Raw genomic sequence first — 143,066 nt, forward strand, 5'->3', positions numbered from 1 at the left:
CCCACCCCGAGGGGAATGGGCAGACTTTCTGTTGCTTCCTCCCTCTTGTGCAGGAGCTCAGCTGCCATGAGAGCCTGGCTCAGAGTAACTCTCACACTCACGCTCACACTCACACATACACTCAACACACCCACACCATGGGGAGCTACTGCCCTCCTCCTGGTACCGCCCCTCATCCGTGGAGAGTCCACCCTCACCCTGATGTCTGTCACCTGCATAGACAGGCATCCCCTGGACCTACTGGGTATCTTCCCTTCCCCTGGGCATCAACACACCTTGGCTTCTCCTACACCTTCCCTGCATCTGGCCTCTGCTGAGCCTCCCTGGGGTCTTCCCTGAACCTGGGCCTCCACAGACCCACTCTGTACCTGGGCCTCCCATGTCTTTGGGCGCCCCTGCCCCGGCTCTTCCTGTACCTGCACCTCTTCCCCTGCATGTGCTCCATGTCCTGCTGGAGCTGAAGCTGCTTCAGGAAACAGGCTGGCCCCCAGGATCCCCGAGGTCATCACTGTAACAGTACAGCTCCAGGCAGGCTCAGAGAAGACAGCGCCCACAGGGGGACTGGATGGGTATGACCAGAGAGGAGTGAGATGTAGGGTCAGAAGCTACCATCTTGGTGGAGCGAGGCTGAGCTGTCCTTTCAGACACCCCTTGGGACAGCAAGGACATTTCAGTCCCAGAGTCCCAGAGACAAGGGTAGCAGGAGCCAATGCCCAAGTAGGGGTCACCGTTGGGCCCTGGAGTACCAAAGGCCCCACGGTCACTGCTACCCATGTTCAGGGCATTTTATCAACCCAGAAGGCCGTCACCATGGTGGTGAGCTTAAACTGGGAACAGACAACAGACTGAGGTGGTCAAACCCTACCGAGGAGTCTCAGGACAGCCAGGTGAGGCCCCATCCGCCAGCAGGACAAGGCCCGCAACCCTGAGCTTACCCACAGCCTCCCTGGAGTTCTGCCTCCCTTCACAGGTGAGCCCTGAATCCCAGGCTCACTCGGGCCCATCCCTTCATTTAGGGGATTCAGTTTGGCTTTGCGTCACTGTGCTACTCTTGTGGCAGTAGTAGTTGCTACATCCACAATGTCACTGCACCCATCAAAACTCTCCAAAAACCCAAGCCATGCCCTGCCCTCCTCCATGAGACAGTGACACCACCCCTGGATTCTGAGTGGGGCAACAGCACCATGGGTGTGGAGGTACCTCAGCAGGGCGGCCTATAACACAAACCTGCAGGCAGTAGGCACAGCGAAGGCGCAGCCCCCATGGTGACTCCCCAGAGATCTCTCTTGCTGACTCCAGGGCACCATGACCTCAACGTGCGCCTCATGCAGGCTGGGACGGCAGACACCAGGGACATGGGCCTCCACAGGGAAGGAGCCTCCCACCATGAGCAGGAGGTTTTTGTCAAGGGCCATCCCACCATATTACTATAGTGATTATCATGGGCCAGCAGCTGAGGAAAAACTCAGCCCAGTAGAACATACTAGGAGTAGCACCTCTTAAACTCCTACCACTTCTAAACTCTTACCCTTGAGTGAGGTAGCAGGTGCCGAGGGCTCTATAAGTGTACAAGTGCCCTTCTCTATAAATGACTTGTAACAATATAAAGAAAAGCTAGGGAGTTTTATGTAGGACCCTTCGCATTTCACTAGTAATTCCCAGATTCTTACTTTAGCCTTTAGTATATCATGGAGGGTCAAACCTTGATAGCACAGCATTTTATAAGTCAGTCTGCTCCTGATATTCCCAGGAAGCTTCAAAAACTACAAATGGTCCCACAGATGCTCCTAGAACTGCTCATGGATGAGGCCTTCCTGGTCTTTAACAATAGAGACTTGGAGGAAAGAAAACAGGTAAAGAAGGAAAGGGAGAAGCAAGCTGAGCTCCCTCCACTAGCCTTTAGTAGTGCTATTGGCAGAAACCAGCTCCATCAGGGGAGCTCAGGGAGACCTCAAAAGAATCAAGAGTGAAAGGATCAGACTTGTTATAAGTGCAAGCACCCTGGACACCAGGCAAAGTACTGTACTAGAGCACATCTGGGACTCTGTCCTGTAGGCAAGAATATCAGTTCTGAGCCCTGGCACTAGAAGGGAGACTGCCTCCATTCCCAGAGTGGAAAGGGGTCATCATCCAAGGCCATGGCTACTTTTGAGGACTGAGGGTGCCCAGGAAACAAGTTGACCCCAGGGAATACTCATATTCCCATCTCTACCAAGGAGCCCTGGGTAACTCTAGATGTGGCAACTAAGAAAATTAACTTTCTTGTTGACACTGGGGCCCCTTACTCTGTCCTTAGCTCTTACTCTGGACCTCTTTCCTCCAAATCAGCTAAGGTAATGGGAGTTGAAGGAAACCCTAAGGCCTATTTCTATACACTCCCTATCACTTGTTAATTTGAGAGTCCGATATTCAAACACTCCTCTATGATTGTTCCTCAGTGCCCTATCCCTCTGTTAGGCTGCCACCTTTTAGCCCAAAAGGGAACCATCTTGTTGTTCTCTGAAGAGCCACTTGAGTTAAGCAAGGTCATGACAAGCAGTAGTAGCTGAAGCCAGGAGGAAATCCCAATTTCGGTTATGGATGCAATAAACCCAATAGTTTGGGAGTCAGGGATCCCAGGAAGAGCAAAGACTGCATTTCCAGTTAAAATTCAATTAAAGCCCAGGCCAGGTTATCCTCACAGGAAGCAGTGTCCTATTTTTTTAAAATATTTATTTATTTTTATTATTTTTAGTATTATTTTAATCATGTTTATTCTATTACAGCTGTCTCAATTTTTACCCTTTTAACCCCCCTCCACCCATCCCACCCCCACCCCCCCACTCCCACAGTCAATTCCCACTCTGTTGTCCATGTCCATGGATCATTCATGCATGTTCTTTCTCTAGTCCTTTCCCCTTCGTCCACCACTGTCCTCCTTCCCCATCCCCTCTGGTCACTTTCAGTCTGCTCCATGTTTCCATGAATATGGTTTATTTTTTTCGTTAGTTTATTTTGTTGAATAGAGTTCACTTATAGGTGAGCTCATATGATATTTGTCTTTCACTGATTGGTTTATTTCACTTAGCTTAATATTCTCCAGTTCCATCCATGTTGTTGCAAAAGGTAGGAGCTCCATCTCTCTCTTTCTTCCTTTTCTTTCTTTCTTTCTTTCTTTCTTTCTTTTTCCTTTCTTAAATGCAGATTGATTTTATTTATTTATTAAGTGTCAAAGCTAATTATAAAATATTAAACAAATTTGAAACCATTATAAATTCTCAGTAATTAAACCAATATTACACCAGCACAGAAATAACCAAGTAGATCAATGAAATAGAATGAGCATTCTGGAGACAAATGTATATATCTGTCTAACAAAATAATATATTATTAAGTTGATATTTCAAATCAATGGGGAAAATAAGGCTTATTCAACAAATAGGTGCATGGACCACTATTGCTTGAAATAAAACACATATAGACCACTATTTCACACATTATGCAAGAAATATTCAGGTGAGTTAAAAATCAATATGTAGAATCTAAGGAGTTTTAGAAGAAAATAGAACTAATATTTTTCATGACCTGATGTAAAATAGTCAACCCCAGAAGCTATAAAGTAAACATTCACACTATGACTATAATAAACATTTAACTCTATATAGTAATATACATATAGAAAAGTTAAAGCACAAGGATTAGATTAGGAACGTATTTGCAATACATCTAAAACATGGTTAATATTTGATATTTTTGTTTGTTTGTTTTTAGGGAAAATAGTTCTACAAACCCTTAATCCATAAATGGAAAAAGAACACCAAAAAGTAATTTAAGCTTTTTTAAAAATAATAGAAATAGGCAAGAAATATACTAAAACAGGTTTAGTTTCAACAAATAGTAAAGAAACAATTAAAATAACATCATTGTCACAATCAGATTAATGAGTATTAAAAATATTGGTAATATCAAATTTTGGCAACTCTGAAAGGAAGTAGGTATTTATAGAAACTTTTTCTTCACCTTAAAGCAGTCCCTTTAGCATATTTTGCAGTGCTGGTTTGGTGGAAGTGTATTCTTTGAGCCTTCTTTTGTCTGGGAAGCTCTTTATTTCACCTTCCATTTTAATGGAGAGCCTTGCTGGGTAGAGCAGTCTTGGTTGCAGGCCTTTGTTTTTCATTACTTGGAATATTTCTTGCCATTCTCTACTGGCTTGGAGAGTGTTTCTGTTGAGAAGTCAGCTGCTAGCCGTATTGGGGCTCCCTGATATGTTACCACCTCTTTCTCTCTCGCTGTCTTTAGGATTCTCTGTTTGTCTTTGATGTTTGCCATTTTAATGATAATGTGTCTTGGAGTGGGTCTCATTGGGTTCCTCTTGAATGGGACCCTCTGTGCTTCCTGGACTTGTGTGGTTTTTTCTCTACTCCAGTTAGGGAAGCTTTCCATCATGACTTTTTCAAACAGGTTCTCTATCCCTTCCTCCCCCTCTTCTCTTTCAGGTATCCCTATTATATGGATATTATTACATTTCAGGTTGTCCTGCATTTCCCTAAATGTCTCTTCATTCTTTTGGAGTCTTTTTTCTATTTTCTTGCTCTTTCTGGGAGCTTTTTTCTACCTTGTCATCCACCTTGCTGATTCAGTCCTCAGCTTTATCTAGCCTGCTTTTGATTCCTTCTACTGTGTTCTTCAATTCAGAAATTGAATTCTTCATTTCCTCTTGTCTCTTATAGTTTCCATGTACTTTTTCATGTTGATATAGTTTGCAGTAAGTTCCTCATAGTTTCCCTGTAGTTTTTGGGAATTCTCTCCGAGCTCACTTAGCACATTGAACTTCCATAGAACCTTTGTTTGGAACTCAATATCTGATAGTTGACTTGCCTCTATTTCATTTAGTTCTCTTTGTAGGGATTCCTCCTTTCCCTTCGAGTGGGGCGTATTTCTTTGTCTTCCCCTTATTTGCGAGATTCTTCTTTTTTGCATCGGATTCTTAAGTTGATTTGCCTTGATTTCCTGACTTTGTGGTGTGAACTTCTATGGTAGGAGACCGCTGTTTTTACTTTCTGGATCTGCCTCAGATGATGTCATATGTTGTCCCTGTCTGACTTTAGGCAGTTTATTCGAGACTTCCAGGATTCTACTGTTTGTGGCTGCCTCCTTCAACTGTTAATGTATTAACTCTGCACTCAGCAAGGTGCCTTAGACAGCTCAGAGTAGGGTTTAGTTTCTCCTGGAGGCAGGGTTATTGGGTCCTTTCCTGCTGCTGCCAGATGGGGGAGGAGTCAGCACTGGGATCTCAATGCCATTCTCTCCCAAAACCCTGTGTCCCCAGTCTTTCCTCAAGTGTTTCCATACCTCTCTGTGCCCCATTTAGCCAGGAATCTACTGTCTGTGGCTGCCACTCTGCACTCAGCAGGCAGCTTAGACAGCACAGGACAGGGTGGAATCCCACCTAGGAGCGGGCCTATTTGGTCCTTTGAGTCTGGTGCCATTCAGTGGGAGTGGTCTCAGCCTGAGCAAGATCGCTGCTGCTGCATGGGGATGAGTCAGCACTGAGAATTCGCCAGCTACTCTCTCAGTTTTCTCCCCAAAGCCTCCTTCCCCAGTCTTTTCTCAGGGTTTCTAGCCCACTCTGCCCCTGCCTTTGCCAGAGATCACAGTAAGTGGCTGCAAATAAAAATATATGCATTGGTCCTTTAAACAGTTCTTTGCGTCTCCTGCTGTCTGTCTCCTGTGTACTTTTTGGGCTCTGGTGTTGTGAGCTAGAGATCCCCGCTTTTGGTTTAGATCCTACTCTTCTCAGGGGGCTCCCCAACTGGCTGTTTTAGTATCCATCTGGTGCTGCAGCCTGTGGGCACCCCGCCTGTCTTCTCAGGTCTGTACCGTACTCCTTACCAGTCAGATTGCACTAAGGCCAATTTTTCTGTCTGCAAGGTGACAAGGCTCCTCTCTTGCCATCGTTCAGTTGTTTGTTCCAGGTGATGTCTCCACAATTTAATTGTAATTCCATGGTTGGTTCTGGGAGCATGTCAGAGTGACTTCCACTCACTCCTCCACCATCTTGAAAAATCAAGAGCTCTTTGGAAGCAGTATCCTATTCAACAAGCGGCTTTGGAAGGGTTACAACCTATCATAACTAAATTTATACAGCATGGGCTCATAGTTCCTTGTCAATCTTCTTGCAACACTCCCATCTTACTGCTGACAAAACCCACCAGAGAGTATAGGCTGGTGCAAGATGTAAGTTTAGTCAATGAAGCAGTAGTTTCTTTGCATCTCTTAGTAGCTAACCCTTGCTCTCACAGGTACCTGACAATGCTCAGTGGTATTCAGTGTTATATTTGAAAGATGTCGTCTTCTGTATTCCTTTGCATCCTGCTTCTCAGTGTTTGTTTAATTTTGAGGGGACTGATCCAAAGACGATGATACATCAGCAATACACTTGGACTGTATTGCCACAAGGGTTCAGGGACAGTCCCTACCTCTTTGCTAGGATATTAAAAAAAGGATATTAGAGGGCTACAGTTACAAGGAGAAAGCCCTAAAAGAAAGTAATGTTTGATGACATTATACTAAAATCATCATTGTTCTGCATAGTTACCTTTCTTGGGGCCTTTTTATTAGTACTGGTCTTTGGCATGAAGGCTTCATGACTTCCTTCTGGATGGAATCATATGTATAATTGTCCAAAATGAAAATCTCTTTTTTGTTTCTATCAACTCTTCTAAACTTGCCTACACCTTGTATTGGGGAATAGTATGAAAATTTTTTAGTAAACACTTCTTGAGCCTTAAAAGCAGAAGAAAATCTGGCCCGATGTTAGATATGTCATCCTAACCCAGAAACTCCTTCCAGATACAACACTCCTTAATCAATGCTTTGAATTCTTATGCTAATTGTACATGTTCCTCTTTTTCTTCCAGAGTCAGATGGGAGCCCAACCCTCCTTTGTGCTTCCATATGACCCCACTAGAATGAAAGTCATTTGATTACTCCAGTACCTCTCTTAAATGTGACAGCATTATAGGATGCACCCCATGTTATAATAATACTTATACTGGGGCCATTATCCCATTGGAAGCCGTGGCATCTCTTTCAAGTTCCAGATTTCTAGGGAATCTTTCTGAGGGAGAAATTTTTAAACCTTTGAATTGGTTGCATGTAGTATGCTACCCAAAATATGATTCTAACTGGATTCCTAAGAGTACCCATTGCTGCTTTGACAAAACTCATAATGCAGATAAGAATACTTCAAAATGTGTTAGTTGGAAATGGAAACAACCTCTTCAAGAGGTATTTGCAAAATTCTTACCATCCCCTGCAGGAGAGGAAGATCAGGGATGTAATTTAGGCCTCCTTAAGGATTGTCTTTCCCACTTGCTATATGCCCACCTTATCAAATATAACTCTGCCCATGCCACGGTCATTGCAGCATCCCTGGGGCCTTGTCTGGCTATGCAGGACTCCCGGTAACTGGCTAACAGGTCCTTCAGAACTCCAGGAAGCTATTGCTTACACACATATGAGCACCTCTAAACATGGAGGTGACTGTACCTTAGGGACCCTAGCACCCCAAGACCTTACTATTATAAACATAACCCAGGGTCCTGGAAGTCGGTCTCTAGGGAGAAAAAACAAATGAGATTTTGGCTTAGCAGTGGCTGGAGCTGTTGCCACTACAGCTGCTGCAGCCCCCAGGGGAGGTTTCACCTCCCATGAGGCCACCCTAAGGGAACTCACTGAGATTAGAGAAGTATCCAAAGATGCCACCGATGCTCTAGCTGGACTGTGAAGACTCACTGACAAATGTCGTCATGGATAATCGCCTTGCCCTTGACTATCTTCTACCAGAACAAGGTGGGGTATGTGCTGTTACCAGTAAAACCTGCTGCACCTGTGTAAATAATTCTGAAATGGTTGAAACTGACATAAAGAAAATTCATGAGCAGCCAGAGTGGCTATACCGATATAATCAACATGGCCAAGGAACTAGGGATACCTTGACCTCTTGCCTCCCTAGTTTAACATGGGTACTACCAGTCCTAGGTCCCTTAATAACATTGCTGATCTCAGTACTTTTAGGACATTTTGTGTTTAATTTACTTGTTAAATTTGTCTCTTCTAGACTTAAGCAGTTCCACATCAAATTGATGATGCTCCAGGGTTTCCAACCATTCCCTGAGACTGACGTTGAAGCTGACCAACATATAGCATAAGTGATGGACTCAAGAGTTCCTCTTCAACCTCTAGATAGAATAGGACAAGAGTTTTGTCATTCTCAATTGTCAGGGACTAATGCCCCACAGAAGCTGGAAGCAGTTACAGAAGAATTACCTTCGCCCTTCAACAATGCTAAAAAGGTTTTTGAGAACCGTATTTCTCAAGGGGGAAGTTAAGGCTGGAGATAGTCAGGAAGGAGGAAATTCCAGAGGTTCCCCAGGGCTAAGAGAAAGAACATGAATAAGGGGCATAGACCCTGTTCTAGGACTGGTAATTTCTGCATCTGGAAAAGCATTGAATCCTAGAGAATCAAGAATGCACCTGTGCAGGAGAGGCTACCTAACCTCTGCTTCATTATAATTGCATTATAATAAATTGTCATTGTTGGACCTCCTTCCCAGTAGCCAATCAAGGAAATCATGGGAGACCCACCCTATGGAATAAAAGCCCTCTAGCCCCTGAATTTGAGGCTGCTGCAGCAGCTGCTGCTTTTAGGCTCAGCTCTGCTCTTCTCAGCTCCGCTCTGCTCAGAGTTGGCCTGCTCACTTGTTCTCTGTGTCTTAATAAATCTGCTTTTTCTTGCTTTCTGCTGTAAAATCTGTGTGCATTTTTTTTTAGTCCGCAGTCACCAAGAACTTGCTTACCCGTGCCCACCTGTGACAATTCGACAGTGCTGGTAGTATTGTTACAGCCACAATGTCATAGCACCCAAAAAAAAAACAAGTCTCGAAATCCAAGCCACACCCTTCCCTCCACAGAGCAGTGACCGTGCCCCTAGATTTTGAACGTGGCAACAGCACCTTAAGTATGGTGGTACCACCGAGGTGCAGCCCACAACACAATACCAAAGGGCGGCAAGCACAACAAAGTCACGGCTCCTCATGGCATCCCCCCAGGGACCTGTCCGGCTGACTCCATGGGACTATGACCCCGATGGGTGACCCATGCAGACAGGCCCACAAGACACCAGGGCCAGGGGCCTCTGCAGGGAAGGGCCCTCCGACCATGTGTAGGAGCTTTTTCTCAAGGTCCTTAGCACTGCTTTATTATATTAGTGATGGTACAAGAGTGACAGAACTCAGGCCATAAACCCAGGAGCTACAGCCAGACCATCAGGATGTGAGGGACAGCTCCCAGGGTGGTAGTCCAGCCAGGGCCACCAGGGTCACTTTTAGCCAGCCCAGCAGCCCCATCCAGGACCCTAGACACCCTCAGCAGGGCTGACTGGATAGAGCCAGGATAGAGTTTCACTCTGTAGCAGTGCAGCAACCAGCCACGCACAGCAGGGTGCACAGGACTGGGAGGCTCCCAAACCCACTGCCCAAGGATCCCAAAGCCAGGGCAGTCCTGGTGGGGCCTGGGATGTGCAGACATCTCTCCTATCATGCAGGGCTGTGCAGGCTCTTGGCCTCCCTGTGTCTCAGGCAATAGTAGAAACTAGTCCACAATGAGGGCCCCAAGGGGAAGCCTCTTGGAGGAGCTGTCCACCCCAATCCAGCAGCACAGGGCCCATGCCGTGGATCCGGTTGGGATGCCTGGTTCTTTGGGCTGGGAACCCCCCAGGGCCTCAAGCCATCCTCAGCCCCAGGGTCACCCCATCCCCTGCTCTGGCTGCAACCTCTAATCTCTCCAAACCTGTGCACGTCCAGGCTTCCATCCCAGGACTGTCCCACTGGGTAGGCCTTCACAGAAAGGTGGCTTTGAGCTTGAGAGACTGTGGCCCAGGGTTTGCCAGCAGGCCCACTACATGATGTGCAGACATGGCACAAGTCTGAAGTCAAACCTTTCCAAAAGCTCAGCCTGGGTCAAGTCCCATCACCACCTCAAGGGTCTGAGCAGCTAAGGGCTGTGGCCTTGGGGAGCTGAGACCTCCCTGACTTGCCCTCTCCTTCCTTGTCCCCAGCCGCTGCCCTACACCTGTCCCTGATCCAGATAGCAACCCGCCACCAATAATGGGGATGCAGGATGTGTGGATTGAAATCTCCCAGACGTCCAGCATCATGACCTGGGCTCAGAGTCCTGAGCCCACTTACCAATTGCAGTAAGGAAAAGGGAGATAGTCATGCATTGAGCTGCACAGCAACCTGGGACTAGGAGCGAGCAGATGAAGACACACCGGGGATTACACATAGGTCATGGTGGAATATCTTGAGTGTCATTTTTCCCTGTGATTTTCTCACTTCACCAAAAGTCAATAGATCTGAGAGTCCTGAGTTAGATGTCCGGCACTGGAGCCATCCTCAAAGGTGTGGGGTGCGCATTTGCTCCATAAAGTGGGAGGTGTGAACCCAGAGACTGCTCTGAAGCTTTACTGGGGCCTTTGTTGTTAACACATACACTAATGTCTCACTCTTGAGGAATCTGGTTTCCCCTGATTCCTCCTGCATTCACCAGATAAATCTCCTAGCAGGAGATCATGAGACACAGTTGAGGATGTTTGGGGGAAGGAACTCTGACTCTTGAGAAAATGGGACACGTGGGTGAAGTAATATTTAATTTGTGTGTCCACTTATGTGGCCATCAGTGGTCCCATATTTGTTCACACATTATCAGGGGGTTTCTGTGAGGGTGCTTTACAGCAGTGGACTGGCTGAGGCACATTGTCCTCCATGACGTGAGGAGCCCCACCTGAGTACTGAAGGCCAGCAGAGAGAAATCGTGCTGTACAGGCCAGAGTTTTGAGACCTACTGGTGACCAATCACCCATAATCACAGGGACTCCAAGCCCACAAGCCACTGAGAAGGCCAAACAGTATAGGGCTGTGCTCCAGTCCTGGAGCCCCAAAGGCCCAGGAGGAAGCCTGTCCTCAGGAAGTCAAGGCCTTCTGCTGCCAGGGCCACAGGCACACAAGTGGGTGGAGCATGAAGAGTGAGGGAGCCAAAAGGGGAGGCGCCCAGATCTGCCCTTTCCCCGGGCCTTCCCTGCACCTGTGCCTCCCCTGCCCCTCCCCTACACCTTCCCTGAGCCTGGGCTTCCCATGGGCCTCTCTGGGGTCTTCTGTGCATGTGTCCTCTCCTGGCCCTACCTGGTATCTTTCCTGCACCAGGGCCTCAACTCACCTGAGCCTCTCCTGCACATTCCTTGCACCTGGGCCTCTCATGGGCCTCTCCTGTACCTACCCTGCACCTGGGCAACCCGAGGGCCTCCACAGAGGCTCGCTGCACCTGGGCATCCCATGCCCTTGAGCACCTCCCCACTGGCCCTTCCTGGGCATGGAAGCAGCCCAGTGCAGCCCTCAAAGTAGGCCAGCCCCTCTGTAACCAACAGATTACGTGCCCCATCCAATGACCCAAGAACCCAACCCCAACGTCAGAGTCAAGCTAGATGCCCACCTTAGACTGAACTCAACTCAGGTAACCACAGGCAGTCTCACCAGCCAGGTCTGGCCCCTGAGCCCTGTCCCTACAGGTAGGCAGGGGCTTGAACTCCTCTAGCACCTCAGGCCAGGAATCTCCATGTCCAGCCTGCCCAGCTTCCCCAGCCTCTATGCATGGGCACCTACCATGAGGTGTCCCAGGGGTCCAAAGAACGTTCTCTCCCCTCCCAGCCCACTGGGCTGAAGTTCAGCCCCTACTACTGGGCAACCTGCAGGCCCCAGTCTCCAGTTATTGTCACACGGTGTCAGACAGTGGTATAACTACGGTTACCACAGTGATACCACCCACAACAGCAACCGGGACCAATGCAGTTCTGACCCCTAGTGCCACCAGTTCCCTCAGCCCCTCTTGGAACCCAGACCTGGCAGCTCACCCCTTGGAGTTAGAGTCCTGAGGTTGGGGTCCACTGTCCTCTGTCCTCAGGACCTGGATGGGTGGTCCCTCAAGACTGAAGTCTGTGCCCCAGAGGAGGCCCAACTACAGAATTAGAGAAACCACACCCATCCACACTGGCAGGAGTGGCTCAGACATGCTCTCTCACCATTTGGGGGTATACCTCAGAGCAAGGAGTCCCAGAGCCACACCAGAACCCCTAGCTTAAGGCTCCAAAGCCAAGAAGGTAAGTCTCCACAACTTCTGGCTGCAAAAACCAGCCTTGGATTGAGTCATTAGTAGGAATTTCTGGAGCCCCAAGCAGTTCCTCTTAAAGACCCCACACACAGCCTCACATACTCAGTCTCACTCCTTCTGAGTTCCAGCACCAGAGTAGCAGCTTGAAAGGCACCAGTGGCACCCAGGGAAAGACGGAAGTGTCTGGCATCAAGTGTCTGGCGAGCAGAGGGCACTGTCCATTTTCTAAATCCTCCCCACACAGAGCGAGCCAGCTGGTGCATAATCTGAGACTCCATCAACCTGCAAACAGTGTTTGACCTTCCTTGGAGACACATGAGACTCCACTGCACCCATCCTGCAGCCCCACCTAAGCTGCTGTTCCATATGAATGGCTGGTCTTGACTCATTCTTCACGACTTTCTAAATCCTCTCAAACAAGCAAACAAGCAACAAGCTGTCCACAAAGAGCACGAGACCCAGCACTAGATTCACAGCTTGGCTTCCCCTGCAAATCTCCAAGCCCAGCCAAGCAGCAGCCATCTCAGGTTGCTTTATAGCTCAGGCAGAGTGGCCCTGGGCAAAACACAGGTGGGGGCCAAACTTGGTCTGCACCACCCAGGAAACCCCAGGGCCAGCAGACCCAGGGGACACCCACAGGCCAAGCCAGAGCACCACCACCCTGCCCCTGCATGGAGCAACGGCATGAGGAACGTTCATGGAGGAACGGCAGAGGTGGGCGGTCAGTGGTCACAGCTAATCCTTGCAGCTGACTGGCCTGGGGAAATCCATCCCATTCATCAAAGCTCAGCTACAGGAGGATGGTGTACTCAGCCCCCATAAAGATTGCACCTCGAGTACCCTGCTTGGGTGATAGGGGAGACCGTGCCACTGGAGCATACAGGACACCTACTACAATAGGCCACACAATCAAGACATGGAGTCAAAGCAGTGCTACCTAGTCCATAGAAACAAAGCAGGGAGGCTGCCACAACAAGGAGACAAAGAAATATGGCCCAAAGCAAAGAACAGATCAAAATTCCAGAAAAAGAGCTAAACAAAATGGAGATAAGCAATCTATCAGATGCAGAGTTCAAAAAACTATTTATAAGGATGCACAATGAACTCAGTGAGGACTTCAGCTGCATAGTAAATATATGGTCAGAAACAAAAAATACACTAATTGAAATTAAGAACAATTTGTAGGAAAGCAAAAATAAAGTGGATGAAGCCAGGAGTCAAATCAATGATATGGAAAATAAGGAGTTAAAAAAGAACCTATCAGAACAAGAAGGGAAAAGAATCCAAAAAATTGAGGGTAGTGTAAGCAGCATCTGGGACAACTTCAAGACGTCCAACATTTTCATCATAAGGGTGCCAGAAGAAAAAGAGAAAGACCAAGAAATTAGAAATCTACTTGAAAAAATAACAAAAGAAAACTTCGCTAATTGGGTGAAGGAAATGGACTTGTAAATTCAGGAAGCACAGAAAATCCCAATTATGCTGGATGCAAAGAAGCCCCCTCCAAGACACATCATAATTAATATTCTCAAGGTTAAAAATAAAGAATCTGAAATGCAGCAAGACAAAAGCAGTTAGTTACCTACAGGGAAGCTCCCATAAGACTGTCAGCTGATTTCTCCAAAGAAACGTTGCCGGCTAGATTCCAAGTCGTGAAAAACAGAGACCTACAGCCAAAGTCGCTCTATCCAGCAAAGTTATCATTTAGAGTCGAAGGGAAAATAAAGAGCATCCCAGACAAGATAAAACAGAAGTTCATCATCACCAAACCATTATCAGATTAAATATTAAAGGGACTTACTGAAGAAAAATAAGATCAAAGCTACAAACAGTAAAATGGCAAAAAGAACACATCTATCAACAATTGAATTTAAAAAACACACTAAGCAAAGAAGAACACAGACAGAATGATGGATTTGGAGAGCTTTTTGATGGTTTCCAGATGCATGAGGGGTGTTTGGGAGGATGGGTGAAGAGGGGAGGGGACTTAGAAGTACAACTGGGGGGGGGTCACAGAATCCCCATGGGGATATGAAGTGCAGTGAGGAAATGGAGCCATCAGAGAACCTGCACACAGGACCCATGGACATGGACAACGGAGAGGGAACTGCTGCGGGGGGGCGGGGTACAGCTGGGAGGAGGGGGCCAAAGGGGAAAAATAATAATTATAATAACATACTCAATAAAATATAATTTAGAAAAAGTAAAAAGTAAATAAATGGCAACATGGAGACCACAGGCTGCTGGGGATGGGCAGCCTCCAGGGTGCTGGAAGTGGTGCTAGGACTGGGTGGAGACCAGGAGGACCTGAGCAGCTCGTGCAGGCAAAAGTCGAGGGGCTGGCCCCTGGAAGCCTTGGGGCTGGTGCCAGGCTCAGCACATGTCCAGCTCCTGACCACAAGGGAGCCCAGGGACAGCGCTGGGCCCGGGCAACCTGAAATGCATCCCTCACCCTCTGGCCACACCCCCTACCCACAGTGGAGAGACCCTGAGGCTCGGAGCAGGCCCACCCAACCAGCGACTGTGGAGGCCGGGAACCCAGGAAGATAGCCCAGGGCCCTGTGTCTTCCCGGCACCCTGCCTGCGCCAGGCCATAGGGGGCGCTCCTGAAGACAGATCTGCAGGTGACTCTCAAGACCCAGGGGACCCTGGGTTCCCACCTTCCAGCCCCATTTCCCACTGTCTGCGGCTCAGCTTCCTGAGTCAGTGCCTACCTTGGTTTGTCCCTCTGGAGACAGCTGGAGGGCCGAGAACCTGGGCCAGACCAGGGGAGCAGCTGGGAGCTGTGTCCCTCCACCCTGAGGCCCAGGACAGGCCATATTGTCCCAACCTCTGTCACTGTGGGTGACTGGAGTAACTCCCACAGTGACGCAGCCCATGCTCAGAACCCGCTGCTGCCGTCCAGCCACCCTGTCCTGCTCAGGGCGAGGCCTGTCCCCTCCTGCTGCCCTCCCAAGAGGCCGGTGACCTCACAGTCTGCCCCTGAGATACAGAAGGACACTGCAGGCAGAGGGCCTCTCGCTACCTCAGAAGGGACCAGTGCAACATCCAGGGCAGAGTTGACAGGCCTCCAGCACCCAGAGGTGATGCCCCTCCTGCCCACAACTGGCCCCTCTCCCCATGCGCAGCCAGCGAGACCCAACCCCAGAAGGCTGCTCCTCAGAGCCCGTACCCCGTCGAGAGGCCAGGGGACAGAACGGAGCTCCTGCCACACGGGTGGCCCTCCTGGCACCCAGCCTCAGAACTGTCCCCATTAACAGGGAGCTCAACACAAGCACCCTCCCCAGGATCCCAGTCCTCATCTCCTCCCCAAATCTGCCTCCTCTTCCTCTTTGTATGGGAAAAGGGGTGTGAATGGGAATCAGAGCTGAGCTGGCTCCCCAAGAGGCCACGACCCCACCCACTTCTGCACCAACCTAAGGGCTTTGTCCTGTCTCCCGCTTCCAAGCTCCCTTGTCCCAGCACCCACACGGCAGAGCCAGTGTGGACAGTGTTGCTGGGTGCAGGGCAGGGGCTGGAGCAGCTGTGGGGATGGTGGGGAGCTCAGGTGAAGACACCCCACGCCCACCTTGCTCTTGTGGAAGGGAGATCCTGCATGGGGCCCTCTCCCTGTGGGAACACCCCCACAGGGGCTCAGGCCAGACCCAAAAGCTTCTCCACCCCCGGGGATCCTCCTCAATCAGCTCCCCCATCCCCACCACCCTGTCGCCAGAACACCCGCCCTGGGCTCAAGCAGCCGCTCCCCCTGGGGCATCTCTACCTTAGAGCCCAGGAACCGTGGGGCTCCTTCTGGACACATAGGCTGGGACTCGGAGCTACCAGACCTCAGAAGACCCATCCTGCAAGGAAGGGCCCTGCCCTCCTTTGAGGTCAAAGAGCACAGAGCGAGGTGCTGAGCCCCCAAAAGGTCAAGGGGTTTCTGGTCCGCACTGTGTCACTGTGGTATGGTAACGGCTGGAACCACAGTGACACTTGCCCAGCCAGAAACCCTCGCTGGAGAAAGCCGCTGAACCCACACTCAGGGTCTGAGGTGCAGCACCACCCGCCAGGCAGGCAGGGGTCCCACACTCTCACCCTGAGTGCTGGGAGGGCCACAGCCTGAGGAGGGGTCCTGGGCCAGCACTAAGATGCTGCGGCCTGGCGGGGCCCAACCTTGCCCAGGACCCTAGACAACGGGAATGGAACTCAGGCTGCCTGTAGCTCGCAGGGCCCCAGGCTGCTCCTCAGACCCACCCTGGTGCCTGGAGCCTTGGCCTGCCTGCTCAGCCCTGGCCAACAGGAAGCCCACCCCACCACAGGGGCCCCGAGCCCACCAACTGGAGGGTTCCTACCAGCCCTGCATCACAGGGGCCCTAGTGGAGAGCACCCCTCTGAGAGAGGCTGTGGCTGCTCCCATCCCCATGCCCTTTGGGAACCCAGCCCCGGGGCCAGAGGGCAGAGAGCTGAGTCCGGCTCCTGGCTAGGAGCTCTCACAGGATCAACAGGCAACCCCAGATGCCAGCCCTGGAAGACCCTCTGTGTCCCACTCCATGGTGAAAGTGGAGGCTGGGTGGGTCAGGGGAGGGCTGCGCCTAGTCCTCACCCCTGGCAGGGCTGCAGAGACGCTGCCCTGAGCTGACCTTAGAGGGGAGCATCCCCAGGCCCAGGGTCCAATAGCCATGATCCCTCTCCTATGCCACCATGCAGAGCTCCACCAACCCCCACGTCCCCCACTACCACAGACCCCTGAGCTGTGTCCTTCAATGGGGATGGCTGGACGGGAGCTCACAGCCTGCTCCTTGGGTCTTGGCTCTGTCAGAACACCCAGCAGGGCAGCCAGCACACAAAGTAAAAGGGGTCACCAGAGCCCACCACCTTCCCCTTTGTCCACCCTGGTGGGGAGTCCTCCATGGAGGCCCAGTGATGCAGACCCTCCCGAGCCCTCACAGGGCTATAGCCACAGCCCTTGGGACTCCGCACACAGGCCGCAGGTAGCCCAGCCCAGAGCTGGGACCAAGAAGCCGGTGCCCCCACCCCTTTCACAAGTGTCTCCTAGGGATGGCCTGCCCCTTGGGGACCAGAGCCCCAGGAGGAGAGAGTGGAGGGCCACACTCACCGGGATCCCTTTCTGGCCAAAGGCACCTGTACCCAGGTCCCAGGGGTCCAGCGCTGGCCACCTGCAGAGCAGGGTCTGGAAGGACACAGGGGCCCTCTACCTCCACGGCAGCCTGCTCTCCAGCAGCATCAGGGACACTGAGGGGGCCTCGCCACCCAATCTGCAGGAAGCAGATAAGCCCCAGGCCGGCTCCAGAATGCAAACCACTCATCCTGGGAGCCCCTTCCTGCCCGACCGCCCAACCCTCCCCCCACACAGCCTGGGAGGTGTTCAAACCCTCTTCACACAAAGCTGGAGTCTTCCTGTGAGGACGTCTCTGCAGTTTGCTGCTTCTGGTCAACAACTTATTTCTTTATCCACTCCCAAGTCCACTGCACTTCATCTACTCACTCACTGACTCATCAGGTGCCTTTGCCTGGGCCTGTGATGACCCCCTGAGGGGAGATGCAGAGCAGGGCACAGAGGGTGGGTCGCCTGGCCCAATCCAGCCTGGGGCCAGTCAGGGTGACTTCATGCAAGAGACAGCACTTTTAGTTGCTATTGGAAAGGAACATCCAAAACTTGGTGACCTGCTGGGTCCCTGGAGACCTGCACAGGGACACAGCACCAGCTGGAGTCACGATCCCAGATGCAGGGGGCAAACGGCATGCACAGGGGCCCCGGGGCGCAGGGCACCTGAGCAGAGCAGCACCCCCACTGGGCTAGGCTTCCTTCCAGGGCCTCAGGACCCTGGGCTCAGCCAGGAAGAGCCCCCCGCAGAGCAGGGGCTCTGCAGACACAAACAGAGCAGTGAGACAAAAGGTCCTCCCTCGGGTCCCTAACGTCAGCCTTGTCATGCTTCAATGCGCCTGATGGCACAGGGGAAACTTCTTGAGATTCTTGAGAAACTTCTTGAGTTCTTGGGGCTGTGCAGGCAATGCTGATGCCACTGGTCCTGGGGGCAAGAGGGGGACTCGTGGGACTCCAGGATACCCCTTGTGCAGCTGCAGCCCACCCACGAGTGGGTCTGGACAAGAAGTCCCTGTCTTCCAGGACCAACTGTTCTGAGGGGTGAGCAGCTTGGCAGGGAGGGGGCTGCATGGGCACCACTCTCTGCCCTTCCCCCAGAGTCCACCAGGCCACAACACCATCTGGCCCACATGTCCCTTGCAGCAATGCCCACACCCACCCCAAGGGGCCTGGACAGACTTTGGTGCCTCCCCCCTCCTGTGCAGGAGCCTGGCCTCAGAGTGACTCTCACACTCACACTCACACTCAACACACCCCCACTGTGGGGAGCTCTACCCTTCCCCTGCCCACCCCCCGTATGTGGAAGGTACATCTCTCCCACCGATGCATGTGACCTGCATGGACACCCTCAGGTCTTTGGCCCTCGCCCACAGGACCCGCCCTTCTTTCCCTCCAGCCACCTCTCCAGGCCAATGTCTGGGCTCCTCAGCACCCACTGCTCACCTCCAGAATTGCCCACCCTCCCTTCCTCCCAGCTCACTCTGTGTAGCACACGTGACCCCCAACCAGCACCTCTGCCCTCCTCCGGCCCTCCCCCATGTCCTCACTTCTCTCCCTGCTTCTCCTCTACTCCCTGTCCCCTCCCTGTGGCCTGCCTCTCCCCTCCACAACCGACAGGTCAACCCAACTCTGCACACCCAGGCCTGACACCATTTTGAACCAGCAGCCACAGGCTGAGTGGGCTGTGGACCCCAACCCAATGTTACAGCTTCCACTCCACCATTCTAAGTCAAGGATTCAGAGCCGCCCCAGCACCCCCATGCCCTCATTCTTCCCACACAGCGAAGGGTGGACACGGGGCTGGCATCTGTCCACTGAGAGGTCAGTGGGGTCGGCAGGTGGGACATCCTGAGTGTAGTTTGCCATTTTCCCATCCTGGGATGCACATGCAATGTCTGGAGGTGAGCAGCCCCTTTGTCCACCTATGAAGGAAACTGACCAAAAACACAGAGGGGCCCTTCAGTGTCCATCACTGACTTGTCCCAGGGAGGGGGAGCCAGGAATCCAGAACCCACATTCCCAGACAGGGCTCAAAATAACATTCTAGAAACGTCTTTAAATTTCCAGAGAAAATGACCCAGAGCAGTCAATAACAAGAGTGTTTTATTAGCATCATTGGACTTCAAAACAAGTAGATGAGCACATAAGCCAGGTATCCAGCCCACTTATGAGGCAGGAACATTCACCAGAGCAGGGCAACCCAACCTCATAAGTGGGCTGGATAGCTGGTGTCTTGATTTCTCAAAAAAAGAGAAAGTTTAACAATGCCTATAAAACACTCTTGGAGACAACATATGATCTAAGAACTTTATGCCCAACGTAACAAGTGTTCACATATATAGTTCGCATGCACAAATGTGGGGGCTTGGCTCCTGTGTTCTTCCTTATTGAGTAAATTTATGTATTTTACATAATTAATATTTAATTATAATAAAATATTTTATCTTTGTAGTCTACATTATACATATTGAATATATGTGCATATATGTACATATTTATATATACGCACATTCAATATGTATAATATGGTCTATTGAAAGAAAAATATGTATTTTAATAATGGTAAATTTTATCTAATCCAGACAGAAATGGAAAGACTCCACCCCAAAAAACACACCACTTAGAGAACAACTTAGAGCCCACACTGTGAGGCGTGCGTGGTGCAGACAGAAGTGAGCTCACAGCCCCTGGGGCAGCGCATGGTACACCTGAGGCCCTCAGCCATCACTCCAGGGGACCTCTGTCAACCCTGAGAAAAAAGATACCTACTGAGATGAGTTCCTGGTGGATAACTGGGCTCAAATTTTTAAAAACAGAGCATAGCGGCTATTTCTACACAAGGACCTCTCCTTCCCCATCCAATAGGAGCTGTGCAGCTCTATACCCATAAACATCTTCACCAGTCAATCAAAGAAGCTCCATTCTGACCAATCAAGGCAGTGCTTTTGGACCAATCAAACTGTAAGAATTTGGAGTCTTTATCTACATAGAATAGACCCATCAGGGACCAGGGGTGGGGACTTCTATCTGCATAAGGCAGCTTCCTGAATAAGAGGGCTTCTGGTCAAGGTAGAGACATAGGTAGTGTATCTCTTCACCCAACCAAAAGAAGGACACCATAAAGTTTGAAAATAAAAAATAACCAGAGCTGACAGAAAATCAAATTGTATGGAAGTCCAACAATCAAGGAGTTAAAGAAGATACATTCATCCAGACTGGTAGGAGAGGCATTGACAGGCAGCCACAGCAGAGAGGAGGAACAACAAGATGGTGACTAGAGGACAGGGGGAGCAAGGCAGCAGCTGGTGGACCAGGTGGTCCCACATTTGCATGAGAATAACCCAGGAGGAACAGCTGGGGAGCAAGGCAGACTGCACAATTCAGGGTTTCAGTTCAGGAAAAGAAAGCCTCAAAGTCTCTCGCTATAAAAGCCTGTGGGGGATGCGGCATAGGAAGAAACTCCCAGCCTCGCAGTAGAGTTCATTGAAGAGACCCACAGGGTCCTAGAACGTACACAAACCCACCCACCTGAGAATCAGCAAGAGAAAGGCTCAATTTACTTGTGGGTAGCAGGGGAAGGGTCTGAAAGCCAGCTGAGAGCCAAGGAAGTGGCATTATTCCCTCTCAGACCCCTCCCCCACATACAGTGCCACAACACAGCAACTTGGGTTGCCCTGCCCTGGTGAATACCTAAGGCTCCTCCCCTTCCAACATATCAGGTGAGCTGAGACAAAGAAATATGGCCCAAATGAAAGATCAGATCAAAGCTTCAAAAATAGAACTAAGTGATGAACAGATTTCCAACCTATCAGAGGCAGAGTTCAACACCGGTAATCAGGATGCTCACAGAAATGGTTGAGTATGGTCGCAAAACAGAGGAAAATGTGAAAACTATGCAAAGTGAAATAAAGAAAAACATACAGGAAACCAACAGTAAAGGGAAGGAAACTGGGACTTAAATAAATGATTTGGAGCAGAAGGAAGAGATCAACATTCAACTAGAACAGAATGAAGAAACAAGAATTCAAAAACATGAGGAGAGGCTTAGGAACCTCTGAGACAACTTTAAATGTTCCAACATCTGAATCATAGGGGTGCCAGAAGGAGAAGAAGAAGAGCAAGAAGTTGAAAACTTATTTGAAAAAAGTAATACAGGAGAGCTTACCCAATCTGGCCAAGGAAATAGACTTCCAGGAGATCCAGGAAGCTCAGAGTTCCAAAGAAGTTGGACCCAAGGAAGCACACGCAAAGGCACATCATAATTACCTTACCCAAGATTGAAGATAAGAAGAGAATCTTAAAAGCAGCAAGAGAAAAGGAGATAATTACCTACAAAGGAGTTCCCATAGACTATCAGCTGATTTCTCAGAAGAAACCTTGCAGGCAAGAAGGGGCTGGAAAGAAGTATTCAAAGTCATGAAAGACAAGGACCTACATCCAAGATGACTTTACCCAGAAAAGCTATCATTTAGAATGGAAGGTCAGATCAAGTGCTTCCCAGATAAGGTCAAGTTAAAGGACTTCATCATCCCCAAGCCCTTTTTATATGAAATGTTAAAGGGACTTATCTAAGTAAAGAAGATCAAAAACTATGAACAGTAAAATGACAACAAACTCACAACTATCAACAACTGTACCTAAAATAAAAACAAACTAAGTAAACAACTAGAACAGAAATAGAATCACAGTAATGGAGATCAGTGGGGAGGAAGAGCGGGGAGACTGGAGGAAAAGGTACAAGGCATAAGCAGCATAAATAGTAGGTACAAAATAGATGGGGGAGGGGTTAATAATGACCCATGGACATGAACTAAGGTGGGTGGAATACTGGTGAAATGGTGAGTGCAGGGTGGAGGGAGAAAAGGAGGAGAAAAGAAAGACACAACTGTAATAGCATACTCAATAAAATATATATATATATATTATATATTATATAATATATATATATATATACACACACACACACACACACACACATATATATGTATATAAAAAGACAGCTCCCCTCTGGCTCCTGAGAGACTGGGTTTCCCTAGCTGAGCTGAAATACTGAAGGTGTCTCACCAGAGCAGAGCGAAACAGAGGAGACCAACCAGGAGCAGAGCAGAGCTGTCCACCCAGGGAGGGGCCAGGCCCTAGAGCTGTGACCCTATCCCAGTTGAGCTGTTTTGCATTGAATAAAATTTCCCTTTTCCTGTACACTTCAAATTGGGGCTTCCTGTTGGCCCTGAGTTGGTGCCAATGACCATCATTAGTTGATGCTATTGGGTTGAGGAGGAGCATTCTAATCTCTAGACGTTATAATCTCGAGATAAAACAGAGGAGCATGGCTGAAATGATGACACTGGAACGCAGATGAAATCCTGAAAAAATAATAATAATTCAACCCAAGGCTGAGGAGAAAGGATGAAGACAGGAATGAATGCTGGGAGGAGTTTCATCAAGGACTACCCAACATGGTACGCAGCTCAGGGGACTGACAACGCTGTTCCTGGGGCCATTCCTTCTGAGTCTGAAGGAGTCGGAGGGCACCGCTGGAAACAAGACCAGACAGGCTGCTGAGAGCCTGTGGCCAGACTGCCCCTGGAGGGAGTGGGGCTATAAGTGCCAGGGCTGGGCGGACCCCCCAGAGCTGCCCTGGCCTTCGGGTCCCCACACCAAGCTGTCATTGGAGGCCACTGCCCCTGGGATGAGCAGCCCACACAGGTCACCGCCGAGTTGCCAAGCAGCAAGAGAGGGTGAGAGTGGGCTGAGCCACAGACACACCTGGGTGTGGTGGACACTTCTAGCATTCTGCCGTATCAGATTCCTTCTGCCCAGGCACCCCCCACCCCTACGCAGCAGTTTCCCCACCTTCATTCCAGAATTTGTGCAAAAGCAACATGCAGAATGTTTTTAAGCCTCACCCAAGAAATATGTTTATTGATTTTAGAGAGAAAGAAATAAACATCAACGTGAGAGAAAAACATCGGTCGTTTGCCTCCCCTATGTGCCCTGTGCGGGGATCAATCCCACAACCTAGGTATGTGCTCTGATCGGGGATCAAAGCCACAATCTCCTTGGTGTATGAGACAACACTCCAACCAACTGAGGCACCCAACCAGGGTGCAACACACAGAATTCTTTTAAGGGCAACTTCTATTTTTAATGAAAGTAACTTCTATTTTTAATGAAAGTAAGAGAACAGAGACAAGCCACAGAATCCAAAATGTAAGTCAAGGTGCCACGAACATCTGACATCGGGCAGAGGCCACGGGGAGGAAGTGAGAGATGAAGGAGAGACAGCGATGGGAAACCCCAGTGGTGGCAAACACACACCTTCTGAGCATGAGAACCTGTCCTTTGAGCTCTGGGGTTCCAGCCCTGTTCCCACTGGGCTCTGCAGAGAGGAGGGTCTCCGTGAAGCAGGCAGCATTGGGCTAGGAAGACAGCCCAGGCGCCATGGTGCTGGAAGCTCTTTGCCTCACAGCTGCAGAGAACGACAGAGCCTGCGGGTTGGGAGGCTCCAAGGCCATGCTCCTCCATCCTGAGGAAGCACCCAGAACAGCAGGTCCAGAGGAGTTTGATTCATGAAGCAATGAGTTATACATTTGAGCTGGAACAGTACTGATTTAAAAATAATAGAACAGCAACAAAAGGTACCAACAGACAAAGACTGCTTACCAGAAAATGTTGCCAAAGGATAAGGTGAAAGTTCCAGCCAAAAATTCTTCAGGAATAACATCCCAACAGAAGTCTCGGAAGAGAATGAGTGCTAAAGAGGGATGGGGCCGGGTCTGGACCAGGTAACAGAAGAATCCTTTTGAAAATCCAGATCTTCAGGAAGGCAAGTTGACAGAGCCCAATGAAATGGAAACAGTGCAGGACAGACAGGGAGCTGGGGACAGAAGCAATGAGGGGTGTAGAGCAGGGATTGGGAGAAGAGACAGTAAATGGGGTGCAGACACTGAAGCCCGACTGCAGGGTCCTGGAGCTGCCGCGCTCCGAGAAGATGCAGCCCAGCGACCTCACCACCTGCAGGCTCATCGAGGGGGGTGGGCGACCTTGGTGGCCCACAAGTCATTGTCTGCAGAGTGGGGTTCATATTCCGGAAGCTTAGGGGGCCCATTTCCCACTCAGACCATCCCCAGACTTCATGCACAGAACATCCGCCTTCTCCAACAGTGAGGGTGTCTAGCCTTGACCGGCAGCCCTTCAGAGCCTTCTGAGAATCCCGAGGGCATTTGTTCTGCATTCTCCGGCACCGCCAGCCTGAAATTCCCAGTGGCAGGAGTCTGTGGGAAGACACAGAAGTGACCAAGACCCTCAAAGCTGTAAGTCAAGACAACCCTCGGGAGGAAGGCTGGAAAGCTGCCTCATAGATCCAGAAGGCTCCGCCAGGCCACTGAATGTGTGCAGGTGTGCGACAGGGGAGTGCGGGCCTCCTCCTGTCCCTGGCACCTCCCTCGCCCAGGCTGTGCACCTGCCCCGCCACTCCCCAGGTCCTGTTTGTTGAGCACTGACCTTAGAGCACTGTGAAGGCAATGCCTTGACCTCTGAGACTTTGCTGAATGTTGGGGTCATTGCACTGAAGGGTCAGGCATGTCCCACTGTGAGGATCTGAACCCGGCAGCTCCTGCTTCCATCACAGAAACCCACCGTGGGAGCATCGCTCTGCACAGGAGATGCAGCTGAGCTTCGCTTCTTATGCAAAACAGGTGGGCAATAAGGGGGCATTTGCTCCCCCAAAGCAGCCACTGTCTGGCCACAAAAGAACAGCCAAAGCCTCCTGAGACACTTCAGCATCTGAGCAAGTTCCCTTCAGTCTCCTGCTTCCATGAGAAGACGCTCATCGCCTTAGCTACCCCGTCGTTGCCCAGGCCTCTGTCTCTGGCCCCTGAAGTTGCTCCTGCCTGTAAGAATGATGACCCTTGGGTCAGCACCCTTCCCTCAGGAATGTGGGGAGTGAGTGAGGCTTCTCGGGTAACCCCCATCACATCTCCTGGGCTATGGTTGGAAGGCTGTGCACCTGGACATACTAAGTTCTTTCTTTGACCGTCCATGGCCTTTGGAAAGTTACAACGTGACTTGTGGCTCTCTCTGTTGACTCTCTTGTCTGTGACCTTGTTTCCTGCTTTTACTCTTTTTGTCTCATGCCATCAGGTCTTAGAGGAGGGGGATTCTGTTCCTCATCCCTTTCTTTGGCTAAGCTCCCATGCCTGTTGATCCATCCACCACAGCAGCCGTGTGCTCTTGAGTGGCTTCCGACCTGAGGCAGGAGAGATAGGCCCTTCCTCTTGTGGGTTCATCCGTCGTGATGAAGGGCCCGAGACCAGCCCGCCGGTGGAGGCCGCCGGGAGTCACACGGGGTGTTGACCCACCAAAGCCTGCCTGCACGGTGGCTGCCTGGTCTGCCACTAGCCAGGCCCTGGGGCAGCAGGGCCCTGGGCTGCGATGAGGTCCCAAGGCACAGTGGCACCGTGGACCTGGGAGGCCACGGCAGCCGTGGGGCTCACCAGCAGCACCCTCCCTGTCCTTCTGGGAAACCCACACTCCCGGTCACCCAGGCAGAGAGGCACCATCTCTGACAGCTCCATCGGCTGGGCCTCAGGCTCCAGAGTCCAAGGAGCTGAGGGAGTGTCGCTCCCACCGTCTCCCATCTGACCTGATGGCCTTCTGCTCCAGCTCGGACGTCGAGGCACCAGGACAGCCAGAGGCCGCCTCCAGCTCGCCGACTGTTCTCAGGAACTCCTGCACAACTGTGCCCTGACTAACAAGGGGGATGAGTGTCCAGGGCACCCTCTCCTGCCCTCAGGGGTTCGGCCCTCAGCTTGGCTCCAAGTCCTGCCCAGAACAACCAAGCTAGGAAACACCTCCCCAGTCACCTGCTCTGGAGAAGGTAGGGTGCCCATGAAGCAATAGCAGTAAGCAGAGGCCCGAAGGCTGGCTCAGCATAGCTGGTGGGTTCAGCACAGGCCACCCCACTGCACCCTTCCAGCTGCCATGCCTGGCACCCACTGGGCACACACTGTAACACCCCACTCTTCCCCTGACACATGCCTGTGACAGGCGGGGACAGGGGCGGCCTCCCAGACTGGGCATGGGGCACGACAGGAGCCCAGGCTGGGTATGAGCACAGCCAGCCGCGTGGTCTGCCAGCCCTGGGCCCACCGAGGTGCCCTGACCCCAGCTATGCACCGCACTGCTGGGTAGTGTGGGAAGGCTTGGAGAGTTCCGCCAAGGCTGGCTCTTGTCACGTGCAGGGCCCCCATAGGACATGCGGTCTGTGAGAGCTGAGCCGGGTCCTCTGCAGGCCGCACGATGCCTGCAGCTGCTGTCCTGGGCCAGGATGAAGAGGCAGGGCTGAGGCTAGAGATGGGGGCAGGGACTGGGGGTGAGAATTAGGGGCAGGGGTAGGGGCTGGGGCTGGGGCTGGGGCTGGAGATGGGGATGAGCTGGCAGAAAGGGACTGGCGGGGCACAGTGGGTACCTCCCCTCCCCCAGCCAGGACCCAGAGGCCTGAAGAGCCAGAGCAGGTGTTTCCTGTGAGGGCAGGGGCAGCCCCCACCCTTGTTCCCTGAAAGGGAGACAGGAGGCCCCAGAGCAGAGGCCGCAGCAGGAAGAGCCTCCAGAGAGGGGCTAGGAGATTGAGGAAGCCCTGCTGTGGGCTGCGAGCACCGCCCCTGCCCCCGCATGAGCCCTGCAGGCAGGCTGGGACACCAACGCTCCCCCAGAGCCCAGGAGCCCAGCCTAGGAGGAGAGGGCAGGCAGGACCTTCCCCCATCACCAGCCAGGATGAAGGATGAGATGGGCCATGAGGCCCTAACAGACTCCTCAGCCTTCTCTCCCCTGCCTTCCAAGACCCAGGGACAACCACCTGGGAGTGCTGCCCGAGATCCTCTGCCCTCCCCTGGGGGAGCCCCCGTGGCCCTGCACACCACCCCCAAGGTCTCCCTGACCCTCCGTCAATACCCTGGCCTCCTGCCCTTCACACCCCAACCGTCCACACTGCACCAGACGGAACCTTCTAGAGCAAGCCCCCCACATGCTCAGCCTCTTCGCGGGGCACTCAGGGCCCCTTTCAAGGCAGTCGCCTCAAACCGCCTGAGTCCCCCAGGCACAGGCCAGGCTCTGGGTCTCCCCTCTGCCTGGAGTCACACAGGTGTACAGGTACAGGCTCACACACGTGCACTCACATGCTCACACTCACACTCACGCAGACGTCTCGCACGCCGGAATGCACTCTGCCTCCGCCGTCCCTCACGGCGCCCTCACTCCCCACAGGCTGCTTCCCTGCCCAACACCCCCAGCAGCGGCCGCCCCCAGGCACACCTGCCATGCTGACACCCAGCCCAAGGGAGCCTGTGTGCAGTGACCTCCCCAAGCGCCCATGCCTCGTGCCCCTCTAAGCCCTGGCCCCCAGAGCCAGGCCTGATTGGGGGGATGCAGACCCTGCTCCTCATCTCTTTGGCCCCCTAATCGGTGGTGTGGGGAAGGAGGTCCCTCTCCCTTAGACTGTTTGCTCTGCCCCTGCACTGCCCACCTGAGACCCTCTCCAAAGACCAGCAGCCCCAGGGGACCTGGAGGGAATGCACCCTTGTGGAGACCCAAGGGACCAGCAGTCACCCTCAGGAGCCTACCCCTGCAGGGGACAATGAACAGTAGAATTAACAAGATGTGACCAGAGAGAGAAAGCAGCCTCTTGGGCGGAGCCCCTGACAGACCCAGGGGGCTGCGCTATGGGCCTGCGATGGACTGGGGGTTCCACCGACCCCCCACACCCTGGTTGGTGGGCTTTCTCCAGCTGAGAACAACTCAAATGTGGGGGCAGGGCAGGGGCTCAAGCAGGCCTCAGACCCGGTGTTGGATCTGCTCTCATTTCTAAAGAAAAGGGAAATGCAGCCCCGGGTGCTGGGGCCTCCCCTGCTCTGTGCTGCCGCCCGCCTGGCCCTCAGCAGGGCATCCACCTCTGCCCACCTGGCCCCCACTCCAGCCTCGGGGTTTTGGCTGAGCCTGGAACCACAGTGGTAACTGGGACCACAGTGACTGACAATTCTACAAAAACCTCACCAGCATCCCCAGGGCGGCTGGGCCGTCCTCCAGGGCTCAGTGCCACATGCACGAGGGGCTTGGGAAGGGGCCCATAGTGGGAATGGGGATGCCCTCCAGGCCAAGGGATGGGGGTGGGGGTGCGTGGGCTGCAGGGTGAGCAGGGAAACATGACCGGTGGGACCAAAACAAGCCAGGTGTCAGGAAGGATGCCCAGACCTAGACCTGGGGGCTGAGGGTGGGAGGCACCTGCCCGGAACCGAAGGCGGGCTGTGTGTCCAGGTGGAGAGTGGGCTGTGTGTTTCCCGGGCTCTCTGGGGACCCCAGCTGCAGGGGTGCTTGAGGCCTTGGCTCAGGGCCCACTCACTGTGGCTCTGCTCACTTCCTGCACTGGGGCCAGGGAGCCCCGGTCACCGTCTCCCCCGGTAACGATGCCCCTGCCTGCCTTCTTCGCAGCCCCAGAGTCTGTGTGACAATGGGCAGGTTTATGTCTGGGGAGATCCAGGGACTGTGTCCCTGTGCAGTGTTATTAATCCCTGGGGCCAGGGGACCCTGGTCACTGTCTCCTCAGGTAAGATGGCTTCCTCTCTCGTCCTCTGTCCTGGGGCCCAGGAAGAAATTTCCAGAGAATCGCTGCTCTATGTGGGGCCTTTAGGAGTACCCAGGGGGGGCTGCTCCTGAGGCCACAGGAGTCTCTGTTCTGCAGAGATCTTTTGTCAGGGAGAAGGGTCCTTTGCTCTGGAAGGCCGAATGGGCTGTGTGTCAGCGCACAGGGACCTGAGGAGACATGGCTTTGTGTGGTGGCCGGTAGCTGGGCCGCGGGCAGGTTTTTGTACACTGCCTAACGGGGCCCTTGGCAATGTGATTTCTACAACTGGGGCCAAGGGACCCTGGTCACCGTCTCCTCAGGTAAGATGGCTTCCTCTCTCCTCTTCTGTCCTGGGGCCAGGGAGAAATGTCCAGAGGGTCATTGTTCTGTGAAGACAGGGGTCTTTTGCTCTGCAAGGCAGAGCTGGCTGCATGTCAGGGACACAGGGACCTGATAAGACAGGGCTTTGTGTGGTGGCTGGGTGGGGAGCAGGTTTTTGTACATTGCCTAATGGGACCCTTGACAGTGTGATGCTTACCTTCAGTACTGGGGCCAGGGAACCCTGGTCACCGTCTCCTCAGGTAAGATGGCTTCCTCTCTCCTCTGTCCTGGGGCTGGGAAAGAAATGTCCAGAGGGTCATTGTTCTGTGCAGGCAGGGGTCTTTTGCTCTGCAAGGCAGAGCCGGCTACATGTCAGGGGCACAAGGACCTGAGGAGACAAGGCTTTGTGTGGTGGCTGATGACTGGGCCATGGGCAGGTTTTTGTACACTGCCTAAAGGGGCCCTTGGCAGTGTGATGACTTTTACTACTGGGGCCAGGGAACCCTGGTCACCGTCTCCTCAGGTAAGATGGCTTCCTCTCTCCTCCTCTGTCCTGGGGCTGGGAAAAAAATGTCCAGAGGGTCATTGTTCTGTGCAGACAGGGGTCTTTTGGTCTGGAAGGCAGAGCAGGCTGCATGTCAGGGGCACAGGGACCTGAGGAGACAGGGCTTTGTGTGGTGGCCGGCGGCTGGGCAGGGGCGCAGGTTTTTGTATACTGCCTAACGGGGCCCTTGGCAGTGTGATAACTTTGACTACTGGGGCCAGGGAACCCTGGTCACCGTCTCCTCAGGTGAGTCCTCACAACCCTTCTCTCTTCTCTCTCTCCAAGGGTTTTTGGTGCATTTTGAGGGAAATTGAGGGCATCTGGGTCTCGGGTCCAGAAGGACTCGGGCCAACCCTGGGCTCAGGAAGGGGCCGGGAGGGGGCCATGGCTCTCAGGGATGCCGAGAGGACGGTCCAGATCCCTCTCCTCTTGGGGTCTGCAGTCAGGGGCCTTTCTGGGGTCTTGGCCGCCCTTGGCCTCCAGGTCCCACCCTCCCCTCTGCCCTTATGGGTGTTTTCTGAGGTGGACCTGGAGCCTCAGCCGGGCACCAGTTTTTGCCTGGGATCTTGGCATGATTGTCACAATGTGGTTTGAATACTGGGGTCAAGGGACCCTGGTCACCGTCTCCTCAGGTGAGTCCTCACCCCACACCCACTGGAACTGTTCTGGCTCGGGGAAACTTGGGTGTCAGGGTCTGGATATCAGAGACACGGGAGATATTTTGGAGGCCAAGAAAGGGAGCCAGGGAGAGGGCCACTAAGTGGAGGCTGGAGGTCGACCTCCCCTCCCCGAGGGCGCTGTGTGTGGGGGCCAACGGGGCGGTGCGGCTGCCCTGCCCTCAGCTCCGTGGGCTCTGCCAAACCCACTCTGTGGGTTGGATGGCCGTCTATGTTTCTTGGACTTCTGAGTCCCAGTAAGGGGCTGTCGGCTCACACTTAGGGGCTCAGGAAGCCGGCAGGTCTGGCTCCTGTGGGTCAGGGTGGGCGAGCGGCTGGCAGAGGGGCCCAGGACCCTCAGATCACAGTGACTTGGACGGTCGGCTTCCATGTGGCACTTGGAGACAGTCTCCAGGTGGCCTCGGGCAATGCCGGGCCAGCCCCATGGTTTTTGTGGGGTGAGGATGAAGTTTTCACCGCTGTGACTATTATGGTATGGACTACTGGGGCCAGGGGACCCTGGTCACCGTCTCCTCAGGTAAGACTGGCCTTCTCAGGCCTTCATTTTCTGTTCTTCTCCTTGGGTTTTTCTGGGCATCAGTGGTTGGTCCTTGGGACATGTGGCCTTGGGAACCTGAGCAGGCTGGCTGGAGGGGTCGGGGCCAGGATTCAAGGACTTCAGAGCCTTTTGATTTTTTAATGCGTTTTGGAAACTAGCTTAATGATGGCATATCCAGGGAGTCATTGAGGTCCTGAAAGAGGGCCTGTCAGCCTGAAGGGCCATGCTGAGGCTAGACGCCCAGAACCGGGGTTGAGAGCCGGTGGGGCTAAGGCTGGACAGTCTCGCCATCAGAACTGGGAGTCGGCGAGGAGGGTGCCTGGCACCGGCGGTTGTGAATAAGGCACGGCAGGGTGCTCAGGGAGACACTGTCCTCAGACTTGGGGGTGAAGTTCTGAGCTAGACTGGAGTTTTTTCCAAGTCCATTACTTTTATGTGATTTAATTAAAAAATTGCTAGATTGTATTTAGACTTCTTTATTGGTTAGGAAGAATGTTGTCTGGTAAAGAGGGACATGTCCGGTGGCCCTGGCCTTGGGGACAGTGGGTGCCCGGCCTTGGGGGCGAGAAGCAGGCAAGGCCAGAGAGCGCAGCCCAGGGAGGCAGCTTCTAAGAGAGAGCAGTTTTCTCTCTTACGAGGCTCACCGAGTGTTGAAAGACAGGCTATCTTGGAAGAGGCTCCTTTGGAAAGTAATTAAGAAAATTGTGACTTTAAAATGTGAGAGTTTTCAAGTATATGAAATTTTTAAATCTTATTATTTAATTAATCACATCTTTCTGGAGTTGATAGTGGTGCAAATTTGGCCAAGAAATGGTAACTCGGAACCGTGAGCCTCTGTTCAGGGCTGAGTTTTGACAATAAATAAATTAAGTTTATTTTTTAAATGAATTGGGGGATGTTCCGAGTGGATGGAGCCGAGCTAGCAAAGATGGCCGTGGGGCTGCACACCTGCAGCCGGTGGCCGGAAGCGAGCAGCCTCAGTCTATTTCAGGAAACAAGAAAACAGGAGTGGCAAATTTATGGTTACTGGTTTTGAAGAAGTGGTTTCGGATGGTTTTGCCCACAGATCTAAAAGTGTTTCCTCTGAGCAAAACAACACCTGGGCAACTTGAGTTCTAAATTAAGGTGGGGATGTTGACAGAAACTAGGAGGTTCTTTTTTTAACTATTTGAGTTTAATTTTTCAACGTTAGCTTACCAACTTCTCATGTATATTCATTTTGAAATTAAGATGTTTAAGAAATTAAACAGCCTTAGGGGCCATTTATCAATGCATTCATATAACTTTTTAAAATTAGTTATGCCTTCAAGTGGTAATTAATCTCACACTGGTTCTCTGTCCCCCAAGCACTGTTTCTACAATGACGGTTTACAGTTTTTTAAGTTAATCAATTTTCTCTTCATGATGAAGAAACACTTTGATATTCTGATAAAGTTGCCTTTGTTTCAGTATTTTTTTTAAGAGGATTTTTCAAGTATTCCTTTGAGGACAAATTTAGGTGAAATGTGTGTAATCGTTCTGAATTATTTTGGTGAAGCATGTTAGTCGGTGGATCAAGAGGCAGCCAGTCAGAAATTGAGTCAGAAAGTAGCCGGACACATTGCAAGGACATTTCCTGACTTGGACTTGCTCCGGTGGAGGGTCTGAGAGCGGCCCTGAGCCCCAGCCTGGGGACACGTAGCCCTGGCTTCTGCCGCCAGCCCAGCCCACACTCCCGAGTCCTATGAGTAGTGGATTTGGAGAAATTGTTGTGTGACAAGGACCTGCTGGACTTTCAAGTGACCGGGCAGCCATGGTAAGAGAGCGGCGGCCTGCCGCCAGCCTGCTGGGGACAGACAGATGGTCTGATGGTTTTGCTTCCACCTGAAGGGGGATCTTGGATGGCAGATGCTCAGTGAAGGCATAAAGGCTTGTTTGTGTGACCCCCTGTCTGAGTCACCCATGTTTAACTTTCCCTAAAGGACACTCCAGGGAAAAGGGGCAAGTGCTGCCCATTGCTATCAACTGTCCGTGCTGTGACTCAGACAAGGCCACACTTCTGTTGTGTTTTCATTAAGTTGTGAGCGCAGCTTTGGTTTTTAGGTCATTACTGCACATGAGAAAGTAACCTGCACCTTTTAAAGAGCTTTGTGTGAAAGAGCAGAATTCTAAGTGGAGAATTCAGAAAAATGTATTTCCCGGCCATTTCTAGGGATGGTGTTTCTTTCACGGGAATGTAGTTAAAGTTGGGGGCTGATTGGAGGGCAGGCACCAGGAGGAGAGGGGCCACGGAGGCCACCCCAGGCTCTCCTCCCCACACAGAAGCAGTGCTCCTCCAACCCCTGGGAGATGTATCCATGGCTTAAAGTTGCTAGGACATGTTTTAAGATGTTTAAGAAATTAGACAGTCTTAGGGGCCATTTATCAGTTTGTTAATATAAATTTTCATATATCAGGTTGTTGAAGGAGAGTAGTTATTGGTACTTCTTTGGAGCAGAAAACCAGCTGGGGCTGGGGCCAGGGACCAAGAACTGGGATATCCAGGGGAGAAAGGGAGGGAGAGGGCCCAGGAAGGAACTTGCCCTGGGCCCGGCCCAGCTATACGGCACTCTTGGATGAGACGGCTGCAGCTGAGGCAGCAGGTCTGTTGGCCTGACCCTTTCTGGCCAGAAACATGGCCAGGGCAGCTCTGGGCTGCTTGCGGCGGGCCGGAGCTGAGCTGAATGAAACCAGTTTGAAATGAGCTTCGGATCTGAACTGAACTGGGCTGAGCTAGATTGAACTGGGTGAGCTAAGCCCACTGATCTGAATTGAGCTGACCGGGATGAGCAGACCTGATCTGAGCAGGGCTAGGTGAGTTGAACCGGGCTGCACTAGGTGAGCTGGGTGAGCCGAGCTGGGTGAGCTGGGTGAGACGAGCTGGGTGAGCCGAGCTGGGTGAGCTGGGTGAGCCAAGCTGGACTGAGCCAGGCTGAGCTGGGCTGAGTGAGCTGAGCCGAGCTGAGCCGAGCTGAGCCGGGGTGAGCTGGGTGAGCTGCGCTGAGCTGAGCTGGATGAGCCGAGCTGAGCCGAGCTGAGCCGGGCTGAGCTGGGTGAGCTGGATGAGCTGCGCTGAGCTGGGCTGGGTGAGCTGGGCTGGGCTGAGCTAGACTGAGCAGAGCTGGGCTGGGTGAGCTGGGCTGGATGAGATGAGCTGAGCTGGGCTGGGTGAGCTGGGCTGGGCTGGGCTGAGCGGGGTGAGCTGAGCTGGGCTGGGTGAGGTGAGCTGAGCCAGGTGAGCTGAGCTGAGCCGAGCTGAGCTGGGTGAGCTGGGTTGGATGAGCTGAGCTGAGCTGGGCTGGGTGAGCTCAGCTGGGCTGAGCTGAGCTGAGCTGGGCTGGGTGAGCTGGGCTGGGCTGACCTGGGCTGAGCTGGGTAAGCTGAGCTAGGTGAGCTGGGCTGAGCTGAGCTGGGTGAGCTGAGCCGGGGTGAGCTGAGCTGAGCTGAGCCGGGGTGAGCTGAGCTGAGCTGAGCCGGGGTGAGCTGAGCTGAGCTGAGCTGGGTGAGCTGAGCCGGGGTGAGCTGAGCTGAGCTGAGCCGGGGTGAGCTGAGCTGAGCTGAGCCGGGGTGAGCTGGGCTGGGCTGACCTGGACTGAGCTGGGTGAGCTGAGCTAGGTGAGCTGGGCTGAGCTGGGTGAGCTCTGCTGGGCCGGGCTGACCTGGGCTGAGCTGGGTGAGCTGAGCTAGGTGAGCTGGGCTGAGCTGGGTGAGCTGAGCTGGGCTGGGTGAGCTGGGCTGGGCTGGGTGAGCTGAGCTGGGCTGAGCTGAGCTGGGTGAGCTGAGCTGGGCTGGGTGAGCTGGGCTGGGCTGGGTGAGCTGAGCTAGGTGAGCTGGGTGAGCTGAGCTAGGTGAGCTGGGCTGAGCTGGGTGAGCTGGGCTGGGCTGGGTGAGCTGAGCTGGGCTGAGCTGAACTGGGTGAGCTGAGCTGGGCTGGGTGAGCTGGGCTGAGCTGGGTGAGCTGAGCTGGGTGAGCCGAGCTGAGCTGAGCTGGGCGAGCCGAGCTGAGATGAGCTGGGTGAGCTGGGCTGAGCTGGGTGAGCTGAGCTAGGTGAGCTGGGCTGAGCTGGGTGAGCTGAGCTGGGCTGAGCTGGGTGAGCTGGGTGAGCTGAGCTGGGCTGGGTGAGCTGGGCTGGGCTGGGTGAGCTGGGCTGGGTGAGCTGGGCTGAGCTGGGTGAGCTGAGCTGGGTGAGCCGAGCTGAGCTGAGCTGGGCGAGCCGAGCTGAGATGAGCTGGGTGAGCTGGGCTGAGCTGGGTGAGCTGAGCTGGGTGAGCCGAGCTGGGCTGAGCTGGGTGAGCTGGGCTGGGCTGAGCTGGGTGAGCTGGGCTGGGCTGAGCTGGGTGAGCTGGGCTGGGTGAACTGGGCTGGATGAGCCGAGCTGAGCTGAGCTGGGTGAGCTGGGCTGAGCTGGGCGAGCTGAGCTAGGTGAGCTGGGCTGAACTGGGTGAGCTGAGCTGGGCTGAGCTGAGCTGAGCTGAGCTGGGTGAGCTGGGCTGGGCTGAGCTGAGCTGAGCTGAGCTGGGTGAGCTGGGCTGGGTGAACTGGGTTGGGCTGAGCTGGGTGAGCTGGGTTGGGTGAGCTGGGCTGGGTGAGCTGAGCTGAGCTGAGCTGGGTGAGCTGGGCTGGGTGAACTGAGCTGAGCTGAGCTGGGTGAGCTGAGCTGGGCTGGGCTGACCTGGGCTGAGCTGGGTGAGCTGAGCTGAGTGAGCTGCACTAGGTGAGTTGTTCCATCCTGGGTGAGCTGAATGAGCTGGCTGCTCTGGGCCAGGCTGAGTGGAGCTGAACTCTGATGAGCTGACCTGAGCTGTCCAGGTGGTGAGGTTGGCTGACCAGTGGGCTGAGTTAGATCCAGTAAAAATGGACTGAGCTGGCTTAACTTGGATGACTTTGTTGATTGCTTTGGACTATGTAAACCTGGGTGGGCCCCTGGGTCTCACTGGGCTGAGCTGACCATGCAGGACTATCCTGGCCGACGCTTGGCTGACCTCAGTGGCCCAATGGTGCTCAGGGTGTGTTGAGCTGAGTCTGTACTGGTCTCACCCACTGTATACACACTGTTCTTCAGACACACAGCGCTGGGCAGCAGTGCAGCTGAGCCGGAGCAGTGAGGGCTGGGCTCACAGGGGCCGCTCTCTTAGCTGACAGCTGCCTGGGGCTCTCCCTGTGCTGAACTTCCAGGGTTCAGAGGAATGGCAGAGCTGACCCAGGCCTGGGCCATCCTGAGGCGGGAGCCAGGGTACAAGTGTCCTGAGTAGAGCATTGTTGGGGGAGGAAGGACCAAATCTGCTAGCTCCAACCAGAAACATTCTTCACACCCAGGCTCTGAGCCAGCTCCTGAGGCAGGGTGGGGGCTATGGCAGCCTCTCCATACCCTGTGGCCTTTTCCAGGACTCTGGCCTTGCCACAACTGCCCGCCACGCAGATGGCAAGGCCTTGGAGGCCTGTCATGGGCTCAGCCTGGAGGGGCAGCTGCAGGGCGATGGGGCCTGGCCCCTGACCAGCCGAACATGGAAGGTCATCTTCTCACCCCTCTTCTCTACTTTCTCTCTTGGATCCTCAGAGAGTACATCTTCTCCAAACGTCTTTCCCCTCGTGTCCTGTGAGAACCCCCCATTCGATGACAGCAGAGTGACCGTGGGCTGCCTAGCCAAGGACTTCCTGCCCAGCCAGCTCACCTTCTCCTGGAAGTATAAGAACACCAGTGCCATTGACAGCCAGGCCATCCAGAACTTCCCATCAGTCCTGAGAGAGGGCAGGTACGCCGCCACCTCCCAGTTGGTCCTGCCCTCTCACGTCCTCTCCCAGGGCACTGACGACTACGTGTTGTGCCATGTCAAACACACCACTAATAACCAAGAAAAGCAAGTGCCCATCAAAGGTGAGAGGGAGCCTCTTCTCAGCTGGGCAGGTGAGGTAGGGCTGGGCTGGGCCAGGCCAGGATGACACATGTCCCCTCATCACAGAGTCCGGTGACCCACTGCCCCCCAGCGTGAGCATCTTCATCCCTCCCCGCGATGCCTTCTCCGGCACCAGCTCGCGCAAGTCCAAGCTCATTTGCCAGGCCACGGGCTTCTACCCCAAGAAGATCTCTGTGTCATGGCTGCGGGATGGAAAGCCACTGGACTCTGACTTCACCACGGGCAATGTGGAGGTTGAGAAGAAAGAGCCTGGATCTGTGACCTACATGGTCAGCAGCATGCTGACCATCACTGAGAGTGACTGGCTCAGCCAGAAGGTATACACCTGCGAAGTGAAACACAATGACAAGAGCTTCCAGAAGAATGTGTCATCTGCGTGTAGCACTGGTGAGTGGTCCTGCCCCTGAAGGCGGCCCCCCAGCGCAGAGACCCCCTCAACACATAGGCGTCCACTCAGGTATGCAGACACTGCTACCACTGAGACCAGCTGCTCCCTGAGCCTTGGCTTCCCGGAGAGGCCAAGGGTGGGGAGGGGGTTGTGCAGGGCAGCTTGGGGCCACCTGTCAGGAGGGCCCCCCGCACCCCTCCAGCAGGACCCCAGGGCCTAGGAGAGGCTCAGCCAAGCTGGTCACTCAAACCCACTCTCCTCCCCCAGGTGGATCCATCGACATGAGAATCTTCACCATCCCCCCGTCCTTCGCCAGCATGTTCCTCACCAAGATGGCGAAACTGTCCTGCCTGGTCACAGACCTGGCCACCTATGACAGCCTGACCATCTCCTGGACCCGCCAGAATGGTCAGGAGCTGAAAACCCACACCAACATCTCTGAGAGCCACCCCAATGCCACCTTCAGTGCTGTAGGGGAGGCCACCGTGTGCGTGGAGGAATGGGAGTCCGGAGAGAAGTTCACGTGCACAGTGACCCACACAGACCTGCCTTCCCCGCTGAGGCAGACCATCTTCAGGCACAAGGGTAGGCCCGGCCCTGCCCTTCCCACTTCCCCAGGTTCCCACAGCCCCATGTCTCTGCTCTCCCTGTTGTTGGGAGCAAATCCCACTGCCCCCTGAGCTCACCACTGCCTCTCCTCCCACAGAAGTCGCCAAGCACATGCCCTCTGTGTATGTGCTGCCGCCCACCAGGGAGCAGCTGAGCCTCCGGGAGTCGGCCTCTGTCACCTGCCTGGTGAAGGGCTTCTCACCCCCAGACGTGTTTGTGCAGTGGATGCAGAGAGGGCAGCTCGTGCCCTCCGATATGTATGTGACCAGCGCCCCGCTGCCCGAGCCCCGGGCCCCAGGCCTGTACTTCGCCCACAGCATCCTGACCGTGACCGAAGAGGACTGGAGCGCAGGAGATACCTACACCTGCATCGTGGCCCATGAGGCCCTGCCCCACGCGGTGACCGAGAGGACCGTGGACAAGTCCACCGGTAAACCCACCCTGTACAACGTGTCCCTGATCATATCTGACATGGCCAGCACCTGCCACTGACCCCCTGCTGCCCCTCCTGGTGCCCGGAGCCTCAGGCTGGCCTGTCACTGTGTGTGTGCGTGCATACAAACTGACTGCCAACAAGGTGGGGTGCTGCATTCTATGAAAATTAGAAATAAAAATTTCCATTCAAAAGATGCTGGTTCTGAGTCAGCAATGCTCTCGCCTGCCGGGGCCATGGCTGTGCTGCCCCCACCCCGCAGACCGTCCTCCACTGCTGCCTCACCCTGCCTCACCCCTGCCTCCCGCCTGACTCCAAGGGGCTGAGCCCCTTGTGGAGCACTCACTGTAGACAGAGCTAGTGCTCCCCATCCCCCACCGCTGCTGTGGCACATGGGGGTGGGGTGTGCGGCACACACGTGCACACAGAGACACACACACACGTGCACAGATGTGGACATACAGACACATACATTGATAAGGACACACACGATGACATCCATGCACACAGACATGGGCACCTATGCACAGATGGACACACACTTGGACATAGACACAGGTACGCATGAAGTGGACACAGGCACACAAACACCACATGCAAAGATATGGACACACTGACGGGTACAGAGTCATACACACGCTCACACACAAACATAGACATGTACACAGAGAAACATGCATGCACGTGGACACAGGCGCACATGCAGAATGCACATAGACACATGCACAAATATGAACACACGCACACAAAAGCACACTTGCACATGGACACAGGCATACCCGGACATGCACACATATGGACACAGACACAGAGATTCATACGGTGAGCATAGGCACACCAACACCTGCACACAGACACACAGACACATATGCACTTGTACATACAGACACACAGGCATGTGTACATTTAAACACATGTACATGGGCATGTATACAGATGCATTAATGCATGTGCACAGGCACGTGAGTATATGTGGACATGTACACACAGGGACACAAGTGCACGTGGATACAGAGACACACATGCAGCAGCCATGGGCATACAGGCACTTGCACACGTGCACAGATGTGTGCAAAAGCATGGGCACATGTACATGGACACACAGATATATGCACACTCATATACATGCACACACACAGACACACATGGCTACTTGCACACTGAGACAAGTCATGGACACACAGGTGCACACTCGCACATGCACATAGATGTTTGCACAAATGGGCACATGCATGTACACACATTGACACATGCATGCACTTGTATGTCCACTCTGTATATCCTGGTCGCTCGGTGCCTTTGCAGACACCCCTGCCTCTCTGCACCTGCTGCAGGGCTTTCTGCCTGAGGCCTGCTTGTCCTCTGTCTCTGCTTGGAGGTGCATCCTTGGGCCACCCAGCCAGGACTCTGACCAGGGCCACCATCCCAGGCTCATGGCAAAGGGCTCAGCTGGCCTCCCTGGCTGGCTGGCTGCAGCTCCCCAGGGACACCTGGCCCCATGCAGGCTGTGGGTGAAGCAGCAGGACCCATGCCTTCTTGTGAACAGATAGAGCTGAGTGTGGCCTGCAGGCAGGGTGGCAGATCTGGAGGCTCTGCCCTAGTCAACACCCAGCCCCAGAAGTGTAGGGGCAAGGGATAGTCTGCAGCCAGGAGCAAGGGACTCAGTGGCCCTAGCGAGTCTCCATTCCCAGCACATGGCACTGTCACTTTTGGGCTACCTCCTAGACACCCCACATTTCTGGTCCTTTGAGGGCCTGGGCTCCAGACACCTCCAAAGTCTTGACTGTGTTGAAGGTTCTGGACCACACTCTGTCTGCCTGCCCATCCCAACATCACTAACCCTGGGGCCTCAGGTATCTGTCTGATCCCTAGGTCCCAGAGCCATGAACCCTAGTGGGACAGACCAGCCAGGGCCCCCCACAGCCTCCCTGCCATGACCTTCTTTCCAAGAAGGAGAGAGAGTGAATCCCCCTGAGGAAGCATGGAGGGGTCACTCTGCCCGCAAGGCCACCCCCAACCGTAGGTGACAGGAGGCTCTACTGCCAGCCTCTCCAGCCCCAGTGGCCCTGGTGGTCCTGCCCCCATCTCTAGCAGAGGCCACTGGGGTCCCCACCCCCGCCCCAGCCCTGCCACACATACCCCTTGTGTCTGAGCTGCTCGGTCACTGTCCCTGCACCCTGGGCTCCCAGGACAGGAGCCTCTGCCCAGCCCCCCAGGCCATCAGAGGCCCCTTCCTCCTGTCCCTTACCCTGCCCGGCCCTCCTGGGGCAGCACAGCTGGTGCTGAGGACAGCAGCTAGGGCTGGGCTGGGGGTGCGGGCAGAGCCTGATGCTGGCTGCATTGTGTCCCTGCAGAGGGGGAGGTGAGTGCCGAAGAGGAGGGCTTTGAGAACCTGAACACCACGGCCTCCACCTTCATCGTCCTCTTCCTGCTCAGCCTCTTCTACAGCACCACAGTCACCCTGTTCAAGGTAGGCAGGCGGGCAGGCTGGCAGCAGGCGCGGGGGCCCGGAGATGCCGTGGGGGAGCGCCTCATGCTGCCTCTGTCACCTGCAGGTGAAGTGACCCGCCGGACTGGAGAATGGACAGCAGAGAGCCGGAACCAAAGGGGCGCCTGCGACCTTGAGCCCAGGGCCCTTAAATCTGCCCGTGCCACCCCCAGCTTCCAACGCTACGGAGCGGCTTCTCGGCACAGGGCCCCATGCGGAGGGAGCGTGGGCCCGGGTGTCGCTTTGCAATGGATGCGCTTGTTGCCTTGGAATAAATATGTGTACATTTTATCTTGTGAAACTGCTTCCTCGTGGAGGGTTTTTTTTTCCCCCCTAAACCACACTCCTGTGTGTTGTGTGAGCATCCCCACAGGTGACCCCAATTCTGACAGGCGCTTGGGAAAGGGAGGTCCCCTCTGCACAGGCCAGGGCGGGGGCTGGCAGCCTGGGGAAGAGGACAGCCGAGCTGCGGGAATGCAGGCCCGGTCCCCCCAGCACGACCTCGGTGCAGCCGGGATCCGGCCTCCACATCACCAGCAGGGCCTGTGCCGGGGACACTGCAGGAAGTGCCGCCACTGTTGTTGTTCCTGGTGAGCCTGGCCGCTTCAAGGTCTTGACCCCCCACTCACAGAATGTATGGAGTGTGTCAGGGTGACACAGAGGGCAGAGAGTGACGGGTGACCAGTCAGGAACGTGCATGACAGGGAGACAGGACAGCAGGGAAAGGCTCTGTCCACCATGTCACCTACAGAAAGGCGGTGGCAGCTGGGCTCAGAAGCAATGGCAGGGCATTTGGTGCCAGGAGGCAGGAGCCACATGAAGGTGACATAGATGTGGAGGCGTGAGTTGGGGCTCAGTGGGCTGGGGACAGACAGCTGGCCAGCTGAGGGCCATGCAGAGCCCAGGACAGCTGTGGCAGCCAGGGTCTGGGCAGAGGCAACTCTGGAGAAGGTGGAGAGGAACTGGCAAGGCAGGGGCTCCTGGAGGTGATGAGGGCAGGAGTCAGAGGGCTCCTGACAAGCCAGTGTCTGGGAGAAGGCCACTTCAGGCACAGAGGAGCCGTGTGGAGCTCACAATGCTGGCTGTCACAGGGTGTCTGTGGCCTGGCACTGAAGTGGTGACTGACTGTCCAGAAGAGAATTGGAAAAGGACTTGGATCCCAAGGGGAATCGGACCCCAGCCGTGGGCTCCGGGTGGATAGTTTCAGGGCTCTGGCTCAGCTTCGGTTAAGTGGACACCCTCCTGGCCCAACCCCATGGGCTGGGGGACTCAGGCAGGACCCCTCAGGGAGCAAGGCAATGCAGCACGTCTCGGGGCTCTTGCACGGGCGTTGGCTGGCGGCTCAGGACAGCGCCTGGGATCATGTGTGAGGCTGCCATGACAAAGAGCCACAGACAAGGAAACATCCACAGCAGAAATTTATTGTCAGGTTCTGGAATCAGGTCCAGGTGCAGCCAGCTGGTTCCCCTGAAGTGCCATGTCCTGTCCCCTGGAAGTAGGAGTTGGGGACAGAAGGGTCCGATTCCACTGCTGCTCGGGGGACCACACGCAAGTCCAGCCACGCTGAGCCTCTCCTGATGGGCAGCTTGGGGCCCCAGGCCCTCAGCCAGAGCACACCCTGGACTGGGGCATTGTTCAGCAGATGCAGGGGGCTTAGAGCAGGAGATGCGCAGAGTAGGGAGCTTGGGGCCCACGGGATGGGACAAGGGCTGTCCGGGCCTGCTCTCCAGGGCTCTCTGGCCCCCGGGACCAGGCCCTGTCCCTCCAGCCACCCTGTGCCCCAAGAGGTTCCCAGCCCTCAGGAGCCCCACTCAGTCAGTCTTCCAGATGCAGCCATGCTCCCCATGGTCCTGGGGTGCAAAGCCCCAGATGAAGGCGGCCTGGTGATGCTGGCCTGCTTGGTGACAGAGTCCATCCAACTGGTCACCCGGTACTCAGGGGACCAGGAACTGCCCACAGATAGCCCCTGACCATGCAGAAGAAGCAGGAGTCACCCACCTCTCCCTCCTGACCATCTTCTGGAAGCCCAGGCCTCACAGTTTCAACATTGGTCACATTTCCAAGACCTGCCAGTGGCCTCCAGGATAGCATGTCCAGCATCTGCCACCCAGGGCCTGACCCCAAGGACTGAAGCAGGGACCTGGGCCCCAACCAGAGGCCGGGAGAAGCCCCAGAGCAGCTCCCTATCCCCGCTCCACCCTCAGCCGCCCTGTCTCCAGCATTGGAATCCGGTGCTCTGGCCCCTGTCCCCAGAGTGCAGGAGGCAGTGCTGAGTGTGAGGAGGCCCCGGCCCAGCCCCCATGTGCCCGCCCCGCCTGCATCCATAGTGCTCTGCCCTCTGCTCCCCTGATTTTAGCATGTTGGGAAACGCAGACCCCTCTGTGACCGCTGTGCCACCCTGCCAAAGGGCTCCACCCCAGCTCCCACCACAGCCACAGGCCGAGCTGAGGAGCCTCCGTGCCAGCACAGCCCCACCTGCCCGCCCATGCCTCTTGCTGCCTCCTGCAGGCAGCCTTCCATGACTTCTGGGAGTCTTCAAGTCACCCCCTGGTCAGAAAGGGCAGGGCCCTGAACTTACGGCTACCAAGCACCTACTGTGTGCCACCCAGTCTCCTCGTGTGCCAGGGACCCATCCAGGTCAGGCTGCAAGGAGCACTGTGGACAAGGCAGGGCCACAGGAACCATGAGCTCCATTTGGGGGGCTCTTGGGGGCATGCATTGCTCCCACCCTTAGAGAACTGCATGGCGCTGCCTGTGGGCCGGGCCTGGCGGTGCTACCAGTGCCTGCGCCAAGGGAGGAGGGTCCCCGCTGCCTGGAGCAAGTGGCGAGTGAGCCCTGGGAGAGGCGTGCTGGGCAGCAGTGGGCCCGGCCTGCTGTGGCTCCCCCGCAGCAGGGCTGCTGCCTGGACGGCCGCGCCTGCAAGGGTTTGCTCCTGCTGTGGCCCCGCGGCCCCCTGAAACACTGCTGTCCCCTGGGCTGCTGCAGGCCTGTGGCCCAATAACTTGTTGGCCGTTGATGCCCTAAACCATCAAGATGCTTGCTCTGCGATGCTCCTCGAGCACTTGGGTGACAGGGTCCCTCCAGAGCCAGAAGGCGCACTCAGGGAACACCGATGAGGGATGCCTGGCCCTCGGGGTTTGGGAAGACAGAGCTGCACCCTCACAGGCCGGGGGCAATGGGAGGCCTCAGCCCCAACCACAGGGGGACCAGAAGGAGACCCTGCTTCACCCATGTGCCCCCCGGCCATGCACAGACAGAAGCTGGGATGGTGGGGAGCCCAGTGACCACCTTCCCCAGAGGTCAGTCCCTTGGGCACAGACTAGGGGGTCAGGGCCTCATGTGCCCTCTCTCAGCAACCCCTCTGGCCACCTCTCCCCAAGAGGACACACACTCTCCAAAGTCTGGAGGTGGTCTTGGTATGACCACAGCAGGGATTTGAGGACAAGATGCCCTTCCAGGGTGCCCACTGGCATCAGACAGGGACTGAGCAGAGCCAGGTAAACCATGACAGAGGGCGGTGGAATGGGTGCTGGCCCAGGCTGAAGGAGCTGCTGGGGCTCTGAGAGAGTGTTGTGATGGGCCCCTCAGCCACAGCCCTCCTGGAGGACAGGCACTGGGTGGCCACTCAAGGAGGGATGGGAGGGAGAGTTCCTGGCTCACTGGGCACATGGGACCAGGGGAGAGGATCCTGGGCCTGTCCTCCAGAGGAGAAGCAAGGCCCTGGCTGAGTCTTGTCCTGCTCCTGACCCCTCTGCTCTGCACCCCTCTGGCTGCCAGCCCCCCGACCCCGGGGCCCTGCTCAGGTGACGTGGCCCTGAAGGCAGACACCATCGCCACAGAGAAGCCGAGCTGCATGTAGCCAGAGGGCCAGGGCCCCCCCAACTCTGCCTGGATGGAGACACTGCCACCAACCCGGTCCTGCAGAGCCAGGTCCTGACTCGGGCACCTCCACCTCCTGTGCTCTGGCTGGATCCATGAGCAGCGGTGGCTCCTTGCACCTGCTTCTCCTTCCGACCCTGCCTCAGGCTCTACCTCCAGGCACAGGGCCAGGGAGCTGAGAGTCCGTACACAGCAGGGGCTGCCACGTGAGCACTGGGGCACGCGGCTGCGGTGGGCTGGGAGGCCCTGCTGCACGCCGAGCCTGTGTGCAGACTCACACTGCGGGGGCAAGGTGCGCATGCACACACGCACAGCTCATGCGAGCATGCATGCACACATGCATAGGCAGGCTGACTTGGTACACATGCAGATGCATGTGTGTGCTCACACACAAGGCCACCTGTGCCGGTCTGCAGGCAACACACAGGTTGCACACACACAACTCACATGTCCCTGGAAACGGGCCATTCAGGCCGTGGTGCTGAGACATGTCTCCCCTGTCTCAGCGTCCGGGTCGCCACGGAGAAGCGTGCACTTCATGCGGTGCTGCTGGCTGTCACGGGAATGTCCACAGGCCAAGGGCTGTGGTGCCTCTGGAAGCTGGTAAAGGCCAACTGGATTCTCCGCGGAGCCTGTGGGTGGTTCAGCCCCACCACACTCTGAACATGGCCCAACCAGGCTGTGAGAGGATAGGCTGGTGGTAATTTGCTCCAGCAGCCATGGAAAATAAGCACAGCGCTGTCCCTCCTTGCCGTCCCATCCCCTCCAGGGTGCCCACCCTACCCTTGACTCCGGCCATCTCCCCAGAGAGCCAATCCCCCCACCACCACCATCCCAGTCTCCTTGGCCTGGTCGAGCTGCCTCCGTGCCCTGTGGCCCAGGGTCACATCCACTGGGTCTCCCCTCCACCCACCCCTGGGGGTCATCACTGAGGCACCACCCCCAGGCCTCCTGTCTCCGTACCCCACTGCTGTCCTCAACGGGCTGTCCCAGATTCTGAGGCTCCACTGTCGCCAGCTCCAGGTCTGTGTGAAGCTCCAACTGCCCTGAAGAAATCCCCAGGCCTCGGGTCCCACCTCCCTGGGCTTCTTTCTGCGTCCTTCCAGCACATTCTATCGCTCATTTATTACACCTGTCGGCTATTCTGTCTCACCTAGAAAGGTGCTTCCATAAGCACAGGCTCTTTGTTGCTCTCTGACAGCCCCTGGCAGGTGGGGCCCAGCCAGCAGGTAGGATGGAGGTGGCAGGTGGGACCCAGTCAGCAGGTAGCACAGCATCAGCAGGTAGAAGGCATTCAGCACTCACCAGTGAGTGAGTAGGTGTCACCGATGCCTTGAGCTTCAGCCCCCGCCTCGCGTCTGCCTTCCCCGCCACGTTCTCCTCACCTGTCGTAGATGCACCCACTGCTGCACTCGCACCATCGCGTCCCTCTGAAGTCCACCTTGCCCACTCTGCCGTCCCAGTGAATGATCACCCGCCACAGGCACCCTCGGCCCTCGACCCGTCCTGTGCCCGGCCAACCTCCTGCTCCAGGTCTCACGACACAGTGCAGCCCATCACCTCCAGCCTGGAGCTCCTGGCAGCCCTGCCGGCCTCCTGGTTGCCCCCTCTGCACCCATGGCCAGTATGGCCTTTTTAAACTCAAACCAACCTGGCAGCCCCCACACAAGCCCATCAGGGGGCTCCCGTCATAGCAGGGTGAAATCAAAGCTCATCCAGCCCAGCCTGTGGCCTGTGGGGCCAGGAGCCAGGCCTGGCCACACCACCTCCTTTTGTCCACAGGCCTGCTCTTCTCTGTGTGTCCCTGTGGCCTTGCCTGCCTCCCAGACTCCACGCTGGGCCCCATGAGAGGAGGATGCTGTGCGCCCAGGACCCACACCCACAGAGGGAATGCATGAAGGAATGGAAGGAGAGAGGGAGGGGGAAGGGCTCTGCCTGGGGGCTGAGAGGTCTCAGAGCCTCAAAGGTGGCAGTGCTGGAGCCTTCTGCCCTAAGCCACATCCTGCAGCTCCCCAACACAGAGGAGCCCCTGTGCAATCACAGCTGTCCCCAAGGGGGTGGCTCCTGGATTTTTGCTCTGTCCTTGGATGTGCACCATGGAGCCTCATCCACAGGGCCCTGGGAGGCCAGGAGGGAACCAGGCACCAAAGCCCAAGGCCCGTGGATCTTCTGGGTGCTGGCTGGGCCCAGGGGGACTGTACTGGAGCCTCATTCTGTCTGGGAAACACTTATAAAACATCCTCTAACACCTGGCAAGAAGCACATTGTCATCAACGCAACCTGACTCGCACACCTTTCCGGGGCCGAAGCACCACCAGCCCAGGCCGGGCCTTGCCTGAAGCCCCTGCCCAGCCAGCACCTCCAAGCTGGTAGGGTGGTCTCGTGCCCTTCCCCCAGTTTCCACAGGAAGAGCTAGGGGCTGCCTTCCCACATGACTTCCCCTTTTGGTCTCCAGTAAACATCAGTTGGTTTCTGCCCAACTACAGGAATCAATCTGCGGGAGGCATGTGACAACCCCCATGGGCCCCCGGTGCCCCATTTCCCTTCACAGAACCGTGTGTGGCCTTCCCCCACTCGCTGCGGCCACAGGCTTTTACTCAGCGCTGCGACAGGCAGGCGAGGGTGGCCTCCCCCACAGGTGCTGCAGCTTCCGTGCCAGGAGCCACCTCTTGGAAAGAAACATCTGTTTCCCACAGTTGTAACCAGCAGGACGCACCCCCTCACCTGAATCGAGACCTGACAAGCCTGTTCTGCAGTGCGGGACTTACCGTCCGGCCCCTCTTTCTTGCTGCGGGGCAGATCTGAGCCTATCCTGTCCCCTGAGCTTGTGTGCCGGGCAGGATCTGAGCAGAAACCAGCCTGCGTTCTCTGACCAAGGCCTGGATTCCCACCCCTGACCCCCAATGGCCTGTGTTTGATGAGTTTATTCAGAAGACGAGGGGCTGGGACAAGACCTCAGAGGACAGGCAGAGACTGGAGGAGCAGAGACAGGGTCCGTGCCCTCGCTGTCATAGCGAGCCTTCCAGGGCCGCATCGACGCGCACCGATCACTAGACCAAGGCGGTTACAGGCAAATACGGACTCTTGCAGTAAATCAGAGCTTTGTCAGAGTGCTGCCAAGGCCAGGAACTTTAAAAATAAAACTGATAAATTTGCCTACAAAAATTTCAACATGTATAGGAGTAAGGTTACCATAAACAAAGTAAAATGCTATGGGAGAGAAAGTGGTCAAAGAGCCAGACATCAAAAGGAATCTGCATTAGGCAGGATTGTTCAGAGATGAGAAAATACATGAGGTCAAAGATGGATCGATAGACTCATGACAGCTAGATCAATGATAGATAAGTAGATGCATATATACAGAGGGAGGAGAGGAGAATGATTGATTTTGAGGACTTGGCTCATGCGATTGTGAAGTCTGGGTGAGTCCGAAGTCTGTAAGGCAGACCAGCAGACCAGAGACCGAGGGAAGAGTTACTTCCCCAGGGAGCCTCAGTCTTTTTCCTCTTCAGGCTCTCAGCTGATCAGATGAGGCTCAGCCACATCACGGAGGGCAATTGGCTTCACTCAGCATCTACTGTTTCAAGACTCAATCCCACCTTTAGTACACCTCTACTCTCTGGACTAGTGCCTGACCAAATGCCTGGGTTCAGGGACCTCTCTAAGCTACCCCATAAAGTCAGCCACCACAGAGTCCTAGAGAATGAGCATTGGAAACACACAATGAGTGGGACAAACCTGACCTTGAAGGAGAAGTCTTGGGGGCAAAGTGGGCAGGAAAAGGTCATTGCCAGTGGGTTGTAAATACAGATGACCAATGAAACACATGAGGTTGTTGAGTTGCAAATAATCAAAGAAAACTGACTTCAAACCACTGGCCATTCATTCATTGATGACCCACTGTGTGCTGAGCAGGTGTCCATGAGGACAGACACACAGTGTGCCTGCACTGTGGCACTTTCGTCCTGCTGGTGGAGGTGCAACCCAACTAAAAACAAACCAATGGCTGGTGAGACAGCAGATGCCAGATGTGGACAGAAGTGCCAATACCAGGTGTGCTTAAAAGACAGATGCCCAGGGTCCTTTAGGAGGTGACTTTGGCCTCAGGGTCAGCACGGGGTGAGAGGAGGCACATTTCAAGTAGAAGGAGAAGAAGGTGCAAAGGTCCTGGGGCAGGGATGTGCTTCGCAAGTTCAAGAGGCAGCAGGAAGACCAGTGGGGCACTGTGAGCAGGTGGGGAGAGAGAACAGGGCCGGCCTCGTGAGGGTGCACCTGGCTTGTTGGTCTTCACTCTGAGTGATGGGAAGCCTGAGGGTTCTTGGCAGGGGTGAGTGCCGAAGTCCAGGAGGGAGACAGGCTGAGGGGATAGGGTGGGGCTCTGGGACAGGAGCTCAGATCATGTACATTCCTGGAAAGCAGGACATATGGGTATGCAGAGTGGCACGTCACTGCCCGAATGGCCATTTACTGAGCTTGGGTACTCTAGAATTCTCCTTTCAGCATGACTGGTGTGAGCTGCTGGGATGGGACGCAGCTCCAAGACAGGTCTTGGGAAGAAGTCAGAGAGGAAGACCAGACTTGGCAGCCGTCGGCACATGGGAGGCATCTATACTCCCAGGAAGGGCTGGATGACCAAGGAGGGGGAGAGGAAAGAAGAGAAGCTAGAGGTGAGAGGCCGGGGGAGGGGAGAACTCATCCACCAAGGACAGAGAGTAGGACTCAGAGAAGGGCCAGGCAGAGCCAGGCACAGAGCAGAAGAGCCAAGGGCAGAGAGGGTCCTGCTGTGTCCAGGGCTTCTGGTAGGTCTGGTCATGGGCCTGGCAAAGTGCAGGTTGTGGTGACCACCCAAGAGCAGGCTTGATGGCAAGGTGGAGTCAAGGCCAGACCTGAGTGGGCTCAGAGGATGGACAGGCCAAGCACTCAGGCGCACAGCCACCGGCATGTCCAGCAGGGACTACAGGGTTCTGCCCCAGAGTCCAAGGAGCCCCCGCTCCACCCACCATGCCATGCACCCACGGGGACTGACAGTCTGCTGTGGCCTGGGTCACAAGGCACTAACTGTCAGCACACTTAAAGGTCAAATCAACTGCTCTACACACCTCATGGTCACATCAGGAGAGAAGTTGGTGGCCTTAAAGGTTTGGAAAGGACAAAATACCAAATTTGAAAGTTGGTAAAAGAACAACAAAATAAACCTAAAGACAGAAAGAAGGAGATAATAATTATATGAGCAAAAAAAATCAATAAAAAATAAGAAAAGAAACAACAGAGATGCAAAACAGGAAAAGCTCTGAGGAGACTGGTCAAAAGGAAAAAAAAGACAGAAAGACAGCCAAAATATATATATATATATATATATATATATATATATATATATATATATATATAATTACAGTTCCATATAATTACTCACTGATGAAGGTAATAAGAGTAAGTAATAAATGTACTTCACTAATAGGTAAAATTTTTAAATCCTAGAAAAGTATCTTATCAAAAAATGACTCAGGAAGAGAAAACTCATTAGTACCACATTTATTATATAAATTGAAGCAGTAGTTTAAGATGCCAGGGCCATGTTTCATCAAATTTTCAAGAAATATATTGTTCAAACTTCTTACAAATGCTTTCAAAAAGTGAAGAAGAGAGAATAACCCCAACCTCATCCTATAAAGTGAGAACAAGCTTCATCAGGAACCAGACAAGGAAAATTACAGCACAATCTCACTCATGAAAATAGATACAAATATTCTGAGGAAAATATTAGCAAATAATTTTCTTCTTTATAAAAACCAGGTAATTTGCCATGTCCGTGTTTGGTTTATCCCCAAAATACAATAGTTTAACATTGGAAAATGTATACATGTCATTCAAAACATTAACATACAAAATGAGAAAAATCATAGGGTCATCTCAAAAAAACAGAAAAAAACTTGAAAGAAATTAACACTTTTATGACATAAAACTTTTTTGTAAGTTAAAAATACAATGGAATTTCTTTGACCTGACAAAGTCTATGAAACTTTAAAATTTTTCTCCATGAGAAGTACTTGGAAGCAACACTGTACTGGAGGGGTTTTTTTAAAAAAATAAAATTATTTATTTACTGTTAGAAAGGAGAAGGGACAGAGAAAGAAAGAGAGAAACATCAATTTGTGCTGCCTCTTGTGCCTCACCCCTGAGGACCTGGCCCACAACCCAGGAATGTGCCCTGACTGGGAATCGAACCGGGACCCCTCTGGCTTGCAGGCCAGTGCTCAATCCACTGAGCCACACCAACCAGGACTGGAGGTTTTGATGTACTAAGACCCCCCAAAATATTAAAACATGACAATTGTCGAACTACAAAAAACCTAAAAAAAATACAAAAGTAATTATTACTTAAAATAACAGGTGACTGACTACAATACCAACACATGGAAATCAGGGTTGGTGCAAGAGTCCAGCAGCAAACAAGAAATGGTGTTTTTGTAAGGATGTCAGATGTCTGCTTCTGTTAAGTAACTGGGACCCACCTTCCTCTGGAGGGATACTGGAAAACCTGGAAGAAATCACCCAAACATCTTCTGGAAGGCAGCAAAGACTTAACAAAGTAGTGAATAACTACAGGCCCACGGCCAAATACCATATCCCAATATTCCGAGATTTAAACCAAGATTGGCACTTTAGCCAATTCTTCCCCAAAGATTTTTTTCTGATTCTGGGATAACCAGCTGAGAAACTGAGTGGCAATTTTGACAACCTTATGGGACTAGGGAGGGACAACTTGGAGGCAGGACCTATGAAACAAAGGCCCTGGGAAGTCCCTGAACTTGGGACCAGAACCCACAGACTGTCGCTGTGGGTGCAGAGAGGGGAAGCCACCCCTCATGTGGACTGCAGCCCAGTCACACCTGCTGGGTCCCCTAGCAGAACTCAATCCCTGCCACCTTGTGAAAGTGACTGCACCTCAGGAGTACCACCAGGATCCTGCCAGAAGCACAGGAAAATCATCGCTGGAAATCATCTTGTCCTTTCAGGCTCCAGGGCTCAACTCCATGCTCTTGGACGCAATGTCTGCACAGAATCACGAAGAGCCAGACACAAGGAGACAAAAGCACTCGAGGAAGAGCAAGGATCAGCAGCATCCCCAGACTTCAGCTACGGGAATGATCAGACACAGACTTTTAAAGTAACAAACCACTATGTTCCAGAAGAAGAAAGGCAATATGAAAATTTCATCAGAAATTCAAAACTATGAAATGCAACATAGCATATTCTTTATTTGGATCTAGACCCTCAGTATACGATTCCCTACATTAAGGACCCAATAGACAGTTGTGGGAGCAGTGTTAGCACAGCTGAGGGTTCAATGAACCAGGAGCCACATCTTAGGGACATGTTTACAAGGAAGAATAGAAAAACAAAACCATGAGCCTCAAAGGAAGGGCCCACCTGACAAAGCCTGACATAGTGGGAGCGAGGGAGAGGAAGACATTTTTAAAGACATAATTGCAGAAATCTTTCTGAAGCTACGGAAAGGTGCCACCCCATAACTAAAACAGTGTAAGGTACACAGAGAATCACGTCTCTCTGCACATTGTAAACCTGCTGGATACTAATGGAGAACAAGATATAGAACATGAGGCCATAGGAGGGTTGAGAGCACAGGAGGATAAAAGGCCCACTATGTAAACATTAACAAAGGGAAAGGGCATGGTTGTACTAAACTCAGAGAAAACAGAATGCAAAGCAAAATGTGTTGCTGGAGATGAAGGAGACAATGCAGTCTAAGTCATGTGCACCTAAAACACAGCTTTAAAATGTAAAACACAAAATTGACAGTATGCATTACATAGGTCAACAGTTGCCATGAGGGATGTTAATATTTGCTTCTCAGTAACTACAGAGCAAGCAGATAAAATCATGATAAAGAAGCATTTAATTTGAACAAAGTAATTGATAGGTGTGACCTGCTGTGCACCTGCAGACCTCAGAAAGCATGTTCGCTTCAGGCCCTGTGAGACACTCACATGGATGGACATAATAAAAGACTACGTGCTTCCAAGATGAAACCATTGCATCACGCAATGGCACGGTGCAGCCTTGATAGTTTTCATCCTCGCCTTTTCCTGTTTCTCTCAAGCTTGGCCATCACTCTGTACCTGGAGGGAGGAATCCAAATGTCCTTGATCCAGGTCTTGGAGCCACTGCTCCATACTAGACTCCTCCCCCTGCACTTTTGAATTCAACCTTCTTTGTAATCCTACCACAACACTCAGCTCCAGGGCCCAATTTCCAGAATAATTACCCTCTGTCTGCAGGAGATCAGGGCTCTGAATGCCATCCCAGAGGCTTCTGGTTTCCTGAGTTGACAGGAGAGGACCGGAGCCTGTCATCTTCTGTTGTCAATAATTCAATTTCACTTACCACCAGTGGAGCTGCTCCACCATCCTTGTCATTACTACTGACCCTGTGTCTCTCAAAGGTTACAGACAGGGCAAAAGGTGCCACAACTCTACCCATGTCCCAGGGAGGTTTTCAAGAGGGCTTATTTACAAGCGTGCCCATGGGATTAAGTGCAGTAAGCCAGGTCAGGTATGAGTAGGACTGCTTTTCCCCCTAAGTCCAAATCCCAATTTCAGACAAGACACAAACTATAAAAGTGTGGATCCTGAGAAAGAAGATGCCTATTAAGAGGTGCTTCTGGTGGCTAACTGAGCTCGAATATTTTTGTAAAATATTTTATTTATTTATTTCCAGAAAGAGGGAAAGGGAGGGAGAAAGAGAGGGAGAAGAATATCAATGTGTGGTTGCCTCCCATGCATCCGGCACTGGGGACTCTGCCCACAACCCAGGCACATGCCCTGACCAAAAATCGAACCAGGTACTGCCTGGTTCACAGGCCAGCACTCAATTCACTGAGCCACACCAACCAGGGCTGGGATCAAAGTTTTTAAATAGAGTCTAGCCCTGGCTGGGTGGCTCAGTGAGTTGGTATGTCATCCGTACACCAAAAGGTTGCAGGCTCGATTCTTGGTCAGGGCACATACCTAGTTGTGGGTTCAATTCCCACTTAGGGTGTATAAGGGAGGCAATCAATAGATGTTCAATGTTTCTCTCCCACATCTCTCTTTCTCTCTCTCTCTCTCTTCCCCCTCCCCCTCTGAAATCAATGAGTATGTCCTTGGGTGAGGATTAAAACAAATTAAAAATTGAGTCTAGAAGCCCTTTCTACCCATGAGCACCCTGCAGAGGAGATGGCATGGATCCAGGGTGTGGTAGGTGGAATTCTAAGGTGGGCCCTCGTTTTGATATAAAACTTTGCATGTATATTAACAAATTATCTTCTTATGGGGGAGCCAGGTGACACTTAGAGCTGGGAGAAGAGAGGAGCAGTGACTGAATGTGACCCAGATAGATCCTGGACTGGTCAGAGAGTTGGCATATGCAGAAAACCGGATGCTTGTTAGGAGTGGCAAGTGGCACCCAATGGTACTTTTCCCCAAAAAATATTTCAGTCCCCATGCACGGAACTCATGTGCATAGTGGCCAGGCCAAAAAAAAGGGGTAGGAGGCACCCCACTTAATGCACCTCATGAACCAATCAAAGGGTTGAGAAACAAGGTGGATTATCAGCTCTGGCCTAGCACAAATGCACGGAGTGGGCAGTGCAGACCACACAGCACTCTGAGAACATGGGCTGGAAATCTAGCACCTGTGAATATTGTAGCCCATGCTGAGCCTCCATTCTCACTGAACCACAGGAAAGGAACCCAGCCCCCCTCTACCTGTAGGATCCAGGAAAACCTGCAAAACCAGATTGGCAGGTTTAAAATTAGTAGGAGACGTTTCCCCCCCCTCCCAAGAGTAAGACAATAAGACCTGTAACTGTGAGAAAACCAGAGATGGATCCAGAAAGAAGTCAGAAGGTGAACACCAACAGCTGAGACACATTCATTTTGCTCACCTTCAGAATTTGCATGTATTCTTTTTTTTTAATTTCTCATCTTTCCATTTATTTTTTTTTGTTTTTGTTTTGTTTGTTTTTACTGTTTGATTTGTTTTTTTTAATTCTCCCTTTCATATTACATTTTAATTTTTCTCCTTTCACTTTATGCATATTTGAAATAACATGCTACTCAGTATTTTACTTTTTATTCTTTTTATTCAGATTATGTATTTCTTATGATACTATTGTTATTCCAAATCTCACTCAGCACCCTTTCCTGGCCTTAATCCATTTTGCCATCTTCCTGAGCTTTATTATTGTTATGGTTAACTTTGTTTTCTCTCACACAATGCCAAGTTTCTATCACTTACTCTCACTATTTCTCCTCCATCTAACTCACATAAGTGCTCTTCTTTCTTAAGTCAGTTCATATTCTTTTCCCTTTCTAATAAGAGTCTTATTTCTTTTTCATAAACAGTGGCTAGTTGAAAGAAATACCATTGTTATTGCTGTATTTCTACAAAGGATCTCCTACTTGTTCACGACTTGTTTGTACTTTAAGTTGCATAGACTACCCTCTTGTTTTCTTCCTCCATTTCACCTTCCCCCACCCCTGATCACTTGAGTAAGGAGTTTTTTTTTTAATTGTTTTCTTTCTCCCTTTTTTCCTTTTATTCTTTTTCTTTCTCTTCTCCTTTCTCTCAACCTGGGCTTTACTCCTTACTCTTTTTAGCTTGCTTCCCTCATCCTCTCAAAATCATTTATCTTTACTGTAAACACCTCATGTTCACTTTTTCTTTTGTAAAATAGTCTTATTTCCATTTCACCTTTATTAAACTTCATTCAGCTGTCATCATTTTTGATCCTATTGTGTTTTTTTCTGTAATTTTGTTCCCGGTGATCCAGTACCTTTTCAATTTTACTTCAAACCTCATAGTATACTCTTCTCTCTTCTTATCCGATTATTCCCCTCACCTTTTCATGTTTTACTTATGTTGTAAATTTTGCTCTTTCCCTTTCCTTGTCTCATTTCTATCCCAACTCATCAATTTTCCTCCCTATTACCACACAACCACATTTTTCCCTCTTTTAGTCATCTCATGTTCCCTTGCTCATATCTTATAATAGCTACCATCTCTCTTCACCTTTATTAATATCAGTTCAATTGTGGTTGAGACTGCTGATGTGCTGGGGGGGGTATTTTTCCTGGCATAGGCTTGGCTGTCTGGTAATACTTCCGTGTTAACCAACACCAGTACAACAACATACAAGACAAGGTGAGAGTTGATAATATCAGTAAACTTGCTGGAGGGGAGAACTCACCAACAAAGGAGCCATTAAAAGGTAAAGCCCAAGTACAATGAGAAAGCCCACAAGAATGGGAGAAAGGGCAACCCTAGGCATCCAGACAAGGAGATCATGGAACACACCACTGAGTTCCATAGAACCCCTACCACAGAAGTTCACTCTACAAAGACAGCTGGTAAAACAGAGCATCTATACTCACAGAAACAAACAAAAAGAGTCACCTAAAATGCGGAGACAAAGAAAGGGCATGTAACCAAAAGGAATGGAAGATTCCCCAGTGAAATAGCTAAATGAAATGGAGAAGAGCAAACTATTAGATACGGAATTCAAAAGAATAGTTATAATGATGCTCAAAGAACTCACTGACAACTAAAAGGAACTGAGTGGTAACTACAACAGTATGAAAAAGGAAATAGAAACTTTAAACAAGAACCAGGACTAAGTGAAGAATCCAATAAATATATGCAATTCAAAAAGCACTAGCAGGAACTATAAGCAGGCTGGATGAAGAAGAGGACTGAATTAGTGAGCTGGAGACAAGGTAGAAAGAAATACCCAGCTAGAGCAGATGAACAACAACAAAAAAAAAAACCTAAAAAATATGAAATACCTTAAAGGAACTGCAAGACAACATGAAACCAACAACATTAAAATTGTAGGAATACCAACAGGAGAAGAAAAGGAGCAAGGGATGAAAAACATGTTTGAAAAATATGACAGAAAACTTCCATAACCTGGAGACAGTAAAAGCCATGCAAGTTCAGAAAACACAGAGGGTCCCAATAGAGATGAACCCAAAGAGGCCTAATCCAAGACACATCATAATTAAAGAGCCAAATTTTAAAGACAAAGAGAGAATCTTAAAATCAGCAAGGGAAAATCAGGAAGTAATGTACAATGGAGCTTCAATAAGGCTAGCAAGTGATTTCTCAACAGAAACACTATAAACCAAAAGGGAATGACAAGAAATATTCCAGGTCATGAAAAGCAAAGGCCTGCAAACAAGATTACTATACCCAGCAAGGCAATTAATTAAAATGGAAGGCGAAATAAGGAGTTTCCCAGACAAAAGAAGCTAAAAGAATACATCTCCACCAAACCAGCACTGCAAAATATGCTAAAGAAACTGCTTTAAGAAGACGAAGTAAGAGAGAGAGAGAGAGAGGAACACAGGTACAAATGGGGGGGGGATGGCAATGGATAAGCACCTACCAATAATAACGTTAAGTGTAAATGGATGAAATGCTCCAATCAAAAGACATAGAGTAGCTGAATGGATAAGAAGACATGACCCACACATATGCTGCTGACAAGAGACCCACCTCAGAACAAAAGACCAACACAGGCTGAAAATGAAGAGATGGAAAAATATTCAAAACAAATGGATAAGAAAAAAAAAAGCTGGGGTAGCAATACTTATATCAGACAAAATAGACTTCAAAACAAAGGTCATAAAAACAGACCCAGAAGGACATTTAGTAATTCTCAAAGGAAGAATCCAAGAAGAAGACATAAACATTGTAAATATATATCCATTCAACATAGAAGCATCCGAATATATAAGGAAATTATTGGCGGACTAAAAGAAAGATATAGATAGCAGTACACTATCAACATGGATAGATCTTCCAAACAAAATATCAGCAAGGATATTGCGTCATTGAACAATGCCCTAGATCACATGGACTTAACTGATATGTATAGAACGTTTCATCCCAAAGAAGCAAAATACACATTCTTTTCAAATGCACATAGAACATTTTTAAAGACAGACCATGTGATATGACACCAAACAAGCCTCAACAAATTCAAGAAAATTGAAATTACATCAAACATTTTCTTGGACCACAAGGGTCTGAAACTAGAAATAAACAATAAATAAAAAGCTCAAAAACATTCAAATTCATGGAGATTGAATAACTTGTTATTAAACAATGATTGGGTTAATAAGGAAATCAAGGAAAAAAATCAAACTTTTCTGGAAACAAATGAAAATAAACAGCAGTGGCAAAACTATGAGACACAGCGAAGGCAGTCTTGAGACGGAAGTTTATAGCAATACAGGCCTACCTCAAAAAGATAAAAAACATTTCAAATAAACAATTTAACCCTCCAGCTTCAAGAACTGGAGAAATAACAACAAACAAACCCCAGAGTGGGCAAAGGAAGGAAATAACCAAGATCAGAGCAGAACTGAATGACATAGAGACTAAAAGAACAATTCAAAGGATCAATTAAAAAAGAAGCTGCTTCTCTGAAAAGATAAACAAAATTGACAGGCTTTTAACCAGACTCATTAAGAAAAAAAAAAAAAAAAAGAAGAGGACCCAAATAAATAAAATTAGAAATGAAAGAGGAGAGATTACAATTGACACCTTAGAAATACAAAGGACAGTAAGAAATTACTATGAACAAGTATATGCCTAGAATTTTGAAAACCTGGGTGAAATGGACAAATTTCAAGAAAAATATAATCTTCCAAAACTGAATCAAGTAGAAGCAGAAAGACTGAACAGACAGATAACAACTGGTGAAATTGAAGCAGTCATCAGAAAAGTCCCAGTACACAAAAGCCCTGGACCAGGCAGTTTCACAGGGGAATTTTAAAAACATTTAAGGAAGAGATAACACCTGTCCTTCTCAGACTATACCAAAAAGTCCAAGAATAAGGAAGTCTTGTAAACTCTTTTTATGAGGCCAGAATCATCTTAATCCCAAAACCAGATAAAGACACAACAAAGAAAGAAAACTACAGGCCAATATCTCTGGTGAACATAGACACTAGAATCCTCAACGCAATATAGGGAAACTGCATCAATATATGAAAAATATCATACATCATAGTCAAGTGGGATTCATCTCTGAGATGCAAGGATGGTTCAATATTCACAAATCCATAAATGTAATACATCACATAAACAAAAAGAAAGACAAAAATTACATGATGATATCAAATTATGCAGAAAAAGCGTTTGATAAGGTACAGCACCCATTTATGATAAAAACACTCAGGAAAGTGGGAGTACAGAGAGCTTACCTCGACAAAATAAAGGCCATACAAAAGAGTCCTACAGCCAACATCATATTCAATGGGCAACAACTAAAATCTCTCCCACTAAGATCGGTAGAAGACAAGGGTGTCTGCTTTCATCACTTCTATTCAACATAGTAGTGAAAGTTCTAGCCACAGTGATCAGACAAGAAAAAGAAATAAAAGACATGTCAATTGGAAAGAGAGAAATAAAACTGCTATTGTTTGCAGATGACATTAGAGTGTACATGGAAAAACCCTTAAAGACTCCACCAAAAAATTACTTGACCTAATAAATGAATTGGTAAAAAGTTAGAGACAAAGTCAATATTCAGAAATAGAAAGCATTTTTGTACCCCAATAATGAAATATCAGAAACAGAAATTAGGAAAACAATCCCATTTACTATAGCACCAAGAAAAATAAAGTACCTAGGAATAAACCTAATCAAAGAGGTAAAATACCGGTACTCAGAAAATTACACAACACCCTGGCTGGCGTGGCTCAGGGTATTGAATGTGGTCCTGCAAACAAGGAGTCTCTGGTTTGATACCCAGTCAGGGCATATGCCTGGGTTGAAGGCCAGGTCCCCGGTTGGGGGCACACAAGAGGCAACACAACATTGATGTTTTCCCTCTTCTGTGTCTCCTTCCCTTCCTCTCTCTCTAAAAATAAATAAATAAAATATTTTTTAAAAAAAGAAATAAAACTACATAACACTGAAGAAAGAAATTAAGGAAAACACAAATAAGTGGAAGCATATATCATATTCATGGATTGGAAGAATAAGCATCATCAAAGTTTCCATACTGCCCAAAGCAATTTATAGATTGATTGCAATCCCTATTAAAATACCAATGACATATTTCACAGATATAGAACAAAACTTTCAATTTTTTTAATGAAACGATAAACAACCCCGAATAGCCACAAAAATATTGAGATAAAAAAACAAGGTAGGAGGGATCACAATACCTGATATCAAAATATACTACAAGGTCATTGTAATCAAAACAGCCTGGTACTGGTATAAGACCAAACATATAGATCAATGGAACAAAACAGAGAGCCCAGGTATAATCCCATGTCTCTATGGTCAATTAATATTTGACAAAGGGGGCAGAAGCATGAAATGGAGTAAAAAAAGCCTCTTCAACAGATGGTGTTGGGAAATCTTGGAGAGCTACATGCAAAAAAAAAAATTGAAACTACCTCCAACTTACAGAATTCACAAAAATATACTCAAGATGAGCAAAAGATTTAACTATAAGTCACTACACCATAAAAGTCCTAGAGGAGAACATAGGTAGGACACTCTCAGATATCCCACCCAGCAACATTGTCACCAATATGTCCCCTAGAACAAGGGACATAAAGGAAAAAACAACAACAACAAGTGGGGCTTCATCAAAATAAGAAGCTTCTGCTCAGCTAAAGGAAACATCAGACAATGAAAAAGGAGCCAACGGTGTGGGAAAATATATTTGTCAACGATGCCTCAGACAAGGATTTGCTCTCCAAAATATATAAAGATGTCACATAACTCAATTCAAGACGACAATTAAAAAATGGGCAAAGGACCTGAACAGACACTTCTCCAAGGAGGACATACACAGGATGAAGAGACATTTGAAAGGATGCTTATCATCACTGGTCATCAGAGAAATGCAAATTAAAACCACAATGAGATACCACTTCACATCAGTCAAAATGGCCACCATAAATAAATCAATAAAGAACGGGTGCTAGCGAGGCTGTGGAAAAAAGGGAACCCTAGTCCACTGTTGGTGGCACTGTAGATCGGTGCTGCCACTGTGGAAAACAATTTGGAATTTCCTAAAAAAAAACTAAAAAACAGAACTACCTTTTGGCCCAATGGTTCTACTGCTGGAAATATACCCCAAAATTCCTAAAACACCAATTCAAAAGAATTCATGTACCCCAATGTTCATGGCAACATTATTTACAATAGCCAAGTACTGGAAGCAATAGCCCATCAGTAGATGAGTGGATAAAAAAACTGGTACATTTACACAATGGCATATTATGCAACAAGAAAGAATGAGCTCCTACCCATCGTGAGAGCATGGTTAGAACTGGAGAGCATTGTACTAAGTGAAAAAAAGCCAGGAGATGAAAGACAAATACCATGGGATCTCACCTGTAAGTGGAACATAGTAAAAAAAAAAAAAAAAAAAAAAAAAAAGCAAGTAAGCAAAATATAACCAGACTTTGAAATAAAGAATGAACAGACAGTAACCAGAGAGGATGGGGGAGGGTAATTATGGCAAAGAAAGGGAAAGATTGTCAAGTAACATGTAAAGGACCCATGGATAAAGCCAAAAAGGGGTAGGATTGAGGGGAGGAGGTGGTGATGGATACAGTGGGAAAATGGAGACCCCCATGCTTGAATAATAACAAATAATAATCTCTTTGTGGCAGTGGGAGGAACTCCCAGCCTCATAGGAGAGTCTGTTGGAGAGACTCACAGGGTCCAAGAACCTACACAAACCCACCCACCTGGGAATCAGCACTAGAAGGGCCCAATTTGCTTGTGGATAGTGGGGGAAGTGACTGAAAGTGGGCAGAGAGCCAAGGAAGGGGCATTGTTCCCTCTCAGACACCTCCTCCACATACAGTATCAAAACACAGCGACCTGGGTTGCCCCACTCTGGCTGTGCCCCTTCCAAAGTAACAACTGTCCTGAAACAAATAAATATAGCCTAAATGAAAGAGAAAATCAAAGCTCAAAAAATAGAACTAGGTAATGAAGAGATAGCCAACCTATCACATGCACAGTTCAAAACATGGTAATCAGGATGCTCATGGAAATGGTTGAGTATGAATGCAAAATGGAGGAAAAAGTGAAGGCTATGCAAAATGAAATAAAGAAAAATATACAGGAAACCAACAGTAAAGGGAAGGAAACTGGGACTCAAATCAATGACTTGGAGCAAAAGGAAGAGATCAACATTCAGCCAGAACAGAATGAAGAAACAAGACTTCAAAAACATAAGGAGAGGCTTAGGAACCTCTGGGACAACTTTAAACATTCCAACATCTGAATTATAGAGATACCAGAAAGAGAAGAGGAAGAGCAAGAAATTGAAAACTTATTTGAAAAAATAATGAAGGAGAACTTCCCCAATCTGACAAAGATAGTCTTCCAGGAGATCCAGGAAGCTCAGAGAATCCCAAAGAAGCACACACCAAAGTACATCATAATTACATTATCCAAGATAAAAGATAAGGAGAGAATCTTAAAAAGAGAAAGAGAAAAGGAGACAGTTACCTATAAAGGAGTTCCCATAAGACTATTAGCTGATTTCTCTAAAGACACCTCGCAGGCAAGAAGAGGCTGGCAAGAAGCATTCACAGTCATGAAAGGCAAGGGCATACATCCAGCAAAAGTTATCCAGCAAAGCTATCATTTAGAATGAAAGGGCAGATCAAGTGCTTCCCAGATAAGATAAAATTAAAGTTCATCATTACTAAGTCCTTAGAATATGAAATGTTAGAGGGGTTTATCAAAGAAGAAGAGGAAGATCAAAACTATGAACAGTAAAAACACATTAAGCAAACAACTAAAACAGGAGGAGAATCATAGAAATGGAGATCAGCAGGGAGGGGGAAAAATGGGGGAAAAGCTACAGGGAATAAGAAGCATAAATAGTAGGTACAAAATAGACAGGGGGAGGTTAAGGACAGTATAGGAAATGGAGAAGCCGAAGAGCTTATATGTATGACCCATGGACATGAACTAAGGGGCAGGGGGAATGCTTGTGGACGGTGAGTGCAGGGCAGAAGGGAATAAAGATGAGGAAAAAAAGACAACTGTAATAGCACATATTATGTGTGTGTGTGTGTGTGTGTGTACATATATGTCTATATATATATATATGAATATGAATATATATATGCATGCTCCCCTCTGGCTCCTGGGAGACTGCGTTTGCCTAGCTGAGCTGAAATACTGAAGGTGTCTCACCAGAGCAGAGCGAAGCAGAGGAGACCAACCAGGAGCAGAGCAGAGCTGTCCATCCAGGGAGGGGCCAGGCCCTAGAGCTGTGCCCCTATCCCAATTGAGCTGTTTTGCATTGAATAAAATTTCCTTTTTCCTCTACACTTCAAATTGGGACTTCCTGTTGGCACCAAGTTGATGCCAATGACCATCATCAGTTGATGCTATTGGGTGGAGGAGCATTCTAATATCTAAATATTATAATCTCGAGATAAAACAGAGGAGCATAGCTGAGATGACTACACTGGAACGCAGATGAAATCCTGAAAAAATTAATAATTCCACCCAAGGCTGAGGGGAAAGGATGAAGACAGGAATGAATGCTGGGAGGAGTTTCATCAAGGACTACCCAACATGGTACGCAGCTCAGGGGACCGACAACGCTGTTCCTGGGGCCATTCCATCTGAGCCTGAAGGAGCAGGGGGGTGTCCCTGGAAACAAAACTAGACAGGCTGCTGAGGGCCTGTTACCGGACTACCCCTGGAGGGAATGGGGCCATGAGTGCCAGGGCTGGATGGACTCACCAGAGCTGCCTTTGACTTGGGGTTCCCACACCAAGCTGTCATTGGAGGCCAGTGCCCCCCAGGATGAGCTTCCCACACAGCATCACTGAGTTTCCAAGCAGACAGAGAAGGTGAGAAAGTGGACTGAGCTACAGACACATCTGAGTGTTGTGGAAACTTCTATCATTCCCCCTTGTCAAAGTCCTCCTGCCCCAGGCACATCTCCCCCTCGCCAAGCAGCAGTTTCCCCACCTTCATTCCAGAATTTGTGAAATAGCAACATGCAGAATTGTTTTAAATCCTCACTCAGTAATATGTTTATTGATTTCAGAGAGAAAGAGAAAGAAACGTCGACGTGAGAGAAAAACATCAACTGTTTGCCTCTCCTACATGCCTTGAGCAGGGATCAGACCCACAATCTAGATATGTGCTCTATTAAAAACTATGAACAGTAAAATGACAACAAATTCACAATTATTAACAACTGAAATTAAACAAAAGAAAACTAAGCAAACAACTAGAACAATAATAGAATCACAGATATGCAGATCGGGGGGGCAGGGGAAAATGGGGGAAAAGGTACAGGTAATAAGAAGCATAAATAGGTACAAAATAGACAGGGGGAGGTTAAGAATGGTATAGGAAATGGAGAAGCCAAAGAACTTATATGTAAAATCCATGGACATGAGCTATCGGGGGTGCGGAATGCTTGGGGAAGGTGGCATGGAGAGTGGAGGGGGGAAAAGAGGAGAAAAGAAAAAAATATATATATCCCATTGCTGCCTCCTCCTATCGTCTTACTTTGTGTGTCTATGAATTCAGCTACTCTAAGTATTTAATGTAAATGGATCACACAGTACTTGTCCTTCTGTGACTGGCTTTTTCACTCAGCATAAGATCCTCAAGGTTCATCCAAGTAGTAACATATATCAGAATTCAAGGTTCAATGAATTTGTTGGTATCAGTTCAATGCAAAAAGGAACACCCAACATGTGTGGTACAACACAACTGAACTTTGATGCTGCACAGCTGTGAAGTGCCGGGAGGCATGCTCCCATCCAGCTGGACAGCTCTGCTCTGAGCCAGTCTGCTCTTCTGGCTCCAGTGAGACATCTTTGGTGTTTCAGCTCAACCAGGGAGATGCAACCTGCAGTCTTTCGTAGAAAGGGAAAGTTCACTCTCTGAGCTAGAGGGGAGCTGGCTTATGTGGACAGAAGTCCCCACCTTGGTCCCTGAGTGGTCTATCTTCATGCAAATGAGGTCTCTAAATTCTGAAAGCTTGATCAGTTCAAAAGGCACTGTTCTGGTTGGTCAGAATAGAAGCATACTAGTTGGGCAGAGCTATGCAGGTTCCTTTGGATACGGAAATCCTCAGTCCTAGAGGTAAAGTAAGACTGTGGGAAGTCCTTTATAAAAGCTACTCAGGTGGCAGAAACCACTGCAGGCAGGACGTTCAGTGCAGGATTCTTCCTAGACACAAAAATGGGCGTAGTGACCTTAAGGTACATGAGGTCATGGCACGATGGTCCAGAATGCACTTGTAACCTGTAAACTCCCCCTTTAAGTCTATCATGTGTTCACGCTGCTGCCTCTTCCACAGTGGATAGCGCAGTGCAGCATGAGTGCCCAGGGACTTAGGGTGCTGTCCACGGTGCTGCCGCAGCCCTTCCCAGGCTAGGCTGCTGTCCTTGGTGCTGCTCCTGCTTTGCCTCATACGATCAAGTTTGCCTTTGGTTTTTTTCTCATTTAAAAAAAAAAAATAAAACTTGTTTTTTTAATAGTTTTAGATTTACAGATAAAGAAAGCAGACAGTACGGAGAGTTTCTGTGTAATCTAGATCTATTCAAGAAGCCACATCTTTACCTATTTTTCTTCCTACGTAAAATTTTATTTTCATTCCAATGCTTTTCTGGGTAGGTAGGGAAAATCTCTTCCCTATACAGAGTGAGGCGAAAGTAGTTTTATAGTTGTGAGTACACAAAACACAGTTTATTTTTGTATTATCCTCTATACGTTGTTATATTTTCTTTTCTAATATTATTTTATATATTTGATTTAATATTAAATACTCGCTAAACTGTAGCTGCTCTTTAAATTGTGGATTTAGCTCCTAGAATTTTTGAAAAGACATAATTTTAGTGTTTTCTATTATTATACTATTTTTATTGTTCATATACGTTTGTGTCCATTTTCCTCCGACCCCTTTCCCCTATCCCACCCACCACCACCTCCCGCCATCAATCCTTCCCCACGTTGGCTTTTCCATGGGTCCACTATACACGTTCTTTGATTCGACCCTTCCCTTCTTTACCCAGTTACCTCCCTTCCTCCTTCCCTCTGGAAACTGTCCATTTGTATTTTCTTTCAATGTTTCTGGTTATATTTCCTTGCTTGTTTGTTTTCATGATTAGGTTCTACTTATAGGTGAGATCACACGGTATTTGTCCTTCACCACCTGGCTTATTTCACTTAGCATAACGCTCTCCAGTTCTATCCATACCGTCGTGAAGAGTAGGAGCTCTGTCTTTCTTTCTGCTGCATAGTATTCCATTGGTTAAATGTACCAGAGTTTGTGGATCCACTCATTTACTGATGGGTACTTAGGTTGCTTCGAGCACTTGGCCACTGTAAATTGTGATGCCATGAACATTGGGGTGCAAAGGTTCTTTTGAACTGCTGTTTTGGGATTCTTAGGGTATAATCCCAGCAGTAGAATCAGAAGGTCAAAAGATAGTTCCATTTTTAGCTTTTTCAGGAATTTCCACACTGTTTTCCACAGTGGTTGCAGCAGTCTGCATTCCCACCAACAATGTACCAGGGTTCCCTTTTCTTCACATCCTCACCAGCATCTGATATTTGTTGACTTGTCTATCATGGCCATTCTGACCAGTGTGAAGTACATCTCATTGTGGTTTTAATTTGCATTTCTCAATGACTAGTGATGATGAGCATTTTTTCATGTTCCAGGGTCCTGAGTATGTCCTCCTTGGAGAAGTGTCTGTTCAGGTCCTTTGCCAATTTTTTTCTTGCATTCCTTCTCTTCCTGGAGTGGAGTCGTGTGAGTTCTTTATATATTTTGGATATCAAACCCTTGTCCAAGGTATCATATGCAAATATATTTTCCCATACATTTGGTTCCCTTTTCATTTTGTTGATGTTTTCTTTAGCTGTGCAGAAGCTTCTTATTGTGATGAAGCCCATTTGTTTAATTTTTCCTTTATGTCCCTTGCTCTAGGGGACATATTGGTGAAAATACTGCCGCCTGGAATATCTGAATGTCCTGTCTATGTTCTCCTCTAGGACTTTAAGGGTGTTGGAACGTATATTCAAGACTTTTATCCATCTTTATTATGTTTTCATGTAAGTTGTAAGTCAGTGGTCAAATTTCAATTTTGCATGTAGCTGTCCAAATGCCCCCACACCATTTGTTGAAGACCTTATTTTTACTCCGTTGTGTACTTCTGGAACTTAGTCGAATAGTAATTGACTATAGAGACATGGGATTATTTTGGGGCTTTATTTCCTGTTCCATTGATCTACGGGTCTTTTTTTATGCCAGTACCAGACTGTTTTTATTTCATTGGCCTTGTAATATAGCTTTATGTCAGATACTGTGGTCCCTCCTACTTTGTTCTTCTTTCTCAGAATTGCCGCAGCTATTTGAGGTAGCTTATGGTTCCATATAAATTTTTTAAATATTTGTTCTATATCTATGAAATACTTTATTGGTATTTTAATAGGGATTGTGTTGAATCTATCAATTGCTTTGGGTAGTATGGACATTTTGATGATGTTATTTTTCTCAGTATATGAACACGGTATATGCTTCCCTTTATATATCTTCCTTCATTTTTTTTTATTCAGTGTTATATAATTTTCTGAGTACAGGTCTTTTGCCTCCTTTGTCAAATTTATTCCTAGATACTTTATTTTTCTTATTGCTATAGCAAAGGGGATTTTTTCCTGATTTCTGCTTCTGATATTTCAGTTTTGTGTACAGAAGTGTCTTAGATTTCTGAATATTGACTTTGTATCCTATTTTTTTTTCAAAATTCACTTTTTAGGTCGAGTAGTTTTTCTGTGGACTTTATGGGGTTCTATGGGCACTATCATGTCATCTCCAAACAATCATAGTTTTACTTACTCCTTTACAATTTCAATGCCCTTTATTTCCTTTTCTTGTCTGGCCACTGTAGCTAGGACTTCCAATACTATGTTAAGAGAAGTGGTGAAAGCGAACGACCTTGTCTTGTTCCTGATCTTAGTGGGAAAACTTGTAGTTTTTTCCCATTGAGTATGATGAGGTTGGCTGCAGGTTTTTCATATGTGGCCTTTATATGCTGAAGTATGCCCCCCTTTACTCCCACTTTGCTGAGTGTTTTTTATCATAAATGGGCAGAAAATCTTGTTTTCTGCATCTATTGATATGATCAATTGGTTTTTGCCTTTCCTTTTGTTTATGAAATGTATTACATTTATTGATTTGTGAATATTGAACCATCCTTGTATCCCTGGGATAAATCCCACTTGATCATGGTTGATGATCTTTTTAATGTATTTCTGGATGCAGTTTGCCAATTTTCTGTTCAGGATTCTAGTGTCTATGTTCATCAACGATATTGCCTGTAGTTTTCTTTCTTGGTCATTTCTTTATCTGGTTTTGGGAATTGGATGATGCTGTCCTCATAAAAATAGTTTGGGAGTCTTCCCTCTTCTTGGATTTTTTGGAATAGTCTGAGAAGGATAGGATTTAGCTCTTCCTTAAATGTTTTGTAAAATTCTCCTGTGAAACCATCTATTCCAGGGCTTTTGTATGTTGGGAGTTTTTTGAAGACTGCTTCAGTTTCACCAGCTGTTATCGGTCTGTTCAAGCTTTATTCTTCTTCTCCACTCAGTGTTGGAAGGTTATATTTTTCTAGAAATTTGTCCATCCCATCAAAGTTTTCAAATTACTTGTTATATAATTGTTCACAGTAATTTTTTGCAATCCTTTGTACTTCTGTGGTATCAGTTGTTATTTCTCCTCTTTCATTTCTGATATTATTTGTTTGGGTCCTCTTTCTTTTATTCTTCATGAGTTTGCTTAAAGTCATGTCTGTTTGATTGATATTTTCAAAGAACCATCTCCTGGTTTTCTTGATCCTTTGAATTGTTCTTTTAGACTCTATGTCTTTCAATTCTGCTCTGATCTTGATTATTACCTTCTGCTTGCTCTGGGCTTTGTTTGTTGTTGTTTCTCCAGGTCTTGAAGCTCTATGGTTAGGTTGTTTATTTGAAATGTTTCTATCTTTTTTAGGTTGGCCTGTATTGCTATGAACTTCCATCTCAGGACTGCCTTGTCATGTTCCATATGGTTCAGACTGTTCTATGTTCAATTTCATTGGTTTCCAGAAACTTTTTGATTTCTTCTTTTATCTCACTATTGACCCATTCATTGTTTAATTGGGTGCTGTTCAGTCAGCATATGTTGAATTTTTTTTTGAGTTTTTTCCTTGATGTTGGTTTCTAGTTTCAAGCCCTTGTGGTCTGAAATAATGTTTATTAAGATTTCAATTTCTCTGAATTTCTTGAGGCTTGTTTGCATGTTACAATGTGGTCCATCTTAGAAAAATGATCCGTGTGCATTTAAAAAGAATGTATATTTTGCTTCTTTTGGAATGAAAGGTTCTAGATATGTCAGGTAAGTCCATTTGACCTAATGAATCATGCAGTTTCACAATATCCTTGTTGATGATTTGTTTGGAAGATCTATCCATTTTTGACAATGGGTTGTTAAAAATCCCCTAATATCAGAGTGTTACTGTCTATATCATTCTTGAAGTCCTCTAGGATTTTTCTTACATATTGGATGCTCATGTTGGGGGCATATAGAGGTGCAATGTTTATGTCTTCTTGATGGATTCTTCCTTTGGGTATTATAAACTGTGTTTCTGAGTCTCTTTTTATGGCCTTTGTTTTGAAATCTATTTTGACTAATATAAGTATTGCTACCCCTGCTTTTTTTTCTGTCTATTCCCTTGGACTATTTTTTTTCATCCCTTAACTTTCAGTCTCTGTAGGACTTTTGTTCTGAGGTGGTTTTTTTGAAGTCAGAATATATGCTGGTCATGTTTTCTTATCCACTCAGCTACCCTATGTCCTTTGTTTCGAGCAGTTAATCTCTTTATACTTAAGGTTATGACTGATAGGTACTTACTCATTTTTTTCTTTTTGTACCTGTGATCCTCTCTCACTCTTTTTCTTCATCTTCTTAAACCAGTCCCTTTAACATATCTGGTAGTGCTCTTTTGGTGGAGGTGCATTCCTTTAGCCCTCTTTTGTCTGGGAATCTCCTTATTTTGCCTTCCATTTTAATTGACAGCCTTGCTGGGTAGAGTAGTCTTGGCTGCAGGGCCTTTCTTTTCATTTCTTGGAATATTTCTTGCAATTCCCTTCTGGCTTGTATTGTTTCTGTTGAGAAGTCAGCTGCTAGCCGCATCAATGCTCCCTTGTATGTTACTACCTGTTTTCCCCTTGCTGCCTTTAGGATGCTCTCTTTGTCTTTGATATTTGCCATTTTAATTATGATGTGTCTTGGAGTTGGTTTCAATGGGTTCCTCTTGAATGGTACCTTCTGTGCTTCCTGGACCTGTGTGACTTACTCTGTCCTCAAATTAGGGAAGTTTTCCATCATTTCTTTTTCAAACACGTTCTCTATCCCTTCCTTCTCTTCTCATCCTTCTGGTACCCCTATTATATAGATATGATTGCGTTTCCAAGAGTCCTTCATTTCCCTGAATGTCTCTTCATTCTTTTTGAGTATTTTTTTCCATTTCTTGGTCTTTCTGGGAGCTTTTTTTCTACCTTACACTCCAGTTCATGTTTTCAATCTTCTGTTTCATCCAGCTTGCTTTTGATTCTTTATACTGAGTTCTTCAATTCAGAAATTGTATTATTCATTTCCTTGTGCCTCTAATAGATAGTTTCTATGTGTTTTTTTTTTCATGCTGATATGGTTTGCTATAAGTTCCTCATCCTTCCCCTGTAATTTTTGGTAATTGTCTTTGAGCTCACTAAGCTTCCTTATAACTGTTGTTTTGAACTCAATATCTGATAGCTTACTTGCCTGTATTAAATTTAGTTCTCCTTATGAGGATTCCTCCTTTCTCTTCATTGGGAGGTATTTCTTTTTCTTTCCATTATGTGTGAAGCTCTTCTTTTTTGCTTCTGTTTCCTAAATTAATGTCTTGACTTCCTGCCTTTGTGGTGTGAATTTCTAAGATAGGAGACCACTTGTTTTTTTCTTTCTTTCTGGATCTGCCTCTGATGATGTCAGCTATTGACCCCGTCTGACCTTAGGCAGTCTTTTAGAGACTTCCAGAAATCTAATGTCTGTGTCTGTCTCCTCTAGTTGTTAATTTAGACACTCTGCCCTCAGCAGTCAGGTTTTTACTGCCTCTCCGCATTCAGCAGTTGGGCTTTCCCACCACCCAGGCCTGGGCCCAGTCTCCTGGGGGCACGGCTACCATGCCCTTTCACTTTGGTGTCACTCAGGGGACTAGTATGTCTGAGCAAAATGGCTTCTTCCATATGAGGGAGGAGTCAGCACTGGGACCCCCCCCCCCGGTTACTCCCTCAGTTTTCTCCACTACACCTCTGTATTGAGACTCTCCTCAAGTGAGTCCAGACTACTCTGCTTCCCCTTTAGCCATCTACTCATTACTATCTGTTACTATCACTCTGTACTCAACACTCATGCCTGTGCAACACCTGGCCAGGGCAGAGCCTCCTAGGGGAAGATCAATTGTGTGCTTTCATGCTGCTGCTGCTCAGGGAAGTGGTATGGCCAAGAAAGACTGGAATGGGGTGTGAAGCACTGGGGATGTGCCAACCACTTTCTCAGTTCTTTCCCCAAAGCCTCCTTCCCCAGTCTCTCCTCAGGTGACTCCAGCCCACTCTGCTCCCGCCTTTGCTGGAGCCATGGATAAGTGGCTGCCACTACAAATTTATACCTTAGCCCTTTAAACAGCTCTTTGTGTCTCAAGACATCCTTCTCTGGTAGAGAGCGACCCTATGCTTTTCCACAGCTGACTGTTGTTCATGTGCTTTTTGGCCTCTGGTGCTGTAGGCTGCAGATGCCCTCTTATGGTTTAGGCCCTGCTCTCTCAGGGGAATCTAACTAGCCACTTCAATATCCCTGTGCCACTGCCACCCATGAGCGCGCATCCTGGCTTCTCAAATCTCTACTGCACTCCTTACCAGTTAGGCTGTGCTAAAGTCGATTCCTCTGTCTGTCCAAGGTTTTAAGGTTCCTCTCTCACTATTGTTCAGTTGTTTTCCAGGTGATTTCTCCACAATTTAGTTGTAATTCCAGATTGGTCTTTGGAGGAGTGCTATGTGATCTACCATCACTCCTCCATCATCTCGAAATTCTGCTTGTGCTTCTTAAATTGATCTGTTTTAACTTCCTGGTGTGAACTTCTATGGTAGGATACCTGAGGTTCAGTGGTTCAGTCTCCTTGATATCCTGATCTTGCTGTTCTTTTGAGGTATTTTATGTCATTTATGTTCACTCTCATGAAGTAACTGGGTTTTGACTATTGTTTGATCATTCTTTAGTAGGTCTTGCCCTAAAGCTGTTTGACTGAGGGTCACTTTTCCCACCACGTCTTGTGTGTTTTTGTGCGGGTGCTGCCTGAAAAAAAAAAAAAAAAAAACAAATACCAGGAAAATAAATGAGCAAAAACAACTCTCCCCTGAAATCCCAGTATAAACAGAAAATGAACCATTATTATTAAAGTTGTAAAGAGAGTAAGACTATTACAATAAAGGAGAGAAATAAACTATTGGTATGGGATCTAATGACTTACTATGCACAAACTTGATGGGCCCAAATGAATTTTAAAAAGCTATGTAGTAAAGAAAATATCACAAGTCATGGGAAAAACCACAGTAGTTTTCAACTGGGTAGCCTCTAGTATTTACTACTGTTTTTTTTTCTTTCTGTACCTGCTTCTGTTGATGTCAGGTATAGACCCCGTCTGATCTTAGGTAATCTGTTCGGAACTTCCAGGAATCTACTATCTGTGGTTGTCTCATTCAGTTGTTAATCTAATTACTCTGTATTCCTCAGTCATACTGTGGCACCACAGGGACAGGGCAGAGTCCTTCCTGGGGGCAGGGCTATTGTGCCTTCTCAAGCTGCTGTCTCTTATAGGAGTGGTCTGCCTGAGCAAGATGGCTGCCATTTGGGAGAGGAGTCAGCACCAAAATCCCATCAGATACTTTCTTATTTCTCTCCCCAAAGCCTCCATCTCCAGTCTCTCCTCAAGTGTCTATAGATTACTCTTCACCCCTTTTAACCAGGGATCTACTATCTGGCTGCCACTCTGTACTCAACTGTCAAGCTTGGTCACTACATTCCAGAGCAGAGATCCTCCTGGGTCAGGCCTATTGTTTCCTCTCATGTTGCTGCCACTCAGGGGAATGGTCTGCCTGATAAAGGTGGCTACTGCCCTCTGGGGGATGACTCAGCACCGGGATCACACCAGTTACTCTCTCAGTTCTCTCCCCAAAGCCTCCATCTCTAGTCTCTCCTCAGGCGTCTCCAGCCCACTCTGCCCCTGCCTTAGCTGAAGTCCAAGGTAAGTGGCTACAAACAAAAATCTATGAACTGGCCCTTCAAATGGCTCTTTTTGTCTCAAGCTGCTCATCTCTGGCAGAGAGCAACACTGCTGTTTTTAGCAGCTATCTGTTATCTGTGTACTTTTTGGGCTCTGCTGCTGTAGGCTGGAGATCCCTGATTATGGTTCATACCTCACTCTTTTCATGAGGATAGAACTGTCCATTTAAATATTCCTCTGACACTGCCACCCATGTACACCCAGCCCACTTTCTCGAGTCTCTATTGCACTCCTTACCAGTGATGTGCAACAGCTGATTCTTCTGTCTGTCCAAACTTATAAGGCTCCTCTCTTGTTATTTTTCAGTTGGTTGTTCCAGGTGAATTCTCCACAATTTGGTTGTAATTCTACTTACAACTTGTCCTTGGAAGAAGTCAGTGTGACTTCCATTCACTCCTCTACCACCTTGCCTCCTTCCTTTATCTATTTTTAATATATTACATCAGTACTTATAACAAGTGTGTTTATAACATTAACTAAAGTCCATAGTTAAGATTGTGACAATGAACACCCAACAGCCCAAAGCCTATGGGACACAGCAAAGGCAGTCCTGACAGGAAAGTTCATAGCAATACAGGCTTCAGTAAAGAAGATAGAAAAATCTCAAATAAACAACCTGACCTTACATCTAAAATAACTAGAGGAACAACAACGAACAAAGCCCAGAGTTACTAGAAGGGGGAGAAGTAATCAAGACTGGAGCAGAATTAAGTGACAGAGATGAAAGAAACAATGCAAAAGATCAATGAATCCAGGAGCTGGTTCTTTGAATAGATAAACAAATTTAACAAACCTTTAACTAGACTCATCAAAAGAAAAAAAAAAAACAAAGAAAGTGGCCAAATAAATAAACTTGGAAATGAAAGAGAAGTAGTAATTGATGTCACAGAAATACAAAAGATTGAAAGAAATAATACACTATGAACAACCATTTGTCAAGAATTGGGTAATTGGGTAAAATAGATAATGTTCTAGAAACATACAGCCTTCTAAAACTGAGTCAGGAAGAAGAAAACCTGAAGAGACCAGTAACAACTAGCAAAATTGAAGCAGTGATCAAAAATCTCCTGGCCCACAAAAACCTTGGACTGGTAGCTTCACAAACAAACTTACCAAACATTCAAAGAAGAACTAGCACCTATCTTCTAAAAGCATTCGAAGAAACCCAAGAGGGAAGACTCCCAAACTCTTGTTAGACCACTTTTGTCCTCATTCCAACAACAGGTAAACACACACACACATACACACACACACACCAAACAACAACAACAACAACAACAACAACAACTACAAGCCAATATATCAGATGAACATAGATGTAAAATCCTCAGCAAAATATCCTCAGGCAATCTGGATTCAGAGATACATTAAAAATATTATACACCATGATCAAGGGAGATTCACCCTAGGAACATAAGGAGGATAAAATATTCACAAATCAATAAACATAATACATCACATAAACAAAATAAAGGACAAAAATCACAAGATCATATCAATAGATACTGAAAAGCATTTGATAAAATCCAGCACCCACTTATGATAAAAACATTCAGCAAAGTAGGAATAGAAGGAACATATCTCAACTTAATAAAGGTCGTATATGAATAACTTACTGCCAGCATCATACTCAGTGGGCAAAAACTGAAAGCTTTTCCATTAAGACAAGAACAAGACAGGGTGTCTGCTTTCACCACTCTTATTCAACACAGTACTGAGATTCTAGCCATAGTGATTAGACAAGAACAAATAAAAATTATCCTAGTTGGAAAGGAGGAAGTAAAACTGTCATATGCAAATGACATGATAGTGTACATTAAAAGAAAAACAAAACTGTAAAGTACACCAGAAGACTACTCAACCTAATAATTGAATTTGACAAGGTAACAAGATTCAAAGTCAATATCAGAAATTGATGGCATTTTTGTACACCAATAATAAACCATCAGAAAGAGAAACTAGGGAAAAATCACACTTACTATAGCAACAAGAAAAACAAACATTCATAAGAATAAATTTAACCAAGGAGGAAAAAAAACCTGGACTTGGAAAACTATAGAACACTGAAGAAAGAAATTGAGGAAGATACAAATAAGTGGAAACATATACCATATTCATAGATTGAAAGAATTAACATCATTAAAATGTACACACTACCCAAAGCAATCTGTAGTTTTAATGCAACTCCTACTCAAATTACCAATGATATATTTCATAGATCTAGAGCAAATATTTCAAAAATTTATATGGAACCATAAAAGACTGAATAGCCTCAGCAATTTTGAGAAACAAGAAAAAAATTGGAAGGATCGCAAGTACATTTACAAAATGGACCACTACATAGAAGAAATAAAGGATGAGCTCCTACAATTTGTAACAGCATGGCTAGAACTAAAGATTGTTATGCTAAGTGAGATAAGGCAGGCAGTGAAAGACAAATACCATAGTTCTCACCCATAAGAGGAATCTAATGAACAAAATAAACTAATGAAGAAAATAGGACCATTGGCATGTAACCATAGAACAGAATGAAAGTGACCAGAGGGGAGAGAGGAGAGTGATAAAGGTGGAAAGAAGGGGAAGGGACTAGATAAAGAACATGTATGAATGACCTGTGGACATGGACAACATTGTAGTAATTAAATATGGAAGCTATGGGGGATGGGCAGAGGAGAGCAAAAGGGGGAAAATTGGGATAACAGTAGTAGAATAACAATAAAAATGACTAAAACATTAAAATTGAGAAAAGACAAATATAACTTGTGATACCATAAAAGTCCTAGAGAGAAACAGAGGCAGTAAAATTTCAGATATTTCATGTAGCAATACCGTTGCTGATGTATTCTCTTGGACAAGAAAAATAAAAGAAAAATAAACAAATATGATTACATCAAATTAAAAAAATTCTACATGGCTAAAGAAAACATCAACAAAATGAAAAGGGAACAGGCTGTATAGGAGAATATATTTGCCAACAATACATTGGACAAGGGTTTGATCTCCAAAATATAAAAAGAACTCATACAATAAAACCATAAAGACAAAACAATCCAATTTACAAATGGTCACGGGGCCTGAAAAGACACTTCTCCAAAGAGGACACACAAGGGACCCATAGACCTATGAAAGCATGCTCAACATCACTAGCCATCAGATAGATGAAAATTAAAAACAAAAATGTGGTAACACCTCACACCAGTCAGAATGGCCATCACAAACAAATCAACAAACAACAAGTGCTGCTGAGGCTGTGGAGAAAAGGGAAACCTAGTGCACTGTTGGTGGGAATGCAGACTGGTGCCACCACTGTGGAAAACAGGATGGAATTTCCTCAGAAAACTAAAAATGGAACTGTATTTTGACCCCATGATTCCACTGCTGGAAATATACCTTAAGAATCTTGAAACACCAATTCCAAGAACCCATATACCCCAATGTTCATAGCAGTGTTATTTATAATAGCCAAGTGCTGGAAGCAACCTAAGTGCCCATAAGTAAATGAGTGGATCAAAAAACTGTAGTATATTTACACGATGGAATACTATGAAGCAGAAAGAAAAGCTCTCCTACCCCTTAGGGCAGAATGGATAGAACGGGAGACCACTATACTAAGTCAAATAAGCCAGGACGTGAAAGATAAAACAATATTATCTCACCTACAAGAGGAACCTAAGGAACAAAGTAAACCAAGGAGCAAAATAGAACCACAGGCATAGAATTGTGGAACAGATTGATAGCTGTAAGAGGGAAGGGGAGAGGGGAACTGATTGAAAGAAGGTAAAGAGATTAGTCAAGGAACATATATGAAGGATCCAGGGACAACAGTGAGTGCATTGATTCTGAGAGTAGGGGTGGGCTTGGCAGAGGGGGCAAAGGGGAAAAATTTGGACAACTGTAACAGTATAAACAATAATTAAAGAATCAAGATGGCAGAGGAGTGAGTGGAAGTCACACTGACTTCCTCCCAGGACCAATCTGGAATTTCATCTATTTGTGGAGGAATCACCTGGAACAAACAACTGAACAATAGCAAGAGAGGAATTTTATAACCTCTGACAGAAAGAAGAATCAGCTTTAGCACAACCTAAATGGTATTGTGTGTTATATGCACGTACGCGATATATGTATGTAGTGACAACATACCTACACATAGTGAAAGTACCAGGCTCCCGTCTCTCCTGCCTGCCCCGCCTCTGACAAGTGCAGGGCTGGACTCTGACTCCCAGCTGCGGGGACCCTGAGCAGCAGCAGCCTTTGTTGTTTCTGTTTCCTCTGTCTTCATGTCCACAGTGTCTGAGCAGACGTGAGGTCCTGACAATAGCTCACAGTCACAGATACATACAGGCCCCCAAAACCTGGACACAAGCAGAGACAGAGGTGACACTGGTTGGTGTCCCAGGTGGGACAGAGCAGGGCATGGAGTAGGCTGCCCTCTGTCACAGCCATGGACCCAGGGATGGCCAAGTCAGCCCTGAGAACCCAGGTGGGGACAAGGCCTAGGGAAGGGACCTATTTTGAAAGCCTTCAAAGCATGTCTTTTGCCCAATCTCTGAGAGCCAGGTTCAGGTCCACTGTGGCCGTGAGCAAGGCCTGACCCCCAGGACAACTGTCTTGCCAGCCTTCTCATGTGAGAGGATTTCCCTGGGAAGGATGGGCCATGGGAACTGGGGAGAGCTTGTGCCCGGGGTCTGACCAAGCCCAGCATGTGGAACACCCTGGCCCCACCTTCATTCCCTCACCTGCCACAGCAGCCGCCACACCTGAATCTGGGTGCCAGCGCTTGTGCCAATGTCCTCAGATGACCCCAGAGATGGATCTTCCTGACACTACCCCCATCACTGGGACAAGCAACATTGGGACTGCATGAGTGGCCAGCAGCAGCTGGTTTGCAATCTGCCAGAAATCTGAGCTTTCAGGTGGTAGTGAATTTGACAGGCAAAAGCCACCAGCCTGGATACTCCCTCGGTTTTGCCAAAGTCAGCAATGTGGTCAGAGGCCAGATATGTAGATCATTGTGCTTCTCAGGCAGACATAAGCAATGCTCACAGCTTGCATCGCTTTGTTGTGACTGGCTAGACAGGAGCCTGGGGCAGACTGGGCACCATGGGGCAGAAGACAGGCAGATGGAGCAGATTTATGATGAGTTTGGCTTGGTGAGGGACAAAGGCTGTAGCCCATGGCATTTTGTCAAGTGGCCCATGGGCTCCTACTGCACGTTGCCCTGCCCCATGCAGAGGTGGGGTCAGTTCCCCATCACCTGGAGCCCATGGGCTTCATGGCCACTTCTAGGGAGGGAGCTGCATAAGGCCCACCATGGACCTCTGAGGGCAGGACCTCCGGAGGCGTGGCTTCTCCTGGGCCTCAGGTCCTAGGCGCTGTGCCCCAGAGAGAAGTGTGGAGCCACTGTCTCTGGTGAAGGGCTCTATGCAGAGCCTCCAAGCCCCTGGCTGAGGCTCCTGTGCTCCACTGGACCAGGATCTGGGGCTGGAAAGTGAGAAACCCCAAATCATGGGATGTGGTGTGAAGACTGGATGGCAGGCCCACGAAGGGGCCTGGAGGACTCTTGGCAGGTGGATGGGGGCCCCGCGGACCAATGGTGCTGGGCCCTGCAAACCATGTGTAAGAGGGGCTCCTTCTCTCTTACATCACAGACAATGTTCCCTTCCTGTTGTGCTGGACTCTGCTCTGCGACCAAAAGGCATAAATTCTGCCCACTGACTGCATGGAAGGGACCGTTCCTGGCCCCGCCCCCATAGCCCTCCTGGCTCCTGGCATATCAGGAATGGGGCTCTGGTGCCTCCCAGTCCAAAGCTAAACCTTGAACTTACAGGAAAGCCAAGCTGCATGTGGCAGTGACACAGACACTGAGGACCTAAGCCCCTGGTGCAGGGCCTGAGTCCTCAGGGCAGGGCAGGGGCTGCTCAATGTCTAAGCCAGAGGGGCATTTTTGAGGCCAGTGACCACCATGAACTCTGTCCTCATGCATCAGACTTCCGTCGGTCCTCTAAAGGACAGCCCCCTCCCCTGACCATGGGTCAGCACCATCTTTTGGTCTGTGATCAAGCCATGGATGGAGGCAGAGGGAAGGAGGGGAGAGTAAGGGACCCAGGGATACAGCAGGCCCCTGGGAATCCCCTTAGTGCATAGATGGGATGAGCCAGGATTGGGCTCCAGATGGTGATCAGTATGGCCTATGCCCACATTGCACTCGAGGGAGGGGTGCAGAGAGAGAGCTGTCCCCGAGACAGGGGCACCAGAGGGCCCAGGGGAAGCCAACCCATGGGGGCAGAGTGTGTGACAGCCAGCTTCCCACACTGTCCCCTGGGTCCTGGTGGCAGCCTCTCCCCACCCCCGCACACCCCATTGAGGTGACCTCAGCCACTTCTGGATTCCCCCAGGCCCCTTTAACAAAAACTACCCCCAAAAAAGGGAAGCTCAGGAAGCAAGCTGTGTGGCTGGTTTCAATCCAATTCTTAGTCCTTGTGGGGCTGGGGTAGGGCAAGATGCACCTCAAGGCTCAGCCACCCCCAGCTCCTGGGTTACAGGGCAGTGGGCACAGAGCACAGCCACAAGGAGCCCCAGGGCCCAGTGTGGAGCCAGCAGGGCAGGGGCACTGCCTCCACTGCCCCACTCTTTGTGAGTGGGGTCTCTCCAGAGCAGGACAGAGGGAGGTTGGGGGGCAGCAGAACTAGCCACAGGAGCTGAGGGCAGATCACACCTTGGAGACCCCAAAGAACCAGAGGAGCAGCTGAAGCAGCAGGAAATGCAGGTGGTCTCATCCGATGGCCCCATTGAGCACACGAAGCAGGCAAGGACTTCTCACCCACAGAGCTGGGCGCACCAGAGGTCTACAGAGGCCGGCTGGACTGTGGGCCGGGGCAAGACAACCGTGAGGAGCTGGAGGGAAGAGCGAGGGATGCAAGTGGCCAGTGGGCAGGGCACCGGCCAGGCTGGAGCCAACACTGCAGGGCTGCTCCAAGGTGTGCAGTGGGTCTGAGTCCAGGAGACAGGAAGGAGGCTGGCTCAGCTCGGGGAGGATGAAGACCCCAGGGCTCCCAAGGGTTCTCTTCAGGACAATGGGCAAGATCAGAGCAGGAGGCCAGGACCCTGTGCACAGGAGAGGAGGGGTCAGGGGCACAGCAGTAGTGGTGTGTGTGGGCTCACAGGCTCAGCAGACAGACTCATGGGTGGCAGACAGGGGACAGGAGCTGGGTTCTGGGGTCAGGTTTCTGGCACAGGGCAGCTTACTTGCAAATAGAAGGAGCAACTAGAAGGTTCTAGGGGTGAGGGGTAGCAGAGCGGGTGAGCTCCTCCGGGAAAGCAGGGGCAGGGCAGAGGCTGTGTGGACAGAGCCTGCCCGAGAGAGGGTGGGCAGGGGTCAGTGCCCACCCAAGAAAAATGAGATCAGGAGTGGAGCAGAAAAGGGCTGAGGGCTCTGCGATTTCCTGGGGGCCCAGCAGGAGCTGTGGGGGACACGGCAGCCTGGGTGGAGAACACACACCTGTGGGAAATGGGATCCTAGAGAAGAGGGGCAAGAAGTTGCTGGAGCCCAGCAGGCTAGGGACCAAGTCAGGACAGCTTCAGGTGAGCAGGGACAGGTGGGAGGGTAGGGAAGTGCTACAGGAGCTCTACGGGAGCTGGAAGAGCTTTGACGGTGAACAAGGGCCAGTGGGAGAGCCATAGCTGCCCCAGGGCCTCTGGGGTTGTTGGCATAGCTTTTCAGGTGAGCAGGGAAGAGTGGGAGGTCAGGAAGTTGCCTCAGGAGCTCTAAGGGAGTTGGCAGAGCTTTACAGGTGAGCAGGGGCCCCTGGGAGAGCCAGAGCTTCCCCAGGAATTCTAAGGGAGTTGGCAGAGCTTTGCAGGTGAGCAGGGGCCAGTCGGAGGTCAGGGAGGTGATCCAGGAGCTCTAGGGGAGCTGGAAGAGTGATGTAGTGAGACAGGGCTGGTGGGAGGGCAAGAAGCTGCCCAGGAGCTCTGGGGAGCTGGCGGAGCTATGCAGGTGAGCAGGGGCCAGTCGGAGGGCAGGAAGGTGCTCCAGGAGCTCTAGGGGAGCTGGCATAGCTATAGGGGAGCTGACATAGCTTCGTAGGTGAGCAAGGGCCAGTCGGAGGACAGGGAGGTGATCCAGGAGCTCTAGGGGAGCTGGCAGACCTATGCAGTGAGCAGGGGCCCGTGAAAGGCCAGGAAGCTACACAGGAGGTCTAGGGGAGCTGGCAGAGCTATGCAGGTGAGCAGGGGCTGGTTGGAGGGCAGGGATGTGCTCCAGGAGCTCTAAGGGAGCTGACAGACTATGAAGTGAGCAAGGGTAGGTGGGAAGGCCCAGAGCTGTTCTGGGAGCTCTAGGGGAGGTGGCAGAGGTAGACAGGTGAGCAGGTCAGGAGACAGGGCAAGGAGCTGGCCCAGGTCACTGAGTAAAAAGAGACTGTGGTGAGCAGGTCAGCAGACAGAGATCTCAGGGCAGTAGTCGTGGGGCACTACTGTTCTTGGGCTCCAGAGATGAAGTGTGGGCACTTGCTCATTCGCTGTCAGCCTAGACACGGCAGCTATATGTTGAGCAGAGGTTCTGAGTGCAGGAGGCCTGCGGCTGGGCCAGAAACAAGATCTGGAGTCCTGCAGGTGCTCAAGGTGAAGGCTCTGCTGTTCATGCAGAGGGCCCCTGGGGACAGAAAGCAGGAGCCCCTGGGAAAGGAGGGATGATGTCTGAGTTGGCAGAACTTGGGTCTCAGATGGTCAGGGACAAGAGACTGATGGAAAAGAGGCCTGAGTTCCTGTGTGGGTCCAGGAAGAGGGACAGGGCAGGGGAGGCTGTGGGGTAGCAGCTGGGAGGAGGGGAGCCAGCAGGACCCTGAGAGGGAGCGGCTCCAGGCCCAGGAACTCCAGACAGCAGGCAGAGCTGACACCAGTGGGCTGGGAGGGCAAGAGGGGCAGTGGGGAGCCCAGGAGCTCTGGGGACCAGGGCAGGGCCTGAGTGCAAAGGAATCCTGGAGGAGGTGGAGGCTGAGCTGGGAAGGAGCAGAGAGCAAGCTACAGGGCCAGGTAAGCCTGATGGTCAGAAAGGGGGTTACACAGCGGCTCCTGGGCAGGAAAGACTCAGAGAGGAAGAGACAACGGAGGACCTGAGGAGACAGGTGAGCCACCGTTCCTGTCCCAGAGGCACAAGTCTTGTTGCAGGGAGCTGGGGCAACGTGGTGGGGGGCACAGCACCACGGACCCTTTAGTAGGACTCAGCAAGGTCCACTCAGGGCCTGAGGCAGGGCTTCTGGCCCAGGATGGGGGTGGAAGAGGAGAGGGGACCGAGGGGCAGAGCCCCGGGTTGGGCTGATGGGACCAGGATGGTGGGCCAGGCCTGGCTGTGGGGTGGGGCTTCACCCTACCACCCTGGTATCTGGACCACTTGCACCACACAGATGAGGGGTGCTGAGGTCAATACCTGGCTCCCAGCCATGCTGAGGATTTGGCCGCACTCAGGAAAGACGAAGACCAAGCAAGAGATGGGTGGCCAAGGGCATACGTGAGCTTAGCAGGACACAGAGCACTGGGGGAGGCTGGTGGATCCAGGGCCACAGACTTAGGAGCCTGTGCTGGGGACTGCAGGGACAAGGGCATCTCCTGTGGACAGGATCCAGGACTGGGAGAGCGTCCGGGATGGGGACGGGAACCAGGTCACTGCCTTGGCTGTGCACCTCGCCCAGAGGGGCAGAAAACCAGCGTGACAGGGGCTCTGGTTTCAGGGTTGGCAGTGGAACACAGGCAGAGCCCCACCACAAGGAAGAGACTCCATGCCCTGGGCAGGGTTAGGGGGCAGGCAGGACAGTAGTACAGGGGACTGACCGCAAGAGCCAGCCAGAAGGATAAGCCACGGTTCAGAGGACAGAGGACTCTGTGAGGACAAGGGGGCTGTGAATTCTGTGGTGCTTGGGGGACTGGTGTCCAGGAGGCCACACAGCACTAGCTGAGCTGGTGAGTCCAGCGCCAGCGACCACAGAGGCACAAGACCTTGGTGGCAGAAACACACACGGTGGCTGCTCTGCAGATCATAGGCCCTGGGCTCTGGCCTGGGCCCTGTCCCAGGCCTGGGCTCTTGACACCCTGCAGGGACCTCTGGGGCTGAGGCCCTGGCAGTCATACGCCCTCCTCTCTTGCAGCCTCCACCACGGCCCCAAAGGTCTTCCCGCTGTCCCCCCGCTGTGGGGCCACATCCGACTCCACGTTGTCTCTGGCCTGCCTGGTCTCCGGTTACTTCCCCGAGCCGGTGACTGTGTCCTGGAACTCGGGCGCCCTGACCAGCGATGTGCACACCTTCCCATCCATTCTGCAGTCCTCGGGGCTCTACTCTCTGAGCAGCATGGTGACAGTGCCTTCCAGCAGCGCGTCCAGTCAGACGTACACCTGCAACGTAGACCACCCGGCCAGCAGCACCAAAGTGAACAAGGATGGTGAGAACCCAGCCACTGGGGGACATCTATGGGAGACAGGCCAGGGGGGCCTCCTGCCTGGACAGGCCATGGAGCAGGGATGGCTGCCCCAAGGCTGTGGGTGAGGCCCTGATGGTCTCCCCATCTTGAAGGTCCCCAATCTTGGGGAGGGGTCGTCTGGGCATTTCCACCAGGCTCCAGATGGGCACAGGCTGGACACACCTTCCCAAGCCTCAGGGGCCCCAGAAGCAGATGATGCTCTGAGACCTGCTTATCCCTAGCTCTGACCTAAGCTCACCCCGAGGGCTTAGTAACTACACCCAGGCCCCAGTAACCCTCAATGTGTTCTCTCTGCAGTGCCCATTGGAAATCCTGAACCATCTTGCAAATGCCCACGTGAGTCAGCCACCTCAAAGAGGTGGTCCGAGCCCAGGAGTGGCCCTCAGGGGGATGGGTGTCCTGGGTAGGCCCATGTAGGTGCTGACCCCCGGCCTCTGTGTCTTTTACACCAGCCGTTGACCCCCCGGGAGCACCTTCTGTCTTCCTCTTTCCCCCACAACCCAAAGACGTCCTGATGATCACCCTGACGCCAAAGGTCACATGTGTGGTGTTAGACGTGCCCTCAGATGACCTCGAAGTAGAGTTCACCTGGTACATGGATAACAAACTGCAGAAAACATTAAAGAAGAAGCCGAAGGTGTTGCAGTTCAACAGCACCTACCAAGTGGAAGATGAATACCCCATCATGCACCAGGACTGGCTGAAGGGCAAGGAGTTCAAGTGCAAGGTCAAGAGCAACTCTGTCCCAGCCCCCATCGAGAGGACCATCCACAAGCCCAAAGGTGGGGGCAGCAGCAAGGTGAGGTGCGGGTTCGAGAGGGCCAGCCCCTGACCTAGCAGTGACCATCTGTGTTGACCCCATCCCACAGGAACACTCAAGGTGCCACAGGTGTACACCCTGGCCCCACACCCGGACGAGCTGTCCAAGAACACCATTAGTGTGACCTGCCTGGTCAAAGACTTCTACCCGCCAGACATCAATGTGGAGTGGAGGCAAAATGAACAGCCAGAGCCGGAGTCCAAGTACATCACGACCCCGCCACGGAAGGACAAGGATGGGTCCTTCTTCGTGTACAGCAAGCTCTCCGTGGACAAATCCAGGTGGCAACAGGGACAGGTCTTCGCGTGTGCGGTGATGCACGAGGCTCTGCATAGTCACTACACCCAGAAGCCCATCTCCCAGACTTCGGGTAAATGAGCAGCATGCCCGGACCCAGCGACCCCCATCCCATGTACACACCCCAGGCTCAGCATTAAATAAAGCACCCAGCGCTGCCCTGGGACCCTGCCACACTGTCACGGTTCTTTCTGAGGCAGAGCCCAGTCCAGGCTCTGCGGCGGGTTGTCACCATGAAGGGGACAGAGGTGGGCCCACTGGGGAAGGACCCAAGCCTCCAGGTCTGTAGGCACCTGAGACAGGAGGCGGGGTTTCACCACTGGAGGCCACTCCTCCACAGTCCCCGGCCAGCACCTGCTCTCACAGGAGGAGCGGACAGGGCACAGGTGAGGGCCCTCCAGAGCCCCTCAGAGACGCGAGGGCCCAGGGTTTCTGCCTCTGCATGAGCCTACGCACTGGGACAGTGCAGCCTCTGTCCAGGGCTCCCTGTTCACTACTCCTCTCCTGGGCTCTATGAGGTGGCCCTGGGCCCACACAGGGGGAGACCTGCCCCATGGAGCTGTGGGGACAGGCTCATCTTGCCCCAGAGAACTGACCTCCCACCCTCCCCCCAGGGTAGAGAGCTCTGCCAGTCTTGCCCTGCCTGGGGCGAGGCCTCCCTGTTCAGGGGGACACTCATGCTATTACCCTAAAGAGTCAGAGGCTGGTCTCCTGGGGTCCCAGGGGAGGGACTATCCAGGGGTCCTCAGGGATGCTGAGCCCAGATCCACTGAAAATGAGTCTCTCCCACTGACCAGCGCCAGCTCACACGGTCACCTTACCACCACACATGCACATATGTGTGCACACATGCACATGCACACAGGCCTTTACTCTGGGGCTCCCACCAGGCACCCTGCACAGACCACGGCCAGACAACAGAGCAAGTCCTGTGAACCCCACTGAGGGCACCAGCCAGGCCCCACTCCCTCGAATGCCCCAGGACCTACACAACAGCTCATCCACACTCTGACCAGCTCAGACAACACTGCGCCCTCTGTGATCTGCAGAAATCCTACCCACTGCACTCAGAGCAGCCCTCCAGGCCTTCTACTTGTCTACTCACAACACTGACCTGGCGCAGACCCTTCCTGAGGCAGGGGCCACGCCCATCCTCTGACCCCTCAGGGGAGACAGAGGGCTGAGTGGACTACAGAGCAGACTGGACTGCAGGGCCACCTCATCCACACAGCCCAGTGTGAGCAGCAGAGAGGAGAGGGCGCCCCCAGGGCAAGTTGAGACCTGGGGCCTGAGGTGGAGGAAGAGGAAACTGGGCACCTCTGGCCCAGCCCGGTGCCTGCCACCCTGTCACAGAGAGTCCCAGGCCCCACCAGCCCCACACCAGCCCCACAGCCACCAGCACTGACCTCCCCCTCCCTGTCCAGAGGTGCTCCTGGATGAGAGCTGTGCGGAGGCGCAGGATGGGGAGCTGGACGGGCTGTGGACCACCATCTCCATCTTCATCACCCTCTTCCTGCTCAGCGTGTGCTACAGCGCCACGGTCACCCTCTTCAAGGTGGGCCTGCCGTCCCTACGCTGCCCCCTCGACATCCCTATGATGTTCCCATGCCGTTCCTATGGTGTCCACATGCCATTCCCATGTTTTTCTCATGTTGTCCACATGTCCCGACACCATACCCACACTGACCCCTCGCTGACCCCGCGCTGTTTCCATACTGACCCCACGCAGTGCCCACACTTACCCCATGCTGACCTCATGCTATCCCCACGTTGTCCCCATGTCATCCCCACTCTGACTACATGCTCCCCCACGCTGTCTTCACACTGACAACACACTGTCCACACACTGACCCCACACTGATCACACACTTCCCACACGCTGTCCTCATGCTGTCACCACACTTACTCCATGTGGTTCCCATGCTGTCCCCCCCTGACCCCATGCTGTCTTCTCGCTGTCCCCTCTCCACCCCACGTTGTTTGCAGTGTCCCACACTGACCCCACCTTTTCCCTTGTTGTTCACACATCCTCAAGCTGTCCCCATGGTGTCCCCACGTTGTGACCTGTTTTTTACATGCTGCCCCCACACTGCCCCCATGCCATCTCCACACTGTCCCCACACCCTACCAGGTAGTCCCTGCATTATTTCCATGCTGTCCCTCACTGTCCCCATTCTATCCCTCACTGGCCCTCATCATTTCTCACTGTTCCTACACAGTTGCCCCCTGACCCCCTCATTCTCCCCACCCTGTCCCCACACCACGCCCACGTGGTCCTCCCCCACCCTGTGGAGGCTGATGTGGGATCCTGGGCTCTCACCCCTGCAGGTGAAGTGGATCTTCTCCTCGGTGGTGGAGCTGAAGCAGACCATCGTCCCTGACTACAGGAACATGATCGGACAAGGGGCTTAGCGCCAGCCCTCACGGGCAAACCTCCAGGGCCGCCCCCAACCCACACAGGGTCTGGGCTATGCTGGTTCGTGCTGCTCAGTCTGCTGCCCAGGCCTGCTTCTCCACCCTCTGACCCCACTGCCCTCTGGCCATGCCGCCCTCTGACCCATGGCCACCCTGGGCCTGCACCTGTGACGTATGACTTCACAGCCATCCCAGGATGCATCCTGCCCTGTGACCGACCTCTTCGGAGAACGAGGTGGATAGCAGGTATACCCCCAACCTGAGCCGATGGACATCTGCTGGCCCCTCCACTTCAGTCCCCAAGACACCACCGGGGACCTTGTGGACACCAAGAGTGTCAGCGTGCTGCATCTCCTTCCCAGGACGTCCCTGCCTTGGGTCAACATACAAGTCCCCCTGGGGGAGGCTGGGGCCCTGGGTTCCCGGTGCCAACTGGGCAGGATCCAAGATGAAAGCATCTTCAAAGGGTCCTGGGCCCCACCAGGAAACGTAAGCATGTCCCACAGTAGTCACCCAGGTGGCCTACACTAGAGGAGACCCTCAAAGTGGGGTCTGGATGGGCTGCTACAGGGAACCAGGGTGCCGGGCAGTGCCACCCAGAGAGGGGTGGGTGTCCTCCCACAGGCCTTATGAGAAGGGGACTGTAGATCAGGTCCCAAGAAGGCAGGACACAGCCTCCTCGGGGACAGAAGAGGCCAAAGGACATGGGTGTTGGGGTGCAGAATTCCAGGAGAGCAGGAGAGCAGCCACAACGGGCCCGAGTACTGCCCCATTGCCCCTTCCCAGGGCCTCACCTTGCTCCAGCGAGGCAGGGGGTGTGAGTTCAGAGGACTGAGTGGCGGGGAGCATGCCCCCTGCTTCGGGGAGCCAGAATGGTGGGCAGAGGTCCACATTGCAAGTGAGTGCCCAATCGGCTTGTCTAGATGAGACGGGGTAGACACAGACCCCATGACTATTGGAGATGTACAGAGAATGATTGCACGAAGGAAACGTCACCTTGTAGCTTGGGTTGCTTTTTATATTCTTTTTAATTTTCTGGATGTAGAGGCACACTAGTTGGGCAGAACTGTGCAGGTTCCTTTGGATACAGAAATCCTCAGTCCTAGAGGCTGAAATAAGACCCTGGGAAGTCCTTTATGAGAGCTACTCAGATCGCAGAAACCACTGCAAGCAGGACATTCAGTGCAGAGTCCTTCCTAGACACAAAAATGGGTGTAGTGACCTTAAGGTACATGAGGTCATGGCACGATGGTCCAGAATGCATTTGTAACCTGTAATCTCCCCCTGCAAGTCTATCATGTGTCCACGCTGCTGCCTCTTCCTTAGCGGATAGCTGCAACGCACCACATGTGCCCAGGGCCTTGTGGTGCTGTCCACGGTGCTGCCTCAGCCCCTTCCCCAGGCTAGGCTGCTGTCCTGGTGCTGTTCTTGCTTTGCTTCATACCGTCAAGTTTGCATTTTGTTTTCTTTCTCATTTTTAAAATAAATAAAACATTTTTTAAAAATATTTTTAGATTCAGACATGAACAAAGCAGACAGTACAGAGAGTTTCCGTATACTCCAGCTCTATTAAAAAAGCCACATATTTACCTATTTTTCTTCCTATGTAAAATTTTATTTTCATTCCAACACTTTTCTGGGTAGGTAGGGAAAATCTCTTCCTTATACAGAGTGAGGCAAAAGTAGTTGTATAGTTGTGAATACACAAAACACAGTTTATTTTTGTATTATCCTCTATACGTTGCTATATTATTTTCTTTTCTAATATTATTTTATATATTTGATTTAATATTAAATACTCGCTAAAAGGTAGCTGCTCTTAAAATTGCGGATTTAGCTCCTAGAATTTTTGAAAAGACATAATTTTCGTGTTTTCTATTATTATACTATTTTTATTGTTCATATACGTTTTTGTCCATTTTCCTGCAACCCCTTTCCCCTATCCCACCCACCACCACCTCCCACCATCAATCCTTCCCCACGCTGGTTTTTCCATGGGTCCATTATACATGTTCTTTGATTCGGCCCTTCCCTTCTTTACCCCATTACCTCCCTTCCTCCTTCCCTCTGGCAACTGTCCCTTTGTATTTTCTTTCAATGTTTCTGGTTATATTTCCTTGCTTGTTTGTTTTCATGATTAGGTTCCACTTATAGGTGAGATCACATGGTATTTGTCCTTCGCCACCTGGTTTATTTCACTTAGCATAACGCTCTCCAGTTCTATCCATATCATCGTGAAGAGTAGGAGCTCTGTCTTTCTTTCTGCTGCATAGTATCCCATTGGTCAAATGTACCAGAGTTTGTCGATCCATTCATTTACTGATGGGCACTTAGGTAGCTTCAAGCACTTAGCCACTGTAAATTGTGATGCCATGAACATTGGGGTGCATAGGTTCTTTTGAATGGCTGTTTGGGATTCATAGGGTACAATTCCAGCAGTGGAATCATAGGGTCAAAAGACAGTTCCATTTTTACCTTTTTCAGGAAATCCCATACTGTTTTCCAAGGGGCTGCACCGGTCTGCACTCCTACCAACAGTGTACCAGGGCTTCCCTTTTCTCCACATCCTCACCAGCACTTGATGTTTGCTGATTTGTCTACGATGCCCATTCTGACCAGTGAGAAGTGGCATCTCATTGTGGTTTTCATTTGCATTTCTCTGATGGCTACTTATCTTGAGCATCCTTTCATAAGTCTCTGGGCCCTGAGTATGTTCTCCTTGGAGAAGTGTTTGTTCACGTCCTTTGCCCATTTTTTTCGTACATTGTTTGTCTTCCTGGAGTGGAGTTGTTGAGTTCTCTATATACTTTGGGGTCCAAACGCTTCTCCAAGGTATCATACGCAAATATATTTTCCCATATCTTTCATTCCCTTTTCCTTTTGCTGATGTTTTCTTTAGCCATGCAGAAGTTCCTTATTTTGATGAAACCCCGTTTGTTTAATTTTTCCTTTATGTCCCGTACTCTAGGGGACATATCGGTGAAAATACTGCTGCTTCGAATACCTGAGAGTGTCCTGCCTTTGTTCTCCTCTGGGACTTTAAGGGTGTTGCAACATACATTTAAGACTTTTATCCATCTTGATTTTGTTTTCGTGTAAGTTGTAAGTCAATGGTCGAATTTCAATTTTGCACGTAGCTGTCCAAATGTCCCTACACCACTTGTTGAAGAGCTTATTTTTACTCCATTGTGTGCTTCTGGGCCCTTTGTCAAAAATTAATTGACCATAAAGACATAGGTTTAATTTGGGGTTCTTTATTCGGTTCCATTGATCTATGGGCATATTTCTATGCCAGTACCAGACTGTTTTGATTTCAGTGGCTGTGTAGTATAATTTGATGTCATGTGTTGTGATCCCTCCGACTTTGTTCTCCTTTGTCAGAATTGCTGCAGCTATTGGGGTAGCTTATGGATCCATTTAATTTTTTTAAATGTTTGTTCTATATCTGTGAAACACTTCACTGGTATTTTAATAGGGATTCTGTTGAAACTATCAATTGCCTTGGGTAGTATGGATATTTCTATAATATTACTTCTCTCAATCCATGAACACTATATATGCTTCCCTTTATTTGTCTTCCTTAATTTCTGTATTCCGTGTTGTATACTTTTCTGAGTACAGGTCTTTTGCCTCCTTGGTTATGTTTATTCCTAGGTACTTTATTTAACTTGTTGCGATAGCAAAGGGGATTTTTTTTCCTGATTTCTTCTTCTGATATTTCATTTTTGTGAACAAAAATATCGTCAGTTTCTAAATATTGACTTTGTATCCTGCTCTTTTGCCAGATTGACTTCTTAGGTCAAGTATTTCTTTGTTGGAGTCTTTGGAGTTCTCCATGTGCACTATCATGTCATCTCCAAACAATGATAATTTTACTTACTCCTTTCCAATTTCGAAGCCCTTGCTTTCTTTTTCTTGACTGACCACTGTGACTAGGACTTCCAATAGTATATTGAAGAGAAGCGGTAAAAGTGAACGATCTTGTCTTGTTCCTGATCTTAGTAGGAAAGCTTTTAGATTTTGCTCGTTGTGTATGAGTTTGGCTGCAGGTTTTTCATATATAGCCTTTATTATGTTGTGGCATGCCCCCTTTACTCCCTCATAAAAACACTCTTTGCTGAGTGTTTTTATGATAAATGGGCAGTGTACGTTATCAAATGTTTTTTCTACATCTATTGATATGATCATGTGGTTTTTGCCTTTCCTTTTGTTTGTGAGATGTATTACATTTATTGATTTTGAACCATCCTTGCGAATATTGAACCATCCTCGCATCCCTGGGATGAATCTCACTTGATCATGGTCGATGATCCTCTTACTGTACTGCTGGATGCAGTTTGCCAATTTTGTGTTCAGGGTTCCAGTGTCTGTCTTCATCAGCGATATTGCCTATAGTTTTCTTTCTTCCTTGTGTCTTTATCTGGTTTTGGGATTAGGATGATGCTGGCCTCAGGTATTTGGGAGACTTCCCTCATCTTGGATTTTTAGTCATAGTCTACGAAGGATAGGGATTTGCTCTTCCTTAAACGTTCTGTGAAATTCTCCTCTATAACCGTCTGGTCCAGGGCTTTTCTGTGTTCAGAGATTTTTGATTGCTGCTTCACATTCACCAGCTCTTATCAGTTTGTTCAGACTTTCTGTTTCTTCTTCATTCATCGTTGGAAGGTTATATTTCTCTAGAAATTCATCCATTACATGGAGGTTTTCAAAAGTTCCTGGCATATAAGTGTTCATAGTAATTTCAGGCAATCCTTTGTATTTCTGTGATATCAGTTGCTATTTCCCCTCTTTCATTACTGATTTTATTAATCTGTGTCCTCTCCTTTTTTGTCCTCATGAGTTTGCTTAAAGGCATGTCTGTTTCATTGACATTTTCAAAGAACCAGCTCCTGGTTTTCTTGATCCTTTGAATTGTTCCTTTAGTCTCTATGTCTTTCAATTCTGCTCTGATCTTGATTATTACCTTCTCCTTGCTCTGGGCTCTGTTTGTTGTTAATTTTCCAGCTCTTGAGTGTCTAGGGGGAGGTTTATTATTTGAAGTGTTTCTATCTTCTTTAGGTTGGCCTCTACTGCTATGAACTTCCTTCTGAGGACTGCCTCTCCGTGTCCCCTATGGTTTCAACTGTTCTGTGTTCATTTTCATTTGTTTCCAGGAACTTTTTAATTTCTTCTTTGATCTCCTCATTGACCCATTCATTGTTTAATAGTGCTAATCAGTCTCCATCAGTTTGAATGTTTTTGAGTTTTTTCCTGGGTTTCTTTCAAGTTTCGAGCCCTTGTGACCCATGAAAATGTTTGTTATGATTTCAATTTTCTTGAATTTTTTCAGTGTGTGTGTGTGTGTGTGTGTGTGTGTGTGTGTGTTGTGTCATGTAGTCTATCTTTCAAAATGTTCCATGTGCATTTAAAAAAAGTGGGTATTTGCTACATCGGGTTGAAAGGTTCTATATATTTTATGTAAGTCCATTTGACCTAAAGTGTCATTCAGTTCCACAATATTCTTGTTGTTGTTTTTTCTTTTTTTGGAAGATCTATCCATGTGGAGAGTGGGATGTGAAAAATCCCCTCTTGTCAGCGTGTTGCTGTCTAAATGTTTCTTGAAGTCCTCCAATATTTTCTTTATATATTTGGGTACGCCTATGTTGGGTACCTATAGGTGTGTCATGTTTATGTACTCTTCATGAATTCTTCCTGTAGGCATTATAAACTGTCTTTCCGAGTCTCTTTTTCTAACCTTTGTTTTCAAAACTATTTTGACTGATATAAGTATTGCTACCCCTGCTTTCTTTCTGTTTATTTGCTTGGAATACTTTTTTCATCTCTTTACTTTCAGTCTCTATAAGGCTTTTGTTCTGAAGTGGTTTTTTTTTTTTGAAGTCAGCATCTTTGCGGGTCATGTTTTCTTATCCATTCACCTACCCTCTGTCTTTTGATTGGAGCACTTAATCCCTTTACACTTAAGGTTATCATGGATAGGTACTTACTCATTTTTTCCTTTGCTACCTGTGATCCTCCTCACTCTTTTCCTTCATCTCCTTAGAGCAGTCCCTTTAGCATATCTTGTAGTGCTGGTTTGGTGGAGGTGCATTCTTTAGCTTTCTTTTGTCTGGGAATCTCCTTATTTTGCCTTCTATTTTAATGGAGAGCCATGTTGGGTAGAATTGTCTTCCCTGCAGGCCCTTGATTTTCATTCCCTGGGATATTTCTTGTCGTTCCCTTCTGTCTTCTAGTGTTTCTGTTCGGAAGGCAGCTGCTTGCTGCATCAGGGCTCCCTTGTATGTTACTACCTGTTTCTCCCTTGCTACCTTTAAGGTTCTCTGTTTCTCTTTGATATTTGCCACTTTAATTATGATGTGTCTTGGAGTTGCCTTCTTTAGATTCCTCTTCAGTGGTACCCTCTGTGCTTCCTGACTTCTATGATATTTTCTCTCCTCAAATTAGGGAAGTTTTCCATCACTACTTTTTCAAACATATTCTCTATCGCTTCCTCCTCTTCTTCTCCTTCTGGTATCGCTATTATACGGATATCATTGTGTTTTCAATTGCCCTGCATTTCCCGGAATGCCTCTTCATTCCTTTTGAGTATTTGTTCCATTTCTTGCTCTTCCTGGGAGCTTGTTCCTACCTTGTTCTCCATCTCCTGTTTTTGATCTTCTGCTTCATCTATCCTGCTTTGCATTCTTTCTACTGAGTTTTTCCATTCAGAAATTGTAGTCTTCATTTCCTCTTGCCTCTTATTATTACCTTTTATGTCTTTTTCATGCTGATATGATTTGCTGTACCTTCCTCATAGTTACCCTGCAGTTTCTTGTAATTCTCTTTCAGCTCACTGAGCTACCTTATATCCATTGTTTTGAACTCAATATCTGATAGCTCACTTGCCTGTATCAAATTCAGTTCTCCTTGTGGAGATTCCTCCTTTCCACTCACTTGGGAAGTGTTTCTTTTTCTTCCCATTATGTGTGAAACTCTTCTTTTTTCCTTCTGCTTCTTAAATAAATCTGTCTTGACTTTCTGCCTTTATGATGTAAACTTCCATAGGAGACTACTTTCTCTTTCTTTCTTTCTTTCTTTCTTTCTTTCTTTCTTTCTTTCTTTCTTTCTTTCTTTCTTTCTTTCTTTCCTTCTTTGTTTCTGAATATGCCTCTGAAGATGTCAGCTCCTGACCCCATCTGACCTTAGGCAGACTTTAAGAGACAGTCAGGAATCTACTGTCTGTATGTGTCTCCTCCACTTTTTAATCTAGACTCTGCCCTCAGCTGTCAAGTTTAGGCACCACAGGGCAGGGAAGGGTTCTTCCTGTGGGCGAGGTTATTGTGTCCTTTCACACTGCTGCCACCCAGAAGAGTGCTTTGCCTGAGCCAGGTTGCTGCTTCCATATGTGGGAAGAGTCAGCACTGGGGTCCGTCTGGCTATTTCTTTAGTTCTCTCCCCAACGCCTCTGTCTCCAGACCCTGCTCAGTCATCTCTAGACCACTCAGATTCCCCTTCACCTTGTGATCCACCATTTGAGACTTCCACTCTGCATTCAGGAGTCGGGTTTTCCCAACAACCTGGCCTGGGCCGAGTATCTTCGGACTGTGGCCACCATGTCGTTTCATGCTGGTATCACTAAGGGAACTGGTCTGCCTGAGCAAGATAGCTGCTGCCATATGAGGGAGGAGTCAGCACTGGGGACTCCCCAGCTACTTCCTCATTTTTCTCCACTACACCTCTGTATTGAACTCTCCTCAAGTAGTCTAGACTACTCTGCTTCCCCTTTAGCCAGGGATCTACTATATGTGACTGCTGCTCTCTACTCAACACTAGGCCTGTGCCACATCTGGCCAGGACACAGCCTCCTGGGGGCAGGGCTATTGTGTCCTTTCATGCTGCTGCTTCTCCGGAGACCGGTCTTCCTGAGAAAGATGGCAGCTGCGGAATGGGGTGTGTGTCAGCACTGGGAACTAGCCGGCCACTTTCTCAGTTCTTTCCCCAAAGTCTCCTTTCCCAGTCTCACCTCAGATGGCTCCAGCCCACTCTGCCCCCGCCTTTGCCACAGCCCTGGGTAAGTAAATGCCACTACAAATTAATGCATTAGTCCTTCAAACAGCTCTTTGTGTCTCCAGATGCCCTTCACCGGCGAAGAGCACCCTTGTGTTTTATCACAGCTGGCTGTCGTTCGTGTGCTTTTTGAGCTCTGGTGCTGTAGGATGGAGAGGTCCTCTTATGCTTTAGGCTATCCTCTTCTCATGGGGATCCTACTGCTCATTTCAATATCCATCTGGCACTGTCACCCATGGGTATCTAGTCCACCCTCTCGAGCCTGTGTTGCACTCCTTACCAGTTAGGTTGTGCTAAAACCGATTCCTCTGTCTGTCCGAGGTTTGAACGATCCTCTCTAACTATTGTTTAATTGTTTTCCAGGTGATATCTTCACAGTTTAGTTGCAACTCCAGATTGGACTTTGGAGGAGTGCAATGTGACTTCCATTCACTCCTCTGTCATTTTGAAATCCTGGTTCTACCTCTTTAACTGACCTATCTCACTTTCCGGACTATGTCGTGTGAAAGTCTGGGGTAGGAGACCTGTGAGATTCAGTAGGTCAGTCGCCTTGATCTCCTGAGCTTGCCACTCTTTTGAGGTCTTTTATGCCAATTATGTTGACTCTCTGGAAGCATTTGGGTTTTGATTATAGTTTGGTCATTCTTTGGTGTGCCCTCCCCTCCAGCTGGTTCACTGAGGGTCACTGCCCACCACGTGTGCTTTGTTTTTGTGCGGGTGATCTAACCTATAAGAGGAATCGAAAGAACAAACAAAACTGAAGGGCAGAATAGAAACACATGCATAGAATTGTGGGACAATAATAGCTGTAAAAGTGTAGAGGGGGAGAGGGACTGATTAAAATAAGCTGAAGAGATTAATCAAGAAGCATACATGGATAACCCAAAGATGTGGACAACAGTGTTTGCATTGACTATGGGAGTGGGGGGTGGACTTGGCAGAGGAGGCAAAGGGGAAAAATTTGGACAACTGTAACAGTATAAACAATAACTAGAGAAGAATCAAGATGGCAAAGGAGTGAGTGGAAGTCACACTGACTTCCTCCCAGGACCAATCTGGAATTGAAACTACACTGGTGAGAAGTCACGTGGAAAAAACTACTGAATAATTGCGAGAGAGAAGTCTTAAAAGCTGGACAGACTGAGGAATCAGCTTTAGCACAAGCTAACCTCTAAAGTGTGCGATAGAGACTTGAGTACCTGTGGGAGGTGCAGAGGGGCTCAGGAAGGATATTGAAATGGCCAGTTGGAATCCCCTGAGAAGAGCAGGTTCTAATCCATAAGCAGGGATCCTCAGCCTACAGCACTAGAGCCCAGAAAGTTCAGAAATTACAGCCAGATATGATAGGAGCAGGGTTGCTCTCTGCCAAAGTTGGGCCACTGGAGATACAAGGAACCCTTTAGAGGGCAATGCATACATTTTTATTTACAGTCACTTACCCTAGGCTTCAGCTAAGTTAGGGCAGAGTGCGGTGGAGACTCTTGAGGAGACACTGGGGAAGGAGGCTTTGGGGAGAGAACAGAGAATAACTGGTGGGATCCTGGTGTGGACTCATTCCCCACAGGGCAGCAACTATTGCTCCCAGGAGGACGACTCCCCTGAGCAGCAACAGCATGAGGGGACCCAAGAACCCCACCCCCAAGACGTGCTCTGCTCCGCCTGTGGTGTTTAAATTAGTGTGCTGAGTGCACAGTGACTAGATCAACAGATGAAGGAGACTGCCAGAGACAGTAGATTCCTCAAAGTCTCTTAAGGACTGCCTAAGGTCAGACAGGGTCAACATCTGACATCATCAGTGGCAGCTCCAGAAAAAAAAAAAAAAAACGTGGGCTACCACCATAGAAGTTCACACAGCAAAGTCACAAAATCAAAACAGATCAATTAAGAAGCAGAAGCAAAAGAGAAGAGCCTCACAAATAATGAGAACACAAATAAACAGCCCTGAGGCAAAGGGAAAGGAGGAATCCCCACAAAGGGAACTCAATGAAAGAGAGGCAGGTAAATAATCGGATATTGAGTTCAAAGCAACGTTTCTAAGGAACCACAAGGAGCTCAGGGAGATAAGAGAGAATTACCAACAACTACAGGGCAACCACGAGGAACTTTCTGCAAGCTATATCAGCATGAGAAAGGACATAGAAACTATCAATAAGAGGCACGAGGAAATGAAGAATACAATTCCTGAATTGAAGAAGTCAGTAGAAGGAATCAAAAGCAGGCTTGAAGAAACAGAAGATCAAATCAGTGAGCTGGAAGACAAGGTAGAAAAAAGCTCCTCTTAAGAACAATAAAATGATAAAAGACTGAAAAACAATGAAGCGCTCTGGAGGGGAATGCAGGACAACCTGAAATGTAATAATATCCATATAACAGGGATACCAGAAGGAGAATAAGAAGAGGAAGAATTTGAAAACATGTCTGAAACAGTAATGAGGGGACACTTCCCTAACTGGAGGAGAGAAAAGTCACAGAGGGTCTCATTCAAGAGAAACCCAATGAAGACCACTCCAAAACACATCATAATTAAAATAACAAGTATCAAAGACAAATAACAAATATCACAGGGAATGATAAAGGCAGCAAGGGGAATGAGGTAGTAACATATAAGGTAGCCCCCAATATGGCTAGCAGCTGACTTTTCAACAGAAGTACTACAAGGCAGAAGGAGATGGCAAGAAATATTCCAAGTACTGAAGAGCAAAGGCCTACAATCAAGGCTACTCTACCCAGCAAGATTCTCCATTAAAGTTGAGGGGGACAAACTGGGAAAATTGAGACCACAGTAGTAGAATATGAGGCAAAATCAGGGGTTTCCCTGACAAAGGGAGGCTAAAAAAATATATCTGCGCCATGCCAGCACTGCAAAATATGCTAAATAAACTGCTTTAAGAAGATGAAGATAGTCTATGAATACCCAGTTCTTTTCACAGTCACCAGTACTTGATGTTATCATGCTTTTAATACGTATTAATCTGATTGTGACAATCATGTGTTATTTTAATTGGAAATTTAGTATTTTTTGAAACTAAACCCGTGTTTCTATTTTGCTTGCCTATTTCTATTATTTTTAAAAAGCTTTAAGTGACTTTTTCGTATTCTCTATTATCTTTTCTTTTTTATTAAATGTTTGTAGATTTTTGTCCTAAAGGAAAAGAAATATTAACCCTTTTTTCGATGTGTTTCAAACACTTTCCTATTCTATTACTTGCCCTTTAACTGTTTTTATGTTTATTACCTTATAGATTTAAATGTTTAATATACTCATAGTGTCAATATTTATCTTGATAGTTTCTGGGTTTGAATATGTTACTTCAAGGTAAGAAAAATGTTATTTTGAATTTTCTCCTAAAACTCCTTAGATTTTACATATTGATTATGAACTCACCTGAATATTTTTTGTATAACGTGTGAAATAGAGCTCTGTATTTATTTTATTTCAAGTAACACTGTTCCGTACACCTTATGTGTTGAGTAAGCTCTATTTTATCCATTGATTTGAAATATCATGAATCATATACTATATTATCAGACAGATATATACATTTGTTTCTGGAATGTTCATTTTATTTTATTGATCTACTTGGTTATTTCTGTGCTGGTGTCATGTTGTTTTAATTGCTGAGACATTATAATGGATTTATATGTTTTCATATTTTATGGCAGATTTTGACATTTAAAAAGATAAATAAATAAAATCAATCCACATTTTAAAAAAAAGAAAAGAAAGAACTTCTACATTTTGCAACAACATGAATGGAACTGGAGAATATTGTGCTAAGTGAAATGAGACAGTCGGTGAAAGACAAATACCATATAGTCTAACCTATAAGTGGAATCCATTCAACAAAATAAACGAATGAACAAAAGAAGCCACAGGCAAGGAAACATGGAGCAGACTGAAAGTGACCAAACGGGATGAGGAAGGAGGACAGTGGTGAAAAGAAAGAGAAGGGACTAGACATAGAACATGTATCAATGACTCATGGACATGGACATCATAGCAGGAACTGATTGTAGGAGTGGACGTGGGGATGGGATGGGTGGAAGAGGACAAACTGGGAAAATTGAGAACGCAGTAATAGAATAACTATGATTTAAAAATAAAATATAATAAAATAAAGTATTATTAGTTTAAGAAACAATAATTAAAAAATTATAAATCATTAAGAAAAATATTTTAAAATATGGTGATTCATGCCTTACGTTGTATGATTCTACAAGGTTTTGTTGAAGATGGAAGACAAAGGGGGAGAGAGAGATAGAGAGAGAAACATCAATGTGAGAGATGAACATTGATCCCTTGCCCCCTGAATGTGCCCCAACCAAGAATTGAATCCACACCCTAGGTGTGCACTCGGATTGGGGATCTAAACCCTGACTTTCAGTTCATGGGGCAATGCCCCAACCAACTGAGCCACACTGGCTGCGCTCCACTAGTTTTAACAGATGTATAATGTCATTTGCACCCAGAGTCTGCTGTCCATGAGGCCACCTTGGTCACCTCTTCTAAGCAGACTGCCATCATGCACCCACTATGACAGTATCACAGCGGTGATTTCCCTGCCCTGAAGGCCACAGCTTTCTCACCTATTTGCTCCTCACCCTGCTCTGCCCCCTGGCAACCAATGACCTGCCTCCTGTCTCTGTCTCTGAGCCTCCAGATGCCCCACATCAGGAACCACCTAGCATGCAGCCTTCGCCAATGGGCCTCTTTCACGGAGCTCTATGCATCTAAGATTCTTCCCAGTCTTTTTGTGGCTTGATAAGCTCATTTTCTTTTTTGAAAGATTGTTTTTAACGGCTTTATGGATATATGATACATATACAAAATAACTGCACATATTGAACATCTACACTGAGTATACATCACTACAATCAAGGTAACGGACATCCCCACTACTTCTAGAAGTTTCCTTGTGCCCTTAGGTTTTTTTTTATTTGAGATGGCTTTGGGGTCCATGTGTTAAGAACACATAACATGAAATCTGTCCCCTTAACAGCTGTTTCAGTGCACAGTGCTGCATAAATAAAACTTTATACCCATCGAAAAACAAGGGAGTCAAAGAATATCACTACAAAAAAATCAATGCAACACCAAGGAAGACAGCAAAAAACAAGAGGAGTGAAATACCTACAGACAGAAAGAAAACTAGGAACAAAATGCTCGTCATACACCCTTTCCTATAAATATTTATGTGTAAATAGATTAAATACCCAATCAAAAGAAAGAGTGGCTGAATAGGTGGGAAAAAAAAATCCAACTGGCAACATAACAACAACCAAACCTGTACAGAAATGTTCTGAGCTTGTTTTAGCAGAACTGACGACATTCCATGAGCAAGATCTGAAAGACTCTGGAGGATAACAGTCTGGCTCTTTTGAACCTTTGGAATTAGGGAGAGGAGGTGAGGAAGAGCACATGAGGTGGGAGACACCAAGGTGCACAACAGTCACAAGTCATGTGCTCTGTGAGTGGGACCATACCTATGAGGGCTCTGAAAAAGATGGCAACTCTGGCATGGAAAACGCGTGTTAACCTAACTTCACAAGAGCAACGTCAGGGCTCCCTTGTGTCAATGATTAAGCCTTCTCATGATGAAGTTATAGGCCTCGGAATGACAAAGTTATAGGCCCACTGTGACCTGCCCAGTTAGGGGTTTATGATCAGATCACCCCATGAGGCTGCTGTAGGTCACTGGACTCGTCATTTATATCCGGGCCTGTGTTTTATTCACTCAAGGCTGTGCTGTGTAAAACAGACTACTTTATCTAAGGACACATATAAGCTGAGAGTGAAGAACTGAAAAAAGACATCACATAAAAATGGTAAACAGGAGAGAGCAAAGGGGACCATACTTACACAAAATACACTTCAAATCCAAAACAGTCATAGAGACAAAGGAAAAAGGACATTTTATGATGAAAAAAAAAAGAATCGGTCCAGCAGAAAGACGCAGGTCACTGCTTTTGACTGCTCAGTTCCAGTGCTGGGTGGACCACAGGTTGGTTATCTATCCATCACCAAGCACCTTGGTGGTTCCCAGATATTGGTAAGTCTGAATAAAGCTGCGATAAACATCCACGTGCAGGCTTGCGGTGGACACGAATTCTATGGCTTTGGATAAATATCTAGGAGTGCGATATCTAGACCGTATGGGTCTAGATCTTAAAGAAACTGCCTGACTGCCATCTGCGGTGGCTGAGACACTTTGAGCTTCCCCAGGAGAGATGGCAGCCCTGCTGCTCCACGTACTCCCAGACTTCAGCATTGCTGGGCGCTCATTCTTCTTTTTGGGGTCGTTGCCATTCTAACGGATGTATAGTGGTGTTTAATTGCCTTAACTAGCAGTTTTTTGGAGACGGGACATCTTTCATGTCCTCATTTGCCACCCGTATGTCTTTGGTGAGGTGTCTGTCCAGGTGTCTTGACCATTTCTAATTGGGCTTTTGTTTCCTGTTGTTGAACTTAAACAGTTCTATGCAAACTCTGGGTACAAGTCCTTTCTCAAACATGTGTTTTAGAAATATTGTCTCCTCTTGTATGGCCTGTTTTTTTCACTCTCAACTGTGTCTTTCATGGGGCAGATATTTTTTATTTTAATAAAGTTCAGTTGATGGGTTTTCCTTATTTATGGACTGTGGTTTGATGTTGTGTCTAAAGAATTACTGGGAAATACTTGTTTGAGGAACTAGCTAAGGGGCCCTTAATTTTGGTGCTTGTCTATGAGCACAAGATAAGCTTGTGGACTGTTTCACTATTACTCACAAGTTTCCCCTGGCCGCAGGCTGCCCTCCCCACCCAGGCCTGTCCACCATGGTCCATGACGGTCAGCAAAACCTGGATACACCACAGATCTGTGCTGCCAGGAAATCCTTACAGACTTTCAACCCAGAAATGTCCAGGTGAGGGTTTGACCTAAGGCGACATACAGATGGACAATGGCCAGACCATGGACAGAGTGAATCTCAACCCTCGAGTCCAACACAGGAGCAGGAAGCAACCTGCTCCCCAGGCAGTCACACAGGATGGTCCGCTTCCTGTGGGCCACCCCGGTTTCCCAGCCCCACTAAGGGTGTCCCTATTTTCTGTATCATTTAACCTATGAAGAAAAGTAATGGACTGTGTAGATGTATTACATGTGTGCTATACACATGTATGTGATATTATATTTGTGTAGTGACAACATACCTACACATAGTGAAAGTACCAGTCTCCCCTCACTCTCCTGCCTGCCCTGCCTCTGACAAATGCAGGGCTGGATGCCAACTCCCGGCTGCAGGGGCTCCGAGCAGCAGCAGCCTTTGTTGTTTCTGTTTCCTCGGTCTTCATATCCACAGTGTCTGAGCAGACGTAAGGTCCTCTGACAATAACTCGTAGTCACAGGTACATACAGCCCCCCAAAACCTGGGCACAAGCAGGCACAGAAGTGGCTCTGGTGGGCTTCCCAGGTAGGACAGAGCAGGGCATGGAGCAGGCTGCCATCTGTCACAGCCATGGACCCAGGAACAGTGACCTCGGCCCTGAGAACCCACATGGATGCACAGCTGTGGGAAGAGGCCTGTGAACACCTTCAAAGCATGTCTTTTGCCCAGTCTCTGAGAGCCAGGCTCAGGTCCACTGTGGCTGTGAGCAAGGCCTCACCCCCAGGTAAACCGCCTTGCCAGCCTTGTCATGTGAGAGGATTTCCCTGGGAAGGATGGGCCACGGGAACTGGAAATGGCATGTGCCCACGGTCTGGCCAAGCCCAGCGTGAGGAACACCCAGGCCTCACCTTCATTCCCTCATCTGCCACAGCAGCCTCCCCACCTGGATATGGGTGGCAGTGCTTGTGCCAATGTCCTGAGATGACCCTAGAGATAGGTCTTCCTGACACTGTGCCCGTCACTGGGATGGGCAACTTGGGGACCATATGAGCATCCAGCATCCAGCTGTTCTCTATGATTTGCCAGAAATCTGGGCTTCCATGCAGCAGTGGACTTGACTGGCAAACAGCCTGGATACTCCCTGGGTTTTGCCAAAGTCAGCAATGTGGTGAGCAGCCAGAGGAGATGTAGATCAGTGTGCTTCTCAGGCAGCTGTAAGCAATGCTCACAGCTTGCACTGCTGGGCAGCAACTGGCTAGACAGGAGCCCAGGGCAGACCGGGCACCATGGAACAGAAGCCAGGCGGATGGAGCAGATTGACCATGAGTTTGACCAAGCCTGTGGCTGACGGCATTTTGTCAAGTGGCCCATGGGCTACCGTACCTTACCCTGCCCCATGCAGAGGCAGAGTCACTTTCCTGTCACCTGAAACCTATGGGCTGCGTGGTCACCTCTGGGGGGAGGGAGCCACAGAAGGCCCACCATTGGACCTCTGAGGGCAGGACCTCTAGGCGTGGCTTCTCCTGGCCCTCAAGTCCGGGGTGCTGTGCCACAGAGAGGAGCATGGAGCCACTACCCCTGATGCTGGGCTCTATGTGGAGCCTATTAGCTGCTGGCTGAGGCTCCCATGCTCTACTGGACCAGGACCTGGGATTGGGAAGTGAGAAACCCAAAACCATGGGATGTGATGTGAGGACTGGATGGCAGGCCCACGGAGGTGCCTGGAGGACCTTTGGCAGGTGGATGGGGGCCCCACAGACCCAGGGCTCTGGGCTCTGCAAACAGTGGGTGAGAAGGGCCCCTCCTCTCCTACATCACAGGCAATGTTCCCTTCCTGCCGTGCTGGACTCTGCTCTGCGGACCAGAGGGCATAAGCTCTGCCCACTGACCGCTTGGAAGGGACCATTCCTGGCCCTTCCCTCATAGCCCTCCTGGACCCTGTCATGTCAGGAATGGGGCTCTGGTGCCTTCCAGTCCAAGGTTAAACTTTGAACTTACAGGATGGCCGAGCTGTGTGTGGCAGAGACACAGACATTGAGGACCCAAACCCTCACTCAAGATGGTAGGGGCTGGATCCTCAGGGCAGGTCAAGGGCTGCTTGATATGTCACCCAGGGGGCACTTTTGGGGCCAGTGACCACCGTGAACTCTGTCCTCGCACATCAGACTTCTGTCTGTCCTCTAAAGGACAGCTTGCCCTTGAATGTGGGTCAGAACTGTCCTTTGGTCATTGATTGAGCCACGGATGGAGGCAGAGGGAAGGAGGGGAGAGTCAGGGACCCCAGGGAGACAGCAGGCCCCTGGGAAGCCCCTTAGTGCATAGATGGGATGAGCCAGAACCGGGCTGCAGACAGTAAGCAGGATGGCCTGTGCCCACACTGCACATTGGGGGGCAGGAGAGCTGCCCCCGGGACAGGGGCACCAGAGGGCCCAGGGGAGGCCAGCCCCACAGGGGCAGAGCATGTGCCGGCCAGCTTTGAACACTGTCCCCTGGGCCCAGGTGGCTTCTTTGCCCCGCCCCCGCACACCCCCTTGAGTTGACCTCGGCCATGTCTGGACTCCCCCAGGCCCTTTACACAGAAATCACCCAGAAAAAAAGGGAACCTCAGGAAGCAAGCCCTACGACTGGTTTCAATCCCATTCTTAGTCTTTGCGGAGCTGAGGGTGGGGTGAGTCGCACCCCAGGGCCCAGCGCCCCCAGCTCCTGGGCCACAGGGCTGTGGGCACAGGGCACAGCCAGGAGGAGCCCCAGGGATCAGAGCTGGAGAGGGCAGTACAGGAGCACTGCTCCCTGGGCCTGCTCTTGGTAAGAGTTGTCCATCCAGAGCAGGGTAGAAGGAGGGCATCGGGGACAGCAGAACCAGCCATGGGAGCTGAGAGCAGATCACACCTTGGAGACCCCAAAGAACTACAGGAGCAGCTGAAGCAGCAGGAAATGCAGGTGGTCTCAGGCTTGGATCCACCGAGAACAGGAAGCAGGCAAGAACTTCTCACCCACAGAGATGAACGTGGGCTGGGGTCAACAGAGGCCAGCTGGGCTGTGGGCCGGGGCATGAGAAGAGTGAGGAGCTGGAGGACAGAGCCACGGCTGCACGTGGCCAATGGGCAGGGCACAGTCCGGGCTGGAATCTGCCCTGCAGGGCCCCTCCGGGGTGTGCAGTGGGTCTGAGCCCAGGAGACAGGAAGGAGGCTGGCTCAGCTCAGGAATGAAAAAGACCCTAGGGCTCCCAAGAGTCCTGTGCAGGACAATGGACAGGGTCAGAGGAGGAGGTCGGGGCCCTGGGGAGAGGGGAGCAGGAGCCTGGGTTTTGACCTCAGTGAACAAGCTCAGCAGATGGGCTCAGTGGTGGTAGACAAGGGACAGGAGTAGGGTTCTGGGACCAATTTTCTGGGTACAGGGCAGCTGACCTGCAACTAGAAGGAGCAACTAGAAGGTTCTCAGGGGGAAAGGGGATCAAAGGGGGTGAGCTTCTCTGGGAAGGCACAGGCAGGGCAGAGGCTGCCTGGACTGAGCCAGCCGGAGAGAGGGTGGACACAGCCCAGTGCCAGCCCGAGAAGGATGAGATCAGAAGTGGAGCTGAACAGGGCTGAGGGCCCTGGGATGGCAGGGGGCCCAGAGAGACCTGTGTGGGACACCACAGCCTGGGTCAAGAACACACACCTGTGGGAAACAGGATCCTAGAGCAGAGGGGCAAGGGGCTCCAGTAGCCCAGCAGGCTAGGGACCACGGGCAAGACAGCTGCAGGTGAGCACTGTCAGGTGGGAGGGAAAGGAGGCAGGGAGCTGTCCCAGGAGCCCTAGGGGAGCTAGCAGAGCATATGCAGTGAGCAGGGAGCAGGTGGAAGGGCAGAAAGGTACCCCAGTAGCTCTGGGGAGCTGGAAAAGCTATGCAGTGAGTAGGGCAGGTGGGAGGGTAGGGAAGTGCTCCAGGAGCTCTAGGGGAGCTGGAAGAGATTTGTTGGTGAGCAGGGGCCAGTGGGAGAGCCAGAGCTGCTCCATGGGCTGTAGGGGAGCTGGCAGAGCTTTACAGGTGAGCAGGGGCCAGTGGGAAGGCAGGAAGCACCCCAGGAGCTCTAGGGGAGTTGGCAGAGCTTTACAAGTGAGAGGGGCCAGTCGGAGAACCAGAGCTGCCCCAGGGGCTCTAGGGGAGCTGGCAGAGCTTTGCAGGTGAGCAGGGGCCAGTGGTAGGACAGGGAGGTGCTCCAGGAGCTTTAGGGGAGCTAGCAGAGCTTTGCAGGTGAGCAGGGGCCAGTGGGAGAGCTGGAGCTTCCCCAGTGGCTCTAGGGGAGCTGGCGGAACATATGAAGTGAGCAGGGGGTAGTTTGGAGGGCCTAGAGCTTCCCCAGTAGCTCTAGGGAAGCTGGGAGAGTTATGCAGTGAGCACGGACAGGTGGGAGGGCAGGGAGCTTCCCCAGTGGCTATAGAGGAGCTAGCAGAACATATGCAGTGAGCAGGGGTCAGGTGGGAGGGGAGGGAGGTACCCCAGTAGCTCTAGGGGAGCTGGCAGAGCATATGCAGTGATCCTGCGGGGGTCGGAGGGCAGGGAGCTGCCCCAGTAGCTTAGGGGAGCTGACAGAGCTATGCAGGTGAGCAGGGGCTAGTGGGAGGCCTAGGAGCTCTAGGGGAACTAGCATAGCTTTGAAAGTGAGCAGGGGCCGGTGGGAGGGCAGGGAGGTACCCCAGTAGCTCTAGGGGAGCTGGCAGAGCTATGCAGGTAAATAGGGGCCTGTGGGAGGGCAGAAAGCTGCCCAGGAGCCCTAGGGGAGCTGGCATAGTTTTGCAGGTGAGCAGGGGCTAGTGGGAGGGCAGGGAGGTACCTCAGTAGCTCTAGGTGAGCTGGCAGAGCTATGCAGTTTACCAGGGGGAAATGGGAGGGAAGGGAGGGGCTCCAGAGCTCTCTGGGAGCTGGCAGAGCTATGCAGGTGAGAGGTGCTGGTGGGAGGTCAAGGAGCTGCTCCAGGAGCTCTAGAGGACCTGGCAGAGCTATGCAGATGTTCAGGGGACTGTGGTAGGGCCAGGAGCTTCCCCAGGAGTTCTAGTGGAACTGGCAAGGCTATGCATGTGAGCAGGGGCCGGTGGCAGGCAGGAGCTGCTCATGGAGCGCTAGGGGAGCTGGCGGAGATATGTAGGTGTTCATGGGTCCATGAAAGGGCCAGGAGCTGCCCCAGGAGCTCTACAGGATCTTGCAGAGTAATGCAGCAAGCAGGGGCCAGTAGGAGGGCAGGGAGCTGCCCTAGGAGCTCTAGGCGAGCTGGCAAAACAGCAGTGAGCAGGAGCAGGTAGGAAGGCAGGGAGAATCTCTAGGAACTCTAGGAGATCTGACAGAGCTATGCAGGTAAGCAGGGGGTAGGTTGGAGGACAGGGAGTTGTCCCAATAGCTCTAGGGGAGCTGGCAGAGCTATATAGGTGAGTAGGGGCCAGTGGAAGAATTGGGAGCTGCGCTAGGAGCTCTAGGGAATCTGGTAAAGCAATGCAGTGAGCAGGGGCCAGTGGAAGGGCAGGGAGCTGCTCATGGAGCTCCAGGGGAGTTGGCAGGGCTATGCAGGTGAGCAGGGGCCCATGGGGGAGATGGGAGCTGCCCCAGGATCTCTGGGAAGTGGACAGAGCTATGAGGTTAAGCAGGAGCTAGTGGGAGGGCAGGGATGTGCTCCTAGAGTTCTCCAGGAGCTGGCAGAGGTGTGCAGGTGAGCAGGGCCACACAGAAGGGCAGAAAGATACTACAGGAGCTCTAGAAGGCCTGGCAGAGCTATCCAGGTGTACTGGGCCTATGGGAGAGCCAGGAACTGCCCCAGGATCTCTAGGAGAGCTGGCAAAGCTATGCATGTGAGCAGGGGCTGATGGGAGAGCAGGGAGTTGCCCCAGGAGCTCTGGGGAGCTGGCAGAGCTATGTAGGTGAGTAGGGGCTCATAGGAATGCCGTGAGGTGACCCAGGGTCTTCTTAGGAGCTTCCAGAGTTATGCATTGAGCAGGGGGTATTTTGGAGAGAAGGGAGCTGCCCCAGAAGCTTTAGGGGAGCTGGCAGAACGATGTAGGTGAGAAGAGTCCAGTAGGAGAGCTGGGAGATGCCCCAGGAGCTCCAAGGGAGCTGGGGAAGTTGTGCAGTGAGCAGGGGGTAGCAGATCAGAGAGCAGGAAACTGCCCCAGGAGCTCTACAGGAGGTAGCACAGCTATGCATGTAAGTAGGGGCCCATAGGAATACCAGGAACTGCCCCAGGAATCTTGGGGAGCTAGCAGAGACATGCAATTAGCAGTGGGCAGGTTGGAGGGCAGGGAACTGCCCAAGGAGCTGTAGTGGATATGGCAGAGCTAGGCAGGTGAGCAGGGCAGGTGGGAGGACAGGGAGCTGGCCCAGTTCTCTGAGGACAAAGGGACTGTGGTGAGCAGGTGAACAGACAGAGATTGCAGGGCAGTAGTCATGGGGCACTGTTGTTGATAAGCCCCAGGGATGGAGCACGGGCCCTTGGTGTGCCACTGGGGCGGACACAGCAGCTCTGGGTTGAGCAGAGGATCTGAGTGCAGAGGACTGGACGTTGGGCCAAAGGCAGTGCCTGGTGTCCTTCAGGCACTCAGGGTGGGGGCTCCGTCTGGTTGTGCTGAGTGCCCCTGGGCAGAGGAAGCAGGAGTCCCTGAGCAAAGAGGGCTGGAGCCTAAGCTGGCAGAATTTGGATCTCAAATGGTCAGAGGCAAGAGACTGATGGACAAGATGCCTGAACTCCTGTGCAGGTATAGGCAGAGGGATGGGGAAGGGGAAGCTAATGGGGAGAAGCATGGAGGAGGCGAGCCGGCAGGACCCTGAGAGGGAGCAGCCCCAGGGCCAGGAGCTCCAGGCAGCAGGCAGAGAGGCACCAGTGGGCTGGGAGGGCAGGAGAGGCTGTGAGAGCCCAGGAGCTCTGTGGACCAGGGCAGCGCCTGAGCACAAAGGAGTCCTGGAGGAGGTGGGGGATGAGCTGGGAGGGAGCAGAGAGCAAGCTGCGGGGCCAGGTGAGCCTGGTGGACAGCAAGGGAGGTTGAGAAGGGGTTTGAGCAGGAGAGGCTCTGAGGGGAAGGGGTATGGGGCCCCAGAGGAGACCGGTGAGCCACCATTCCTGTCCGAGAGGCTCCAGTCCTCTTGCAGGGAGCTGGGGTGACGTGGGTTGGCATAGTGCCACGGACCCCTTGGTGGGACACAGGAGGGCCCACTCAGGGCCTGAGCCAGCGCTTTCCACCCATGTGGGTGGGAGGGGAGAAGGGGCCGAGGGCCAGAGCCCCAAGTCTGGCTGATGGGACCAGGATGGGGGGGCAGGCCTGGCTGTGGGGTGGGGGTGCACCCTGGCCACCCTGAGGTATAGGTCCCTGGTGTCACACAGGAGAGGGGTGCCAAGGCCAGTGCCTGGCTCCTGGTCATTCTGAGTAGTTGGCTGCACTCAGGAAGGACCAGGACCAAGCGAGAGCTGGTTAGCCAATGGCATGTGTGAGCTCAGGATGCCACAGGGCACCAGGGGAGGCTGGTGGGTCAAGGGGCAAAGACATAGGAGCCTGGGCTGGGGGACCACAAGGACAGGGGTGGCTCCCCTGGACAAGATCTAAGGTTGGGACAGGGTCCGAAGTGAGGATGGGAACCAGGCTGGTGCTTTGGCTGGGCAGCTCACCTGGAAGAGTGCAAAGCCAGAGTGACAGGGGCTCTGGCTGCGGGGCTGGCAGGGGAGCACAGATAGAGCCCCACCAGAAGGAAGGGAATCCTCACCCAGGGCAGGGTCAGGCAGGTGGCAGGACAGTGGGTGCAGGGAGCTGACTGTATGAACCAGCCAGAAGCAGGAGCCATGGGTCAGAGTTCAAAGGGCTCTGTGGGGACAAGGGGGAAAAAGGGGGCCATAACTGTGAGGTTCAGGGGACTCAGGTCCAGGAGGCCACACAGCACTAGCTGAGCTGGTAAGTCCAGAGCCAGTGACAACAGAGACACAAGACCTTGGTGGCAGAAACACACACTGGTGGCTGCTCTGCAGATCATTGGCCCTGGGCACTGGCCTGTGCCCTATCCCAGGCCTGGGCTCTTGACACCCTGCAGGGACCTCTGGGGCTGAGGCCCTGGCAGTCACACGGCCTCCTCTCTTGCAGCCTCCACCACGGCCCCAAAGGTCTTCCCGCTGTCCCCCCGCTGTGGGGGCACGTCCGACTCCACGTTGTCCCTGGGCTGCCTGGTCTCCGGCTACTTCCCCGAGCCGGTGACTGTGTCCTGGAACTCGGGCGCCCTGACCAGCGGCGTGCACACCTTCCCGTCCGTCCTGCAGTCCTCAGGGCTCTACTCTCTGAGCAGCATGGTGACAGTGCCCTCCAGCAGCGCGTCCAGTCAGACGTACACCTGCAACGTAGCCCACGCGGCCAGCAACACCAAAGTGAACAAGGATGGTGAGAACCCAGCCACTGGGGGACATCTATGGGAGACAGGCCAGGGGGGCCTCCTGCCTGGACAGGCCATGGAGCAGGGATGGCTGCCCCAAGGCTGTGGGTGAGGCACTGATGGTCTCCCCATCTTGAAGGTCCCCAATCTTGGGGAGGGGTCTTCTGGGCATTTCCACCAGGCTCCAGATAGGCACAGGCTGGACACACCTTCCCAAGCCTCAGAGGCCCCAGAAGTAGATGATGCTCTGAGACCTGCTGATCTCTAGCTCTGACCTAAGCTCACCCCCAGGGCTTAGTAATTACACCCAGGCCCCAGTAACCCTCAATGTGTTCTCTCTGCAGTGCCCATTGGAAATCCTGAGCCACCTTGCAAATGCCCACGTGAGTCAGCCACCCCAAAGAGGTGGCCCAAGCCCAGGCGTGGCCCACGGGGGGATGGGTGTCCTGGGGAGGCCCATGTAGGTGCTGACCCCTGGCCTCTGTGTCTTTTACACCAGCCGTTGACCCCCCGGGAGCGCCCTCCGTCTTCCTCTTTGCCCCACAACCCAAGGACGTCCTGATGATCTCCCGGACACCCGAGGTCACATGTGTGGTAGTGGATGTGGCCTCAGATGACCTCGAGGTACAGTTCACCTGGTACGTGGATGGCACTGAGGTGAAAACGTTAAATAAGAAAGCAGAGGAGCAGCAGTTCAACGGCACCTACCGCGTGGCCAGTGCCTTCCCAGTCGCGCACCAGGACTGGCTGAAGGGCAAAGAGTACACCTGCAAGGTCAAGAGCAGCTCCATCCCAGCCCCCATCGAGAGGACCATCCACAAGCCCAAAGGTAGGGGTAGAAGAAAGGCGAGGGGCAGGTCCCAGAGGGCCTGCCTTTGACCTGGGAGTGACCGTCTCTGTTAACCTCATCCTGCAGGACAAGCCCGAGCACCACAGGTGTACGCCCTGCCCCCACACCCAGACGAGCTGGCCAAGAACACCATCAGTGTGACCTGCCTGGTCAAAGACTTCTACCCGCCAGAAATCAACGTGGAGTGGCAGCACAATGACCAGCCAGAGCCGGAGTCCAAGTACATCACGACCCCGCCGCTGAAGGACAAGGACGGGTCCTTCTTCGTGTACAGCAAGCTCTCCGTGGACAAATCCAGGTGGCAACAGGGACAGGTCTTCGCGTGTGCGGTGATGCACGAGGCTCTGCACAATCACTACACCCAGAAGCTCATCTCCCAGACTTCGGGTAAATGAGCAGCGCACCCAGCGCCCAGCGACCCCCACCCATGTACACGCCCCAGGCTCAGCATTAAATAAAGCACCCAGCGCTGCCCTGGGACCCTGCCACACTGTCACTGTTCTTTCTGAGGCAGAGCCCAGGCCGGGCTCTGCAGTGGGTTGTCACCATGAAGGGGATAGAGGTGGGCCCACTGGGGCAGGACCCAAGCCTCCAGGTCTGCAGGCACCTGAGACAGGGGGCGGGGTTTTGCCACCAGAGGCCACTCCTACACCCTCCGCAGCCAGCACCCACTCTCACTGGAGGAGTGGACAGGGCACAGGTGAGGGCCCTCCAGAGCCCCACAGGGATGCGAGGGCCCAGGGTTTGTGCCTCTGCACGAGCCCACACACTGGGACAGTGTGGCCCTTGTCTCCAGGGATCCCTGTTCACTACTCCTCTCCCAGGCTCTATGAGGTGGCTCTGGGCTCACACAGGGGGAGGCTCAGCCCCTGGAGCTGTGGGAAGAGGCTCATCTTGCCCCGAAGAACCGACTTCCCACCCTCCCTCAGGGCAGGGGGCTCTGCCCGCCTTGTCCAGCCTGGGGCCAGGCCTGCCTGCTCAGGGGAACACACGTGCTATTACCCTAAAGGGGCAGAGGCCAGTGTGCTGGGGCCCCAGGGGAGAGACTATCTAGGTGCCCTCAGGGATGCTGAGCCCAGACCCACTGAAAATGAGTCACTCCCACTGACCTGCGCCAGCTCACATGGCCACCTTACAACACACATGCACACATGTGCACACACATGCACACGCACACAGGCCTTACACTCTGGGACTCCCACGAGGCACACTGCACAGGCCCAGGCCAGAGAACAGAGTGGGTCCTGTGAACCCCACCGAGGACACGAGCCAGGCTCCACCCCCTCCAATGCCCCTGTGCCCACCTAGCAGCTCACCCACACTCTGACCAGCTCAGACACCGCTTTGCCCTCCCTAATCTGCAGAAATCCTCCCCACTGCACTCAGACCAGCCCTCCAGCCCTCCCACTTGTCTCTGTACTCACAGTACTGACCTGGCGCTGGCCCTTCCTGGAGCAGGGGCTCCACCAGTCCTCTGACCCCTGGGAGGAGACAGAGGGCTGGGTGGGCTGCCGAGCAGACTGGACTGCGGGGCCACCTCATCCACACAGGGCCCAGTGTGAGCAGCAGAGAGGAGAGGGCGCCCCCACAAGTTGAGACCTGGGGCCCAAAGTGGAGGAAGGGGAAGCTGGGCACCTCTGGCCCAACCCAGGACCTGCCACCCTGTCACAGAGAGTCCCTAGGCCCCACCAGCCTCACACCAGCCCCACAGCCACCAGCACTGACCTCCCCCTCCCTGTCCAGAGGTGCTCCTGGACGAGAGCTGTGCGGAGGCCCAGGACGGGGAGCTGGACGGACTTTGGACCACCATCTCCATCTTCATCACCCTCTTCCTGCTCAGCGTGTGCTACAGCGCCACGGTCACCCTCTTCAAGGTGCGCCTGCCGTCCCCACGCTGCCCCCACGCCGTCCCCACATTGCCCACATGCCATTGCCACATTGTTCTCATGTTGTCCACATGTTCTAACACCATAACCACACTATCCCACACTGACCTCATGCCGTCCCCACACTGACCCCACATTGTCACCACACTGACCACACAATGTCCCAACACTGTCCCCGTGCTGTACCTAGGTTGCGCCCGTGCTGTCCACATGCTGCCCCCATGTTATCCCCACATTTACCACATGTTGTTCCTGTGCTATTCCCCCACTGGCCCCATGCTGTCTTCGTGTTGTCCCCACTCCACCCCACATTGTTTGCATGGTGTCCCCACACTGACCCCCCACTTTGTTCCCTTGTTCACACATCCTCAAGCTGTCCCCATGGCGTCCCCACGTTGTGACCTGTTTTTTACGTGCTGTCCCCACACTGCCCCCATGCCAGCTCCACACTGTCCCCACACCCTACCAGGTAGTCCCTGCATTATTTCCATGCTGTCCCTCACTGTCCCCATTCTATCCCTCACTGGCCCTCATCATTTCTCACTGTTCCTACACAGTTGCCCCCTGGCCCCCTCACTCTCCCCACCCTGTCCCCACACCACGCCCATGGGGTCCTCCCCCACCCTGTGGAGCCTGATGTGAGGTCCTGGGCTCTCACCCCTGCAGGTGAAGTGGATCTTCTCCTCGGTGGTGGAGCTGAAGCGGACCATCGTCCCTGACTACAGGAACATGATCGGACAGGGTGCTTAGCGCCAGCCCTCATGGGCAGACCTCCAGGGCCGCCCCCGACCCGCATAGAGCCCGGGTCCGCTGGTTCATGCTGCTCAGCCTGCTGCCCAGGCCTGCTTCTCCACCCTCTGACCCCACTGCCCTCTGGCCATGCCGCCCTCTGACCCCATGGCCACCATGGGCCTGCGCCTCTGACATCTGACTTCACAGCCATCCCAGGATGCATCCTGCCCTGTGACTGACCCCTTCGGAGAGCCAGGTAGACAGCAGGTATACCCCCAACCTGAGCCGATGGATGCCTGCCAGCCCCTCCACTTCAGTTCCCAAGACACCGCCGGGGGCCCTGTGGACACCAAGAGCGTCAGCGTGCTGCATCTCCTTCCCAGGACGTCCCTGCCTGGGGTCAACATGCAAGTCCCCCTGGGGGAGGCTGGGGCCCTGGGTTCCCGGTACCAACTGGGCAGGATCCAAGATGAAAGCATCTTCAAAGGGTCCTGGGCCCCACCAGGAAACTTAAGAATGTGTCCTAGTAGTTACTCAGGTGGCCTCCACCAGAGGAGACCCTCAGAGCGGGGCCTGGGCAGGCTGTTGCAGGGACCCAGGGCACAGGGCAGTGCCACTCAGGGAGGGGTGGGTGTCCTCCCACAGGCCTCCTCAGGAGGGGCCTGTAGATCAGGTCCCAAGCAATCAGGACACAGCCTCCTCGGGGACAGAGGAGGCCAAAGGATGTGGGTGTTGGGGTGCAGAATGCCAGGACAGCAGGAGAGCAGCCACAACGGGCCTGAGTCCAGCCCCTTCACCCCTTCCCAGGGCCTACCCTGCTCCAGTGAGGCAGGGGGTGTGAGAGTTCAGAGGACTCAGTGGTGGGGAGTTTGCCCCCTGCTTCGGGGAGCCAGAATGGTGGGCAGAGGTCCACATTGCCAGTGAGCGCCCAATCAGCTTGTCTAGTTGAGACGGAGTAGATGCAGACCCCATGACTATAGGGGATGCACAGAGAGATTGCGCGAAGGAAATGTCACCTTGTAACTTGGGTTGCTTTTTATTTTCTTTTTAATTTTCTGGATCCCATTACTTTTTGCTACTGTTTTTGGTGTTGTTGTTTTTCCTTTTTAAATGACAATAAAGCATCTTAACAATTCCGTGACTCGCTGGAGTCTCCGTGTGTTGGGACGCCTCACACGCTCCCAGCACCAGAACCTGCCAGCCCCCCATATCCTCATGCCCTCCATTCCCAGTGGCCCCTGGGCTCCCAGAGGGTGAGGAAGACCCAGAAACCAGGGGGCACCGGGGCACACAGGCACCTGCAGCAAGAAGCAGGACTGCCCGTGGCCAGAACCAAGATGCACATGATGGGAGTGTCAGTCAGCATAGACAGGCGGCTGAAACAGGAGACAGAGATTCTGTCCCCATCCTGGAGCCAGAGGTCCCAGAGCCGGTGTGGCAGGGCTGGCCCTCTGAGGTGTCCCTCCTGGGCGTGGGGACGGACACCTCCTCTGTGTCCTCACATGGCCGTCCCTCCCTGTGTCTGTGTCGCAATATCCTCCTCTTGTAAGGATGCCAGTCAGACTGGATTAGGACCCACGCTGTGGACCTCATACTAACTTACCACCTCCTCAAAGACCCAATTTCCAAACACAATCACGTTCCAAGGCGCTGGGGGTTAGGACCTCAACACGTGAATGTAGGGACACAGTTCAGCCTCACACGCGAGTGGGTGCCAGGAACAAGGGTCAAGTGGAAGGGCCAGTGAAGACCAGGCCAGAAGGGACACCTGTTCCGGGGTCAGCACAGATCCAAGCAGCAAGCAATTATCAGGGAAGAGGTCCTGTGACCTAATCTTGGCTTAGGTTTGCACAGGGAGAAGGCAATTCCCAGGAGGGTGAAGGGCCAAGGGGCTCCAGGAAGGGTGATGAAGGGCGGTCCAAGCAGGTGCCACAAGCTAACGGCTCGCTGGCCGGCAGTGGCGGAGTCAGGGCTGTCCTTCAGAGACGGGACCAGGCCCACCCTTTCCGGTGAGGCCCTTGGGCTGTAGAAACACAGCCTATACGGGCCAAGGCAGCACTCAGGTGTCCGCCTTCTCAGTTAAGCTCAGAGGTAGGAGGCAGGCATGCCAGGTGTTGGCCAGGACAGGTTTCATGCCCTGGGGTGAGCTCCAGGATGGGGGGCATTTGTGAAGGGCCTCTGCCAGCACGTCCCGGGAGGCCCAAAGCCATGGGGAGGTGCCCTTCCCATTTCCTGTGAGTGGGGGAGGGAGGGCTTCATGCAGCCAAGGGATGTCATCACTCCAGCAGCAGCTGGATCACATGCGGGAGCCTGGCAGTATGGCCAGCATGGGCCCAGGGCCACATATTGCCCATAGGGCCCTGGCCAGGCAGGCTGTGGGTCTCCAGACTCCAGGGCCCCAGGTGGTAGAACTGAGGGTCACCCCACCTGCTCTGTCACTTGTGCCCAGCCCAGCCCCTTCTCCCTCTCTGTCCCCAGGCCCACCCCTCACTTCTATCATCGGGACCAAGGCATGCACCTCCAGCCAGCCCACACCTCCCTTGGGGTCACACCCCCCCACCATGGACTCAGTGGCTTCCTCACTGAACCGGAGACCCTGGCTTGGTCTAAAACCACAGTCCTTGGGGCAGGAAAGTCCTCAGGAACTATGCCAGGAACCCCTCAGTCTCCCACCCATGACCTCCCAGCAACACTGCATCACAGGAGACCCCACCTCTCCCACTGTCTGCCTGCCCTTTAACCCCTGTAGCTGCAGCCATGTGAGCACTGAGGACCCTCCTGACCACATGCAGGCCCCAACTCTGAGCACTGGCTCTGAACTGCACACCTCTGTCACTGGTTTACACACTCACAAGCACTCACAGAGGCTTGCCCTCACTCAGAGGACCTCACATTGCACATAATACCCCATTCTCACTCTGTCTGCCACCAAGGTCTGTCAGGGTACCTCATCTCTGAGCCTTTGCTCAAATACACTCCCTACCACAGGGCACAACACACTCCCTGCCCACACTTACCTGGCCACCCAGAGCAGGACTCACATGTGTCTCTCTCCCTGGAGCCCACAGCTCCTCTGGCCTATCCCGTCACCATGGCTCCAGAAGACGCCTGATTGAAGGTGCAGCAGGGCCTGGCAGACCCAGCCTGGGACCTGTACACATGGGGGCTGGAAGTGGAGGGGATGACATAGGCCATAGCATCAGCATGATCTGAGGCTCCTTGACCTTCTTTCCTTGTAATGTCCTTCAAGCAAAACTCCAGACCGGTTGGTCTCGTGTGTCCCTGTCTGTCTGATTTTGAGGTCCATTTACAGATTTGACAATTCTGAAGAGTAAGAAAGAGCAGAGGATGAGAGGTTTAGGGAGGCCCTCCTCCTGAACTGTAACATATGCACAAATACCATTGTAAAAAGCACGTTGCCCCTGTGCAGACTACCAGACCCAGGGGCCGGGGGCTCAGACACGGCGTGGCTGTTGGCAGACATGTGGTGCACAGGGAGTGCAGCCAGGTCGGGTGCGGGGACATGGGGGAAAGCATGGGAGTGGGGGAAACTGAGCCAGGATGGCTGCTTCGCACCCTGTGGGGTGGGCTGTGGGAGCCCCGCTGGAGGACCGCCTCCACCTGGATGCCACTTGAAGCCGACAGAAACTGGACCCACCGGGCGGGAGGACCTGGAGACGGCCTCAGCCTGGGTAACTCATTTGGAAGTAGGACCTTTGCAGATAAAATTAGCGTAAGGGTCTGAAGATCATACTAGATTTTGGACGGGTCCCAAGTCCAATGATGGGTGGCCTTCAAAGAAGACATGACACACAGAGACACATGAGGCAGGAGGCCACACAAAGACAGAAGCACTGATTGGAGTGGCGTCAGTAGCTTCCAGGTGTCCCTGCAGCCTTCAGAGGGAGCTCAGGCCGGCTCACACCTTGCTGGTGGACTGCTGCCATCCTGAATGGCAGGGGACACGTTCCTGCGGTTCTAAGCCCCGACATTTGAGTCACTCTGTTACCAGAGCCACAGGACACTCTTACAGCTGGTAACAGGGCTCTCCAACTGCTGTAGGCAAAGCCCGAGGGTGAATAGCTGATGACTTTGACTGCATGGAAATCAAGAATTTTTGTGAAATTGCCCTGGGTGCGTATGTAAGTTGGTTGTAGCATCTCCCCAAAGGCCAAGGTTACAGGTTCAATCCCTGGTCAGAGTACATACAGGAGTCAACCAATGAATGCATCAATATGTGCAACAACACATTAATCACTCTCTCTCTCTCTCTCTCTCCCCCCCCCTCCTCTCTCTCTCTTCTCCCCCCTGCTTCCTCTTTCTCTAAAATCAATCTATCAATCACTAAATAAGAATTCCTATTAAGTGAAGGCCATGATAAGCAACATGAAGGGACAGGGATTAACTGGTACAAGTCTTCGTAAACTTAAAACTAATCAGGAAACGGCATTTGGAATGACTGCCTCTCACAGTCCCAAGGGATCGCCAAGAACACCTCTAGGGAACATGGTAAGAGCAAAAACAAGGACGTGCAGATGGCTTCCGAGTGTCTAAGGAGACACTCAAGCTCCTGAGTGATGGGAGCATTTAAATGAGAACAGGAGACTCTGCTTTCCAGCAATCAGAGCACGGCTCCCTCAAGGGGAAGTTAAGGGCCCAGTGCAGCCCTGCCCTGGGTGGAGTGAGCACACAGCAGGGGGCCTGGGGTGGTTCAGTCGGTCCCAGGAAGGACATGGATCCAGGCCAGCCCCTGGGAACAGGCACTCTATGGAGAGACCAACACATTTGTGGGGCTGCCATTGGGGCCACTGCCAAGGTCAACAAAGGGATTAGCTGGTCTCAATGCCCAGGAGAACTCTGGGGTCTGGCCTTTGACATGGAATGCTGAGCTGAATCTGGGGGGTCTGAAGGGTGCCGCTGTTCTGTGCGTACAGGTCTGAGAAGCACTTGCAGCCCTGCTCCCTCCAGGGAGCCCATTGGTCCCTGCTGTCCCCACAGGCCTAACCTTGTGGCCTGGCCTCCAAAGGGGGTTTCAAGCTGCTCAAGCTCAAAGCTCACTCAACCCTTGCTCTCTGTCCAGGCCCTGTCTAACCTCCTGCCAGTCTCCACACCCCAGCTCCTTGGACACTTTCTAACCAAGTGAGATCCTGCTCTGGGTCCTCCTTACTTGGCTTGTTAAGGAGCAGGAAGCCTCAGCGGGCCCTGCCCAGTCTCCCACCTCCAGGCTTCACCATGTCCTCCAGCACAGGGGGCTGCACTGAGGGCTCCTGTGGACACCGAGCAACACTGCCCGCCGGGGACAGCTGCATCTGGATGAGCAGCAGCTCTGTCCTTGCATGTGCAGCCCTCACCTTGTGGTGTGCTCCTCGGCCAGCAGGGCTTCCCAGGGCAGTGGTAGGAGGGCACGTCTTCCTCCCCAGCGCACATACACACATGGAGGCACGTGCACATGTGCATTTTACATGACTGTATGCACTCACACATGCATGCACAGACATGTGTGCACCAAGACACAGGCAAATGCATGTCATGTCGGTGCACATGCCACGCGTTTGCAGTGATGTGCATGCACACAGAGACATGTGTATGTGTGTGCGTGATACAATGAAACAGAGATGCACACACACACATGTTTAACATCCCACTGATACTTGTACCCACATACGCATGCACACATGTGTGCCCATAGAGACACATGCAGGTGTGCATGTCCCACAGATGCACACACTCACATATGGTGCACAGTTGAGACATGTGCATGTCACACATGCACAAACCACTCCCATGCACACATGTATCCCCATGGAGAGGCAAGCATGTGCATGTCACACAGGTGTACTCACTCACATGGTGTGCCCAGTTGAGGCACAGCTTGTTTAGATGCAAGCTCTGTCCTGAGTCCTCCAGCACAGGAGCAATAAGACGGAGCCCCAGCCGGGGGCTGAGGAGGCTGCAGCATGCAACTTCTGGGTAGGGGGCATCCACACCCAGCCCCAGACAGAAGGGGCATATCATGGGTGTAGCCTCGAGGCTGGGGCAGGGACACAGTAGCAAGGAGGAAGGGGCAGCACAGACTGTGTGCCTAGAGCCAGCTGACCTGAGGGAGCCGTTCTGCTCCAAGATCAAAGGACCCCAGCGGCGGCCAAGGCTGGAGACAGGGCCCACTTACCACATGCCCCTCTTCTCAGCACCAGCAGCCCAGCACTGGGCTGCTTTGTATGCACAGGTCCTAGTCAGCCAACACTCCCAGGCTGGGCTGCTTTGTATACACAGGTCCTAGTCAGGCTGGTCCAACTGTGTAGAGCAGAGGTAGCCTGGATTGGACTGTCCTAGGTTGGCTGGGCTGAGCTGGACACACCTGAGCCAAACAGGTGTGTCCAGCTCACCTGTTTATGTTATGGGACATAAGGACAGAGCCAGGAGGCTGGCTCAGCACTGCAGCCCAGGCCCCAGAGGCCCACAGCCCAGGGAGAGTGGGCAGGAGTGGCCTGGGGCCAGGGCAGCCCAGGGGAGCCCCCAGCCCTGCATAGTCTCACCTGTGCAGTCTACAAGCCTGGGGCCCCTCACCTGGGCCCACACTGCTGCCCAGCTGGGGCTCTGCCTGCTCTAGCCTTATGGTTTCTCTCAGCATCACAGGTTCTTCCAAGGAACTCTGTATTCCTCATTCTGCCATCCACATGGCATCTGCCCCCGGGGCTAAGGGCAGGGTGTGACACAGCAAGACAGAGGCCTCCAGCTGGGTCCTGCTCTATGCACTTGCTCAGCATGCCCAGCCAGGACTGCCACGCAGCAGCCCTGGGTCTTCCCAGGTCACCAGGCATGGTGGAGCCATCCCCATGCAGACTCCCTGCAAGAGGACCACTGGCCCAAGACTTCCCAAGTCCAGGGGTTGAGGACCTGATGTCTCCCACTCTGAAGCTCTCACGTCTTCACCCAGCAGTCCCATCAATGAGCAGGGCCGGCATCTGCATGTGTGGTGGGGATCTTCAGGAGGTTCTGGGGACACACAGGCCTGCTGCACATGTCCACAACATGAGACAAAGAACATGTCCATGCAGCATTGGCAGTGGGTTGGCTGCTTCAAAATGTCAGGGCTGGATGCCACGGGCACCTCTAGGCCTTTCTGTGGTCCCCACACCCTGGGCGGCCACCGGCAGCAGGGATGCCCCCCCTGGCTTTTTGGCTGCAGGGGCCTTGCAGAGCCACCTGCCAACTTCACAGTCACACCAACCCCCAGGTCCCTCTGACCCTCACTGACCATGCCACCAGTTGCAACCCTAGTGGGGGCCCAGCTGCAGGACAGAGACATGGGAGCACATGTCCAGGGCCCCTAGGGACCTGTAGAATTGCACACATACACCCAGGAGAGCCACATGTGGACAGCAGGCCCTGCATCCACAGCTGCGCACGTGGCCCACCAGGCCTCCATGTGCCAGGCACAATAGCCACAGCCCTTTCTTGCCAGGGAGCGGTGGTGGCCCTGGCATCTACTCCGTCCTCGGGGCAGTGGGTGAACCCCTTGGGTGCTGACAACCTCGGGGAGCTGGTCACGAGCTGGGCAGTGAAGGCAGGGCCAAGGTGCAGAGCCAAAGGACCACAAGGATGGCGAGGGTACAGGAGCCTCGCTGAGTCGGCCTCTCCATCAGCTTCCCGAGAACACAGAGAGAAGGGGACTCCCAGGGCTGCGGAAGCCCTGGGGGTTCCCACTCCATTTTTAGCGGAGAGCACTGAGGCAGAGCTCCCCTCCCCCAGCCTCGTCATCTGGACATAAAAATAACAACTATGATTTCTAAAGACTGACTTCTCCTGGGAGCCTATCCAGGGGGCCGCAGACAGCACGGATGGGCCAGGCCGGTCGCCACACCAACGACACACCTAACAGGATCCTTGCCCTCCAGGTGCCCCAGCTCTGGGACTGGTCCAGGCAGCCCTGAGGGCAGGCTGCCGGGCTACAGCCAGGACGAGGAACATGACTGCCCACGAGCAGGGACTGAACCTCTTCGTCACAGTTTCTCTCTCAGAGGTGCCAGGGAGAGGCACAAGGAAGCAAGGGAAGCAAGGAAAGACCAAAGCCAAACTGGAGAAGACAAAGAGCCAAGACCCTCGGAGAGGACAAGGCTGGGCAGGGCCCAAGGCCAAGCATCAGGAATCATGTGTGGACAGTGGGTTTGATGAAGATCTGCCAAGGGGGCAGCCACCAGCCAGAGGAACAGCACAGAGCTAGCCGTCCCTGTTCCAGACGACACCGCAGGCCGCCCTGTGGCAACATCTCCTGTCCTGAGCTGGGCAGGCCTGACAAAGAGGGGTCTGGGCTGAGCTGGCTTGTGCCAACTGTGGCTTGAGTGCACTTGAGTCATTTAAAGGGGCACCAGGTACCCTTGGCTCTATGGGGCCAGGCTGGTCAATCTGGGCAGGCCTCAGCCATACTGGCCTGTGATGGACTGAGGTGGGCCAGACTGTGCTGAGCTGGGCTCTCCCAGGCTGGGCTGCTTTGTATGCACAGGTCCTAGTCAGGCTGGTCCAACTGTGTAAAGCAGAGGTAGCCTGGACTGGACTGTCCTAGGTTGGCTGGGCTGAGCTGGACACACCTGAGCCAAATGATGCTGACTTGAACTTGGCTGCAGTCCTCTGAGCTGAGTGGGAAAGAGTCAGAAGCTGGGCTCAGCAGCATAGGGTCAAGCTAAGGTAGGCTAGGTGGGTGGAATAGGCCACCTTGGCCTACCTCGGCACAGCTGTGTGAGATGGAGCTCTTCTTTGTTCAGCATGTCATACCTGGGCAAGGCTTAGCTGAGCTGAGCTGCAATGACATGGCCTGAACTGGGCTGAAATAGGGTGAGCTGAGCTGGGCTGAATGGAGCTGAGCTGAACTCAGATGAACTGGGCTGACCTGGGCTGAACTGAACTAAAAGCTGAAGAAATGAGCAGGAATGACCTGGGGGTGAGAGGGGCTGAGCAGGGCTGAACTGGACTGAACTGGGCAGAGCTGAGCTGACTGGGCTGAGCTGGGCTGGGCTTGGCTGAGCTGGGCTGAGCTGGAACTAACTGGGCAGAACTGAGCTGAGCTGTGCTGGATTGATCAGAACTTAACTGAGCAAAACTGGGCTGATCTGAGCTGGGCAAGAATGAACTGGGTTCAGCTGGTCTGGGCTGAGCTAACCTGGGTTAAGCTGAGCTGAACCTGGCTGAGCTGAGCTGGGCTTAACTGAACTGGAATTAACTGAGCTGAGCTGAGCAGAGCTGCAATGACATGGCCTGAACTGGGCTGAAATAGGCTGAGCTGAGCTGGGCTGAATGGAGCTGAGGTGAATTCAGATGAAGTGGGCTGAACTGAACTAAAAGCTGAAGAAATGATTGGGACTGACCTGGGGCTAAATTGTGGCTAAGCTGGACTGAGCTGGGCTGAACTGGACTGAACTGGGCAGCGCTGAGCTGGGCTTGGCTGGATTGAATGGAACTGAGCTGAGCTAAACTGGAGTGAACTGGGTTAAACTGGGCTGGGCTGGGCTGCGCTGGCTGAGCTGAACTAGAATTAATAGGGCTCAGCTGAGCTGAGCTCAGCTTGACTAAGCTGATCTGAACTGGAATTAACAGGGTCGAACTGGACTGGGCTAGCTGAGCTGAGCTGACTTGGGTTAAGCTGAGCTTAACCTGGCTGAGCTGACTGGGATGAGCTGAGCTGGGCTCGGCTGGGCTCAGCTGGATTGAACAGGGCTGAGCTGAGCTAAGCTGCGCTGATCTGACCTGAGCTGAAATGAACTGGGTTGAAATGGACTGGGCTGGGCTGGTTGAGCTGAGCTGAACCTTGCTTAGCTGAGCTGGGCTGAGCTGAACTGGTATCAACTGGGCTGAGCTGAAGTTGGCAGAACTAAACTGAGCTGGCCTGGATTGAACAGGACTGAGCTGAACTAAGGTGGACTGGCCTGAGCTGAGCAGGAATGAACTGGGTTGAACTGGGCTGGGATGGCTGAGCTGGTTGAGCTGAGCTGAGCTGAAATGGAATTAACTGGACTGAGCTGAGCCAAGCTGGATTGAACTAGGCAGAACTGAGCTGGGCTGGTTTGAACATGGCTGAGCTAGAATGAACTGGGTTGAACTGTGCTAGGCTGGCTGAGCTGAGCTGAGCTGAGCTGAACTGGAATTAACTGGGCTGAGCTGAGCTGAGATGGGCTGAATTGAATGCAGCTGAGCTGAGCTAAACTGGGTCTACTGGAGCTGAGCTGAAATGAACTGGTTTTAACTGGGCTGGGCTGGCTGAGCAGAGCAGAACTGGGTTAAGCTGAGTGAACCTGGCTCAGCTGAGCTGGGCTGAGCTGAGCTGGACTGAGCTGGAATGAACAGTGCAGAACTGAGCTGAGATGGGCTGGATTGAATGCAGTTGAACTGAGCTAAACTGGGCTGATCTGAGCTGAGCTGGAATGAACTGGGTTGAACTGGGCTGGGCCGGGCCAGCTGAGCTGAGTTGAACTGGAATTAATTGGACTGAGCTGGGCTGAGATGGGCTGAATTGAATGGAGCTGAGATGAAATAAACTGGGTTGAATGGACTGGGGGCTGGTTTAGCTGAGCTGACCTAGGTTAAGCTGAGCTAAATCTGGCTGAGCTGAGCTGGGCTGAGCTGAACTGGGATTAACTGAGCTGAGCTGACAGGGCTGAGCTGGGCTGAAGTGGACTGGGCTGAATGGGACTAAGGTGGACTGAACTGTGCTGAGCTGTGCAGAACTGGACTCAGCGTGGTCAACAGGGTGGTGTTTTTTATGAGTCCCCATTGAACTAACATAGCTGTGGTAAAATTGAGTTCAACTCACTGAGGAAGCTGTCCTTGGATGGCAGGTTGAATTGCGCTGTGTCAAACAGTTTGGTTTAGTTTTGAGGGCAGATGAGACTCAGAGCTGGAAATGCCCTCTTCCAGGCTCACCTGGATGAGGATGGCCTTCTTGGGCTCTGTAGAGTAGAGCCAGACAGAAATGGGCTGGGCTGGGCTGGGCTGGAAGCACAGAGCCTGGTGGGGTTGCTGGTGCCAGCTGTCCTGATGCGGGGCCGTCGGGACCACAGGAGCCGAGTGGAGCATGGTGGGCACAGCTGGGGAAGGACAGGATGGGCTGAGGCCCAAGGTTCCCAGGCCAGGAAGGGGCTGGCAGGGTTGCCCACTGGGGGAGGACCACCAGTGGGCCCTGAAGGGCCCTGCCATCTCTCCATGGAGCCTAGGGTGGGCTCCCTTGGGGGTCAGCAGGGAGGGGAGAGCACTAGGTAAGCCTGGCTGCTCAGAAACAAGTAGAGAAAAGGACACCCACAGTTGCAAGAAGCAGAGCCCATGAGCAGCAGATGGAATGGAGGAGGGGACACACTCGTGATTCTAGAAGCGTGGGGGTCTCAGGACCACAGGCCTGATGGGAGGGCTTGGGGTAGGGGCAGAGGGGACATCTTGCCAGTCCCTGGGGGCCTCGGGCTCCCTGCTCCCCAGTGGGGAACCGTGGGCTCTGAGCCTCAACCTGGATGGATGGCTGCTGCTGGTGCTGCCTGAGAGCCCATGTCCTGGCCATTCAGGTGCAAGGCGTGGACCTGACCAAGGAGGGGTGCAGCACCAGCTTCCAGTGGGGCCCAGGGCTCACCGGGAGTGTTCAGGAGGAATGAGCCCAAAATTAGCCTGGGCTGTCCTGTCCCCAGAGCTAGAGCCAGACTCCAGTGCTCCATGCACTAGACCACCCAGGCTCTGCACCTCAGCCCACCCTCCCAATCTCCCTGAGGTCAGAGGTGAACCAGCATTGACCTGGTCCTGGTTCCATCCCACAGCCCCCACGCAGGGCCCGTCCGTCTTCCCCCTGGTCCCCTGCCCCAGCAGCATCGGCGAGGCAAGCGCCCCTGTGACCCTGGGATGCCTGGTCAAAGACTACAACCCGGAGCCCGTGAACGTGACCTGGGATGCGGGGTCCCTGGAAATAAACGTCACAACCCTCCCTGCCACCGTCGACTTGACCTCCGGCCTCTACACCACCTCCAGCCACATGACCACTGCCTCAGACGAGTGGGCCACACAGGAGTTCACCTGCACCGTGGAGCACGCCGAGTCTGCCCCTGTGAAAGTGACCATGGGCCGTAGGGAAGGTGGGCCCAACTGCCACCAGGGGCGGCTGTTAGGGGACGAGGGGCAGGCTGGAGGGTGTGAGGGGCATCCGACTCAGAGCCCTAAGGCCCTGGGCTGGGAAGTGGGATTCAGAGGCTCAGAGAGGTCAACATCAGGCCTGCCACCTGTGTCCCCAGTGTGCTCCACCAATGTCACCCAACCCACCGTGAAGCTGTACCATTCCTCGTGCGACCCTAGCAGCAACAGCCATGCCATCATTCAGCTCCTGTGCCTCATCACTGACTTCACCCCGGGTGACATCAAAGTCACCTGGCTGGTGGATGGGCAGAAGGCCAGGCACATGTTCTCACACACCAGCACCCCCAAGCGGAAGGGCAGCCTGTCCTCCATCATCAGCCAGCTCAACATCACCCAGGGCGAGTGGGTGTCCGGGAAAACCTACACCTGCCAGGTCCACTATCAAGGCTGCACCTTTAAGGAACATGCCCTCAACTGCGCAGGTACAGCACCCCCATGCAAACACCCCAACACTCAGGGCTGAGAGGGGCCCGGCATGGCCTCACGCAGCCCCTCCCCACACACCACAGAGTCCGAGCCCCGTGGCATGAGCGTCTACCTGATCCCGCCCAGCCCCCTCGACCTCTACGTCCACAAGTCACCCAAGATCACCTGCCTGGTGGTGGACCTGGCCAGCGTGGAGGGTGTGGATCTACAGTGGTCCCGGGAGAGCGATGGCCTTGTGAAAGACACCACGATGAACAGCAAGCGCCAGTTCAACTTGACTTACACCATCACATCGACCCTGCCAGTGGAGGCCGATGACTGGATCGAGGGTGAGACCTACACATGCAAGTTGAGCCACCCGCAACTGCCCAAGGAGATTGTACGCACCATCGCCAAGGCCAACGGTCAGCCTCCAGCCAGGGGGCGGGGTGGGTCCTTGCTGGAACCTGGGCTGACACCACACCTGTCCACAGGCAAGCGTGCTGTCCCCGAGGTCTATGTGTTCCTGCCACCCGAGGAGGAGCAGAAGACCAAGCACATGGTCACCCTCACCTGCCTGATCGAGAATTTCTTCCCCGCGGACATCTCAATCCAGTGGCTGCGCGATGGCTCCCTGATCCAGACGGACCAGCACGTCACCACGTGGCCCCTCGAGGTCAACAGCTCCAGCCACACCTTCTCTGTCATCAGCCGCCTGAAGGTCAGCCGGGCAGACTGGGAGAAGAGGATCCAATTCACCTGCCAGGTGGTCCACGAGGCTCTGGCAGGCTCTCGGACCCTCAAGAAATCAGTGTCCAAAGCCCCTGGTAATTGATGCTCTCCCCCCACTCCTCCTCAGGCTCCACCCATCCTGTTGGGACAGGGAGGGCGCCGGCCAGCCCCTCTGCTCAGTGTTGTCAATAAATATCCAGTGCCTGTGCGGAGCCCTGGCTGCGCATTCTTGGGGGTGGGCAGGGCCGGAGGCAAGGGTGTTTAGGCCCAAGGAAAGGATGCCCAGGAAGGGGCTGAGAGGTGGGGCCCTGCTGAGATGTGGCTCAGTCCACATCCCCATTAACATCAGGGGTCCCCCCGCCACCCCACTGTGGATCCTGCCCACTCAGCGCAGTCCTGACACCAGAGGGTGTTTTGCGGGGAGGGACGATGGAGGCCCCAGCTCAGCCCACAGCAGCTGCTTCTCAGAGGGCCTCGAAGACCTTGCTCTCTACCCTGGGCTCCTGTTGGCCCCACTGGACACAGACAAGCTCCCCAGCCCCAGGTCCAGCTGCACACACAGGCCCTTCCACTGGGAGGGACAGGCTGAACAAGGTGCCCGCACAGACACCAGCACACAGGGGCCCAGACAGCCCCACCCTCCAGTCCCCCGGCCAGCACGGCCTGAGCACGTGTGGGCAGGGACGGCCCAAACCCTCCCACACCAACGCCAAGCTCCCCCCACTCTGACCCTCGCTTCAGTCCCCCACAGATTGACCCCAGGGAAGGGCCTGGCCCTCACACGCACACTCCATGAGGCTCCCAGGTGGCCACACCCTCCGTGCCAACCCTGCACCCACAACAGTGCCAGCCCCCCCCAACCGCAGTGCCCACGTGGCAGACGCATCAGACGTACACTCTTGGGGAGCCTCCCTCGATCCACCTCTTCCCAGGCCATCCCTCGGCCCTTCCTCCCCACCACACCTGGGCCATGCGGTGCCAAGATGGTCGTGGAAAGGCCCCCACCACAAGCTGGGAGTCCAGCAGTCTACGCAGTGCCTCCTCCTGTGTCCCCAGCCTCCCCAGTCAAACCCTCTTTGGTAGTAAGCCCCACAGACAGACAGACAGACACCAACACAGACACAGACACACAAAGACACACAGGCATACAGACATACATGGTCCTAGACACGCACATGGACGCAATACACACTCACTAACACAGACAGGCATACATGGACACCTACACAGGTGACAAGCATGGACACAGACCCTGGGACACATAGTCACATATGGATAAAAACAGCTACAAAAGACACACACTGACACACATAGGCACACACACAGGGCATTCACTCTCCCAGGACATGGGCTCTCCCGCACCCCGGAGCAGACTCTTGGCCCCATCCCATGGCCTGGGGCCTGCAGGGATCAGGGTCAGAGACCAGGCCCACCCCAAGCCCCAAGCTCATGTCCATGTCCTTCCCCCAGACCCCACACTCTGTCCTACACATGCGCATGCACACACACACATTGTCAAGCACAAAAGCCCCCAAGGAATCCTGCATGGAAAGCAGCAAGTGCTAGCCTATGGTGCAAAGACACAACCCAGAGGAACCCAGCTGGTGCGCTCCATGCAAAGCCTGGCACCTGCACACTGGGGTGCCTCACTCCTCAGAGAGGGGACAGAGGGCAGCACTGGGGCCAGCTCAGAGCCAGAGGCAGCTGCAGGCTCCCAGGGCCAGGCCAGCCCCTGAAGTGAGGGCCAGTGTCTGAGGGGCTCAGACTCTCCTGGGGGCTCCGGGCGGCCAACACATGTGCCATTTGGAGGGGTCACCAGACCGGCAAGTGAGAAGCTGAGTCAGCACAGGGCTGGGGTGGGTGGGCAGAGCGGGGGCTGAGGCAAGGGGCCCCCGGGGCCAAGAGGGGGTGCTGGCAGTCTGGAGAGAAGCATGATGGGTAGAGGGAGAAAAAATGATGTGGGGTGGGGTCAGGAGATGGCAGAGGGCAGAGGGCAGAGCTCCCACACAGTCAGCCTTGGGGAGGCAGGGGTTTCCGATGTTAACCAGGCGGGGTTGGCTGGTGACTCTGAGAAGTCGCCGAGGGGGCTGGACAGGGACTTCCTGAGGCACCCAAGGCCGGGCAAGGCTGACCAGCAGGTGCCCACAGAGGTGGACCTCCAGGACCTGTGTGCCGGGGCGACCGAGAGTGAGGAGCTGGACGGGGTGTGGACCAGCCTCTACGTCTTCGTGGCGCTCTTCCTGGTCAGCGTGACCTACGGCGCCTCAGTCACACTCTTCAAGGTGGGACACGGCCCCTCTTCCAGGGTCGACAGTGGGCCGGGAGCCCAAGCGAGGCAGAGAGAGCCAGGGCAGGACCCCTCACGCACGCCCTCCTCGCAGGTGAGGTGGGTCTTGGCTGCCGTCCTGCAGGAGCCGCCCCAGGCCACCCACGACTACGCGAACATCGTGCAGCCGTGGGCCTGGGCCCAGAGCACCAGAGGCACCAGCCTGGCCGCCTTCCTCTCCATGTCTGAAAGCCACTGAGGCCACCTGCCTTGCTGCAGGGGAGACGGGGCAGACAATCCCCAAAAGGGCCAGAGCCAGAGACTTGACAACCAGCTCACGGGCACCTGGAGGGTTCCAGCTCAGACCCAGTCCAGGCACCAATGTGACCTGCCCATCCCAGCCCTGCTCCCACCCCACTTTGGGACAAGTGCCAGAACCGCATCTATCCTCTCGACGGAGCAGCCTGAGCTGGGCATGGGACGGCCGCCCTGGGCTTCGCCCAGGCCCCTGGGTTTGGGGCCACCCCATGCTGACTGGACAACTTCTGAAACACAGTGAGGCCTGGAGCCCATGGTCCGGCCCGCTACCCAGAGCCTGGAGCCAAACGGACCACTCCACGTCCAAGCTCAGCCTGATCCAACCTCCAAGACCAACGCTCAGAGTTCAGGGCAAACTGAGGGTTAGAGTCCAACCCCAACCCAAGGCCTCACTCCGTAGACTTGGTCCGACCCTCCCTGGCCCCAGGTCTGTGTGCCCGGCCCTTGTGCCGTGCCCTGTCCTGCTGCTTGCCCTTGCTGCCGTCCACCCCAACCCTGCCCTGCAGAATGTAGAGGCAGAGAAGCCCTTTTTGGGAGCATCCCTGAAGCTGTTTGGGGATCAGCGCAGGGCCCCACATGTGGGAGAAGGGGTCCTACGGATGCACACAGCAGCTGGCATGGTGCAATGGCCCCCGCCTCATCCACTGTGGCCTTGCTCCTGGCCTGGCAGTTCAGGTTCCTTTCCGGGGGATTTCTTAGTAAAGTTCTTCTTTAACAAACCCATGCCCTCTGAGTGTCTCTGTGGGGGATGCCTCTGGCCCTGTGGGGGTGTTCAGAAGAGCAATATCAGGCACTTAGGGGTCCATTAGGGCCCAAGTGGCCAGCGGCTGCCTACATGATCTCTTCAACACACCAGAAATGCCTCGGGGTGGTGCCCAGCATACCTGATCGCTGGCCTGCCTACTGGGCCCACTCACCCTTCCCACACTAACACAGGAGCCACAACCCCAAGCCCTGAGGTAAGTGCAGGGGCCACAGGAATGCAGCTGTCCACTCGCCAGGCAGGGGCCAGTGTCAGCCTCCAGGACCACTGGTCCCCCCCAGATTGGCCCACCCACTGGGCACACAGCATGCCAGACCTCGGCCCCTTGCTTCCCCAGCCAGCCTGGGTGTCCCAGGGGGCCAAGCAAGTGGCCGCAGCCAGCAAGAACTGTGGGGGCTGGCCACCATTGTCCCCAAGAAGTAACCTGGTGCACCAGAGGCAGGAGCCAGAGGCCTCCGGTGATAGCCACTAGGCCAAAAATGGGTTGCAGAGGTGTGAGGCAGAGCCCTTCTCCCAGGTAAAGAGGTAGTTTCCCTGGTCAGACAGACCTGCCCACAAGGATCTCTCTGAAGCCCACTGGGTATGGATGTAGAACATTTGAACACACATGATGAAGGGCTGGGCTCCACCATGTGCAGAGAGTGTTCATGAACCAATAGAAAGAGGAAAGTGAGCCACAAGTCCCTGGCAGCAAGGAAAAGCCAAGTAGCCAAGAATAGGAAGAACATGTTTCCATAGCTAGAAAAGTGAGGAGGAAACCAGGGCTGGGTCTGAGTGTGCTTGGGGGCACCTCGCCCTGCCTGAGGTGTGGGAGCAGAGGAGAGCATTCTTCAGGTGGGCACTGGCCACAGTGCTCATGGACAAACCGCCAAGCCCTTTGGATGGGAGACTCCATGCTTTCCGATGGCCCTTCACAGAGCCAGGCTCTGGGGGTCTGTCATGGGGTCTCATTGCTGAGCCTTTGAGCACATCCCCTCCCTCCGGCAGTGCACATCATGCTCCCCACCCCACATGTATGTGGTCCTATGGAGCCAGACCCACATATGTCTCTCTCCCTGAAGCCCACAGTTCCTCTGGCCTATCACGTCACCATGACTCCAGAAGATGCCATGGTGAGGGTGCAGCAGGGCCTGGTGGACTCGGCCTGGGACCTGTACACATGGGGGCTGGATGGGGAAGGGATAAGTGGGTCAGAGCATCAGCATGACTTGGAGTTCTATGACCCGCTTGCCTATCCACGTCCTCCAGTCAAAACTCCAGAAGGGTTGGTCTTATGTGTCCCTGTCTGTCTGATTTTGAGGTCCATTTACAGATTTGACAATTCTGAAGAGTAAGAAAGAGCAGAGGATGAGAGGTTTAGGGAGGCCCTCCTCCTGAACTGTAACATATGCACAAATACCATTGTAAAAAGCACGTTGCCCCTGTGCAGACTACCAGACCCAGGGGCCGGGGGCTCAGACACGGCGTGGCTGTTGGCAGACATGTGGTGCACAGGGAGTGCAGCCAGGTCGGGTGCGGGGACATGGGGGAAAGCATGGGAGTGGGGGAAACTGAGCCAGGATGGCTGCTTCGCACCCTGTGGGGTGGGCTGTGGGAGCCCCGCTGGAGGACCGCCTCCACCTGGATGCCACTTGAAGCCGACAGAAACTGGACCCACCGGGCGGGAGGACCTGGAGACGGCCTCAGCCTGGGTAACTCATTTGGAAGTAGGACCTTTGCAGATAAAATTAGCGTAAGGGTCTGAAGATCATACTAGATTTTGGACGGGTCCCAAGTCCAATGATGGGTGGCCTTCAAAGAAGACATGACACACAGAGACACATGAGGCAGGAGGCCACACAAAGACAGAAGCACTGATTGGAGTGGCGTCAGTAGCTTCCAGGTGTCCCTGCAGCCTTCAGAGGGAGCTCAGGCCGGCTCACACCTTGCTGGTGGACTGCTGCCATCCTGAATGGCAGGGGACACGTTCCTGCGGTTCTAAGCCCCGACATTTGAGTCACTCTGTTACCAGAGCCACAAGACACTCCTATAGCTGGTAACAGGGCTCTCCAACTGCTGTAGGCAAAGCCTGAGGGTGAATAGCTGATGACTTTGACTGCATGGAAATCAAGAATTTCTGTGAAATTGCCCTGGGTGCGTATGTAAGTTGGTTGTAGCATCTCCCCAAAGGCCAAGGTTACAGGTTCAATCCCTGGTCAGAGTACATACAGGAGTCAACCAATGAATGCATCAATAAGTGAAACAACACATTAATCTCTCTCTCTCCCCCCTGCTTCCTCTTTCTCTAAAATCAATCAATAAATAAGAATTTCTGTTAAGTGAAGGCCATGGTAAGCAAAGTGATAGGACAGGGATTAACTGGTAAAAAGTCATCACAAATTTAAAAGTAACCAGGGAAAGGCATTTGGAATGAGTGCTTTGCAGAGTCTCAAGGGATCACCAAGAAAGCCTCTAGGAAACATGGTAAAAGCAAAGACAAGGAAGTGCAGATATCTTCCGAGTATGCGAGGAGAACTCAAGCTCCTGAGTGATGGGAGCATTTAAATGAGAACAGGAGATGCTGCTTTCCAGCAATCAGAGCATAGCTCCCTCAGGGGGAAGTTAAGGGCCCTGTGCAGCTCCGCCCTGGGTGGAGTGAGCACACGGCAGGGGGCCTGGGGTGGTTCAGTCGGTCCCAGGAAGGAGATGGGTCCAAGCCAGCCCCTGAGAACAGGCACTCTGTGGAGGGACCAACGCATTTGCGGGGCTGCCTTTGGGGCCTCTACCAAGGTCAACAAAGGGATTAGCTGGTCTCAATGTCCAGGAGAACTCTGGGATCTGGTCCCCAACACGGGTGCCGGGGATGCTGAGCTGAGTCTGGGGGGTCCGAAGGGTGCCGCTGTCCTGTGCGTATGGGTCTGAGAAGAGCTTGCAGCCCTGCTCCCTCCAAGCAGCCCATTGGTCCCTGTTGTCCCCACAGGCCTAACCTTGTGGCCTGGCCTCCAAAGGGGGTTTCAGCTGCTCAGGCTCAAAGCCCACTCAGCCCGTGCTCTCTGGCCAGGCCCTGTCTAACCTCCTGCCATTCTCCATACTAGAGCTCCTTGGACACTTTCTAACCAAGTGGGATCCTGCTCTGGGTCCTCCTTACTTGGCTTGTTAAGGAGCAGGAAACAGTGCACCCTGCCCAGGCTCCCACCTCCAGGATTCACCACATCCTCCAGCACAGGGGGCTGCACTGAAAGCTCCTGTGGACACTGAGCAACACTGCCCGCCAGGGACAGTTGCATCTGGATGAGCAGCAGCTCTGTCCTTGTGTGTGCTGCCCCCACCTTGTGGTGTGCTCCTCGGTCAGCAGGGCTTTCCAGGGCAGTGATAGGAGGGCACGCCTTCCTCCCCCATGCACACGCACACACAGAGGCACGTGTACACATGCATGTCACACAGCTGCATGCACCCACACACACATGCACACACGTGTGCAAACTGAGACACAGGCAAGTGCATGCCATGCCAGTACACATGCCAAGCTTTGGCAGAGATGTGCATGCACATAGGGACATGTGCATGCATGTACATAGTACATACAGTGGTGCACACATGCACATATTTTATGTAACACTGATGTGCACACATGTACACATGTATGCCCATGGAGACACCCACATGTGCATGTCACACAGCTGCATGCGCTCACATGCTGTGCCCAGCCGAGGCACAGCTTGTTCAGATGCAGGTTCTCTCTTGAGTCCCGCAGCACAGGGGCAACAGCGTGGGGTCCCAGCAGGAGGGCCGAGCAGGCTGCAGCATGAGCCTGTGGGGTGGGGGCATCCACCCCCAGTCTTGGACAGAAGGGGCAGGTCAGCGGTGACTCTTCAAGGCTGGAGCAGGGACACAGCCACAGAAAGAAACAGGACAGCACAGTCTGTGTGCCCAGAGGCAAGCTTACCTGAGGGAGCTGTTCTGCTCTGACATCAAAGGACCCCAGCGGTGGCCAAGACTGGAGACAGGGCCCACTTACCACATGCCCCTCTGCCCAGCACCAGCAGCCCAGCACGTGCTGGGACATGAGGATGGAGCCAGGAGGCTGACTCGGGGCTAAGACCCAGGTCCCCGAGACCCACAGCCTAGGGAGAGTGGGCAGGAGTGGCCTGGGGCCAGGGCAGCCCAGGGGAGCCCCCAGCCCTGCATAGTCTCACCTGTGCAGTCTACAAGCCTGGGGCCCCTCACCTGGGCCCACGCTGCTGCCCAGCTGGGGCTCTGCCTGCTCTAGCCTTGTGGTTTCTCTCAGCATCACAGGTTCTTCCAAGGAACTCTGTATTCCCCATTCTGCCGCCCACATGACATCTGTCCCCAGGGCCAAGGGCAGGGTGTGACACAGCAAGACAGAGGGCTCCAGCTGGGTCCTGCTCTGTGCACCTGCTCAGCACACCCAGCCTGGCCTGCTATGCAGCATCCCTGAGTCTTCTCAGGCCACCAGGGATGCCATCCCCACGCAGCCTCCCTGCAAGGGGACCACTGGCCCAAGACTTCCTAGGTCCAGGGGTTGAGGACCTGATGTCTCCCGCTCTGAAGCTCTCATGTCTCCTCCAGCAGTTCCACCAACAAGCAGGGCTGGCATCTCCCATGTGTGGTGCGGGCCTTCAGGGGGTTCTGGGGTCACACACGTCTGCTGCACACGTCCACAACATGAGGAAAGGAACACATCAGTGCACAGTTGGCGGTGGGTTGGCTGCTTCAACATGTCAAGGTCAGATGCCACAGGCACCTCTAGGCCCTTCTGTGGTCCCCACACCCTGGGGGGCCATCTGCAGCAGGGATCCCCCCCCCCAGCTTTCAGTGTTGCAGGGGCCTTGCAGAGCCACCAACCAACCTTGCAGTCATGACAACTTCCCCCATGTCCCTCCAGCCCTCACTGGCCATGCCGCCACTTGCAGCCCTAGTGGGGGCCCAGCTGCAAAAGAGAGATACGGGATCAGAGATGTGTCCAGGGCCCCTAGTGACCTGTAGACTTGCACACACACACCCAGGCCAGCCCTTCACTGTGCGGACATACACAAAGGAGAGCCACATATGGGCAGCAGGCCCTGCATCCACAGCTGCACACGTGGCCCACCAGACCTCCATGCACCAGGCACAATAGCCACAGCCCTTTCTTGCCAGGGAGTGGCAGTGGCCCTGGCATCTACTCCATCCTCAGGACAGTGGGTGACCCCCTTGGGTACTGACAACCTCGGGGAGCTGGTCACGAGCTGGGCGGTGGACGCAGGGCCAAGGCGTGGAGCCTACAGCACTGCGACAAGAGCGTGGGAACCTCACTGAGACGGCCACTCCATCAGCTTCCCGAGAACACAGAGAGAAGGGGCCTCCCAGGGCTGCAGAGGCCCATGGGGGTTCCCACTCCATTTTTAGCGGAGAGCACTGAGACAGAGCTCACCTCCCCGGGCCCCATCATCTGGACATAAAAATAACAACTATGGTTTCTAAAAACCGACTTCTCCTGGGAGCCTATCCAGGGGGCCACAGAGGGCGGGGATGGGCCACGCCAGTCGCCACACCAATCACACACCTGACAAGATCCCAGCCCTCCAGGTGCCCCAGCTCTGGGACTGGTCCAGGCAGCCCTGAGGGCAGGCTGCCGGGCCACTACCAGGACAAGGACACCTCACTAACTGCACGCCCAGCAGGGACTGCGCCTCCTGGTCACAACTCCTCTCAGAGGTGTCTCCCCTGAATGGAGACACAAGGAAGCAAGAGAAAAACCAAAGCCAACCTAGAGAAGACAAGGAGCCAAGACCCTCGGGGAGGACAGGGCTGGGCAGGGCCCAAGACCGAGCATCAGGAATCATGTGTGGACAGTGGGTTTGATGAAGATCTGCCAAGGGGGCAGCCACCAGCCAGAGGAACAGCACAGAGCTAGCTGTCCCTGTGCCAGATGACACCGCAGGCCGGCCTGGGGCCACATCTCCTGGCATGAACTGGGCAGGCCTGACAAAGAGGGGTCTGGGCTGAGCTGGCTTGTGCCAACTGTGGCTTGAGTGCACTTGAGTCATTTAAAGGGGCACCAGGTACCCTTGGCTCTATGGGGCCAGGCTGGTCAATCTGAGCAGGCCTCAGCCATACTGGCCTGTGATGGACTGAGGTGGGCCAGACTGTGCTGAGCTGGGCTCTCCCAGGCTGGGCTGCTTTGTATGCACAGGTCCTAGTCAGGCTGGTCCAACTGTGTAAAGCAGAGGTAGCCTGGACTGGACTGTCCTAGGTTGGCTGGGCTGAGCTGGACACACCTGAGCCAAATGATGCTGACTTGAACTTGGCTGCAGTCCTCTGAGCTGAATGGGAAAGAGTCAGGGGAAGCTGGGCTCAGCAGCATAGGGTCAAGCTAAGGTAGGCTAGGTGGGTGGAATAGGCCACCTTGGCCTACCTCGGCACAGCTGCGTGAGACGGGGCTCTTCTTTGCTCAGCGTGACATACCTGGGCAAGGCTGAGCTGACCTGGGCTGAGCTGAGCTGAGCTGAGCTGCAGTGACATGGATTGAACTGGGCTGAAATAGGCTGAGCTGACCTGGGCTGAATAGAGCTGAGCTGAACTCAGATGAACTCAGCTAGACTGGTTTGAACTGGGCAAGCTGGAATAAACTGGACTGAAATGGGCTGAGCTGAAGTGGGCAGAGTTGACCTGACTGGGCTGAGCTGAGCTGAGCAGAGCTGAACTGGAATTAACTGGGCTGAACTGAGCTGAGCTGGGCTTGGCTGAGCTGAGCTCAACTGGGCTGAGCTGAGCTAATCTGTAATTAACTGGGCTGAGCTGAGCTAAACTGAGCGAATCTGGAATTAACTGGGCTGAACTGGGCTGAGATGAAGTGGGCAGAACTGAGCTGACTAGGCTGAGTTTACCTGGGTCAAGCTGGAATTAACTATGCAGTACTGAGCTGAGCTGGTCTGAGTTGAACAGGGCTGATCTGAGCTGAGCTGAAGTGGACTGGCTGAGCTGAGCTGTAATGAACTGGGTTGAACTGGGCTGGGCTGGCTGGGCTGAGCTGAGCTGAACTGGAATTAACTGGGCTGAGCTGCACTGAGCTGACCTGAGCAAATCTGGAATTCACTGGGCTGAGCTGGGCTGGGATGAGCTGGAATGACCTGGGCTGAACTAGGCTGAGCTGAGCTCGGCATGGCTGAGCTGAAATTCACTGGGCAGTACTGAGCTGAGCTGGGCTGGATTGAATGGAGCTGAGCTGAACTAAACTGTACTGATCTGAGCTGAGCTGGAATGAACAGGGTTGACCTGGGCTGGGCTCACTGAGCTAAGCTGACTTGGGCAGAGTTGAGCTGAACCTGGCTGAGCTGAGCTGGGTTGAGCTGAACTAGAATTAACTGGCCTCAGCTGAAGTGGACAAAACTGAGCTAAATGGGCTGAGCTGACTGGGCCGAGCTGGAATGCACTGGGCAGAACTGAGCTGAGCTGGCCTGGATTGAACAGGGCTGAGCTGAGCTAAAGTGGGCTGCCCTGAGCTGAGCAGAAATGAACTGGGTTGAAGTGGGCTGGGCTGGCTGGGCTGGCTGAGCTGAGCTGAACTGGAATTAACTGGGCTGAACTGGGATGAACAGGGCTGAGGTGAGATGAGCTGAATAAGGCACAGCTGAGCTGACTGGGCTGAGTTGAGCTGAACGGGAATGAACTGGCTTGAACTAGGCTGGGCTGGGCTGGGCTGGGCTGGGCTGGGCTGAGCTTGGTTGGACTGAACTGGGCTGAGCTGAGCTGAGGTGGGTTGGGCTGAACTGGACTAAGGTGGACTAAACTGTGCTGAGCTGTGCAGAACTGGACTCAGCCTGGTCAAGAAGGGTGGTGCTGTTTTTTGAGTCCCCTTTGACCCAACTTAGTTTTCCTAAAATTGAGTTCAACTCACTGAGGAAGCTGTCCTTGGCTGGCAGGTTGAAATGAGCAGCGTCAGAGCAATTTGGTTTTGTTTTGTGGACTGAGAGCAGATGATACTCAGAGCTAGAAATGCCCTCTTCCGGGCTGACCTGGATGAGGATGGCCATCATGGGCTCTGTAGAGCTGGGCTGGATGGAAACAGGCTGGGCTGGGCTGAGCTGGCAGCACAGAGCCTGGTGGGGTTGCTGGTGCCAGCTGTCCTGATGCGGTGCCATCGGGACCACAGGAGCCGAGTGGAGCATGGTGGGCACATCTGGGGCAGGGCAGGATGGGCTGAGGCCCAAGGTTCCCAGGCCAGGGAGGAGCTTGCAGGGTCGCCCACTTGGGGAGGACTGCCAGTGGGCTCTGAGGGACACTGCCACCTCTCCATGGAACCTGGGCTGGGCTCCCTTGGGGGTCAGCAGGGAGGGGAGAGCACCAGGGAAGCCTGGCTGGTCAGTGACAACTGGGGTGAAGGGGTGCCCACAGTTGCTGGGAGCAAAGCCTGTGAGTGGCAGGTGCGGTGGGGAAAGGGACACATTCATGATTCCTGGGACATTGGGGCCTTGGGACCACAGGCCCTAATAGGAGGGCCTAGGGTGGGGGCAGAGGGGCCTCCCTGGGGGCCTCAGGCTCCCTCCTCCCCTGTGGGGGACTGTGGGCTCTGAGCCTCAGCCTGGAGAGATGGCTGCTGCTGGTGCTGCCTGAGAGCCCGTGTCCAGGCCACTAGAGCACAGGGTGGGGCCCTGACCAATGGTGGGGCAGCACCAGCTTCCAGCAGGGGCTCAAGGCTCACAGGGCGTGTTGAGGAGGAATGAGCCCAAAATGAGCCTGGGCTGTCCTGTCCCCAGGGCTGGAGCTGGAGCCTGACTCCAAAGCTCTATGCAAAAGAACACCCAGGCTCTGCACCTCAGCCCACTCTCCCAGGCTCCCCGGGGCCTCAGGAGAGGATATCCCAGGTCAGAGGTGAACCAGCATTGACCTGGTCCTGGTTCCATCCCACAGCCCCCACGCAGGGCCCGTCCGTCTTCCCCCTGGTCCCCTGCCCCAGCAGCATTGGCGAGGCGAGCGCCCCTGTGGCCCTGGGCTGCCTGGTCAAAGACTACAACCCGGAGCCCGTGAACGTGACCTGGGATGCGGGGTCCCTGGAAATAAACATCACAACCCTCCCTGCCACCATCGACTTGACCTCCGGCCTCTACACCACCTCCAGCCACGTGACCACTGCCTCAGACGAGTGGGCCACACAGGAGTTCACCTGCACCGTGGAGCACGCCGAGTCTGCCCCTGTGAAAGTGACCATGGGCCGGAAGGAAGGTGGGCCCAACTGCCACCACGGGCTGCCGTCAGGGGACCAGGGGCAGGCTGGTGGGGTGGTGCGTCACACCCGGAGCACTCGGGCCCTGGGCTGGGAGGTAGGGTTCAGACGCTCAGAGAGGTCAACGTCAGGCTCGCCACCTGTGCCCCCAGTGTGCTATGACAACGTCACTCAGCCCACCATGAAGCTGTACCACTCCTCCTGCGACCCCAGTGGCAACACCTATGCCATCATCCAGCTCCTGTGCCTCATCACCAACGTCACCCCAGGTGACATCAAGGTCACCTGGCTGGTGGACGGGCAGAAGACCAAGGGCATGTACGTGCACACCGACACCCCCAAGCAGGAGGGCAGCCTGTCCTCCATCTTCAGCCAGCTCAACATCACCCAGGGCGAGTGGGTGTCCGGGAAAACCTACACCTGCCAGGTCCACTATCAAGGCTGCACCTTTAAGGAACATGCCCTCAACTGCGCAGGTACAGCACCCCCATGCAAACACCCCAACACTCAGGGCTGAGAGGGGCCCGGCATGGCCTCATAGAGCCCCTCCCTGCACACCACAGAGTCCGAGCCCCGTGGCGTGAGCGTCTACCTGATCCCGCCCAGCCCCCTCGACCTCTACGTCCACAAGTCATCCAAGATCACCTGCCTGGTGGTGGACCTGGCCAGCGAGGAGGGCATGGACCTGCAGTGGTCCCGGGAGAGTGGGGGCCCTGTCAAAGACACCGAAACCAAAATCGAACGCCAGTTCAACTTGACTTACACTGTCACGTCCACCCTGCCAGTGAAGACCGATGACTGGGACAAGGGTGAGACCTACACATGCAAGCTGAACCACCCACACCTGCCCCAAAAAATAGTGCGCACCATCGCCAAGGCCAAAGGTCAGCCTCAGAAGGGGGGTGGGGTGGGCCCCCGCCACAGCCTGGGCTGACACCACACCTGTCCACAGGTGAACGTGCTGTCCCTGAGGTCTACGTGTTCCTGCCACCCGAGGAGGAGCAGAAGACTAAGCACATGGTCACCCTCACCTGCCTGATCCAGAACTTCTTCCCGGCCGACATCTCGGTCCAGTGGCTACATGACGGCTCCCTGATCCAGACAGACCAGCACGTCACCACGTGGCCCCTCGAGGTCAACAGCTCCAGCCACACCTTCTCTGTCATCAGCCGCCTGAAGGTCAGCCGGGCAGACTGGGAGAAGAGGATCCAATTCACCTGCCAGGTGGTCCACGAGGCACTGGAAGGCTCTCGGACCCTCAAGAAATCAGTGTCCAAAGCCCCTGGTAATTGATGCTCTCCCCCCACTCCTCCTCAGGCTCCACCCATCCTGCTGGGACAGGGAGGGCGCCGGCCAGCCCCTCTGCTCAGTGTTGTCAATAAATATCCAGTGCCTGTGCGGAGCCCTGGCTGCGCATTCTTGGGGGTGGGCAGGGCTGGAGGCAAGGGTGTTTAGGCCCAAGGAAAGGATGCCCAGGAAGGGGCTGAGAGGGGTGGGGCCTTGCTGAGATGTGGCTTAGTCCACATCCCCGTTAGCATCAGGGGTCCCCCCGCCACCCCACTGTGGATCCTGCCCACTCAGCGCAGTCCTGACACCAGAGGGTGTTTTGCGGGGAGGGACGATGGAGGCCCCAGCTCAGCCCACAGCAGCTGCCTCTCAGAGGGCCTCGAAGGCCTTGCTCTCTACCCTGGGCTTCTGTTGACCCCACTGGACACAGACAAGCTCCCCAGCCCCAGGTCCAGCTGCACTCACAGGCCCTTCCGCGGGAAGTGACAGGCTGAACGAGGTGCCCGCACAGACACCAGCACACAGGGGCCCAGACAGCCCCACCCTCCAGTCCCCCGGCCAGCACGGCCTGAGCACGTGTGGGCAGGGACGGCCCAAACCCTCCCACACCAACGCCAAGCTCCCCCCACTCTGACCCTCGCTTCAGTCCCCCACAGATTGACCCCAGGGAAGGGCCTGGCCCTCACACGCACACTCCATGAGGCTCCCAGGTGGCCACACCCTCCGTGCCAACCCTGCACCCACAACAGTGCCAGCCCCCCCCAACCGCAGTGCCCACGTGGCAGACGCATCAGACGTACACTCTTGGGGAGCCTCCCTCGACCCACCTCTTCCCAGGCCATCCCTCGGCCCTTCCTCCCCACCACACCTGGGCCATGGGGTGCCAAGATGGTCGTGGAAAGGCCCCCACCACAAGCTGGGAGTCCAGCAGTCTACGCAGTGCCTCCTCCTGTGTCCCCAGCCTCCCCAGTCAAACCCTCTTTGGTAGTAAGCCCCACAGACAGACAGACAGACACCAACACAGACACAGACACACAAAGACACACAGGCATACAGACATACATGGTCCTAGACACGCACATGGGCGCAATACACACTCACTAACACAGACAGGCATACATGGACACCTACACAGGTGACAAGCATGGACACAGACCCTGGGACACATAGTCACATATGGATAAAAACAGCTACAAAAGACACACACTGACACACATAGGCACACACACAGGGCATTCACTCTCCCAGGACATGGGCTCTCCCGCACCCCGGAGCAGACTCTTGGCCCCATCCCATGGCCTGGGGCCTGCAGGGATCAGGGTCAGAGACCAGGCCCACCCCAAGCCCCAAGCTCATGTCCATGTCCTTCCCCCAGACCCCACACTCTGTCCTACACATGCGCATGCACACACACACATTGTCAAGCACAAAAGCCCCCAAGGAATCCTGCATGGAAAGCAGCAAGTGCTAGCCTATGGTGCAAAGACACAACCCAGAGGAACCCAGCCGGTGCGCTCCATGCAAAGCCTGGCACCTGCACACTGGGGTGCCTCACTCCTCAGAGAGGGGACAGAGGGCAGCACTGGGGCCAGCTCAGAGCCAGAGGCAGCTGCAGGCTCCCAGGGCCAGGCCAGCCCCTGAAGTGAGGGCCAGTGTCTGAGGGGCTCAGACTCTCCTGGGGGCTCCGGGCGGCCAACACATGTGCCATTTGGAGGGGTCACCAGACCGGCAAGTGAGAAGCTGAGTCAGCACAGGGCTGGGGTGGGTGGGCAGAGCGGGGGCTGAGGCAAGGGGCCCCTGGGGCCAGCGGGGGTGCTGGCAGTCTGGAGAGAAGCATGATGGGTAGAGGGAGAAAAAATGATGTGGGGTGGGGTCAGGAGATGGCAGAGGGCAGAGGGCAGAGCTCCCACACAGTCAGCCTTGGGGAGGCAGGGGTTTCCGATGTTAACCAGGCGGGGTTGGCTGGTGACTCTGAGAAGTCG

General features: G+C 52.1%; 5 gene segments (V, D, J or C); all 5 read left to right on the forward strand.

The window, feature by feature from the left end:
* The first annotated feature begins 30,937 nt into the window (after positions 1–30,937).
* Positions 30,938–38,563, forward strand: LOC129061283 (immunoglobulin heavy constant mu-like). The segment is given in 5 exon segments: positions 30,938–30,984; positions 36,582–36,899; positions 36,985–37,326; positions 37,595–37,912; positions 38,034–38,563. Coding segments are annotated over 5 exon segments (1,416 nt in total).
* Positions 38,564–42,692: 4,129 nt separating this feature from the next.
* On the forward strand, positions 42,693–84,951 carry LOC129061227 (immunoglobulin heavy constant gamma 2-like). The segment is given in 8 exon segments: positions 42,693–42,787; positions 45,244–45,340; positions 45,545–45,760; positions 45,939–45,966; positions 83,337–83,627; positions 83,964–84,002; positions 84,119–84,448; positions 84,536–84,951. Coding segments are annotated over 8 exon segments (1,425 nt in total).
* Positions 84,952–108,871: 23,920 nt separating this feature from the next.
* On the forward strand, positions 108,872–111,813 carry LOC129061251 (immunoglobulin heavy constant gamma 2-like). The segment is given in 5 exon segments: positions 108,872–109,085; positions 110,199–110,489; positions 110,826–110,864; positions 110,981–111,310; positions 111,398–111,813. Coding segments are annotated over 5 exon segments (1,203 nt in total).
* A 2,424-nt stretch (positions 111,814–114,237) lies between these two features.
* On the forward strand, positions 114,238–127,348 carry LOC129061252 (Ig epsilon chain C region-like). The segment is given in 7 exon segments: positions 114,238–114,395; positions 114,757–114,772; positions 115,182–115,381; positions 115,979–116,040; positions 125,739–126,050; positions 126,207–126,530; positions 126,618–127,348. Coding segments are annotated over 7 exon segments (1,803 nt in total).
* Positions 127,349–131,683: 4,335 nt separating this feature from the next.
* Positions 131,684–141,090, forward strand: LOC129061253 (immunoglobulin heavy constant epsilon-like). The segment is given in 4 exon segments: positions 131,684–131,777; positions 139,485–140,273; positions 140,361–140,681; positions 140,750–141,090. Coding segments are annotated over 4 exon segments (1,545 nt in total).
* Positions 141,091–143,066: the final 1,976 nt, after the last annotated feature.

This window comes from Pteronotus mesoamericanus, unplaced genomic scaffold, assembly GCF_021234165.1.
Source record: "Pteronotus mesoamericanus isolate MK-2021 breed Mesoamerican mustached bat unplaced genomic scaffold, CSHL_Meso_final scaffold_582, whole genome shotgun sequence".
In the NCBI taxonomy this organism is placed as follows: domain Eukaryota; kingdom Metazoa; phylum Chordata; class Mammalia; order Chiroptera; family Mormoopidae; genus Pteronotus; species Pteronotus mesoamericanus.